This window comes from Vidua macroura, chromosome 2 (genome assembly GCF_024509145.1).
Source record: "Vidua macroura isolate BioBank_ID:100142 chromosome 2, ASM2450914v1, whole genome shotgun sequence".
NCBI lineage: Eukaryota > Metazoa > Chordata > Aves > Passeriformes > Viduidae > Vidua > Vidua macroura.
In genome coordinates, this window is record NC_071572.1 from 17004879 (window position 1) to 17148274 (window position 143396).

The 143396-nt window shown below is 40.9% G+C and overlaps 4 protein-coding genes across 11 annotated transcripts in view; 3 read left to right on the plus strand and 1 right to left on the minus strand.

Annotated features, from left to right (window-relative positions):
• The first annotated feature begins 32074 nt into the window (after positions 1-32074).
• AP1S2 (adaptor related protein complex 1 subunit sigma 2) lies at positions 32075-65400 on the plus strand. Of its 4 annotated transcripts, XM_053972145.1 has the most exons (6): positions 32076-32248; positions 33232-33410; positions 40578-40686; positions 41588-41725; positions 49430-49523; positions 61061-61136. In XM_053972145.1, exons 2-5 carry the CDS (start codon positions 33232-33234, stop codon positions 49472-49474), a joined length of 471 nt encoding a protein of 156 aa, XP_053828120.1. In that variant the 5' UTR covers positions 32076-32248; the 3' UTR covers positions 49475-49523; positions 61061-61136. The 4 variants fall into 4 exon arrangements, with proteins under 4 accessions (XP_053828118.1, XP_053828120.1, XP_053828119.1 ...); XM_053972143.1 differs by lacking the exons at positions 49430-49523; positions 61061-61136 and adding an exon at positions 65315-65400 and having other exon boundaries at positions 32075-32248; XM_053972144.1 differs by lacking the exon at positions 49430-49523 and having other exon boundaries at positions 61061-63019.
• Positions 63082-82191, minus strand: ZRSR2 (zinc finger CCCH-type, RNA binding motif and serine/arginine rich 2). 4 transcript variants are annotated; one of them, XM_053972140.1, is made up of 11 exons: positions 81930-82191; positions 80057-80136; positions 79825-79915; positions 79413-79521; positions 79019-79105; positions 76659-76697; positions 74425-74540; positions 71334-71547; positions 68967-69022; positions 68677-68786; positions 63082-68039 (listed from the first exon to the last, which is right to left on the minus strand). In XM_053972140.1, the coding sequence occupies exons 1-11, from the start codon at positions 81974-81976 to the stop codon at positions 67561-67563; spliced, it is 1428 nt and encodes a 475-aa protein (XP_053828115.1). In that variant the 5' UTR covers positions 81977-82191; the 3' UTR covers positions 63082-67560. The 4 variants fall into 4 exon arrangements, with proteins under 4 accessions (XP_053828115.1, XP_053828114.1, XP_053828116.1 ...); XM_053972139.1 differs by having other exon boundaries at positions 79825-79918; XM_053972141.1 differs by lacking the exon at positions 76659-76697 and having other exon boundaries at positions 79825-79918.
• A 5761-nt stretch (positions 82192-87952) lies between these two features.
• On the plus strand, positions 87953-113291 carry CLTRN (collectrin, amino acid transport regulator). Of its 2 annotated transcripts, none has more exons than XR_008436015.1 (7): positions 87953-88568; positions 88945-89003; positions 96156-96241; positions 103342-103458; positions 106560-106754; positions 108541-108623; positions 110821-110881. XR_008436015.1 is itself a non-coding variant. In XM_053971999.1 (7 exons), exons 2-7 carry the CDS (start codon positions 88502-88504, stop codon positions 110969-110971), a joined length of 675 nt encoding a protein of 224 aa, XP_053827974.1. In that variant the 5' UTR covers positions 87956-88096; positions 88484-88501; the 3' UTR covers positions 110972-113291. The 2 variants fall into 2 exon arrangements, 1 of the variants encoding a protein (XP_053827974.1); XM_053971999.1 differs by lacking the exon at positions 108541-108623 and having other exon boundaries at positions 87956-88096; positions 88484-88568; positions 110821-113291.
• Positions 113292-121245: 7954 nt separating this feature from the next.
• ACE2 (angiotensin converting enzyme 2) overlaps positions 121246-143396 on the plus strand; it is a 24477-nt gene continuing 2326 nt past the window's right edge. The window contains exons 1-15 of the mRNA XM_053970909.1: positions 121246-121437; positions 124384-124542; positions 126431-126524; positions 127144-127287; positions 128637-128749; positions 129271-129379; positions 130106-130203; positions 131705-131874; positions 132931-133157; positions 133964-134108; positions 135587-135685; positions 136331-136453; positions 136789-136961; positions 137858-137916; positions 142367-142467. Coding sequence (XP_053826884.1) covers positions 121249-121437; positions 124384-124542; positions 126431-126524; positions 127144-127287; positions 128637-128749; positions 129271-129379; positions 130106-130203; positions 131705-131874; positions 132931-133157; positions 133964-134108; positions 135587-135685; positions 136331-136453; positions 136789-136961; positions 137858-137916; positions 142367-142467 — 2003 coding nt within the window. The 5' untranslated portion in view covers positions 121246-121248. The remainder of the gene's footprint in view (positions 121438-124383; positions 124543-126430; positions 126525-127143; positions 127288-128636; positions 128750-129270; positions 129380-130105; positions 130204-131704; positions 131875-132930; positions 133158-133963; positions 134109-135586; positions 135686-136330; positions 136454-136788; positions 136962-137857; positions 137917-142366; positions 142468-143396) is intronic.

A 143396-nucleotide genomic window follows, 5' to 3' on the forward strand; every position in this document is an offset into this window, starting at 1 on the left:
CTGTGACTGCTCCCTGTGTACATTTTTAACAGGTGCACTTATTCACTGCAACCCTAGAGTCTAAAGCACCAACATGACCCACCAACTACAAGATGAAACCATTTCCCCTTCTCTGGCCTGAGTAGGGGTGTGTGTACAACTCCACACCCAGTCTTGCTGCCCCTGGCTCCATAGGGGGCTGGAAAAATAATGCAGTTAATGAAAAAGAAAAAAAAAAAAAAAAAAAGAAAATCAGAGAAGAAGAAAAAAAGAAAATCAGAGAAATGGAAAATGTACTTTGCTGATGAAAAAGAGGTGTCAGTTCATATCTGTTCTACAATAGAGGATTAAGGTTGTGAACAAAATTTCTAAGAACCTACATGAGAGCAAAACTTTTAGAGTTCTCAGACCCGTAGGATATAATGAGCTGCAAGGATTGGAAGGGGAAGTTAAAAACATTCATACTGAAATAAAAAGATAAATGACATGCCTGGAAAAAAGAGGAGCTAAAAAGGCTTACAGTAACACCCTACCATGAGATCGTTAAAGGCTGGTTGATACCCAGGAGCAAGAAATAGCCTTTCTTGAGCATTTCAGAAGCATGTGATGCCAAGCTCTCACTAATTTGTCATTGACATTTTTACACTTGAAGTTAACTATGAATAGGCAGCATAAATGGATAGCTGATGTGAACCTTTGCTAGCATTGCAATCGCTTGGTAAGCCTAGGACAGAAAGAGCTTTGGGAGCACTAATGAGCTGAAATGTATCACTCTTATTCTCAGCAAGGTGATTACTTCCCACAGAGTAGGCTCACATTATGAAAAGACTGACAATATAAACAGGCCAGACTTGATCTTGAACAAGAGCCAAACCCTTAATCCAGGTTTAAAAAACACATGTATGTGCTCCCTGTGAAAGGCAGTTCCAGACTGCCTTGGCAGCAGCCACCACTGCTCAGCTGCAGGGCTGCCCCAGGCTGTGCCATCACATCTCTTTGGCTGCAAGGCTGCTACAGCTCTTGGCCGTAACAGGGCACCCCTGAGAAGAACCACATCAGCTAACAGCATGTTAAAATTACTCCACAGCACTCTGCAGCCTTGGAAAAACAGTATCAGGCTGGCTGATGGTGGCTAGAGCCTGGCAGCAATATTCTGCTGTAAACATTTAATAGTACAAAATTCTAATAGCCACTGCTACAAAGAGAAACAAATTATAAAACTTGGCTATTTATCACAATGGTTTTATTGAAAATGTGCTAGTATCTTCTGTGCTAGTGAAATTGTGGAAATGTGCTAGTGGAATTCTTTTGAGTTTAGTACAGCTATTAGAGGTTCCTTTATAATTCTTCATATTTACCTTCAGGAGAGGGCCATGAAACTCCTGAGATGATGAGACCTTTCCCATTACTGCCTTGTGTTCCTTACATGTTGGTTTGCTCCAGATTGAATCAGTCTCACACAAGCAGAGCTATCCTACTGCTGGCTTCTCTAGACTCTTACTGCTGGAGAGAAAGGCAGTTCCTACACATCCTGAATTTCGAAAGTCCTGAATCCTCTACTCAGTGAAAGACCTGTAGTTGCTCCACAGACTCTCTTGCTTTTCTATTTCTCACATCACCTATTCAGTAAAACAAAGCTGTGTTTCTCTCTGTGATGAAGAATGAAGAGAGCTGTCAAATGCCAAAACATAAGAAATCTTTGGACTGTGAGGACAAAGAAAGAAGTTGCCAAAATATGCATTACCTACCTATAGGCAAAGAATCTGAGGTCCAAGAAGAATGAAAAAAAAATAATTTAACTGCCATGGTAATCATTTTAGCCATTTCAAAATTACATTTAGGTGAAGTCTAAAACAAAACTCCTTTTTGAAATAAAAAATCAGTATTTTGTCTAAGGGTTCAAAAATGTTCACTTTTCATTTTTTCCAATATTCTGAATGATTCTGTCAATTTGACTAGAACTTGAAAATAATTTCAGCCAATTATCAAATTTATCAAATATCCTTTTTTGTTTGATTTTTTGTTTGCATTTGTTGTTGTTGCTGTTGGTTTTGGGGTTTTGGGTTATTTTGCAAATGATATGGCTTCTTTTAATCTTTAAAGCAAGAGCTGAAATGGTTCCACCTTGGTGAGACCTCATTCTCTGCATGTGTACAGGCAGATAGTATGGTGCATGATCCTTTGGAGAGGGAAGACTAATACTTCCTTCATCTTCAGAAAGAGAGAGATGAATACTAATAAGCTGCTAAGACATCCTTTCCCTGACTCTCTCACTTTTTGTGACCCATTGGGATGTATACAAACTTGGTTGCTACGGAGAAAACAACTTTCCTACTTCACCCTAAGCAACGGCTTTTGTTACAGGTAAATCTATCATACTCTGTATTTTTAGACATAGAATTAGTTGGCTATTTCTAGCTCCAAAACACTGGATTAGACAGACTAAGGGCTGAACTGGATACAACCCCTCTGCTACAGTCCTTACTAATAACTTTGGCAAAACATGAATCCCACTGCTAGTGCTAACAAAGAGAACTGCAGATTATTTTTTTCCTAGCTAACATACATACACCTTTAATTTCCCAGTCTGATTCCCTGTGGAATTTCACATGACTACCAAAAGAAGATTCAATAAAGCTGTTCAGACACAGCTGCTGAATCTATTGCTGTTGTCAGAATACAGACTTTTGAACTAAAATGCATTAGGAAAACATCAGTTTTAGGATGAAAATAGAGAAAAGATGAGGTATAACAGGTACAAGTGGCTCCCAGGGAGATTCCAATTGCATGCAGGATGAAAATTTTTTACAACACAGTCACTGAAATAATCCCCCCAGGAAAGTAATGGATTCTTCAACACTGGAAACTTTTAGGATTCACCTGGACAAGGTACTGGGCCATCTGGACTGGGTTTTTTTTGCCAAGAAAGGTTGGACCAGATGATCCTTGAGGTCACTTTCAATGTCAAATTCTATGATTTTCATGAGATACACTTACAGCAGAATTATTTTGCTATCACTTCACATCCTTAAGTACCAGCCTAGGGGCTGCTTTGCATTATGCAAGTTGGAATTAGCCACAGGGGTTGCATGGACCAGAATGTTTGCACGGTTTCCTAGATTAATGAATCTGCCTTAAAATATCCTTAAGACTGACAAAATAGAGCATCCCCTTTGATGGTGGATGAAATATTTGGTCTTAACTACCTTTAAATAATTTTAAGTGCTAAAAAGTTTGGTGATGCTGAGTAGGCCTAAGGCACTTAATTATGTAAACAAGATTCCAAGGCACTCCAATAGTGTTTTCTGCCTCTTGAGGATAGAAATGCAATTTTTCTCCTATTTCAGCAAATGCCTCCTCAACAACCAATAAAATGTGCAAGCTGGAAGTTAAAGACTGGTTAATGGTCCCTTGACACGATCCTACTGAAGTAAAAGAGTAAAACCAGCATATGCTGTGTACACAAAAGAGACATTTCAACTTAGAAATTATATTTTAAAGATAACATACTGAAGGCCATGAAGAGCTCTGTATCTCCATGGATGGCAATTACAAAGTTTTTTACAGCATCCATTTTTGTTTGTGATGTATTTTCCAGTACTGTATTTCCTCTCATTCAAAGGCAAAGGAGATGCTATAAATCAAATTAATACAAAGCTTTTCTGGAGCTGTAAATGAAGTACTTTACTTTGCACATACCAGCTGAATGAATTTCTTCACCCAAGCATGCCATGGTTCATGGATTTTCGTTCCTCCTATTACTATTTACTATTATTTACTAGTCTTTATTGTGGCTGGTTATGAAAACTTACCAAGCATTTTTATAAAAAAACTGTGGAACTGTGGAACAACTAAACAGAATTTGTAAAGGAAGGTATCTTTTGACTTTTCTTTTTTAACTTACTGAAAGCATCTAAGATTGTTCTCCAGAAATGGCGGACACCAGGTCTTGAGCTCCCAGCCTCCAGACTGCAGGAGAGTTGGGTACCAGGGAGAGTGTCTATTTATTGCCCTCTGCTGGTATCATCCCTAAATTTGATGTTTCAAACCTGACTTCTTTACCATTTGTCTCATTAATTATTTGCAATTTGCTGTAAGTGCAAACAGTATTCTAGAGAAAAGGCAGATCTGAAGATCATTACTGGTAGGATGAAATGCAATGTGCTCAATTATAAACAAATGGGTATTTTCATGAATGAAGTCCTGAAAACCTGAATCTCTCAGGCTTTTTCTTTAAAATGGTCTTCAATCATAAGAAAGAATATGAAGAGAAGGCAAGGGGGGATCTTATTGTTCTCTACAACTCCCTGAAAGGAGTTTGTAGCAAGGTGGGAGTTGGCCTCTTCTCCCAGATATCAAGTGATGGGACTAGAGGAAATGGCCTCAAGTTATTCCAGAGGAGGTTTAAATTGTCTCTTAGAGAAAATTTTTCACTGAAATAATTGTCAAGTGTTGTCAAGCATTGAACAGACTGACCAGGAGAGTGTTGCAGTCACCATCTCTGAAGGTATTTAAAAGATATGTAGATGTGGCACTTAGGGACATGGTTTAGTGGTGGAACAGGCAGTGCTGTGTTAATGATAGAACCCAATGGTCTTAACAACATTTTCCAAACTAAACTATTCTGAGTCTATGAAAACATCTTTACAGAAATAGACTCCTGGGAAAGGGAATCATAATTTGAAGAAACTGAAGAAACACCTGCTGATTTTCTTTTAATAGACAGTTTGAAGCAATAAAACTGAAGTCAAGGTTTGCTATTTTTAAGTATTCATTGCTTCACTACATCATAAAAAGGATATTTTAGATAAGAAAAGAGAAAAACGTAGCAAATGGACTGAAAATGTAACATTTGATTTCTCATTTGTGCAGATAATATTTCTGTTCTTTTTTACATCATATAGACAGTGATAAAGCCATTTTAGAGAGAAACTATATCCTTTGTTTTTAATAATAAATGTACTCAGCCACTCTGCCAACAGATGTGGTGCTACTCAGTTGTTGGTAATATTAAAACAAAAAATAAAAGGTAATTTGTAGAGTACTTCTGTTTCTAAAACAATAAGCAAGAAGAGCTGGCTTAAATAGTGATGGTTTATGGGAAATCTTAGGGCATGCAGTCTACCTGGGTCCTCTCTGGTTTATGATCTAATAATCCAACTGCACAGCCGAGATCCAGGTACCTCTTTCCTGTATGGTTCATGTCCTTCATCATTCATCTCCTTCATAAATTCTTTTTTCTCCTCATCCTTTCCTCTTTCTCAGTTCATATCTTCATCTACCACTTTTCCACTTGGTACATTCAAAGGCTTCAAGAATAAAATACACCAATTCTTACTTAATGTATAAAATTAGGTCTAGACTGTCAACTGAAAAAATACAGGAAGCCAAGATACTGTAGTGGTCAAAGCACACTCTTTAGAGACAGCCTGGATAAGATACCAAAAGCAATACACTTTTAGGTAAATTTATTGCTTCTTTTAGGAATTAGTTCCAGTGTTTTCACTTCCTCTCTCAACACCTCTGCTTAATGTCTTATTTGAATCCAGTTTTATCATATGTTGTTATGGTACACCACTGAATCTTTCTCTCAAGAAACAGAGCCTGTTTTAGTACCTAGCATTTTCCTCTTGGTAAAATAACCAGAGAAATCACATGACTCACAAACTTGTTTTTAGGTAAGATAAATAGGTTGAAAGAGTTAAACTTCTCATTATACCACGTTTTCTCCAGACCCTCTTTTTGCCTTTCTCTTCTGCCATCCAGCCTCTTTTGCCCCATATTCTTGCTCCTAAACTTCTTTTGCTACTGAGTGAATTGAGGATGACTGTCCCTGTGATATTAGGCCAATTTCAGCTCTGAGAAGCAGGAGCACACTTGGACTGGATAGATTTCAGCAGGTACAGCTGAAAAGTCTTCAACATTTGCAAATTTATACCAGTTTAAATGTTGCAATTCCACAATTGCAGATGATTTTTCAATGAAAGAAAAAGGTATGCCTTCACAACTAGGGTGAGTTCTCTGCTCTTGGAACAGTCCAAGTTCCTGCTCCAAAGCAGGAAGATGCCTGCTGACAGTGCTGAAAGCAGTCACTTGTAAAACCATTTTGACTCAGTAGAATAATCCATTCTTTTCCAATTTCAGTACTGAAAATGGCCAGACCACTTTTCTTGAAACTCTCTTCCTCCTGGAGTCTCCAGCCTGCCACCCCCCAAAATGCCAAGCCTGAACACCTAAACAGTCTGCAAAAATTCAGCATTTACACTGAAGTAACAAGTAAAGAGCAGCAGGGTAGCACCATAATATCCAATATCATCCCATTTGTATTTCTTTAAATATGAGCTCCAGCTTGCATGATCTATCTGTGCAGGTGTTCTGCTGTCACTTAAAATTAGGCAGTTCCCTTTGCTCCTTGCTTTTCACAAGTATCAGTATCTCTAAAACTGTACAGAGAAATTAAGTTCTGAAATACCTTTGCTAGTATTTCAAAGATATTTCTAAAAATTTCAAAAAATCTGGCAAAAAGCATTATGTGTATTTAATACAATAATATATTTAAATGGTTCTTGTAACATCTTTATCCATCAATGAATACTGTGCAGCACTGAATGAACTAGAAATTGCTGAGTACAGGGGAAAATCTATATGACTTTATTTGTTGTTCTAATGTTCCTCTTCTGCTTTGCAATGGAAGCAAGTTATTGAGGTCTGCAAGCAGCTGGGACTGCTGGGACTGCACTTTGTGCCACAGAGGAATACATCAGTCCTGACTGGCAAAGCAGAAGATGGACTGTGCTGGATAAGGAAGACTGGAATTGAGCTAAGTCATGTTAAATTAATGGGTAAAGCTTTCAGAAATACCATTTTATACATGGAGGTCTGCTACTTTCACAAGTTGCCCAAAGCAAAACTCCTTAGTTGAATTATTCACTGAGGACACAGTGAACTTTTTTCTCCCGTGAGAATGGATTTCTAACTTCCATCACGGATGCATAATCTTCAGCTATGGCACTCTATGGTGTATGAGGTTGGACTGATGCTCTGCAGCCGCTGTGTTCCCAGGTAAATTTTGCCAGGACGGTTCTGACAGAAATTAGGCCAGCTGTATTTTCCAGCTGCTTGGTTGATCTACATTTTCTAGGAGACACAGGATTGGCACAACTTGTAATCAGTTTTTCACAGAGTGGTGCTAGACACAGCATCACTCCCTGCCCATTAATCTTTGTGAACCAAACAAATTCAAACAGAAGGCAGGTGCCAACCTCTCCCAGAGCATCGGTTAGCACTGCACACAAGTAATATGTGACACAGGTTGAGAAAGACTCAAGGCACCCAGCATGTGCTGGATATAAGCTCTAACCTGAATGAACAAGATCCATAGCCCCACTTATGTTTACCATAATGACACCTCTAGTATTCAAGAAGCCCCAAGGAACTCTGCTGTGTCACCCTGTTTTTTTGAGAGTTTTAAAGTTCTTCTAAAAGTTCCAAATGTCACACTACGACATGAAATAACTCACACACGGACGCCAGATGTAGAAGAGGGAAGAAAAGAACTAAAAGAGAGATTTAATTTTCTGACTCCACAATATATAGGATTGCAAAAGTGATAGTGAATTGGAGAATGAAATTGCCACCTCTCCAACTACACTGGTCAAACTAACAATCTATCAATTCTCTCCATCCACAAAGAAGAATGTAAAACAATCATTATTTACATGAACAGTGTGAGAAGATTCAGTAGAAATATGTAAATATCAGAAGGCATAGAAAACTTTTAGAAGAACTTTAAAACTCTCAAAAGAACAGGGTGACACTGCTGGTTAGCTTGACTTCTTGGAAGTGCCATGGAACAAAACTGGTCAAAAAGGCTCTGCTTCTCATGACAACAGGATATGACCAACACAAGAATCCCTGGTACCTCCTCCCTGTTGGGGTTTGTTTCCTCAAGTGCCTTGCACAGAGCTCTGCAAGGTACAAAACTTTCCCACACAGGGCCACAATTAATGGCAGGATTTGGCTGGGGAAGGTGCATGCATCTTTCCCCTAGAACCAGCAGGATTTACCATCTGCAGGATTTGGCATTCCTGACTCCCTGCTCTTGTGAAGCTCCTGCCTGGGATCTCCACATCCCCATTTCTCACAGCTCTGCACCTTCAAGAAGCGGCTGCTCAGAATCAGTTTTGTCAGCAATGAAACAGATCTCCAGTGCTTCAGAGCCTGAGTCCTGTTCTTTGCAGCCACTGAAGCTGAGCTGGGATTGTCCAATTATAAAACATAAACAGAACTTTTAAAATCAGTAAAAGGTGAAGGGAGAAGAGACATGCTGGAAAAGCCAGATAGTTTCATTTTAGTTCTGATTCTGTCACCTCAGTCACTAATTTGTCACCTGTACCCTTGGTAATGTGTTAGCACGGAGCCAGAGGTTGTGGATAGAATCAGGTATCAGCACTGCGACATAGCACTTCTCTCATAGCACAGGCTTTATAAAGTGCTGTAGCAATCCTGAAAATTATATGAGAAGCAGAGAGGCTCTTTAAGCAGGAAAGATCTGCTGGGTAATGGCTGCAGCATCAGTGCATGTGCAGAGGAGCTGCCAGGATTGGGACATATCCCATTTAAAGCCTCTGTAGCTTGAATATCCAAATCCAATTCCATGGGATGGGAGAGAAGGATGAGTCCCTTGGCTCAGGAGGGAAGATCTATAAATGAGCACAGGCAGGTGGGATAGAAGAGCTTGGTGATGTTAAAACTGTCCTGAAAAATGGAAGAAAAGGTGGGAAGGGCATCCTGCAGTCTGACAAGACAGGTAGGGCGAAGACTGCATGTTGAACAAAGAGAGAAAATCCAGTCACAAAGGACACTCCTTGATGTGGGGGGAGTTGAGTGCCAGGCCCTCAGATTACCTGAGTTGTGGGGGCAGCTCAGATTTCTAAACATCATGGAGAACTGCACTTCATAGATTTCTTTTTCATTTTCATGCATTTTAATACCAAATTCTGTAATCAAAGGTCATAATACTTTTATAGCATAAATTTCCTTTTTCTTCTCATGTTTATCTTTTATCAAGGCTAGAGTCCCTCTAACATAGATCAGTTAGTGACCAGCCAGTAAGCTATGGCTTCAGGAACCCTTCATGGTACAAAGGGATAACAAACAAACAAACAAACAAACAAAACCCCAAACCTTCATTCTGTTTCTTAGGGGAAGAGGCAGACATACAACTACACAAGTATCTACAAAGGAGTGGACCTCTTAGAAGCTTTCATGACTTCTAACTGTAATTGCTGCCATTTCTAGTAAGACTTCTATACAAATATCACTTCATCAATAGGCCTTTATCTGTACAAAACCTTTCTAGAAAATCGTTTACTTGTGTCATTTTTCATATCATCCCAATTTTGTTTCCAGCTGTGCTGGCAAGATGCAAGTTTGCCCAATTTTCAGAAAGTTGATGGGGAAATATTTCAGTCCTGATTTCCGCAACAAACAGATTTAATAATCAAAAAATAATTTAAAAGAAAATAGCTAGCTTTAGTCACCCAAGCGACTTCATCACTACAACAGAAACCTTTTTTTACCTCAGTTCATAATTATAGCATGTGGAATCATCTATTGGGAGATACTGTAAAATAACTGGATTTTATGCCTTCAATAGTTTCACTGAGTAACTCAGTGAAGTAACTCAGGAAGATGCCATGCAGAGGATGTCCTTTGAGAAACAGTAATTATTTCCTGAGGTCTCTCTGTTAACCTTTAAAGCTTCACCCAGGGATTTAGAAGCATACAGAAAAACCCCAAGGAAAAATCATTCAAACTTGGCAAATTTTCCCCAACAGCAGCCTGTGAAAGAACCTATTACAGAATTCAATGATGATGAACAAGAGTTCATCAACCACAAATTATATCAATCCAAAAGCTGGCAGAGGTTCCACTTAATGTATTAAAATACTTTTGCTCTCATGAATGGATCATGGGGCCAGGTTACAGAAGCATAATGAGGAATATAATACCTACTCTTACTGATCAACCTTTGCACAGCTATTGAGCTTCAAGTGTCAGTTGTCAATGGTGTTTGTATTTTTCCTAAATTGACTGACTTGACCTCAAAAACTCCTACTAATTGAACTAAATAAGGAAGGCTGATGTGAAAAGGTGTCTTGGAAGTATGTTACATTTTCTTGTCAGGCTGAGACGAAAAAGCTGTTTCTGCAAACTCTCAGCAACACTAAGGTGATGACTGCCCTTCCCCAGCATTGAGCTGTTCTTTCCTGTGTTCAGGGCAACATGCTGCCCTCTCAGTCCTGCCAAACAAGCAGTTCAGCTCAAGACAGGTCTTGTTAGTATCATCCATGCTGTTACAGTTGCAAAATAATCCTGACCAGCTTCTACAAACTAAACTGTAAGCAGGGAAGCAGGGCTAGGTCTGGTACAAACTCTGTGACTGTACTTACACAGGTTACTTTGCCACAGGAATCTTCCCTGAGAGCTGTGGTGAGTGTCTGGGTGCAAGCGGCTGTGGGTCCTCCAGGCTGCTGTGTGCTGGTGGCACCCAGATTAAGTATTTCTCTCCATTTTTGGACTGCTAAAAGCTTCTTAGTTCACTTAATATGGCTCATACATTTTTTCATACATCATAGAATCACAGAACAGTTTGGGCTGGAAGGAACCTTTAAAGGTCATCTAATCCAACCCTCCTGCCCTTGGTAGTGACACCTTCCAATGGATCAGATTGCACCGAGTTCCATCCAGCCTGGCCTTGAACACTTCCAGGGATGGGGCATGCACAGCTCTTCTGGGCAGCTTGTTCTAGTGCCTTGCCACCCTCACATTTAAGAATTTCTTCCTAATATCAATGTATAAGTGTGAACTCACAATCAGTGACAGGATATTGGGATTCAGAGAGCAGCAGAAATGCAAACTTCAGCAGAAATATCTGAGGAGCAATCCTGGGTTGACTATATGATGCTTGTATCCTCAATCATCTGTTCTATTTATGCTGAATAATAAGTTTTGCACCTTTAAGACTTGTTCTGAGAGTGAAGTGGGGAGAGAAGAAGTGCAGAGTTTGTTTCCACAAACTGCACTCACTCCTCCAAATTCCTGCTCCTGGACTGTGTTGTCTGTGGATGTCTCTCTCCTTTGCTTTTAGCTAGTTTTAGCTAGCTGAGGCAAAGAAGTTCCCTGGACTGTGTTTTTTTCTTTTGTTAGACCTGTTTAAACCTGCTCTAGACTGAACTCCAGAAGAGCACCGGCAGCTCGCACCTGTGGCCCAGCAGGCCGGGCCTGGGCCGTGGCATTTCCAGCGCTGGAGGGACTGAGAAGAGACTGAGTGAGCCGAGCTGCAGCCCAGGGGAGGGGACTGTCTGAGTTTGTCTCTCTTTGGAGAAGCAAGAAGTTTTATTGTTCAATACTGTTTAGGTTTTATTGTTTAATAAACAATTTTTTCCACTTTTCTCCAAAGAAGTACTTTTCCCGAACTGGCTGGGGGAGAGGCCAATTGACTCTGCTTTCTAGAAGAATCCATTTTGGGGTTCTCTGAACCAAGACAGGGGTGTAACCTGTTAGAGACCACCAGGGACCAAGGCCTGCACTCACAGCTCTTCATGGGTGGCCAAGGAAGGACTGAAGATGTCACAGCATGAGAAGAACTCCAGGTGTGGCCTGGGGACAATCACCCTGCTGCAAGGCAGGTCTGTCTTTGGAGAGACTTTGCACCCACCCTGTTGAAGATATGTCCATGTATCTGTGTCAGCTGAGGGAACAGACTGCTTCTCATGAAAAGCAGTGAGCTGGGAAAGGGCTTGGTGAGGGCTGTAACACAGATTAAAAAACATAAAAAGAAATGTCAGGCTAGGGCTGGAAGGTTATATTGGTTCTGTATGTGGCAATTGTAAGGCTGCTACTAGAATAGTGTGTTGCTAAGGATGATGTTGGAGGGGGGAGATTCAAAGAAAGGACACAAAAAAGGATCCAGAATGAGGAAGAGAGGAAGAGATTCTTAGAACTGAGCTATTCAGCTTTTTTGAGAAAGGGAAAGAGATCTTACAATCTTTTAGATGGATATCTACACGTGAAAAAGTGCTGGTTTGGGGGTTACTTTTACAAGCATGAATTAATGGGAAAAAGGGAGAAGGAAAACTTTAACAGGGTTGCAATCTGCTATCAGCACTGTCTGAGGCTGCCCATTTGCTTTTTAGTGATACAGGAGCTACACCTACACATCTCCCCTTCCTCCCTGCGGAAAAGGCGCAGCTCCTCCAGCCTGGCTCTTCCATTCTGCAGACAGCAGGTTACCAGATTCAGTAGCTAGAAGCTGAACTCTGACAGATAAACTCAGACTTGAAATGGGACAGAATTTCCCTGAAATAAGGTAATTAACAGCTGGAATGATTTATCAGGGGAAATGCACAGGCTCCTAAAATGAAATTGTCTTTCAAAATAGGCTGTAATCCAGTTGGAGAGAATAGCTTTATGCCCTGTTTATGCAGAAGAGCAGAGTTAAAAAATACAGGGGTTCCTTTCACCTCTACAGTCTATGAAAAATGCACCTGATGTTTATAGACACTTCAGTTCCTGATCATGCTGACTTTGCAGTAGTGTGTGCTCCCAAGCTGATTTGAGGCAGGTTGTGGTGCTGCTCTATTTGCTACTTGTCAAATTTGGCAGTTATAGGGAGGAGGGGAATGGATCACTTGCAAAAATTAAAAATGCATTTTTCTCACTTCTCTTTTCTAATACCCATCAGTGTAGCAGCTAGTGGAAAGGAAAGGAAAGGAAAGGAAAGGAAAGGAAAGGAAAGGAAAGGAAAGGAAAGGAAAGGAAAGGAAAGGAAAGGAAAGGAAAGGAAAGGAAAGGAAAGGAAAGGAAAGGAAAGGAAAGGAAAGGAAAGGAAAGGAAAGGAAAGGAAAGGAAAGGAAAGGAAAGGAAAGGAAAGGAAAGGAAAGGAAAGGAAAGGAAAGGAAAGGAAAGGAAAGGAAAGGAAAGGAAAAGGAAAGGAAAGGAAAGGAAAGGAAAGGAAAGGAAAGGAAAGGAAAGGAAAGGAAAGGAAAGGAAAGGAAAGGAAAAAAGCAATCTCTAGTACAAAATTTCATGCCTGTTTGGTAAAATTTTCAAAATAGATGTGTGGATGTTGAGAAATTCTACAGAAGAAAGAGGTCAGTCAGATCTCAATAACCCAGCTCTGGCAGTTTGCATTTCCTTTGGTTCCATCCCTTTCCATGTGGCATGTCTGAGCAAAGCCCAGAGCGCTGGTGGCTGTGCCTTGGCTGAAATGGATAAGGATGCACCCAGGAGAAATGGAACTGCCATCGTATCCTCCACTTTCTTCTCTGATCCTGGTGCCTGCTGGCTACAAAATGGTGCTGTAGCACTTCTGCCTTACACATACACTGGCCAACCCTTAATGTGCATTCAGAGCAAGCTGTTTTCCTTGGTCATGCTAGCTGCAATGCAGAGTAAAAGGAAAGGCAAACAGGCACTTAAATGGGCTTTGAAGCCCTCATTGCAATGCAGTGAGAATAAAAGCTTCTTTGCTGCCAAAAGAAAAAAATCAGTTTGCAGCAGTATAGAGGCTCTTTCTTCACTGTATCCTCAGCTTACACTCACACTTTTACTTATGTTCCTCCACAAATTGACACCAGTTAAGATGTGGCAGCACGTGTTGTCTGACGCTATTACGTGGCTGGCCTGGGAGAGCATCCCACTCCTCCACTCTCCTAACTCATCTTGATCACCTGCCTTCCAGCATGGAGGTGGATATGACATAGAAGTGGCAAAACCCTCCTGCATCCCTCTACTCACCTGGAGCATGAGTCCAGGTGCTGACTGGGTCAGGGGCACCAGTGGGAGCTGGCTGCAGGTTCCATTTTGCACAGGTGGGTTTTGGTCACATACTGCCAAAGGCTGTCTCGGCAGCTTTGCCCAGGCATTTCCATCCCTGACCCTTTGCCTTTCTCCCCCTCATCCTGCAAGCTCCTCAGGTCTGGGGGTCTTTTCCTGTGCAATGCACAGAATGACACCAAATAACAAATAAACAGTCTATAACAATCCATGTTGCTCTATTCCTCCCCTGGCTGCAAACACAGCTCCTCTACTACTTGATGTTTGTGCACCTAGTCAACCCAAGCAGGTTCCTGAGCACAGGACCACAGATGTCTACCCTAACCTGCCTCAGTTCCCATTGTGGCTGAGCACGCACTCCCCAGAGCTGCTTCCAGCCACGGTCTGGCAGTGAAGGCAGCAAGGTGGCCCTGGCTAGCAGGCAGTGTGCCTTCACCCACCTCCATCTGCCAGCCAGATGGTGAACTGGCACAAACATGGGCTGTCCCACAGCAGGCAGTCCTGACTCCCAGGGAAGTTTCTGGGCATGCTTCAATTTTGAGTAGAGACACATGTCTCTACTCAATTTTTAAAAAAATGTCTGTGGTCAGCATGCCACTGAGTCCATTTAGCCCCCACACAGGCAGTGTCTGCCCGCAGACTGTGCACAGCTGCGCCCTGACAGCAGGTCCAAAAGATATAAACTGTTTTTTAGAACCAAGCTGGACTGAGCGTGCAGCCTAAAAGAAGTGGGAAGTAAAGCAGCATCATATCCATCTTATTGTTTTCATTCCTCAGCTGTTCCAGGGACTGGAGTTGTTTTGACATAATTAGGGCTCTATGGCTCTGCCTACAGAGCTCGTGGTAGAGTCCTTGTGAAGAAACCTTGCTAGCAGTTATCCTCTATTGCTAGATTTCTGCAATCATATCCTTGGCTTTTCCTTCACTTACTGAAGAAAATGGAATAAGAAAGTGGATCTTTATACTGCACAAAATATATGAGAGCACTGGGAGTAGCATCTCAAAAACAATAGATTTTAACTTCATGGGCAATATTTGAATGAACAACTGGGCAAAAATCTGTATTTAAGTAAGTATTCCCAAAGTCTATAACCTTTATACTACAGGCAGATTTTGCTTTTCGATATTCTTATTACTCAGCTTTGTACCTTTGAGGTTGAGAAGCTAGGTGGAAAATATGAGGTAGTCCTAACTACTATTTATATAATTCTAAATTATGGAAAACATAAGCTTTCTCTTGAATAATGCTTGAACCACCTTTTTCCAAGCAGCTGCACAAAATCATTACACTTTCCAAAATTAATATGTTTGCTCAACTTTGGAAAAAAAGAATTTGCCCATATCAGCATTTTGTTTCAGCAACTTAAAAATTATTATTTCCAAATGTCAGATTCTACATAATGACTAATAGCAGGCAATTTTACCTCGAAACTGTCCAGGTTTTATTGTAAAAGTCTGTAGGTCTTAGTGGAGGACTTCAGTTCATAATAAAATCCAAAAATGCAGGTTTAATTATTTTGCATTCTCAAGCTGTCAGGACAGTTGAACTAGTTTATTGGAAAAGCAAGATCAGGTTTGGGAGATGAAAATCCAACCACAAGATGGCATCTTGTTCTCACAGGAACACCCAGCAATGGGCAGGAATATTGCTGAAAACAAAATGAAGAAGTGATAAGCATTTCAGTAAAACAAAACCATTTCAGACAGGACATTTGCTCATAGAGCTGCCCAGAATAGGCTTGGCATAAGAACAAAGTAAAATGTGGAGAAATGAGCATATCTTCCTCTCACCCCATACAAACTGTGGTTGTGATCTAATGTTTTTAATTGCTGCAATTGAAATAGAAAAAAAAAAAAAAAAAAAGTCTGAATCCACCATGAACACAATGCAGGCACTTTGGGGCTATTAAAGGGAAGGTAGATTACTAAAACTGGTTTCAGAACCTTTTGAGTATGAATTACTCCAAAAGACAGTCTGTGGCTGATGTTCTTAAGAGGAAAATTGTCACTCTCATGGATGAGACAACTCTTTCCTATAATTCTTTACTTCCAGTACATGCATAATATCTGTGGTATGTTTCCAGTTATCAGAGTGATGAGACACAATAAAAAGCTATGGGCTCAGCTGAGAATTACTTTAGTAATATTACCACAGGGAAAATGTGACTGGCTCTGGAATATAGTATAGTATGAAAGCTAAATTTAAAAATACACACATTTTAGCTGACACTGCAGTTTAAAACAGAAGGCTCTAGAACATAAATGTCTTTTATTTCTTATGTATCCTATTAAGTAAAACCTTTGCAGTCTCAAAGCACTGTATTAATTAAAGACATGAGTGTGGGTCCTCTCTGGCCTCAGACATTTGTTCTTCCCAGAGTAACACTACACACCTCAGCACCAGAAGCAGTACCCCAGGGACCCCAGTGCCTTGGGGAATGTGCCTCCAAGAGCAGAGGGAGAGAAAAGGCAGCAAGGTTCCCTCCAGACTGCCCTCTGCTTTATGGCAGCAGCAGCACATTCACCACCATCTGGTTTCAGCTAGGGTTTAAACAGGAGTTATGTGATGAGGGGCATGGTAGGGAAGAAGCAGTTGCCTGCTTAGCCAGAAGCTACCCAAAATCTCCCTCTTGGTCTAGGTCATGCCTCTGTGTGCTGGTGGTGGATGACGTTACAGGCAGCCCCAAGAGCAGGGGAGTGGGGCCAAGTGGACAGAAAGCAGATGAACTGAAAGGTGAAGTGGCTTGTGATATCCCCAAAACCAGCAGCCTATTTGACCAAGAGATTGCCTTGTAAATCATGGTCCTTCCAAAGGCTGTTCTTCTCAGGGTCCACATATACGAGACCTTGCTCAGGCACGCTGCCCTACTTGCTGCTGCTGTTCTGCTTGCTCTGAAGTGAACTATCTTGTAAATGCCCTGTATATCATAATCTAAGACAATACTGCATCTGGCTGAAACTGCAGTGAGAGTTTCAAGAGTCAGGCTGCTGTCATCTGTATTGGATTGACAGCACCTCTTCACAAAATTTTACATGGGCCCTCTAATGACCATGAGAGGTCACGAGCCTCCTGCAATGGCTCATCAGGCAGACAGCACCATGCTCCCCAGGAAAATACTGATGCTTCAGCTCATCTGCTCAACCGTGAATATTGACTGCTGAAGTACCTTTGTCCTACTGAAGGCTTTCACTAATGCATTGGACAAGTATCCTGCTGCAATTACCATCTGAAATCTAAGAAACAAAAGTACAGATCTCTTCAGCTGTGGCTTGGAGAAATGTCTTATCAAAGTTCTCCCAAACTCTGCCTCTTTTGTATCTGTGTAAGAGACAAAACATTAAGTGAATGATTGTGTATTATTATTATTCCCATGTTTATTAAAGGGAGGAAACACTTTCCAAAGCTTTGCCTGTTGTTGAAGAGAAAGAACCATGCAATAGAAAAAAAAAAAACAACAACAAAAAAAAAAAAAAAAACCAAAAAAAAAAAACAAAACAAAACAAAAAAAAAAAAAAAACAAACAAAAAAACAACCAATTATGACAAGAGTTCAGGAAATATCAGGGAAAATATATTTGTAATTGTCTTTTTTTTCCTCACATTGAATTCTGTCTCATTTTTATCCAGCTTGTTTAAAAATGGATCTGTTCTGTTTGCAGTGGGAAAACAATAGCATAGACAATTTACTCAGAACAATCACTTATTTGAGATCTGTTATAGTCAGAGAGCACCAACAAAACCTGTGTCATCACGGAAGTTCATGAATGCTATTACACATCTGCACACACAGAATGTGACATTCCAGACACTCCACTGCCATCTGAATAGATGAAAAAATACTTTAGGACACACTTTAGAGCTGAGAGCATCTTGCAAGAGCTTACACAATTTAAAACATTGAATTGAAGGGTTTTTTAAAAATTAATTATGAAAATTGTATTCAGAATTATTAATATTTTTGTTTCTAGTACTGTGGCTTAATTTCAGCTTTCTCATCAGCATTGCTTTCACCCAGGAGAGCTATATTCCATCTTGTGCTCCATCAAAGCCCTGACACTTGGAGAAAAGCCCACACTGAATGCCACTATGCTGGCAGAGCTCCCCAGAACTGAATCTTGCTAAGACAGACATGACTGCTTTGTCTACGTACCATGAGTCTGAGTGTCCCAAGTCAGAGAGGAAGCAAAAAATGAGTCAGGTTTGAGATCTTTGCACATGGTCTTGCCAGCAGCTGCTCCGTTTACTAACACTTGAGAACTGGAACTTCACAATAAAACTGTTTAGCCCTGAAGACAACCCCTGCTTCCACCTCTGTTACCAAACCTGTAAGCACAGTGGAGTTCTGGTGCCTGAACCAGAGCAAGCACCAATGATGAACTGGTGTCTCCCCTCCACTCTGGTTCCCATGGACAGAATGTTTTAATGAGAGCTGCAATGTATCTTCAGGTAAATACAGGTGCAACTTCAGCTTAAATAACTTACATGGAATGTTTTCCCAGAGGTTCAATAATGTGAGCCCATGTTCTAAAAGACATGTCACATACATAGAATAATACGTGCAGGCTTTTCAGATTGCAAAATGAGTGGATCTTCGCTAAGGTTATCCAGATAATTCAAAGAGATAGATTAAGTAACAAATGCAACATGTACTTCCCTGACTTAGTATGTCTTCAAGTTTAAACTGGATCATCAAAGATATTCACACAAGTCCCATAACTCCCTTTCTGACTATTATGCTTCTTTTGCCATTGAACATCAGCCTTCCTGACATGGTGAGTTCTGAGGTTAAAAGATCTTCTGGATAATCATAACTCCTGCCAAAAGAGCCCTCTTGACTCTGTCTTTATCCCCAAACTCCTCATGTGGCTCCACATGCTGCAATCTTCTGCGACAAGCACACAACCAACACTATACACAATGAGAACTCCCAGGGCCAACGCAGTCATGACATCCAGATTCTACCTTGAGTCAGAGTTAGGTCTGATTTGGCAGTTGTCAGACAGGAGGGAAGGGAAGTTCTGGGAAGGGAAGGGAAGTTCTGGGAAGTTCTGGGAAGGGAAGGGAAGGGAAGGGAAGGGAAGGGAAGGGAAGGGAAGGGAAGGGAAGGGAAGCACAGTACAGCCTTGGCAATTCTGCCTTTGTAACTCCACATTTCATATTGGTATCACATCAGTAGTTACAGACTATAGTGAAAATCTCAGAAGCCACAGACCAGAAGACCACTTTTTCTGCCCATGGCAGTAGCCTTTCAACATACACTTATTTAATGGGCTTCAGCTTCTCACCTAAAATGTCACCTTCCGGATACATTTTCCGTTATAGATGTTTTATCCAGACACTTCTTCCTAGAGAGATTGTATTTTCCCCTCCTTATGCATCAATTCATTTGTGGTAGAAGACTTGCAAAGGTTTTAATATTTGTTCTGTTTTTACATGGTCCATAAGCACATTATTGTGATACAGAATAAGTGTTTGAGTTCCAAATGAGTACAGCCTGGGGCGAGATCATAGACACAGATGCATCTCAGAAATATACCAGAGACTGGCAACATTTACTGTGTGGTGAGCAAAAAAAATTTCTACTTACAGTAGATCCTTCCTAACTTGGCTGCAAAATTTATTAGAAGAATGGGATTTAGGAGATGGTACAAATGCTATTGTTATTATCAAAGAACATCTTTAAGCCTTAAGGTGCTTGAGGATTGCTCTGGTTCCACGAGTAGATCTAATCAATTAGTAAAATCAGTAACATTTCCTCAAAAGGATGTAAGGAACCCTTACCAAATAACAAATGCAAATTGGTGGCATCAGACTGTACTACAGATCAATTGGCCTATAATCTTCTCTTTTCCCTATGGAACAGGGAAAGGGAGCACCACACTGCCAATAACAGAAATATTAATCCAATGCTGAGACTGCTTTACCATGTCCACAACATACAGTTAAGGAGATAAAATGATGTCAGAATACCACTTTGGATGGAAAATAAGAGAACTTCTCTCTGTTTCACTTCCAGCTGCCCCCCCTAATGACTTCATTTCAGTGTTTAGAATGCAGTTTTCAATCCAAGGTGCAGGTGCTGCACCAAAGTGTCCTGTATGATGCCCAAGGGATGGAAGCATGGACAGCTAACCCTGTGCAGACTTCTGCACTCACAAAACCAGCATGGATCCACTGAACACCATTGGATACAAAAAGAAGGAGATCATGAAGCTCATTGCTCTCATATCTGAAAGGAAAGTATGAAGACATTTCATTGAAACCCTGATTTAGCCTGTAAGCATCCAAACTGTATTTGCAGAATGCCTAACACACTAGGTTTTGGAAGATCTAGGGACCAGAAAATAACACCATTTTTTCCCTAGGTAGGATTTAAATAAGCATTATAGAACTAATTTATTTATTTATTTACTTACTCAGCAATAATGTGCTGGGTATCTTTCTTGACTAAATTAAAATGACCTAATAAAAACATCCAAATGTTTCAGATGACTCTGTGGGCCTTAAAAGAGGATTATCATATGACCATATTATTTAAGCATTTTTCAGGCACAATTAAGAAAACAGTGATTGGAAAAGTATCCCAATTGGGACAGATAACATTTATATAGTGTGTGGGCTGATGGGAGATTTAAAAGTGCTGTTTGTTACGCTACAGACAGTTATGAAACAAATGATCTGGCTCTAACATAAACTGTTAAACTGAAAACATGCCAGAGGGAGACAGCTGCCAGTACATTAAAAAGTCATTTTCTCAGACAACAAAGACTTAAACCAATCATTTTATAAACATATTTATTTGCCCAACCAGATTTTGGTAATTCTAATGGTTTTCCTTCTGCATGGAGAAATAAAGTAAGCTTTTGCTCATATGATTTGTCAGGAATTTCTGATTTGGAAGAACAGATGGTGCTAAAAAACTGAACAAGGATAACAGAATTATCAGGCTTTCAACTACAAAATCCATTCTTTCCACACATTTTTAAAATGGAAGCAATGCATATCACAAACCTCTGACCACAGCAAATCCAGATTGCATTTACATGACAACCGTTTCCAGTGTTGAAGATCAAAGTTTGGAGTAATTTTCTCCAGATTTCTGACAAAGATTTTGTATTATAACTTAAAGACATGGCCAAACTTGCCATTGGTGCAAATTTGGACGTCCCTATTAAATTGCTGAATGCAGGGATTTACACAGCATAAGGACTGAAAGCCTCACTTTCTAAACAATCGATGCCATATTTCATGCTGACCCAGGTGACTCCCTGGACAAGTCTTAGGGAAGTTGGGCATCAAGACAAAGGTCAGAGCACTGTCTTTTCCCCCCAGAAAATGTTGTACTTTCATAGCATCACCCAAACAATTCTACAGCACAGCACTGAGAGTGGCAGGTGGCAGCCATACACAGACACAATCTGTTAAAGCAGTAATAATGATCACCACTCGGCATTCCTCTCTCTCCAGAAGTGGCAACACTAATGAAAATGTAATCTGATCTATTTTAAATATGTCATTACCAGGAATTTCTAGGACAAGTCTAACAGCACTGGCTGCATCAACCGGCAGCAAGTCCCACAGCTTCTGCTTCTTAAGAGATGGCAAGGCACTGGCTCCACTCTGCAGCAAAGGGAGAAAAGGGCAACCACATAAATCTGCCTGCCTGGTGTCTGGTGAATCTGCCTTTTTCTGATATGGACCCTGCATGCCTGGCTCTGCCTGATTTTGGAAGCATCTGCCCTGTGTGCATGGGAGAATGTCTGTGGAATGTCCAGGAATCAAGAGTGTCCTAAACCCCAAAATTCACCCTGAACCTCAAAGCTCACCCTGGGCCCCAGTCAGGCACAGCCCCTTAGCACAGTGGCATCCCTGGCATCCCTCCCCTGGCCAGGTGCTGCTCATCCCAGCTGGGCAGGATGATTCAGCACTCAGTAGAAGGTAAGCAGAGATGCTGCCAAAGTTTCCAAAGCGTTGATGTCTACACTGGAGAGTTATTCAGGGATCCCAGCCAGTTTCCAGCCCGCACACATCCATCATCCCCTCCTGAGTCTGGCAATTTCAGTCTGGAGCTGCTTTAAAACCCAAAACTAACGAATGTAATGCCTGTCTGGTTCTAGGACTGGGTGGATCTACAGTGAGGGTTCAGACAAGCCGGTGTCAGTAGTCCTGCATCCCTGACCCACAGCCCTGTCATTCCCAGGCACGCCAGGGCTCCCTTGTGTGGCACAATGGCAAGTCCTGGCACACAGAGAGCTACTGGCTAATGCTCCAGTACACACGAATGGGTACAGCAATAACGAGTCAATGGGAGCATCAGTCACGCTGTGACATGCAAATGTTCCCACGTTGGCCTAATGTGTAAGCTCAGAGCTCCTCAGCTCTGAGGGGGGACCTCAGCAAAGTGTACAATGGGCAAGCATCAGATCTAAGCATGCACACCTTGGTCTTAAATGAAACTTGTTGTAGAATGTGCCAAGTCACTCAGAAAGGATCTTTTAAAACACATCACTCCTCATTTTAGGAGATTTTCTCATAAAAATTGTTTTGAGCACACATATAAATGAAAGATAGAAAAGGAATAAAAACCCTTTTATTCTCAGCATTTTAGTAATTTCAACCTAATCAATTAAATCAGCATAAACTATAACCATTTCCAGTTCAGACTCCACCTGGTTTGCATGATGTTGTACATTGTCACTGTAGATAGAATTTTCCCAGGAAGGAACTCTTTTCCCAGGAAATGAGTGCAAATGTACAGTCAATAACACTTTCTCAGACACCGATGTGAGCACACACTTTGAGCTCTTGCTGACCATGGGTTTCTGACACCAGGCAGCCCCTGAGGCCAAGTCAGACAGTGAAACGATGGTGGTACACTCTAATCTGAGCCATCTGCAGTGACATTCTCCCTAACCAGCAACTACCCTTTCCCTTACTACCTTCTAGAAAAGAAACAGGAAAGTCGGCTTCACAATAAATGTTTACAAAGCAAGCAGTCTTGTTTCCATTTTTAAATCACTGTTTACTCATTCTGCCCATCCTTTTTATGGTGATAAAATTGATGCTTTCTTCTACCTACATTGGCATCACAAGTAGTTTCGTCCAGCTGCCTATGAAGAGATAATCTTTATTCCTGAATTTGTGAACAAATTAGTTATCTAAGAGAGAGCAGCCCAGCTTTCTGTTTCATTAGGAGGTATACAAGCTGTATATTCTATATGACAATTCTAAACTCAATATTCTTAGGTGTGAGGCCTTCTTTGGGGGAAATTAAATTGAGACCCTAATTTCTATCTTTTTTCTTCAGACAGTATTTTTTAACCCATACACACATACCCAACCACAGACACCCATTGGAGTAGCCACCTTCACCTGTCAGCCACCACCTCATCCAAACCACCTCAGCTGTTGCATGAAAATGAGGGTAATGTGGGGGAAGAGCAGACTAGCTTAGTTCATCTGCTAAATGTGCTCTCTTAAAAAGAAAGTGGTAAGGTAAATGATACCTAACTAGCACCTAAGGTAGTGTCTGCATCTGTAGTCCCTACAAGCTGTAATAACCCAGGTAACACTGTGTACATAGGAGAGTGAGAAATCTTCTGAAAACTGCTGTGCACAGAAGTATCCCTCAAAGCAGGCAGCTGTGAGGGGGAAACCACTGATTGCTAGCTTTGGACAACCAGGCTGCTTTCCTGGTTTTGCACTATTTCCTTTTTCAGCTACTTAGCTGTGATGAATTGCAATGGGAACCATTCTGGGTAACACAAGTGAGAGTGGGCTGAAGCAGGCGAGCTGCTACATAAATTGGGCTGTTTGTTACAGCTTTTAAGTTGCTTAAACAGCCTCACTGATGAAATGTTGCTAACCATCTGCTACAAACATTCGCAAATAAATATAAACCAACCTAAATATTTCCTGGCTTGTTGCTCAGTTTCAGGCATGGGTCTCTTGTCTGAGGAACCTTTTAAAATTTACCGATAGTTTATGCACAGGCCTAATTTTTTCAGACTATTTAGCTACCTGGGGGTGATTTTACTACACTATTTTTGGTACCTCTCTATGCAAATTACTCATGACTGAATAGAGAGGGAAGATGCTTAATTTTGAAGACAATGATAATGATGATTATTATTGATATTATTTAGCAGTGTCAAAGCAAACTCTTTTGAATTCTTCATGGAAGACTGGTTAGAGAGTAGTTTTAAGCTTTCTTTACATCAAATTTTTCTGCAAATCTGAGCAAGTGAGATCTTACAAAAGGAAGAAATTTTAAAGCATTTAGGAGCCTCATCCACAGCTCAGCTGTGTTTGGCTCTATAGAAATAAGGGATGGGATTTTGAAAGTCTGAATTTTTAGTTTCAGCCTTACATCAGGGCTGACTGTGTAATACACAACACTCTTCATTTCAATGCATAGTATTCAATACTTCCTCTCTGGCTTGTGATTCCATAATATCTCTTTTGTTTCCCTAACAGATGCTAAATGGGAAAATATTATTATGAAAACTGTACTAGAAATCAGCTATTGGATACTTCTTCATCTACCACAAAAAGTGTTACTTGTTGACTCTCACTATGATTTTACACCAGACTGCTCCAAGGAAACAAATGCTGTTCATTCTCAGATCCACTTTCCTTTCTGACACCTTTGTCTCTGCAACAAAAACTGCCTCCAAGCTAAGATTGCTCTAAGCAAAACCCACAATTTGGGGAGAGTGTTTAAAATATTATTGAAGAAATGAAAGGACTTCTTGAAAGCTAGATTTTTCTGTTAAAGTATTACTTTCTGGCAAGGAGTACTTAAGGTTTACAACATGATTTTACAACTCCTCCAGCACACCAAGGACCGTGCTCGTTTTAGACGTCTTTTCTCTTTTATTGATGATCTACATTGAGTTATGTCTTATGTGAACAAGACTTCTAAATCGACTGGCCAGATGTAATGTAGTAGAAATGTCTTTCAATTTTTTTTAAAAAAAGTTCAATTATTCCTTTTCTGCTAGAGAACTAGATCAAATATGAGCATAGCTGTATTATTTTGCACAAAACAGTGATCTTTTTATTTCTTTTCTTGCTTCCACATGATTGCAATGCTTCTGAAAGCTGCCAGGATGCATTAAAATAATTCATGAATTTGTAATAAGGGTCTTGGGTTCTACATGGCAAGTATTTTGCAGTAGAAAGGATACATTGCCAAAGGATTCATCCTTGTTAATAGCATGCTCTCTACTTGTGAAACATTGGCCTTTCAGACTTGAGCAAATAATTGAATGTCCTTTTGGCTCTGTTTCACTAATGACCCTCTGGAACAGCACAGAATCCTAAAGTCAGAGAGTAAATGGGGTCGCTTCTTACTGGGACAGTCTTCTTCTATTTGATATCCTGCTGTATTAAATAAATCCTGATTAAATAAAAAATGGGGCTTGCATTTGAACAAAATGCTCAGGGAGGTAGGAGAAGCTACTTCTTTTACAGTGACTTGAAAAAATATTAAGATTGGCATTAATGGAGTGAGAGTAGAAGTGTCTCTGTGTGTGTGTGTGTGTGTGTGTGTGTGTGTGTGTGTGTGTCTGTGTGTGAAAGTACCAGAAGAAGCAGTTGGATGTATTAAAAAGTTATGTGGACAGAGAACAAACTGACCTAAAGATAAGGTATCAAACAAGACAAAGAACAAGTCCAGGGCAAAATGATATGCACAGGCAACACACATTCATGAAATTAATTGATTTGTGAAAAGTGAAACAAAATAGTGAGTCAAAGTATCCAAACACCACTCCCTCCCAGAGAATATAAAAAGCAAGTTCAAAATCAGGTTACTTGCAACCAAGAAACCCAGAGGCACAATGAGGAATAACAGACAGCATCCTTATTCTCTGTGTGATCACGCACATGATCTTAGCCAGAGCAATTAAACACACACATTTTGGTATTTCCCAGTATGTGGGTGTGAAAACATAAAAGGAAACAGTCAACAGTTTAAAGAGATTTTGTTTATAAATTCACATTCCCATTCCATGAGACACCATGCTGAGCTTTATCACACATTCCCTACGCACTCTAGTTCTTCAAAATCTGTCAAAACCTTGAGTTCCCAGGTAAATGATCCCCTGGCAGAGATGTTTGCTGTCATTGCTGTTCTGCAGCTTTGTGGAAGAGTGAGGGTTGCACTGTAAAGATTGGCTTCACAAAGCTATGGCAATAGAGGTGGTCTAGGCAGCTTGAATGAGAATTCACATGGATAAAATTGTTGCAAGTGGACAGCCAGCACAAAATTTACGCATCATTTAAATTCTTCTCAAGCCTTTAAAACTAGACAGTAAATGGATTACAGGCCTTGACTGTCCCAGTTTCATCATCTTAAACCACTTCAAGTAAAGAAGAAAATAGCAGTAAATGAAGACCTTACAGATTGTGTGGTCCCTTTATGGAAGTGGCAGAACATGCAGTATATTTTCTTTAAAACAAAAGAAGAAGTTATAGTGAGTCTTCCAGAATGATTTGAAATGAAAGCTTAGTGTAATACTGTAGAATCAGTGTGGAAGTTTGGGAGATTTATGAGTTTGTAACGTGAAACACTCTGGTTTCAGGTTGCCACCTAAGAGTCAGAGCAGTTTCCAAGTTTTCATGAAAAGTTTCTATGTGCGGAAAATTAAGACACTTGCTGTGGAAGTCCGTTTCTCCTGGATACACAAAGCAATGTGCCAATCCAGCAAAGTCAGAGGTTGGAAACTGGATTATCTCCTTGGTACAAAGGGCAGTACCTCCTAAGGTATGTTAGATCTGTTTTCATACAGAGATCAAGAGGCCTTCCAGGATTGCCAGGTGTCTCAAAGCAAGGACAGAAGTGGACATAGATACCTAAATGAGGACTTCAGTGGATTAAGGATGACCTAACTGTGTACCAGAAAACCTGTTGCAGTGTCTTCCTCTGAATGTGTCTGACTTCCCAGGTGTCTATCCAAAGTCACGCCCCAGTATAGTAAAAAAAAAATCTTCATCCTGGGAAATATTGAGTATTCTGCACAAGCCTGTCCAGATACTCCTTCATATAATGGGGTGGATACAGCAAGCACATTAACGTGCAGCATCAGCCACTTCAGAAACCACAGTGGCAGCAACTGCTTTCTTAGGATTGCCAAAGCGTGAGCAAGATATACGTGAGGTGCGCTATTGAACAACTCTTTAAAGTATTGATGCAGTCTCAGAAATCCCAGCCTCCTCTCCTTTCCTCTCTCCATTCCTCCCAGACACTTCTTTGTGAGGCTAAAAATTCAGGTTTCCTCACACATTTCCTTCAGTAACTGTTCAGTTCTTTGCTGCACTATGGCAGAGTTTGTAGCAGTGGAGCAGGAAGAAGCATTAGCAGTCATAACAACCTCTTCATAAATGTCTGCAGTGCAGTTATTTTCTTCACTTCTGGGGCCTCTGAGCACTACTCCAATATAAACATGGACAAGTAGAAGAATATGACCTAAGTAAAAGAGAAATCTGCTGCTCACTAACCTAACACAGCCAGTGCTGCCAGCTGGTTTGTGGGTGTCCTATTCAAATGGCTCCCGTATCTTGCACCAGGCTGAGGCTAATAAATACAGCAGCTAAGAGGAAGCCCTCACTGACTGGCATCTACCATATTCCCTTTCCTCATTTCTACATATCCTGATACTTTCAAAAGCAAGTTTTTATTTTCCAAAGCAAAGGACACATGTAAGGCATGGTTTAGACTGTAATTCTCATAACCAGGCTGCACACTTCAACCTCAAACTATTCCTTCAGCTCTGAAAATTCAGCTTCAGGGATAAACCTCCATGATGATAGTTTTGGAGCTGTGCCTATCACATATGTGACCTGGTATCTGTGTTCTTGAGAGCCATATGTGTTTGTGGAAAACCAACTGTGTTTAAAAGAAGACAGGCAAACCAGTAACCCCTACAAAGAAAAGACAGAGGAGTAAGAACAAATCTGATGATTTAATAGCACCTAGCAATCAGGCTACTAGATTGCACTTAATAATATTTCATCAAGAGGGATCACTCCCTGTAAAAAAAAAAAAAAAAAAAAAAAAAAAAAGGAGTAGAGCAATGAAAACTGTCCTTTGTGGTCTCATTTATACTTCCATTGGTTCCACTGGGATTAGTGTTCTGCATGAATCTGATAGCTTGGCCAATGCTCAGACAGCACATCAGGGAAGGGAATTGCATATAGTAACGTAACATCCTGTTTGGAAGCTTAAGAGGCAAAAATCCAGCAGTAATCACTTCCAAGGGTAGTAACTCAGTTCTTATTGCCTTCATAATGACTCCACAGTTATTCAGTCGATGAAAATGTAGCCTGATATTGAGCATCAAGAAGATAAATTAACAGTAAAGTGAGTCTTACTCACACATCCATGCCCTACTTCATCAGAGGACTGCAAAAACAGCATGTACTCTTAAAGTATGTTGCCCTCCTCTGTAAGGTGCTGAGATGTCTGAAAAGGAGGCAGGAGCAAACCCTTTCTTTACTAAATACTGTGTGAAGGGGAAAAAAAAAACCTGTTAAAATTTAGTAAGCAAATTTTCCATTTGAATTAATGAATAGTTCATGTTATAAAGTTCATGTTACCCATCCCTTTGGCTGAGAGTGAAAACGCAACAAAATTATTTTATGAGCTTCAGATTTGGCAGTAACAACATGCATGAAGTGCCAAATGCCAGGAGGTTATGGCATTAATTTTTTAATTTTTGTATAAGACCCACTATTAAAGACAAGACAACTATAGTCTAATTGATTAAAAGCAAACAAACAAACCCACCAAAATAGACATAAACCATGCCAGTCAAACCCAAGCAAATTTAATCTTGTTTGATGTAAGCTTCCTTCCTGTGTCTCTTCCCAGCTCCAGGCAGTTCTCTTCCGTGTCTCAAGTCATGCTGGAAATAACTTACAAAGCAAACTCTTGGCTGAGGACCCCAAATGTCTTATGGTCAATGAACATATCCCCCAAAGACTTGCCTTACATCTAAAATGGAATACAAAGGATTCTCCAACTATACAAAGGATTCTACAACTATAGCAGCTAAAAAAAATCCATCCAAAATAAGTCAGGGGATTATTATCAAGCTGGATATAAGACAATGAACAAAAGCTAATGAACAGAAGACTCACTGTGTCATGCTAAAATTAGACTGCATTGATATTTGCACTGTCACGGGTTTGTGGACTACTCAAAGACATATTATTTTTGTAAGCATCATATATATCTTTATCAATTTGATAATTAGAGCTAGTTCAGTACATTGCTAGCTCAATGGGTAAGTGACAGGATAATTTCATAGAGGAAAAAATGATGGAATCAGTATTAAGAGGGACATTTAGTGCAAATTGTAGCACTGAAAAAAAATGCGAACAGCAAGTCTTCTGAAGTTCCTGAAAGAAACAGCATTACCTCTGTCACTGTGTCCCAACACAGGTGCTGAAGCCAACTCCCTCAGGCACCTGTACAGCCAAAACCAGCCTCACTGGCAATAGGAAATGCAGCAAAGTGCCAGCACAAGAAAAGAGTTGGGAACACAGAGGTGGGGATGGAAGGAGAGGGTGGGAGAAGTTGGTGTTTAGATAATCTGAAACTGACATGGAATCACACTTGAAACTGCCTAAAATAAGCAGGGTCATTTTGAGAGAAATGAGGTAAGGAATGATCATATGAGTGGCAATCCCAGCAGGCTTGAGAACATTGCATCCTCTGTCTGAAGTAGGGATGAGGAGGCAGGACAGGTTGTGGAAGACAGAAAGCTTCTGTGAAATTGGACCTCACTACAGTTTCCACCAGTGCTTCCACTGGTGCATGTAGCACAGGTCTCACATGCCTTATCACAGCACCTGAAACTGCATAGAGCAGTGAATCTGCCCAGGAGATGTAATGAAGAAACTCCAGATTACAGTCTGAAGAAATCCAGCCAAGTAAAAGAGAGAAGGGAGAAAAGTAGTGGAACAATTGCCCTTGTATTACTGTATGAAATTATACACTGTGAATGAGCAGCAAAATCTGGCAAAAAAAAAAAAATACAAGACTGAAAAATGAAAAGAAAATCTGAAGCTGAAGCTTCAAGACATTATGCCACCAAAACACAGGCATTCCTTGAACCATCTAAATAGTTTGATTTCAATCAACTATGTGTTTGCAAAATGTGTGGTTTGATCCATATTATGCAGAAATATTTCACTGAGTTGAGAAGTGACAAATCATAACACAGGTCTGGTGTAACTCTTTCGGAAATTCATTTTGAATTTCATCCCATTACCATAACAATGCTAATAAACTGGGAGTTGCACAGATGAAGAGAAATAAAAGTTGGTTGGTGGCTTAAATTATGATTTAGAAGTCTCAAAGCCCCTGAAGTGTACATGCACTCAGAGAATCACCAAATACATGATGCTGAATTCAAAGATGAGCGAAGTGCTGATTAGGAAAGAGATTGTTTATGAAAGTTTTCTGAAAAACAGGGTATTTTAGACCATGGAATAACCTCACAGGAAAGAAGCAGAACTGCAAAGCCTGGCAACTGCTGAGGACAAAGTGACAGCCTGGTGTAAGAGCAGACTCTCTGAGGTAACAGATCCACGCACAACTGTTCCTGTGCTTGATGAAAGGCAGGTTAACATGAGAACGGGACAGCTGCTCAACGAACATTAAATGTGACAGAAACAAGCCCCTACAACAGCAGCTCTCATTTTCTACACAACCTCTAATACTGCAATTACCTGATCCATTCAGCTTGGTTTCACATACGCCTCCTTGTCCTCACGCCACTTCACTCTTACAATTATAACCTCTTCTATAAAATCAGGAATACATCTGCAGTTTTCCTCAAGTACAATTGGCTATGGCATTCCTTGAAACGCCAGAAAATTGTCTTTCCTTTCAGACCATGCACATTTTTACACAAAAGCATTTCCAGCCCCAGTTTCTGCTGCCATAGCCGTTTCGTAGCCAGAAGAATGAGCACTTATTTAAAGTGTCAATAATAGAAAGTAATAAAAGCGTGACACATCCCGAGGCGCTGTGAGCTGCTCCTGAGGGAGACCTGCTTTGGGAGCACGACCCTTTCCCGGGTTCTGTCGGTCACTGTCACACCATTATCGGATCAGCTCGGTCAGGGCATTGCTGTTCCTTTAGCGCTGCGGGGTGGTGGCGAGCAGCGAGGATGCTGAGAGCTTTAGGCGTTTGAAGCATTGTTTTTACAATAAGGGGCTCCGAATTCGGCTTGCAGAGACACCGCTTTGTTTCTTTCAACTAATGTGTTTTCAGCCCATCGCCATTAGAATTTTAACACCCAACCAATCCACAACAAAACCAAAACCGGCCAACCAACCAAACCCCCAAACTGAGCTGTTTTAGCACGCAAAGCCTCTGTAGACACACATGAATGATAATTTTAAAAACCAAGTATTAATGAAACACAACACCGCTAAATCCCTCTCGGCGGCTGGTCCTGCCAATCTAATTGCAGCTCGCAATCAAGGTGACTTTAAGCGAAAAACTTCCCCTTGCAGAGACATTCCCCTCACAGGGTCGGTGCCCTCAGAAGGACAATCCCCTCAAAGGGCCGGTCCCCTCAGAAGGACAATCCCCTCACAGGGTCGGTCCCCTCAGGACAATCGCGTCACAAGCTCGGTCCCCTCACACGCAGCCCCGCCGCTCCCGCCCGGCGCGCGCCCCCTCTGCCTGCTCCCCCCTCCCTCCCCGCCCCCCGGGCGCGCACGTGCTGGAAGCAAACACCACGCGGCGCATGCGCGGCTCGGCCGCCCCTCCTTTACCGCCCCCCGGCTCGGAGCTGGCGGGGCCGGGGGAGGAGCCTCAGTCTCCGGGCGACTGATTGACTGATGTCATTTCCCCGGCTCCGTGCCGCGCCCGCCCATTGGCTGCTCACGGACCGCTATCTGCGCCGCGCCGCCTGGTTCGCTGTTGCCGCGCCGGCCCTTGCCTTATCGCAATTCGGGCCACGCGGATTAGGGCATCTAAACCCCGCCTCTTGCTCCAGCCCCTCCTGCCGCCAACACCAGCTCCGCCTTCCCCGCCTTCTCCTGCCTCTCATTGGTCCAGAACCGCTTCGCTCCTCCCTCCCGCCCGCGCGCTGAGCTCTCCGATTGGGTGACGGCCGAGCTCTCCCCGCTCCCCCTCCGCGGTTGCTGATAAAGTTTTGTCCGGAGGCGCTCGGGCCACGCCCCCTCCATCCCAGCCCCGCCCTCCCGCGGTCCAGGCCCCGCCCCTGACCTGCCCGAGGGGGGCGGCCGTTGAGGCGCGCGCGCGCTCGCGGCGGCGGCACCTCCCGTCCCCTCGCGACCCCTCCCTCAGTCCCGCTCGGCGGCCGCGGCGGCAGCATCGGGGGTGCAGGTCTGGGCAGAGGTGCCTCCTTCTCCGCCTCAGCTCCGCTGTCCCCCGGGCACGGTGAGCACAGCCGCGCGGAGCCGGGCTCTCCTCCCGAGCCGCCCGCTCCGCGACGGGGGAGCCGGGGCGGTGCTGGGGCCGGCGGGGAGACGAGGCGGGATGTTGGGAGGCTGCCGGGGCTGCGGGGTTCTGCCCCCGCCCTGGCACCGCGGAGCCGCTGCGGGCGCGGCCGCCGCTCGTCGCGGGCTGGCGCTGGTCGCGCTTGTCACCCGGGACCAGGCTGGGCTTTCGCATCGTATTTCATGTCTGTCATATTGCCTGGGAAACTTCTCCAGCCCGATACAACTTGGAGTAAAAAGGCAAAAGAAAAAAGCCTAAGCCTTTCCATTTAATGTTGCGGCCGCTGGAAAACACAGCCCGGCAAGTTCCTCTTAAAATATAATTGCAACATCACTCCTTTAGAGGAAGCGAGACATGGAACATAGGACCGCAGGGAAAGCACTTAATCTGTCCTTTTGTGTAACGTGGGAAAAGACTGGGCTTTTCTGTGCCGTAGGACTCTCCGCTGGGAGGTTTGATGTCTTTTAAAGTATTCTGAGGCTTTTTAGAAAGATTTTAAGTGCAAATTGCTCCTCTAAGGCTCTAATCTGGTGAATCGGAAATGAGGTTGGGTATTGGAAGAGTCTGCTGTGCTGTTTTTCTGTCATTTTGAGTAGAAAACGCAAATGAAACTATACTAGTGCTGGACGTGGCTGGTCTGAAATTGGGGTGTATTCACTCCCCAGCCCAGGTTCTGACACCCCTTTCTGAAACTTGTGTGTGCTTTCCTGTGCCTTTGGCTTGACTGACCTTGCTCAGCGGAATCCTTTGTATCATTGCTACTTCCAAATCTTGTGTAACATCTGCCAGTGCTATAGAAATACATAATGTAGTTAGGGTTTTGGATGTCCGTCTTGCTTCCTGCTTGGTTTTTCTCAGATCTTTCTGAAACTCGGAGACTGAGATTAACGCTTTTCTTTTTTCCCCTCCTTCCAATTCAACAGATGCAGTTTATGTTGCTTTTTAGTCGCCAGGGGAAACTGAGACTTCAGAAGTGGTATGTCCCATTATCTGACAAAGAAAAGAAGAAAATCACAAGGGAACTTGTTCAAACAGTATTAGCCCGCAAACCGAAAATGTGCAGCTTCCTGGAATGGAGAGACCTGAAGATTGTCTACAAAAGGTGGTTCTGCCTCACTAACCTTGTAATTGCCATACATTACAAACCATGTATTAAGTAGCAAGACAATAATGAAGGTTGTTTTTATTTTGTTGTGTTTTTTTCCTTCCCTCTGCTGGTTACAGAGAAAACTGACTTTTCCCTTGCATCTAATTTGATAACCAAGCAGGAGTCATTCATGTGTGGAAAATCACTCATGCATTTAGAAATGTACTGAAGAAATGAGCTTTCCTCCTATTTTTATAAGGAGTGGCAGTTCTTGGTAGTCTGTTTAGGTTCACGCAGTACGTACATGCTTCATATTTGTATGCATTTCAGATTTAATAAGTGATAAAATTTTATAAATATTTACCTCAAAAAGTAGCTTCATAAATCACCTGGAAATGTATCTTGCTTTTAAAGGCTTCTAGAAATAAGGAAATAGTTTTTCACAGTACTTGGTTTGGGTGATGGTTGTTTTTTTGTTTGTTTGTTTGTTTTTCCTGTATGTACAAAAAGGGATTTTTCATATTGCAAAAATCACGGCTAGCTTTCTTTTGGTGGAAGTACTGTGTAATTTTTTCATGATAATTTAATTTTTCAGTTATTCCCTAACCTTTGTTAGGAGTATTTGGAAGGCATTTTTTTAGCTTTGTGCTGATCTTTAGAATATATCAGAGTGTAGTTCTTCTCCAGAAATAAGTCTTCTCCAGAAAAAAACAGTAATCCTCCTCCTGATGTGGTATGCTGCATCTCTTCTGGCTAAAGGTGGTGCTACAAAGCCTTGAGTTATCTCTCTTCCCTAGTTAGTTGTAAACCTGAGAATGTTTATGCATTCCTGTTTCCTTGTGGAGATGATAGATAGTTTGTGCCCCATAGTAAATATTGTTGTATTCCCTGTAGATAGGACAGAAAGGGCTGGACCAGAAATGAGGAGTTTGTAACTTCTCCAGGATAACAAATGGGTAGTATCAAATATGTTTAGATGTTTTAAGTGCTGCTCTCATATATACTTTGGTTTGTGTAAAGACACGCTTTTGAGTGTTGCTGGTCTGCCTAATGCATGTAGTTCTTCTACATGAGGAGAAACAATTCATGAGGCTATGCTGATAGCATATACAGTTTCTTCTGCCTCTTGATTTCCTCACAGAACACCTTGAACATTTATGTAGACAAGCTTGTTCAAATACTTGCTCTACTTCCTTCCATATTAAGGCCTGCAAGTGCCTTTTCAGCCAGGCATTCGTGGGACTAAATCAGAAAAATGACGCATTAGTAGGCCAGTGTGTTTCCTTCCTTACCCAGTCTTGAACAGCAGTAGTTGTTCTGGGGATGAGTCCACACAGCTGCTTTCCCTCCCTGTTTTATGCTGTTAAAAACTACTTGCCATGTCCTTTTGTGTCTAGGGAGCTGGTGGAAATTGGGGTAGGACTGTTTGAGTTGCTGAATGTTGTGGAGTTCTTGCATCTCAGTGGTGTGTTGTGGGTTCTGTGGTCAAAGAGAATGACAAAATTTGCTGGGAGACGTCTATGTCTGGCTAAAAATGGTCTAAATACTGCAGTCTGTCTGCTGGACTGCTGGTGTGCACAGCTGACTGCAGTAGCTTATTTCACTCTCTGCAGACCAGTCTGGCACAGAGAGCCTATGAAACTGCTAAAGATGAGCTTGTACCAAGCTAATGAACATCTCAACTTTTTTTTTGACTGAAACATCACCAGAAGGACTAGGTGTAAGGGGTGATAATTTAAATGTCTGTATCTGGTAACACTAACACCTCTTAGGTTTGTGGGACTTGTTCCCATCATTGCATCATAATTAAAGATGATGAGCACCAGCTAGTATGATTTCTTTGTAAAGGGTGACTTTTTGTAGCTGAGAAGGTGGTGGTTAAAAGAGAAACACACCAGAAGGAACTTCGTGGCTTGTGATATTGCAAAAGGTGCTCCCAATTCCTCATGAGCATCTCTAGAGGATCTCTGCTAAGATTTGTTCTTGTCCGATCTATTGCTGGGAACGATCTGAACCTGCTGGTGCAAATGTTTTTCAGTATAAGTTCAAAAACTATGTGCCTTTTGCTATTTTGCGTCTTGAATTATTGACGTTTAAGTGCTGTTTTTGTTTTTAGAGTGTGTTTGTTGTTCACATGTAGGAGAATTGAACCTAGATATTGCAGCTCAAAGAATGATTGGCAGTATGAGAACTGTATTCAAGGATCTCATCATACCTTTTTGCAGGAGCAAAATGAACTCAAGTGCAGAAGTTGTCAAGACAGTAGATTTAGCTTCCTTGTGATACTTAACATTTATTAAGACTGCTGGACTATTTTGATTAGCCTCCTTAGCTCTGTAGCATTTTGTCTTTAAAGGATGTTTTCTAAATTTTCAAGGAAATAGATCTTAAAATTCATCTAAACGTATGTGATGTAGCTTTTATTTCCTTCTGGTTTCATACATGTAGCATTTATAATGGTTGCAACATAGGCTCAGACATTGCCTCCTTAAGTTTTTTTCCTTCAGCACTACAAAACACAGACGGAAAGGTGCCCAGCTTTTGTCATGGTGTGTGAATTGGCTTATATGAATTCTGTAGCTGGTTTCGAAGATAGTTTTTCAGGCTGATACACACCAGAAGATTAAAAAGAGGATGTGAGCTTCTAACTTCAAGAAGCATAGAGATTTGAAGTGACTTGCTGGGAAAATAAAAAATTAAATATGGGAAGCCAACAACAATTAAGCTTTATGAAAATAGAGGGGGAGTCTTCTGCAGACAGCTGATTAGAAATTTAACAAACACAACTGATGTTTGCTCTTCATATTTTGTCATTTAAAAAGTAACATAGTGGTTTTGGAGCATATAGGGTAGAAGATGCAGCTTTCCCCCTGTGGCAAAAAAAATGTGTTAAATGTTAACATTTCTAATTTTTCTAAAGAAGGAACTTAGGATGTGATTTTTTTTTTTCTTGGAAGACTTCTGTTCACAATTTTAGCTTCTGGCAATATGAATTATTTTCATTGTGCAGTATATTGCAGTCAAAGTCAGAATTTGGAGAAAAACTTATTTTATATAAATTTTACTTTAGCTGCATTCATGGGACAGTTATTGTTGATTAGTTATTTGATTAAGGATTGTGGCTTTGCTTTTATGTGTCAGTTTGAAACTGTATTTGGAATATGATATAGAACTACCATAGCTTTTGCTGCTCTTGATGTGGCAGTTGTCTTTTACTTTTTGCACAACATAAGCTTAATCAGAGGTTATGTTAAAGACTTAAAACAGAATAAGTTTTAAAACTTTCTTTCTACCCTCCCTCCACTGAAAGAAGCCATGAAAGAGCCTATTGTGCAGCTACTGTGTCTCTTAAAGTATTGTGAACTGAAGGTACAGCCATGTGGCCAGTGGCATGTGCCCAGCTTGGCATGATCCCTCTTTTTCTTTATGTATAAATTAGCAGCCAGTTGTACCTCTTAAAAGTATTACTGTGGTGTTAGTTAGGTAGCCTTGTAAAACTGGCTGAATGCAATGATTATAGTGAATTAGATACTTGGGCTTGCTAAATTTAATTAGATCAGGTCTTCTTAGTAGAGGGTTCTAGTTTGTGTGGTACTAGGAGAACCCCAGCAACAAGAAGGTACAGAGAGAATTTTCTTAGAGAATTAGCAGTATCAAATTCTTGTTCATTTTGAAACTGCTGGGGGCTATAGCCTTGCTGAAATAAGAAACTGGAAAAGTGCTTCACTTCGGTAGACTCTGTCCTGGAGCCTCAGAAGTTCATGTTTTATTAAAGAAATGTATAAAGTTATAGGGCAAGGAAAAAAACCTTACGTCAAGCACAGCTTATTAGTTGTCCCAATTTTCATTGGGTTAGCTATCAGCAAACCACAGATTCTTGGGCTCATTGAGCACTTGTCTGCCTCCTCGTTGTCATTCAGAGTTCAGTTCTGTTTGTACCAAACTTTGTAAGCTTTAAACTTCCACAATTAGGATCTACATGCAAAGTGTCTTAGATGCTGACAGACTTATGGCTTGTTTGCAGGCTTATCTGGTGACAATCTTCCAGGGATGACTTCAAGCAGGTGTTCTCTCATCTAGGAGAAGAGCACCACTGAGTTAGTAGGATCTGCAAGTTGAGCTCTGCCCACAGTGACCTGATCTCTCAGCAGTTACTGAACCTGGCTGTGAGAGCAGAAGAGAACTCTGCTGAAACATTGCCTGTCTGTTTTGAGGCTTCCCACTGCTGAATTACTGCTACTCTTGAGGGGAAGATGCATGGATTTGTTTCCTATAAAAAATCTCGAGGCCATCTGTCTGAAGGCAGGAATTTTCATAAGTATTTATACCTGCTGTGTTACCTTTTTGTTCTTTAGTTCTGTGTTACATTTTCAGATGATTGGGTCCAAACAATTTTTGGTCTTTCTGGTTTTGGTCTCCTTTCTGATATCTGAAGGATATTTATCATAAAACATTTTCATAAGTGAGAGTAAGCAGCTGAGTTGAGTCTGATGATTATTTTAAAAAATATTTAGTGAGATTAAAAAAGACCAGAACTGCAATAGGAATAAAAAAGGCAGAATGTTTCTTACAGACTACACTTTATTTACTTTTGGGTATGTACTTTTCTGTCAAGGTTTGCGTTTTCATTGGGTGCATGTGAAAGTTTTTTGTCAGGCTCATTAGGAAGAAGCTGCTTCTGCAGAGAAGAGATCTTCTTGAGCCTGAGTAATCTACTTGTCTTTGTGTGGATACTGTCCATGTAAACTGCACTTGGCAAAACTGCCAGTGTCTGCTGTGAATTATAAGTGAACACTTTTTTTCTGAAGCCCTTCCTGCAGGGAAAAAAAAATTAAAATAATGCCTCTGAGAATTTGGATCTGAATCATTCCTTTGTAGTATGCTCGTGCCCTTTGTTTATACTCTTCTGCCTTTTGCCATTCAGGCTCATTAAAGCTGCATTTGTTTTCTTTTGTTGAGTAGTGATCCATTAGTTATGGTTGCTACTTAAAAAATAAATACTAAAATATTCTCTGCATATATTAATAGATACCCAGGCCTCCATTTTGTGTTGATACTCACTGAGTAGTGTTTGTTTCTTGGTCTTATTTCTCCAGAACTGCAGTTGGCAGGGCTTGAATGTGCAGTCTACTTGCTAGCTGCCAAACACGGTCTTTTGAAAGTACGTTTCATTCTCTTTTAAATGAGGACACTGAGAGCAGACCATGCTCTGAAAAAGTATTTTGTTGGTCTCCCTCTCTCCCATCCCCCCTTCTTTTTCCATAAAATAGTTCTGTGTGCCAAGAGAGACTCCTAAGTACTAGAGGAGCAGAGAGGGACTGTCACATGTGGATAAATTTAAAATACTTGAGTGAAATTTGATAAGGTCTGCTGGTACATGGTTCAACTTTTGTTTAAGCACTGTAAGGAAACAGTTTAACTGCACTTCATCGTAATCAGTGCTGCTCTTCTGAAGGTGATGAAAGGCTTTGTTTAGATGGATTTGGCCTCAGTGCTGGTGATTGGTGTAAATATCAAATAATGTGTCATTGCTCTTTTTTGCTACAGTGAAATATGATAACATGGAGCTTGACTTAACAAATTCCTCAGTAGGTTTGAAAGAATGTATTTTCTTTATATTTCTTTCCAATACTTTTAAAAATAGTTTAGGTTCCTTATACAGATTGAATGTTGCAAGCTACTACAATGACTGTAAATGTCCTTGCACAATTAGGCATAAACAGAACAATATAAAATCAAAAGAATTGTTCTCAGATAGGACTTCTGATGAACTGATGAATCCCTGTGGTGAAGAGATGAAAGAGAGAGGGAATGAAGGTGTCCTTCACTGGAGGTGTCTTCCTCTCTTCCCCCATCATGTTTTGTGGTAGGATAGGCAATAATATTTTATAGTAATTTAAAGATTTTGTGCAAAACCTTGTATAAAAGCTATTCTGATTAATCTTTCATGTTGAAGCCGTAGCAATTTCATTTGGAGCAGAGTGGAAGAAAGGGGGGACGTTTTCAGATCATAAATGGTATTGGATGTGTGCCTTGGAGACGAATTTCAACATAGCTGAAAATACAGTGGAGTTTTTCCAGAACTTCTAAAAAGTCTGACAAGTCCCAGCTGTTAAAATATGTGTAATGTTTAGAAGATGCATGGGTTTCTCTGTATGGGAAACAACTATGCACCTTAAACTAGGTATTCACATCTGAATGACTTATTTTTCAGTAGGGCTGGCTACTCGGGAGTGCTTAATCTGGCCAGTTGTCTCCTCTAAAGAGGCAAAAAAACCCTGTTTCTGGTTAATGTAAATTAGCAGTTACAACAGGTGGTTCTTGAAATCTGGTTTGTGCCATGTGTGACTGAAAGGCATATGGTTTTGGCATGTTAGAAAAGACTAAATGGGGTTTTCAGCTTTCATTCCTGCTTTGGTTTTTGTTTTATTTTTTTTTTAATCAGCTTTCTTTAAACATGTCTTGAACAAAAATATAATAGAGCACAGTAGAATTGGATGGTCTTTTTGTTAAAGTGCAACTTGATCATATCTGTAGTTATGACTTCCCTGTCTTCCAAGATGGAAGTGGATTGCTAGAAACTATTTGATGGCCTCTCATCAGTCTGATGCCAGGACAGTTAGTAGGGATTGCATTGTTGACTTAATTGTAGTTGGTGTGGATTATATTTGTGTTGTTTTTGGAGTTCTTGAATTTTTAAAATTTTCTGTAAAGACTAAACCCTAATTGCTAATTCAGTCTATCTTTCTTGAGGCATTTTCTATGGTTTTTATGATCTGTGTATAGCTTACATGATGAAAGTTTAACACTGGATCAGTTGATTAATATACTGGTATATGGATGTTACAGAGAGAAGAGAAAGTATGTTATCTCAGAACTCTGCCATGATGCCACAAAATGAAATACATTTAGTTTTCCAAACCACCTCTCTGGCTATTTTAGTTCTGTCAGCTAAAGGATGGCAAAAAGTGAAGTCATGCTTGACTCAGAGACTTAACTCCCTTGTACATATGTGTGTCTTCTGGTCTTTCAGCCATTCTTTGGTAGGACTTGCTTGGTTTTGATTTGGGTACCAATATGCTGAACTTGAGTATGAAGGACTGCTGAGAATGTGATACTCCTCAAGTGCATTCATTTTGCTTATGCTTTTATGCTAACATCGGGAATATTTTGTTATTACAGATATGCAAGCCTCTATTTCTGCTGTGCTATTGAAGATCAGGACAATGAACTAATAACTCTGGAAATAATTCATCGCTATGTAGAACTTCTTGACAAGTATTTTGGCAGTGTGAGTTAGTTTCTTTATATTTTGTCATTTTGTTTTATGCCCACAGCACTTTTACAAGAACATAACCAGCTAGTAATGGAAAAGGTGTTTTTAATACATTTTGTGTGACTTGCTTGGCCAAACTAAACTAATGGTTGCCTCTATTAAAATACAAAATAAAATTATTGATTTGTAGAAGAACTGTTATTAATCTGGCGTTAATTGCCTGTATTTGTTTCATTTCATAGTAGTCTCGCTTGAGGTCATATAAAATCTTACTCTTAGTGGGAAGCTTTTCTTCTCCCTGGCACTTACCCAGTGTGAGCATCTCTTATATCTGCTTCCAAAGGAGGCAGTTGGTTGTGAAGTGGCAGGAACGGTAAGGAAAGGTGAGAGAGACATCTGGTTACCCGGACAGAAAACACAAACAGCTACAGTAATGTACATGAACACTCCTAGAAAAACTGGTGCTCATTCTGCCTTTCTTCATAGTCCTTCTGACTATGAAATGCACAGACTGAACGAGAAATCTGACATTATTTATTTTCATCTCTTTCTGTAAGATTGCGTGAGCTGCCTTTGCATACTGCAGGCAACAAGAGATCTTCTATAGGGAATGTTCTCTTGTGTCTTGAAGAGCTGTGTCTTACAGACTCCTGTGAATTGAAGCCTTTTAAACAGTGAAAGCTTTTTTCAGAGGTTGCTGTAGCTGTTTCTAATTGAAGAAAAAATACTATGTTTTTTTTTTCCTCCAAGGTGTGATTTTTGTTATTGCCCTAATCCTTACAAGGTTACAGCCTTAGGCTAACATCTTGTTTTGGTAAAGTTTGGTGAAGCTGTGAACAAGTTAAGTTTTGTGAGAGGATATATCTCAAGTGAGAGTATCCTCCCACTTTGCAATAATGCTTGATCTTCTTTTTAGGTCTGTGAACTTGATATCATCTTCAATTTTGAAAAAGCCTATTTCATTTTGGATGAGTTCCTTTTAGGAGGGGAAGTTCAGGAGACATCCAAGAAAAATGTTCTTAAAGCCATCGAACAAGCTGATCTTTTACAGGAGGTAAGCAAATCCAACTTCTCTGGCCAAAGTGTCAGCATGGTAGGAAACTTCCTGTTCCTCTAAGCTTCTAGAAGGTATTTTTTAGCATGCTTAGCATGTAGTTTTAGCTAGTTGTCCTGAGTTTGCAATAGGATGATGTTAGCTGCTCTTTCAGTTTGGTTTGGCATGTTGATGTTGTAACTTACTGTGACTTCGTGTTCTGCTAGTAAATGCAAGTGGCTGTTGTGTGTTTATACCTAGATAATTGTAGATCATGCTTATTTAACTTAGTGTTGTTCATGTGTCTTCCATTCCTTCTTTTTATTTATTAACCATTAGTTTTTTTGTCATACCTGATGCATGTTCACTTCTTACTTTTTCGTTGCTGAAATCCAGAAGCTAGACTCTCTTCTTTGAGACTTTTTCAGGTATAGTTCTAATTAGTTCTTAGACCTGCTTTTCTGCTATAGGCTGCTTACTGTGGAACATTTCCAAACTGGCAAAGCAGTAATAGTAGTGCCATAGAAACATACAGAATAAAGTATAAGAACATTGTTTTTTCACTTTGAATGCTTTTGTTGTTTGTTATTATCATTGAAGAATGATGGATTGCATGTCTACCATTAAAAAAAAAAATTGATGTGAAGGGTTTCAGTGATATAGGAAAACTTAATATCATTTCTCCATATTTCTCCATACTATGCTGGTTATTTTGGGTTTATCTGATTTTGTTGTTCTTTTTTTCCTTACTGAAATGTACACTGTTAAGGTCCTTGAATGTCTGAATGGGAATCACAAATGCTGGTGGAATCATCAGTCTTGTGTGCAAGTCAGTGAGCATATGTTTTAACAGGGATGGTTCACCTTTATTTTTTAAAGTGTACTGAGGTTTACTGGTTAGATGATACATAGATCCAAGTTGCTCTATTTTCCCCTATATGAACTTTCAATTTGCTATTTTCTCCTATGAATTAATTGCTTAATACTCTTACAAGCCTTCTGTGTTCCACTTGGTAGTCTTTTGTTGGGCATAGTATTAGTAGGATGGGGAAACACAAGGTGTTCTTTACCCTGGTAGCTGTTTTTTTAATCCTTTCAGAAAACATGCAGATCCACTGCACATTAAAGTTCTTGTTATGAACAAGGTCAGCCATTACACACAGATCTGCTACCCCATTTTTCTAGAAAGGAAATATATGTACTTATTTACTTCTTGTGTTCTGATTCAATTTAAGTCCTTCTCTACTCTTTGTAGGAATTCTCTTAACCAGAAGTCCTGTTGCAGTTTACAAAGAGAGGAGAAAAAGAATCTGTTTATTCTCTTAAAATCTTTTGCTCTTTATATGAAAACAGATATAACAGATTAGTTATATATTCCAGTTTGTCTCCTGCAATTACAGTTAATTGTACATAAAGTAGAATAACTACATTATTTCTCATTGTTATTGTTTTTGAACTTTATTTTCACTACTTTTGTGGGGCTGTTCTAAAGAAAAAATAAATTTCTAGGAATTCATTACTATTTTTCTTTCCAAGCAACAAACATTCTCTTTTTACAGAGAATATAATTTCATGTTAATATAACTTCAAGTTAAAAATCTTAGGCAAAGGGAAATACCACTTTTTCAATGTGAGACTTTTCTCTAACCCTGGTAGCTTCACTCTGATTACCCTTCCTTTCCCCATCTTTAGGAGATTTTCAGTTGCCAGTGTTTATTAAATAATTTTGATTAACTTGAAAGTTAGCACTTTATCACAGCACCACTGGAGTCCTATGTTGGGCTTCTGTGTTTTTCATTCTTAGTTGTATTGACTGTTGATCAAGTATAAAACTACTCCCTATACCCGTATTTTAGTTTATAAACCCTGTAAAAGTCTGGGTTCATAATTAAATTGAGCTTCCAATAAATTTAGACTCTTTTCTATACAAGTTTGGTTTTGTGTCAACTGCTGCTATGTAAATGCTGGGTTTGATGAAGAGAGTTGTTAAAATAAGTTTCTCACATGTGGAGAATTTTTAGTACTTTGAGTTAATATCTGCTTCCCAGAATACTTCAAAACTGCCAGACTGAAACATGGTGTGATTCCAAATGCAAAACATATTTCTAGCAGGGTTGTCATGTGTTTGTTTTTGACCATACAGATTTTAATTATGTGCAACCAAGTAATTTTTATTTGGCCCTGAATACTCATATTGCCAAATATATATATATGCATCTGTATGCACATACATATATAGAGTTGAATACACAATATTATTGAATACACAATATTATTAATCAATAATGATACACGCATTGGTGTCTGAAGTACCTTAAAGATGAAGAGCTGTATGGAATACTTACACAAAAGAAAATCATTACAGATCCATTAAGTGACTGTTTATGTAATGGTAAGAGGAAATACACTAAGGCATAAATTGCTGAGTAGTGAATTAGTTCTTAATAGCCTTGCCTACTTGTATTTTCTGTTGAAGTTTTCCAGGATGTACTTCTATGTCTGAGCACCTTCAGTAACTACTACAGTTTGTGTGATGGAAACACACCAACTTGTTAAACCCCTCTCACCTTCACATTCTTGTTAGTTCCTCAGGAATGTACTTAGTTCAAGAATTCATTCCCTACCCCCTCCCCCATATTTATTACCACCTGATAACTTATCAGTAGTCAGACATCAGTACTGTCAGTGGTACCCAGATGAAGGGTAGTAAAAGGTAATTAACTTCAGTGCTTCCATTCTTCCTTGTCTCTCTATTGTAGAAATGCTTCTGTTCAAAAGAATGCTTTTACATGTTGTTGATGATTTTATATCTTGTTTGCTAGAGAGATTTTAATACTTAACTAGTGATTACAAAGGCATTACAAAGGCACTGCTGAAAAGGGGGTTTTGCTTGTGTGAACAACTCAATTATACTGAAAGAAATTGGTAGATGCAGTGTGTTGTTGCATTAATTAAATATATACATGTGATGTGTGGAACAGCTAAAAGATAAGACTCTGCATCATTTTGTGACACTACCAATGATAGATGTTTTATACAAAAGAGAGGATTTATTTGTCTCAAAAGTGTAATTGCTCTGGTGGGGTTTTTTTTTTTTTTGAGATGGCTTGAGTAATTCAGTTTGGTGCTTGGAAGTTTGTGGTCATTTACTGTGCTAAAATGCTGAAATCAAGGAGTTAATAATTGTAATATTTAAACTGAGCAGTCACGTATGTATTTTAAAGCAAATCTGTACAGACTTGCTGCTCTTCATTTGAAGTAGGAAAAATTTCCTAAACATTGGCTACGAATGAAAATGGTTTTTGTTGATTATCCTAGGTAAATTTTAGAAAAGTATTTTGGAAATTATCCCCATTTTGTTCACCAGTGTTCTTTTGTAGGATTTTTGTGTATTTTTTTTACTATTTGATTGCAGAACATCTGAATACCTAAAAATACATATTTTTTAAAAGAGATTTCTAAATAAAAAGGCCAGTGAGTCTGTCCACAAATCACGCTTGCTTGTGTCACTACTTCAGTAATGATCAAAAACTTAAAAGCTATGTGAATGGTTTTTTTTCTTAGGCTCTTGGAGTTTGGCCTCAGGCAGTATTTACTAGTCCTTCCACATGAAGAATAAAAGATAAGCTATCAATTAACCTTATTTTCTTTGCTATGTCAAACCCTTGCCTCATCCTATATCCAAGAGGGTGCTGACAGTGTTCATGTTGGCTGACTTGCCCTAGATGTTTAGGGTTGCTGCATAGATTAAAGCTTTTGGTTTTAGAATTAGCATCTTTGGAAATGAAACAGTGTTGAATTTCCTGCATATACTATGAGAATTTTCTTATTGTAGATTAATGTGCCTATTGGAAACCACAGGTTTGAAAGTATGCATAATAGTAGGTATTAGATTGTTCTTGAGATGTGCCAAAGCTCCTTCATTTTGTCATTAGCACTGGCAAAAGAAAATTCTTATATTTAAGCCTCCAGTGGGTGGGAGTATTAGGGATTTTGTCTGGTTTAGGAAACAGCCTTTGTAAGCACCTTTGTATTACCATTTGCCTGAGAAACTGACTACGATGAATGCAATTAATTCATTCTTCACTTAATGTTTTTTCTTAAATATAGACTGTTGAAATAGACTGCCTTCCTAAGTTGGCAGTGGCATTATTTGCCTTGGCTGTGCCTGTGTTCCCCTGAATGTGAAACAAGAATGAATAATGAAATCTTTATTATCATGGAGATCCAACTGCCTTGACTGCCATCTGCTCTTCGCATATAACTTCCATCTCAGTTTCAGGTGGTCAGCTTTGTTGATCAGTTGGTCACTGCAATTTTAAGACATGTATCTGCTTGATTTTAGGCACAGAAAATGATCTACAATTACATTTTAGAAGATATATATATGGGGACCTATGAGAGTTACTGTGAATGAGAAATGATAGATTGTTAGTTCATTATTTAGGGATTAGGAAATAGCTGTGATTTTTATGGATTTGGACTCCCTCCCAACTCACAGAAGAACAAGTTTTGTAGTATTTTGGTAGCTGATGCTTATGTAAAATATGTTTCAGAACTCAGTCTCTGGAGATGTATTTATAGAAGAAAGGGGTTATAATGCTTTTAGAGTGTTTGGCACTCTCCATGATACTCAAAAAAGTCATGACAATCAGATGCAGTCCCAGGTGACTGGGAAGAGGGAAGCTTTGTACCCATTTTTAAAAGGGTAGGAAGGAGAACTCTGGAAACTACCAACCTGTCATCCCTGACTGCTGTCCATACCTGGAAGGAGCTGTGCAAGGGCATGTGGAAGACAGGGAGGTGATTTAGGACAGCCAGCATGGCTCCACCAAGGGCAAGTCCTGCCAACCCCTTCCATGGGTTGGCTTTCTATAATGAAGCAACTCCATCAGTGGGCCAGGGGAGGGCTACAGATGTAATTTGTCTGGACACAATCCCCCATACAATTGCTCTGTCTAAATTCAAGAGGGCTGGATTTGATGGGACAGTTACATCCAAAGGATAATGTTCAGTGGCTTGGTGTCCCAATGAATTTCAGTGGTGTTCCTCAGGGGTCAGTAATGGGACCAGTGCTGTTTGATGTCTTGGTGGCATGGAGGGATTGAGTGCACCCTCAATAAATTTGCAGGTGACACCAAGCTGAATGGTGCAGTTCACACATGTGAAGGATGGGATGCCATCCAGAGGGACCTGGACAAAACTGGAGAAGTGGGCCTCTAGGAATCTCAGCAAGTTCCACAAGATGAAGTATAAGATGCTGCACCTGGGTCAAGGCAATCCCTGGTATCTGTACAGGCTGGAGGGTGAACAGGTCAAGAGCAGCTGAGAAGGACTTGGGTGTGCTGGTGGATGAGAGGCTGGACATGACCTGGCAATGTGTATTTGCAGCCTAGGAAGCCAGTTGTACCCAGGCTGCATCAGTAGCAGTGTCCCAGCAGGTCAAGGGAGGGGGTTCTGCCCTTCTGCCCTGCTCTGGTGAGGCCCCACTTGGAGTGCTACATGCAGCTCTTAGGAACAAACCTCTAAAGACTGTGAATTTAATTTTAGCAGACAGATCTGTAAAACCTTGATATTTCTGTATTTTTAATAGATAATTTTAAACTGTCCTTCTTGCACTGCAGAGTAGGCTTTCCTGCAAATACTGACCAAATCATACTTTCCATGTTTAAAGCAATAGGAAGTGTTCCAGAAAATGAATAGTAGAACCTGCATCTTTTTTTCCCAAATAGTAATGGGGAAGAGAAGGGTAACACTTCAGTATTTAAATATCTTCTTGAAAAAGTGGCACTGAGTATCCAGGAAGTTAGCATATCATGCTTTGACCTCTTCCCATGCTCAGTCTGATTTTTTTTTTTTAATTGTTTCTTTTTTTAAGTGTGTATGCATGTAAGATGTTACTAATTCTATTACATCAAAGAAATCAAAATTAGAAGATCTTTAGACTCAACAAGTTGAAGGAGTCTTTCATAACAGTGTTAAATATGCATTTATTAAGCTTTGCAAATTGAAACATCAGAAAGTTTCAATTGAAAATAAGACAAAATAGTATAGGCAGTCCTTGCTATCTCATAACTATGCAGTGCCCTCTCTGATGTGAATTCCAATACTGATCAGTTTGCAAACTGTGAACTTGATCATTTATTGATAAAAGCAATTATTGTAGAACTGTTGAGGGTATATTAACAATACACTGAACTCTTTGTAGATTATAATTCTAATAAGGATGTATTTATTCTGTACATTAAACGGATAGATTATTTTCCAGAGACATTCTCCTGTCCTCAGCAGTAGAAGCACTGTGTCAGGGTGATGCAGTGAAAATTTTAGTGCTGCTGCATGTGCCGTAGCTGTTTTCAGGAGTTTAGTCATGTGCTGCTTGTCAATTAGCATAGTAAATTCGGTGAACAATTGCAGAAGGCTGCTTGAGAGTAAGGAGTATCTTATCTTCAAAAATCAGGTGCTCTTTCTGAATGCTCACATTAATCTGCATTTTAATAGAACAAGTTCATTGGATGTGGCAGGATGTTGAAAAGATCAGTGTTAATGTTTGGATCTTGAGATTGTGAGGAGAAAATTCCATTTTTACTCTGTTGTCTGAGATGATGTGTCATGTTGCAGTGCTACTACCCTTTCCTAGAATTTTCACTACCTGTGAGATGGTGTTAGAGTGCCAGAGAATATTAGGTGAAAAGAATACGAATGTCCCCAGGAGGCATCCTGTTGTGGTTTTAGATTCTCATTTCTTTGTGGTCTTCTCTGTGTGTTGTACAGATGTTGGGGCACATTGCTGGTATATGTTTTAGGGCTCTTATTTATTTTTAAGGGAGAAGCTATATTTTTTGTTGCCAAGCTGTCTAGCAACGGTAGTAGTTCTGGTGATGGATATCAAGATACAATAAAAGTGTGTATATTAAATTTTATAAAGGCTGAAAATTTGATATTAAAAGGCAAAAAAAAAAATCTGAGAAGACCTTTTGTCCACAACTCTTTGAGAATTCTAAGTATGTTTGATGGATTGATTAAAGTGAAAATGTTGAACTTTTTGCACTAAGCAATACAACATGAAAGTGACTACTCAGCAAGTAACAATGGTGACTTAAATATGAATATTGAATTAAATTGTTAAATTACTTCAAAGATAATAGGTTGAAACTTTTTTTCATGAAACAAGTCTAATTATCAATGTTAATAATAATACTGTGTGACAGTTAATCACTGAAATATAAGTAAATTTTGTATTCTTTTAAGCTCTTAATCTGTTCCAATAATGAACAACTGCTCTTTAAAAAAGTAAAATCTTTGAATTAATATTCCTTCATGCACAACTGAAGCTTTCTAAAGAACTCTTTACAACATACCCTTTTAAGGTACCGATGTCCTGTACCTGGTTAAGAAATGAAAAGTAAACTTTAGGGTTTTTTCCATCTCCTTGAAGTCTTTGAACAGATGTTTTCTTCTGGTGCATTTCTATTTGCTTTCTTAACAGTGGATTTTTAGGAAAACCTATTAAAATTGTATTAATCGAAAGAATAACAGTAGCTGAAACAGATTTAAGTGAAATAACTAAATATACTTTTGTATACTGTTTAGAATATTTTTAAGTCTTATTTTAAAATGTAAATAAGCTGTACATGATTGGGTGGATGTTGGGTTTTTATTTGCCTTTTTTTAAAATTTAGTAGTTGATACTACATTTTCACTGCTGCTTGATTTTGTTTATAGAGCCAGAATGAAGACTGGGGAGGTTTGTCTGAGGATATCTTATGATTAAGAGCAATCTAAGGCATTAGCCCTTTTGACCCCATCTAAATGATTGGTAACTACCAAGTTTACCATTTTGGTGGCATGGATTAAATGGGTGCTATGCAAAGAGTGCTGCACGTGTAATTAAGTCCTTGCAAGGGTAAACAGAAAATGGGTGATGGGCTTAACTTTCTGCAACACTTGCATGATGGTCTTTCAAGAGTGCTTTGAGTGTTTCCTTTTATTTTCCTTTTATGTACTAACCGCATCAACTTGAAATCTCTGACCTCTACTGGCTTTCTTTGGTGTTGATAATTAAGTGGGATAATGCAAGTTAGAGAAATGGATACCAAAGCTAATAACTAAACAGATATTTGGCTTTGTTTACTTACAATCAGCCCATATAAACATGTATTTATTGGAAAATGAGCTGTTTACATCTGCTATGCAAAGAAAATGGGCCCTAAAAAGACTGGGTGCTGCTGCAATTGACTGTGTATCAAAATGCCGGATGCTGCATGACAGAACAAAGCTTATTTGCATATATAGTGCATTGCAACATATTTTTGTCCAAAGCATAAGTGGAATACGTTGTGGCGGTCCTACTAATAAAGGTAAGATTTTAATTTGCATAAAGTAAGTTTAAAACATACATGAAAATGGTTTGCTGGAGAAAACTTAATTAGTCTGCTGCTTACTTGATATAATGATAAACAAGTAGTTCAGTAAACAGATTGGCTTTTGTAATGTGGAACTGTAATAATAGATCTAATTTCATATGCAGCTTTATAAATATCAGGGTTTAGTTTCCAGATAAAAGAAAATAATTGTAGTAGGCAAAAATATTTATAACATGTTCAAAACCAAATTCACAGTTGGTGTATGGGTATTTTTACCATTTAAGAGTTTCCTCTTAAACTCTAGTATATGATAGCATATATGTAGTATATGATACAGCCATTGATTTGTGTTGGGAAGAGGGTAGCAGCCAATAATCTGCTTGCATATTAGACCTGAAGAATTAGGGCAGTCAACAAGTAATTTTTTGGAAACAATTTCTTCATGGGCTTGGACATATTCTAAAACAAGTGTAAGGAAAACCTAAGTGCTCAAGCTCGATACTTTACACATTTTCCCCTCAATTTCATTGCTTTTTCTTTGCCTTTCGTGATAACAAGTTCATGTAAAAAGAGTGTGATTCTCATGGTGAGGTTAGAATTGAAACTGTGCCTGTAAAACTTTCCTTGTGATTAGAACTTTACAAAGCTACCTATATTGTTCAGCACCTGTGCTATGAACAGAGCTTAGGAGTCTTTTTTTTTTTGTTGGTTTTTTTTTTTTTTTTTTTGTGTGTCTCAGCTGGCTACAAAGATCAGTTCTGACACATACAAACTCAGGTTTAGATAATTGTGTGACCCCAGTTTACTTGCCTACAATATGTCCCTGGGTGAATTCTGTGTGTGGGCATAGTTTTGGTTGAAGAAATGTGCTTTGTCCTCATTAAATTAAACACAGTTGTATTATCTGATGCTCATGGAATGCTACTTCTTGGCCTGTACTGTTGCCTGGCAGGACTGAACGAATAGTTGCTGTGTTCAGACTCTAATTTACAAGGTTGTCATGGTTCCTCAGAATATGGAGAAATAGAAATGGCATCTGCTGTGCTGAGTGGAGAGGGACAGATAGATGGTTGCACATAATCAGAGGTGGGGAATAGTTAGCCTGCAGTAAGGAGCTGCAGGTTGTATATAGGAATGAAGATCATCTGGGTTAAAGAAAGATCTCCTAAGGTTGCCTTAGGGCAGGGGGAGGAGTTTGACTCATAGCTTTGGTGTTTGGATTAACCTGATGTTTAACTAATTGGTTATACAACTTTAAATTACTTTAATCCTTGTTACTCTGAGGCGCAACCAAGCCCAGAATGAGTAGAACTTGGTTTTTTTGTTGGCTGTTTTAGAGAGATTTTCTTGTAAACTAGAGTGTTGAGTACTACATGTTCCATGTGGCAATTGTATTAAGCCACATATTCAGAAGTAGTCAGTTGCATAGAGAATGTGGTGAAATTTATGGTAAGCTTTGCATAATATTGAAAAACCACATGAAATCTTGATATACATTCAAATTGCTTTGTGTAGAAATTCACCTTTCTATTGAGAGCATTTTACAGCATTTTAAAGTCCTGGTCTTGAGTCAGAATGCAGGTTGCTCATCACCCAAACAGTGGCTGACAGTGACTCTTGTTGAGAAAGCTGGATCTGTTCTTACCGCCTCCTTTGTGCTGATCTGCTTGCCCTGTGGTTCTGGGGCTCCTAGCTTGTTAGCCAAAACTTGAGCTCATGCAGAGGGAGGAAAAAAGCAGTGGCACTGAAAACGGGAGTAAAAAGCAGCTGCTTTTGGCAAGCCAGGACTTGTGCTAAAGTTGATAGTACAGCTTAAATTACATCCTATTTTTAAAAAATCACAATATCTAAATGCTTTAAAAAGCCAATGTTCCACACATCTTGTCCTGACTCACTGTCTGCTGTGAACTCCCAAGTCAGCATGCCTTAGGTAGGGTCTAATTTACTTGTCACATGCTGCACCCCTGCTGTTGACCTGAATCATAGGAGTGTAGTGAGGAGCTTCAGCAGCCGTATTGACTTTCGGAGTTTTCAGCTGTCCTTTCTCTCCCTCTTTCCTTTGTGCCAGGAAAGCTATTTATACAACCATTCTAGAACTGAATTTCAGATCCTTTTAAACTGATCCAATTCAAATTGCTTATTTATAAAAACATATAGTCAGCAGCTTTTCTTTTCCATGTTTACAACTTGTGCCTGCAAACATTTGTCCAAACAATTGTAAGAACACAAAGTGCTGCAGGTACCAGGAAGGAAGGGGGATGCTTAAATGCCATTGCGATGGAAGCTTAATAGTATTGGACGTGACATAGCTTGTTGCAGCAGTATATTCTGGTCAGCTCTTCAAAGATAACAGCACTGCAGTTGGAGAAATGCTTCCTTAAGCGAAGGAGAATAAGCGATGCAAACCTGTGTCTGCAGTGCTGAAAGAAAACATTAATGAATCCTTATGTGCATAGTTTGGCAGTTTGCCAAACATACAGAGACTGTCGGATCATCTGATGGAGAACTCCGTGATTTTTAATAATTTTGGCTCTAACTTCACAATACAAAGTATTCAGCCGTAATATGTGCTTCAAGTATTTGTGTTTTTGTGGTGGCGAGGTGGAGCCTCTGATGGATTCTTAGAACCATCCTTAACTGCTGAAGGCTGGGCTCTGGCTTGTTCCCGGCTCGCTGCGTAGCAACTGATTGGCACATGTGAAGGAGAGCCTCCCAGAGCGATTATCACCTCTGAGCAGATCAGAGCAGCAGCCAAGAGGCAGGAAGCACCTGCTATTATCCGGTTATAGTACACAAAAGCTTCAGCTGATCTTTGTAGTGCTTTTGGGAAAGAGGCAGGCCACTGCTGTCATAGCCTTCTGCTCTGCTCTGTTGAGGCGATGTTTTAGAGCCGAAGTCTATGCATATGCTTGGATGTTTTGCGGAATTACATTTGCAAGACAACTTGCTGTGTCATACTCTAGTTGAGAATTCTGTTGACCGGTTTGCATCGATCTTGAAGATTTTTTTGTTTTCTCTGTATAGAAAGCTACAGACAAGATCTTGACTAGGAGTTGGTATTGATGAAGCATTCTTCTTTTTATTTGCTTGCTTGTGGGTTTTTTGTTCTTTTTTTGTAAGAGCATTGTAGCTAATACTTACCTTTGAAGATGTTCAAAAGATGTTCATGTTTCTAGGTTCTCTGAGAAAACACTTGGCTCTTCTTTGAAAGTAAAGATAGAATTTCATAATAAAAGTGCCCTAGTAAATGATCTAAAATATCCTTTCCAACCCAAACCCATCTATCTAATAGACGTCTCTGAACAGTTAGCTAACCAAAGGTTGTGAAACAGGTATTCTCCTGTTTTGAAATCCTTCAAAAGGCAAGTGTACAGCAGCAATTTCCTAAAGCAGCCGTTCATTAGAAACATTGCCTAATAATGATTCAGAAGTAGAGTGTAAAAATAATTGCTTTTGAAGCATTGCTAAGGAAGTGCTTGTTAAATGTGAATCTCTTCCTAGTGCAAAAACTTCATGTTTCTAAATATAAACCCTCATCCTTTGCTCTTGATTTCCCAATAGCCTGCTTCTGTAGAATTCTTCCCAAACTTACATATACTCCATGAACCCACATCTTGTATGTTGTTCAAGCTAGGAAAAAAGCCAAGTCTTTATTAAAAGGTGGCAGTTGTAATTTTTGTGTGCAGTTTAACATGGCTTGCCTTCACAGGCTTTGTGCTGGTTTTGATGGGAAAGAAGTTAAAATAACCTAAGCAAACTTTCGCTGAAAAAGAAGTTGTGCGAAGTATTGATGAAGTCTGTGTCACTGCCAGGAGATGTCGTCAGTAAAATGGCAGCCCTGAAACACACTGGTCTTGAGACAGTTTGGTATAGACATAAAGAATTTCTTTTCTCTCTCTTGCCTGAGGAAATAGCAGTTTTCTTGTCCACTACAGACATAAAATACCTTAAATTGCAGCAAATAAATAATTCAGGAGAGATGTTAGGCAGATTTTCCAGTGGTGATGATAATGTAGCATTTAAGTAGATTGCCTGAGGCACAATAAAAAGACATCAGTGGATGCCTTTAATAGATGAAATAGTTCTCAGGAAAGTTATAGGTATACTGTTTGGGGGGCTGGATTAAATGAAGGCCCTTCTAATTTTATTTTGGCTATGATTTTTAGTTAGTTTGGGTCATGACAGAGTTGGTTTGAGAAAATGTCAGTTGGGTTGGACTGGCTAAATAGTTCTGTTTACTCAGATCAACTCTACCATTTTTCTAATTTAAAAAATCTCCAATGACTCAGGCTGACAATTTCAGAGTATTATTAGCTTTTTAAAATGAGTTGTAAGCACAGATGTCATTTTGAAGAAGATTAGTTCTAGTAACTTCTAAAATATTGCAATTCCACAATGTGCAGCTTGTATTGTAGAGCTATTACTTTTGTGGCAGTACTAGGATCTAAGACCTGTGTGTTAAAGTCAGATAAATGGTTTACATCCATAGTTCTATGTGATGATTTTTCAGAGATGGTATTTCATGTTAGTTTCCCCTTATATTGTGCTGTAAGGATACCATTGCCTCTTCCCTAGCTTCTAATCAACTTATTCATAAACTCATTAGATCTAGGTTGTTATCTTAAATGGCATCTGAGCCTGTGAAGCATGTCCTTGAGGTCTGCACATTCCCACTGAAGGAAAGCAAGGTAGTGTAGATACTGATCGTGGAATTTGACAACTGTCCCTTCCCCATACTCTCTTTTCTGGTATGCAGACCAGCAGGCCAACTGCTCTGTAGGTTAGTGGTGGGCACAAAAAAAGATCAGTCATAGTTGAAACTTGTGAGGTGCTGTAGTTCTGTGATGGCAAACAATTTGTCACAACTTTATTTTCCTCTCAGTTGTTTGTCAGGCTGCCCACAGTGCCAGGCTCTCCGTGTGGGATAGTCCTGGGTGTCCTTGGTGGGGTACAGAGGCCTCACTGGAATGCCAGTTTTCTTTCTCAGTATTGCTATGTTATCACTTTGTGTCTCCATTACCATTGTCTTCCATTTAATCCTTTAGTTTCACTTCTACAAGGTCAGTTTATTGCTAGTCTAGTTGCAGGTGGTGTTTACATGTTCTGTAAACTAAAAAGCCACCAGGAGTGAAATAACCACTCTCTTCCTGTTGTTGTCTGACAATCTCTCTTGCTTTATCAGTAAACTCTAAGTTTCTGTGAAGATGAGGCACTAATCCCACAACAGTAAAGTGAGTCAATAATCTAATTTTGTGTACCATGATTTTAACATCAAAGACAGCAAATTCCTCAAGGTATAAACCACTGACAGTACAAACAGGGTGGGGAATACCCCAGGACTGTGTGGGACTGTGCAAGCTGGGAAAGTGCATAATGAGCACTTCCATGGCCTTATTTGTTGATATTTAAGCATCAATATTTGTTGATGTTTACAGTTATGTAAAATGGGACATAGTCAGTGTTTCCGGGCCAAAAAAGGATGCTTAAGAATGTGTACACACATAATCCTTGAATACAATAGTGGGTTGCAGTCAGCTTCATAAGAAAGAATGAGCTGCTGTCATTCTTCTTCCTGTCCAGAGAGCTAATGTAAAAATAAGGAGAAGTCTGTTAGGAGATTTGACAGGCATTTCAGTGAAGACACCAACTTTGATGGTTCCACATTTCCAGTGATAAACACTGGAACACATGAATTCTTTTCAAGGAAGAGGGGAATCACATGTATGCATATACAACTCAGATAAAAATTGGGCATTTTAGATTATTACAGTATGCTTGTTCTTCATTTGTCTTCATGAACAGTCACCAGTGTAAATAAAGCAGAAGTTTTCCCTAGAGACCTTTCTGGGAATATTTGTCTGTGGAGGTTCCAGGAATTCTAAAGTTAGTACTTTCTTCTTTTTAGTCAAAACTCTACTCCCTTAAAACATACACTATTACCATGCAATGCCTTTTCCAGTTAGGAATATGCCTCAGAGTTTTGTTTTTAATGTAGACTGATGCTTTTTACTTAGGCCATGCGAGAGGTGTTAAGTGTTGAAATTCACGTTTGTAATTCTTCATTATATACCAAATTATTTTGAATCTAAAATTTATATCATATAACTTATTTGTAACTGTCACAGAGTGATATAGGTGCTATTATTTTGTTAACTACTGGATTTGTAGTTAGCCTTGTCAGGATAATTTAAGCTACTGTGACAAGATCTTCAGATTACTGATACTGAAAAACAGTATAAAAACTGTACAGCTTCTGGAATATTTTTATTGTGCTTTTTTTGTAATTTGAGAATAGAATTTAAAAACATGGAAGCTTGGACATGTGAATAAACTGAGATGGCACAGAGGAGACAGTTTTAGAAGTCTGTAGTAACTCTCTGAGTTCTGTTTTAAAACTTCTGCCATTCTGGGAAGTGGGATACTAAAATAGATTCAAGATTGTAATTGGTGCAGGATCAAAGATGAAAACTGACATGTAGAGAGTTGAGTTTTGTGTATTTTCATTGCAGAAAAAGTTTAATTGGCATATGTGGGGCTGATGCTCCTAAATGACTGTTACTCCATTATTAAAATTGAGTGTTGCTTTCTATCTCATCTTTCAGCAAATTGAATACTAATGTTCATGCCAGTCATACAAGAGTGTATTGAATTCAGCAGCATAATCCAAAAGCAAAGAAAACTTTGCCTGCTTTGAGACCTCTCAGTGTATCAGAGGCCTCAATTTTTCTAAACAGACTCTTTTTCTACAAAATACAATTTTTGTCACCAGTAATGCCACTGCTGTACTACCCTGGCACGGTGTGCTCACAGCCATGTTCTGGAGGCCTGGTACCTCTAAATGTGTGTTTTATTAGAGAAGATGTGGTGGGTAATATCAGATGCCACTTAGCTCAGTGCCTGTCTCTGACAGAAGCCAACAGTCAGTGCCTGATGCAGAGACAAGTGATAGATAGGCTGGCCCATCTCTGGAGCTTCAAACTTTTTTTTGCTAAGAAGAAACTCTGAGCTTATGTAATAAAGTATTTATGATATGAAGTTTTTCTGTCTTGTTGGACACAGCATGGAAGTATGGGGAGGGTAAAACAATGATTCTCCCCACTACCCTTCGCCCTGGATGTCTACAGTAGTCAAAAATACAATATTGTATTTCTGTATCAAATGTCCTTTTAATGTCAGAGATACAGTAGCGAGGTAATATTTTTTTCTTGCATATCTGTCCACCTTTCCATTATGTATAAGAATATGTACATTTCTTTTGTAGCCACGTCATGAATACTTTAATGTACCAGTGTACTAAATGGCTTCATTCATCATGCATGCAGAATTTCAGAGGAGATAGACCTGTGACTTACTCATGACAGAACATTATCATCAGCTTGCTGAATCCAGTCATCCTGAATCTAATAGAATGCCACAACCATTCTCTGCTGTTGTACTTTCCTCTTCCCCCTCTGTTTTACAGTGTTGTCTCTTCACATGTCTCATTTCAACAAAACTTGTGCTTGTTGCCATATGGTTTAACTTTTTTATTGTGTGTAAGCTTGAAGTCTTAAGCTTAAAAGTTCTATAGCATTTTCTGAGCTAAACATCTATATACTGCAATACCTATATTGTAATATTACTCAACCCACATTTATCTTTTAAATAGATTGTAGTGGTATTTAAACATAATTTAAGTCTGTAGGTGAAGTTAAGACTTACTAAGAAAGTAGTGAAGAAGTATCATGTGAAATGTATATACACACAAGTACTAAATTATGCTGAATGAAATTCTGTGTAGACGATGCATCTTAATTAAAGGTGCACATAACACTTTCCCTTTCTGAAGACTGACACAATAGTGTGACTGACCTTACAAAAATGAGGGGGGCAGAGTTACTTAGGTCAAAGAGAATGATGGGTAAATCTGAAATTAAAACATTTGTATTTAAATGTGCGGATTGCTCTTGTGAGTAATTTTACAGTTACTGCCACTGAAAGAGAGAACAATATCATTGCTTGACAAATGAATAATGGAATCATAGAATCATTGAGGTTGGAAAAGATCTCTAAGCCTATTGAGTCCAACCATTAATGGGTAGGGTTGGAAAGATCGAAGTCCATTAACAGTATAATTGCAATATGCCTTCTTAAATTGGCATTTCCAGTTTTAAATGCAGGCTGCCTTGTGTATGGGAAAACTGCCACGAGGGTGACTATAAGTGCATTCAATTGAAGAGTGGGCAGAGTGAGAGGACATGTAGTGTGTCCTGTTTGTAACCTAAAACCAGTACTGATTCTGAAAATAGTTTCCATGAATTACCAAGGAGGCAGTTTCTAAAACGAACCACAAGCAAGCTAGTTCCCTGTACTATATGTGGTAATGCACTACCTTCCAAATGTTAAACTGACAAAAAAATGGGGGATTTAGGGGATTAGACAAAAGATTTGGATTGGATTTGCAGCATTCTGAAAACTTAGAAAACAAGATCACAGAAGTGGTTTTCCATTTCCAAGTTTGCCTTTTTTCTGTAAGCCATTAACAATGTGTTTGGATGTCTTGTTAATGCTGCTTTAGCCTGCATTATTTCATGCCTGTTGGCTTAAAATGCTGTGCATTGAGCTGTAATGAGATGCTGTTTTTCTTGTTATCTGTATACAGCTGCTTGCTTCTAAATGACTAGGTAATGAATTAGCTTTTCTGGCATGTTTGAAATAAAATATTGCATGCACTTTTGTCTCATGTGAATGACTTTTTTCTTCATCTGTGTTCTGATATTTCAAATTTGTTGTTTGCCTTGGGTGATTCTGAGCTGCAGGTAGTATATAACACTGCAGAATGTTTTACCTAAGAATTGGATAAAAAGTTTGGCACTTAGTAAAACAAATAATGTGAACAAAACATAATTAATTCTATTTGTTTCTTAAAAGTAATAATGAAGTTATTCTTCTAGCAAAAGACATTAGCCTTTAGGTGTTCCTTGAGATTACATTGTTGATGAGGAAGGCACATTGTCTCAAGATTACTAATTCAGTGAAAAAAAAAAAATATGTCTGAGTTCTATGGGTGATGTATCTGTGGACAAGTGGTTAATGTCCTTGAAATGGGTTGCTTTTAATGGTTAGCCATTGACCTTGATTTACTTGAAGAAATGTAGTGTTTAAGTATATGCCTGCTAAAAATCATCTCAGACTTTGAAATGGCAGTGAAAACAACAATTCTAAAGTGCTCTAAAAACAGTGGCAGCACTGCACTGTACTTCTTCACAGCTATAAAGAGTTTTGTTTTCAGGTAACTTTGTAAGTATCCTGTTGTACTCCTGAGTAACTCTTAAGTGCCCACTGCTGTCTAATCAATTTAAAATTAAAAAGTGAATTTATTTCAAATGTTTTGAAGACCCTGAAATGCTTGAGAAGTTGTATTCTTGTAGAATGCTCTTGAGTTCTGGCGCCATAGTTAGTTAACCATATAGGATTTCTTGAGTAAAATACCTTACCTTGGTGGATAGGGGAGGTGTGTGTCTTCTAAAATGAATGCAACAAAGTAATCTGAGAATATAATACAAACAGTTATATTAAAAATGCTAAATAGCCATTTCTTCAGTCAGTGTCTCCTTTTGGGGATTTGTTAAAATACACATGTAAATCTTTAATCCTGCCATCCTGTCTGGCTTTGTCAAGGTCACTGCAGTTCTAAGAATATTTAAATATTGCATCAGTGAGGGAAAAAAACCAAGCCAAAACTACATCTTTAATACACCAAGTATCTTGTTTTCAGTTTTAACTTGCCTTTTTATTGCAATTTTTTATTTCCTGCTGGATTTTAGAAGCCATCTCAATATGCCTGTTCCGAGCTCTGATTTTTGAATGAAGTTGACTTAAAGTATCATAGCTTGTTCCTTCACTGCTGAATCACCTTATACATGAGCTGAATGATGATAGTAAACTTGATCGTTTTGTGCCACACAGTCAAGGCTGATAGAGATAATATTCTGATGTTATTTGCAAGGTTTGAGGTGTTTAATTTTGTGTTTTACCGACATTATTTTTCTAATAAATACTTGCAAAGCAGTTGAAAAATAATTTGTTGGCTGCCTTAACTGTTATCTGCCTTTTTTTTTCTGCTGCATGACATGTCTTGTTTTAGGATGCTAAAGTAAGTTTATTTGTACTCTTGATGTTAAAACTTTTGTTTTGATACGGACACAGTATCCCCTTTTATTTATCATGGCATTGTTAATAGTTACAAAAAAAAAAGTTCAGCCTAATGTTTCTAGTTTAAACCATTTATTTTCAGATGGAAGTAATGAATACAAAACTGATGATTTTTGGAATTTGGTATTAAACAACTTTTTCTGAATCTAAGGAAAGCTTTCTAAGATTAGAATTAACCTAAAACTTTATGCCTGGTGTAGAATAATAAAATTCCTGTCCTAAAACCCCCCCTCCCTCTTTGAAAGGGATCAATTGACACCAGGCATACCAAGGTACCGTGACTTGCTTTTATTAATTAAACATGAGATCACTGTATAAAAAACCAAACAAACTAAAAGTCTTTTATAAAGATCTTAAGGGATACTGTATCTTAGTTGCATCTGTAGTTTCATTCATCCACTTACTTGTTATTCCAAAACAGATTTTTGAGACCCTTGAAACAATTCACCACAAAATTCACTGACTCCATTGCAAGATCCTTCCCCATCCCTCCCCAGTTCCTATCTCTGTTACTCGCTTGTGATTTGTTCCCTGCTGGTAGATCTAAATTGTTTTATTTTGATTGTGCTTAAGGGCAATAAAATTTACCAGCTATTCCTGTGAACCATGGTAGTCTTAATTTAAACAGCTCTGTGAATAGTGCAGCTAATACCATGTTTGCAAACTGCAGTGCTTCCATGTTTTCATGTCTTTTCAGCTTTCTTTTTCAATTCAGCATCTTCCATACTAACTCATGTATGGCGCTGCTCAGTAGAAACAGTGTTCATTTACTCTGTCTCAAATTTTCCCTCCCTAGGAAGCAGAGACCCCACGTAGTGTACTTGAAGAAATTGGATTGACATAAATCTTCTCTTCAGCTGATGCCATCTCAGTGTTTCATACTGTAAATGTTCACTGCCTTCATTGTAATGTTTAGCTAATGGTGTACGATGCTGTTTGTCAGTATTACTGTTTTGCTAAGCTGCTTCATTCAGGCCTACAAGAAAAATACTTTTTTTGAAAAGGGAACAAGAAACCTAAGTTCAAAAATTTATAAATGAAAGGGAATTAGATTTAAATTGACTCAGTGTTTCCCTTCACTGCATTTATAGGAAAATTGCATTTGACTTCGATAAGCCTACTGTTTTTTATAAGTGAACTTGACTTCAGGAAATAAATGTATTATTATGACATAAGCATAGCCTACCTAAATGAAAAGAAACTACATGGACAACTCCAAATACGAAATGTTACGGTGTAGAAATTGTGTTTATGCAACCAAAGAATTTGTTCATCTACATTTTAGTCACCACTTGTGATTATTCTGCTTATTTCAGTTGTTGCATAAAGATTGGAAATATCTGTTTACTACTGAATTTGTCATTATACCAAAGAATCCTGCCAGGATCTGCATATCAAACTGGTAAAAAACTGTTAAGGTGATAACTGCTTTTTTAAGAAAACTGATCAACTCACTAGACATGAAGGTGTATTTTAGTACAGCTACCTTGAGCAAAACTGTGCAAGTTACTATACTCCAAAGGGAATGTGTGTAGGAGAGAAGGAAAACCAACCCAGACTGAATAAGGAAACTTTTTAGGTCTGATATTAGCTTGCTTTGACCATGATCACAAGAAAAGGAAGATCAGCTTTCTAACTGAACAGAGAGATGCTTAATGAAAACTGAATACTTTCAAAGATGAGAAAGCAGAAGCTTTACAAAAGGGACCTTTTATTACTTTCTTTTGAAGTCTACCAATTAATCGGTATTTTTTGGTGTTTTGTAGTTATGCTTTATTGGGTGTATAGGTACCTTTAGGACACACTAAGTATCAAAGTCATTTAACTGCTTTTCTTGATCAACAGGTTAAACATGTGACACATCCCCTAAAATACTCCTGTGTGATGTAGTTGAACCAATGAATTTGCAGTGAGAGCTCTTAAACATTAGATTTGTATAGTATATTCACTACAAATCATGTAAACTGATACCCAGTAATATTTTGACACTTTGAGCAGACTCTCAGTAATTATGGACTGAGCCTGTTTCACTAGCAGAATTGTGATCCATGTGTGATTTTGAGGGAGACAGGGGGAGTCTACACCTGGGAGTAGCTAAGTTCTGTTGCCCATCCCCATGGATTGGAGGTTGTCCCCTCCCTCTCCACCCAGACACCTCCCCCTAGGAATTTTGGCTTGTTCACCCAAGTGGTGCCATGTTTTCACAAAGCTTAGCTCTGGCAGTGCTGCTGGCAGCAGCACTTATGTGGTCAGCTGGAGAGTGGGTTCAGTAGTACCCAGCCAAAGGAAAAGTGCAGTGATGCCACTTCTAAGGCCCCAGATCCAGACCCCAGCATCAATACTTGAGCCAATACAGCGGCCAGCCAGGCCCAGGCTGTGTGTGCCACTCCTGTGGCAGTTCCAGGGTGGTGCCTGTGAACTCAAGCCATTAGAACTTGTATATGGATGCCTATTCCAGGATTTACACAGAGATTCCAGATGACCAGAGGCTGTTTTTGTCCCCGGGCATTTCCCCAGTGCACAGTTGGCAGGGATAGATGAGGGTAGAGGGGTAGTGAAAGGACCTGTGTGTAAGATTGTAGTGGTAAAACGGATTTAAGTCAAACCAGAAGCAATTTTATATGTATTAAATGTTTCTAAAGTTTACACTGTCACTTGTATGTGCTTGGCTGGATTAAGCTTTGTTGTGATTGTGACAAACTGTTTGACCTCTGTCACATTGGTTTAGTTGTAATAAATGTCCATTTTTACACCATTGCTTGTGTTTGTATGTAATTAGTGCCTATATTAACAGAGGAAAGAAGAGGCCACTCAGTGTTGGCTTAAAAAAAAGGGAAATTTTATTACAGTGCTTAACCTGTTCTTGAGCACTTCATTAAAAAATGTTGAGGATACTGTGTCCAAGTTTAGTTATTTACATCAATTTAAATTGTAGAGAAAGCAATAAATTAGCAAGTTTTTGGAAAGCTTGCCACATTAAACATGAAATTTATTTAAGTGGATGTTAAATTGATGGGGTTGTATCATTTGAAAATTAAACCACATGTTGAGAGAGATTTCTGGATAATAGAGACTGAATGTTCAGTTCTTTTCATAGAATTCTGAACAAGTCAATGCAATGTTTACAATCCTGGTCTCAACCAAAAATATGTCAGATGAATCTGTTCTCCTCCTTTCTAAAAGAACTGAACTTCTTCATGCTATCAGCAAAAGCATGGGGAAAAATTAACATCTTCAGGCATTTCTGAAATCAATTTGAAGTGAAATTCCGGTTTTTTAATTTCCTGTCTTGTGTGGAACGGTTGGGGAGAGCTAAAGAATAAGTAGGAATTTCTGGATTGTCCAGGCAAGTTGATTGTTGTCTTGAGTGTCTTCAACTTCACTGACTTAAGTCTTTAACTCAAAGAGGCTTTCCTAAATTTCCGCTGTTCTTTTGGGTAAGGTCACAATGATGGTCACCCTGTGGCTGCCTCTGTCAAGCTCCCACATACCATGGGTTATGTTGTCCAGCTTGCTTTGCATTCTGTCCCATGCCTCGACAAAGTGTTACCCGTCCATGTCACATCAGTTTTGGTTTTCAGCCATAGATACTCAGTTCACCTGATACATCAGTGCTGAGCAGAAGCGTATGTGGAATAATTGGGGTTCATTTTAATTACAAGCTTACAGTGAAAGCAAAATGAGCTGCACTCTTTGGATTATGTAAGAAAGTAAATTAAGCTTTTAGGTTGTTAACTATCATAAACTTCCATCTTTTATGTTTTTTAAGAAGTGCTGATCCAGGACAGGAAGCAATAGGATCTTTTAGGATCTCTTGCATGTCTTTAGAAAAAAACCAAGTTATTTAGTGCACAGGAATGTCACTGGTAAACCGGAGGGCAGTTTCCAATACACTGAACGTGCTAATGCAAAACTGGATGCAAAACGACCATGCTGCCATCACAGGGCATAAAAGTGGCAGAGGAGTCACCTGGGATGCATTTTGGACAATGTGCCTTATACACAAGGGCTGGGGCCAGAGAGGAAGGCCTTGTTGGGTGTCCACAAGAAATGCCTTGTATACAACTCACAGACACGTGCCACCCCTCCTCAACCCCTTGACGGGTTCGCTACGCTGGACAGGCAGACAGGGAATGAAATCCCACAGAAGTGGCCACCAGCTACACTTGGAGGGAAGGCACTCTGCTGTGAGGGGGCAAGCCCAGTTCCCTGATGCCTTAATTCTGCTGGACTGCAACAGTGCCCTTGCCTACAGGGGTTTCTCTTGTGCTGCCTGGCTGAGCTGTTCCTCCTCCACTGAAGGGCAGGGCAGCACCATCCTGACTGAAGTAGGGCATCTGGCAGGCCCTGGCACTGCCACCCTGAACCTGTGTGTAAATGCCAGAATTACTCCAAAGCACCTCCATGATCCCTGCAGAATTCACAACTGAAAAAAGTATTTTGAAAGCTGCTGCTTTTAAGTAGTCTTTGAAGTCAAAACAAAACTTGGCCCACATTAATTCACTTTATAAGGTCCTTTTCTGTGGAAAATGTGGAATAACACACAATGGGAATAGGCTGTTCCTTACAAATTGAAATCCTTTTGTGTTCTTCTGGGGCTTTTTCCCTTTGGGAAAGAAAATAATTAAGCTTAACATTAAAAAAACTTCTAATCTGTTTGTCTCTGCAGAATAAAATAGCTCACTCATAATAATAAGGAAACACAAAACCATGCATATAACACTACTTAAGATTATGAAGCAGAGAAACAATACTGAAAAATATGAACTCCAAAGTTAGAAAACTGGTGGAATCCCAGGTTTCATGCTAACAAATGCAAGCTAAATATCAGATCTGTAGCACTCAAGTTCAGTATAATAAACAGTGTGCGAAAGTGCAAGGAAATCACAGCTACCAGTCCTACACTGTACAGGTACAGCCAGCACGTTTAAGTCCAGACCTCAAGAAAAACAAGCTGAAGCTTCAGCCATTGTAGTAGCAGAAATAAAGTATATTTAAATTTTTACATGCATTTCTGAGCAAGTTTTTTTTTTTTTTTTTTTTAATACAGCCACTCAGCTTCCCAAATCCTATTGCAAAACAGTGGGGACAAGGAGCCTAATCACCCATGGAATTCTCACGTGGTTGTTAGTGGGCACTTAGTTTCTAATCCCACGGAGGCCTGGTTTGCTTATTTCATCTGACTGGTCACAGGTTCCCACCACCCACTCCACCACTTTTCCTTGAGTTGGACAGCTGATTTTTCTGGGATAATGCTCTGTGACATCTGTCTGTATGACATGGGGTGCACAGCATCTGCACGGGCACAAGCCAGCTCTCCCACCAGAGAGCTGTGGGAAGCAGGGCAGCCCAGGGAATGGAGGATGTAACCGGCCTGCTGGTGGCCAACTGAATCAGAGTTTGCCACATGTGGTGCAAGTGACCCAGCGAGGCAACTGAGCATCTATAAAAAAACCAGGAACCGCAGAGAATTTGTCTCTAAGGTGTGGTGAGAAAAAGGTACATTATAAGAAACTGGCAGTAACAAATTTCTCAAATGGAATTAAAAACTTCGTGCTGTCTGTCCTTTGAAATATGCCTTTTAAAAAAGTTATTTCAGAAGTTATGCTAATTACAATTCCTACATCTGTTAATAACTAAAACATTTAATCAAATTAACTAAGCTCTGCCTACAGTTATAACAATATATCTTGAAAGTTGGGTTTGAACTGAACATCGCTTTTGTAGTATTACTCCATATTGGACAAGTTACACATGAAGAAAGAAGGAAAAATGTATAATCAGCATGCTAGGTGCACTATGCATTTAGAAAAGCAAAAATATATATAGATCATATCCAGAAGCAATGTTCACTTGATCTTAACTATCCTGGGGAAAAACATTCTTGCTGTGAGGAATGCTGTTGGTAAAGTTCAGATACCTATATTTTCTAAGGGAGTTTATGTTACGTTGCTGGGAGTTGTAAGGAATTCCTATTTGGGAGCACTTCATGCCTGCTTTAGGCTTTTAACTCATGGGGTCTGATCGGTTCTCTGAAGGCAGGAGCCCAGTTCTTTGGAGAGGCTAAAGACAGGGAGGTATCTCTACAGACCATTAGGGCACCTGCACCTTCGTGCCACAAGTGTCTGAGGACACTGAGCTGCCCACGTTAAAAGCTGAAGATAAGCCATGTGAGCACAAATCTTTTAAATAAAAGTGAAAAAATATTGGTAAAGATTTATTTAACTGCAGATACTTTGCTATTGTAGCTGTCATTTGAAGAAGGTTTTGTCCCAATAAATTCATTTTTATGTACCCTACTCTTCAGCTTGGCCGTAGGAAAGCAAGGCAGTAGGGTGCCTTAAACTATTTGTAAAATAAACCTAAAAAGGCTCTAAGTCAAGTCTTCCTCTCCCAAAACCATGAAGTGTTCTTTCATGTATAAACCCTTCAGTTTCTTCAGCCACTCTGCAGCCATCTTGACTGAGCCTTCACAATCACATCTTTGGTTCCCACATGGGACACTTTTCACCCCTCCAGCACAAGGTAGGCAGGTCGTTTTCACATACAAGTGGTGTGCAACCAAGAGGTATGCAAAGTATTTCTAACCTCATTCAAGGACTACAGTTGCATGGTCTCCAGTCTTACTTGGGGATTAAGGTACTGAATAAACTGATTGTTTCTCTGTGTACTTCTACTTGGTTTTAGTCTACTGCAATCCCTACAAGCGATCAGCTCAGCAGCTCAGTCAGGGTCAAGAAAAATCCAGCACTCATGACCAAAAAGCTCCTACTGGGCAAGTACTGTACAATCAAATAGTGATGTCTTTGAGATCCCTTTTCTCCAACTCATAAAACGATGATATTTTCTTTGTCTAAAAAGCAATTTCCAATAAACAGATGAAAAATACAAATGGCAGTCATCTACACAGACCTGGATCTGCAGTGTGCTGGGGTGTCAATTTACTGCACACTGGCTGTTCGGTACTAACTCCTTACAGGAACAGTAAACACTTAACATACACGTAACAGAAATAAGCATATACCAAAGAGGCTTCACTTCTCTATTTGTACTCAGTGTGCATCCAGGTGTTGCAGCAGTTCAGAGGGACAGAGTAGCTAGACTACTTGACATTCACACCTTCTATAGGACTTTAAATTTTCTCAAGCTTCGCACACAGTAAACTACGTTCCTTTATTAGGAAGAAACATTTTAATGTGCAAGAACACTTTATTTGAAATTCAAATATATCTGGTGCCCTATTGGGAAGATTTGTCAGCTCCACTTTTATCAATTAGCGATTTCTGAAAGTAATTCTCACTTTGTTTTGGGAGTTTCACTGTTTTTTCCTCTGCTGCTTGATCTCTTTTTACCCCTGCTCCTGGATCGAGAGGAACTCCTGCTTCTGCTCCTGCTGCGTGTCTGACTGTGACTCCTGCTGCGACTGCGGCCTCTCCTCTTCCTGCCCCTGCTGTGAGACCTCCTCCTCTCTCGACTCCTCGACCTCCCCGAGCGGCGCCGCTTCTTGTTTTTGCGGCGACTCTTTTTCCTCTCTGATTCTCCATTTCTGCGGTAGGAATGGTCTGGGCTTGGGCTGCCCCTTCTCCTGGACCGGCTGTAATAGTCGTCACGATGGCTCGATCTGTTTCTCCTCTCAGAGTTTTTAGACTGATGAGTCCGTTCAGGAGAAATACGTATGTCTCTGTTGGCCTCCCAAAACTCGTTGTTAGGATTTTTGAATACGTGAAGGAAGTTGCAGTGTTTCCCTCTTGGACACTTCTGCCTTTCAAATAAGCCTGCAACAGATTAGGGTTTGCTTTTTTATGAACCAGACCTGTTAAATCTCTTTCTTCATTATGTACCAACTGGAAGAAATGTAATAAACTGAATTTTGCTTCTCCAAACAGAAGAACATGCATCTGACCACCTATCAATTTAATTCACACAAGATTAATTTTCACTGTGTACTTTTCTTGGAATTAGCTTTTTAACAGCTATGAAGATTAGGTTTTAGCTTAGAACAAACTTAACTTTTAATTTCATTAAATTTTATTTACCTTAATGGAAGAAGGTAAATCTAGATAAATAACACGTTGTATTTACTGCTCAGAACTGTTGATAATCCAGAAACTACTGTCACTTCTCAAGAGATAAATTAGTACTTCCTCGAGTTTCACCTTAAGATTATTATTTCCAAAGCTAGAATCCAAACCTTTTTTCCTAGACCATGGTAAATCCACTAGAACAATTCAGACATGTGACATGGTGTAATACTCCCTTTCTTTCCTGGATCTACACAAGCAAGTTAGCACATTTGTCTTCCAAACAGAAATGAATACAACGCAGGTTTGAAAGCTACAGCCTAATCCCTCTTTTTGACTTCCATGAGTGAGTACTCTTTCAGTAACACATGTTCTCTTTTCCAAGACTCACCACATATAGCAGTTTTCCACCTCGTCACAGGACAGAATTCACAATGAAGCTGTCTGCCTGCATACCATCGTCCACTGAACAGAGCCAGAGCTGCCTGACAGTCCTTCTCCCTTTAAAAAGTAAAAATAAAGAAGATGGCATTACCATCACACAATCACTTCAGACACCCCTTACCAATTCTGGGTTCCCACTACAGTATGAGGATGAACTGTATGGATGATACAAACACTTCTTATTCATTACTCAACTCTGGAGTTTAGCTCTAACCCTTGGTAAGACTGAGTACTTACGACTGGTACTGGACGTACACATTTCCTCGCAGGTGAGGCTCATAGTTGCAACTGACCTGAGGGGATGGAAATGTGAAGTTAGGGCAGTGGAAGGTTTATGTTGTACAGCAGCTCACACATTCTGAGATGGGCAACTCTCATGGCAGTTCATCCATATCAACTTAGAGATGATGTTTTTCTGAACACTTAGTGTTAACAAAAACAAAACAAAACAAAACAAAAAAAAAAAAAAAAAAAAAAAAACCCACAAAAAACCCCAACCCAAAAAAAAAAAAGGAAAGAAAGCCTTTCTGGCTTATGTTTAACTGTTGCCAGCATTATGCTTTGATTAACTCTGGGACCTTGGCTTCACTTAGTCCACAATAAGTTTGTACTCCATTGTCTTGCACTTGTCTGGGCCAACCCTACTGTGCAACAGCCAAATCCTGCTCTGACAATAATTATTAATATCCTCAAGTGGAAATGAGGGATTCATTACAGTAAGAGACTCTAGAGCATCTTCACAGCATCCCTGTAAAATGGGTTAAAAAAGCTGAAGATGCCATCTTTCACTGTACAGTTCTGAAAAACCTTTTTCTGTAATAATTTAGTATTCAAAGTAGATCTAAAGCTCTCAAAAATACACAAAATAACTTTTAAAAAGCTTGTTGCTAATTACAAAAGATTCTGACAGGCAGGTCCAAGCAGGTGGAACCCAGTTCTCCAGGACAAACTGTGACTCATTCCAGCCTCTGTTGCCTGCAGGCCTCTTCCAATATCCACAGCAAACAAGGTTAGGGGCTCCTTTCATCCCTGAACCCTGACTGACCCTCAGGGAATACTTTGTATGCTGGATCAGCAAAGGGCTTCAGCCACAATAACAAGGACTTGTATAATTAAGTGTTACAGGATAAGGAGTCAAACTATTTGAGATAAAGTGTCAATACAAGAATAAGTGAGAATGATTTTGCCATAGGCATTTTTGGGTGGGAAAAGATCCCTGGTGTTCTAAGGTAGTGTTTTATCAGGGTCTTCCAGATTCTGGAGCAGCTTCCCAGAAAAAAACAGGCAGAATAAAACCTTGGGCTACACTGGAAAAGGAAGTCAGCTGACAGAGGGGTGTGCATAATCTGATTCTAAATGATCACAGAGTCTCAGCTTACTCACAGTTAAGATCCCTGCAGCCAACATGTTTTTCTGAAGCATCTCTAATGTAGTGAAAATGTGCATGAGAATCATCTTGCAGTTTCACAATTGCCTCAGAAGCCAAGGAATGCCACAGTAATAGTCAGAGGGACCCAAGCACACCTGCACAGAACCATGGTACAAAGCCAAGGACCTGACTTTGCTGATAAGGCTTTTCAAGCCATGCTGCATAGGGAATCTCTATTCTGTCTTCTTGTAGAGGACAACCAGCTGTTATTCCATGAGTGAAAATATGGAGGGGATGCTCCACTCCTCCAAACAAGTGAATGTTTCTTACCTATACAGCTCATTATACAACTACTGAAAACACACTCTTTTTACTTTCCTCTTGCTTGAAATGCTAATGCCATCTCAGTCCTGAGGCAGCTGTCAGTAGATGAACACAAAAGAAGAAAAGGCACTATATGCATCCTGGTGACTGCAGGAAAACACTCAGGAATAGCAAGCAGAAAGGGATGCTGCAATAGATTCTGAATCAAGGAGACTGCACCATCCAAGCTGCATATTCTGGAGCAACATAGGACTGTTAACACACATCATTCATCTCTGAGGTCTCCATTTACAGATCCCTCTTTATCCCCATAAGAAATAACAATATAAATGGGAAAAAATCAGTACAAAACACTGAGCAAACCAAATGCACAAACTAAGGATGGATGACAAATCTCAAGACCATTTATGTAACTTACCTTTCTATAATTCTTCCTACTGAAATATCTGCTATCTTTTCAGTTCATTGTAATCTGATTTTATTCAGCCAGTCCTAAAATGACATTGTTGGGTGTACACTCCAAATGCATTTCATATCCCCACTATTTCATTCCTTAAGCCCAAATACAGTAGCTCAGATGTATTTATATTATCTAACAGTCTTAATGGACCCTCTGGGGCTTAGCACAGGATAAGAAAAGAAAGGAATATGAGATAAGTAGACTGCTGAGTAGTGTGAATAACTTGCAATATAGAAACACAAGCTTTTTTAACACTTCAGAGGAATGGGAGAGAAGATTCACTCAGACTAAGATGGTGTTCTGTAAGAGCAGTGACAAGTTTACAGGTGACATGAGAGATGCACAGTTTGTTATAAGGACACAGCATAGTTCCCTAGTGCCCACAAGATTTAGCTGGGGCATGCTGGACAGAATTCCTTGTAAGGTTCATAAACTGCACTTGGATGCATACCTTGAATTGAACCACCTTCCCCACATTCTGAAATTCGGGGAGCACATCCTCGTAGAACTCCAGGAACTGCTGGTAGGTCTCCTCATCACTGTACTCCAGACTGGCATCTGTGTCATAGTCGTCTCTCCGGCACTGCTCCATGCCAAAAGTGATGAACATCCCTCGCACGAGCAGCGTCTTGCTTGATGTGGGGTAGTTATGCTTGCGAGAACACCTGGACAGTGTAGTGAAGAAAGAAAAGTGGAGAGATTGGCACTTTCAGCAGAAGATACACTTGTTGAAGCTTCAAACATTTGTCATTTTCAGTTACAATTACTATGAAAGAAAATCCATTAGTGGAAGATCAAGATATTTCAATTACTAAACCAAATATTCTGGAGTGAGTTTGTACATAACCTTAAGTCTTCCTTAATGCCATTAACAAACACATTCTTGCTTAAGAAAGTAGAACTACAAAAGCTATAGATACCAGTATCACAATGAGACCTGAAGTAATTTCTTCTAGGCTACTAGGGTTAATGTGTTCCCATTTTTTGAAGGGCTTAAAAGATTGTCAGTAGTCTTTCTATAAAGAGATTTTAAAGCAAGTCCTTACTCTTTTTGCAAACTGAACAACTTTGACTGAAGTTGTTCACATCATATGGGGGTGGAAAGTGGGAATGTGAGAAGAACAGCACATTTAGACCTGCACCTGGATGAGTATAAGACTGGTATTTTTCTACTTCTAACAAAAAAACCCAAACCAAAACAAACAAAGTAAACAACAACAACAACAACAAAAAAAAAAACAAAAACAAAAAAAAAACAAAAACAAAAACAAAACAAAAGAAACCCAAACCCACAAACCAAAATACCTACAAAAAACAAAAACTAAACAAAAAAATTCTTCCAAATCACTTGTATCTTAATCTTCAGCTTCTTGGCAGACATAAAGTATTAGAACTCCCTCACCATCCATCACATTCAGGCTACCTCGCTAACACACTGAAATACAGTTCTCCCCTAGACACCTTTAGATTCAATAAGAACACAGATGTTCTCCATGTTTATTTCACTGTGCTTTATGATTCCCATTCAGTATGTCCCCAAGCAACTGGGTCATGCACTCTCCAACACTTTTCTCCTTTTCATGACATGACCAGAAAAACATCCAGACTAGTCTAGTCTCTTCATGTCACTGGACAGCACAGAAGAACTGCAGGGAGGTCAGGAGTCTCACCTTCTGGTTGACCCCTTAGACTTCAAAAAGCAAACAGCAACAACAAAAAAATCCAATCTCCAAATCCCAAACTAAACCAGGAGACAACTAATTTGATAATTATTGTTTTTTTACATTTTAGAAGCTACCTCCTTTTGCTGCTCAATTTCAGTAATAGAACAGAAAATATTAAACCCACCTAATATTGTTTGTACACAAAATGATATAGTCACATGACAGAACAACAGGAACCCCAAGGAAAACGAATGACCCAAGAATCCAATATTACTGCAAAATGTTAGGGTTTGAATTACTGGGGAAATTGGTAGTAGCAAATTCAGCTAGTTTCAGCTTCTTCAGGAAGCTCATCGTGAGCTTTGACAAGATTCAACAGTTATTTATTGATAATGCTGGCTCTTAGTTTTTCACAACTCCTTTCAACCCATCCTTCCAGTCCTACCCTAGCTGTACCAGTCCTTCAACTTAGAGACAGCACCAGATGTTAAAATGACCAGATTATGAAGGAAGATGAAAGGAAGGTAGCTGAGATCAACAGGGGTGAAGGAGGAAGGGCAGAATATGATGTTTCTCAGTATTTATTTTCCAAGCGTTATTCATAGTTCAAATGCAAAGTTCAAAGCAAAACTGAGTTTTATGCAATCTATACATAATCCATGGAAGTTATCGCCATTAAAGACCACTGAAACAGAAATACTGAAAAGATTACAAGATCCAGACACTTGAAAAAAAAAATGCTGTCTGCAGTGATATAGCTGGTGAAATTTTTATTACGGAAGTCAACACATTTCAAAATAGAAAAAAATGATGTGAACTTCAAGCTTCCATATAGTTAAATTATTTTATAATTATCCACAATATACATCACACTGGAACAAATTACTCCCAGGATAAAGAACACGACAATAGCTAGACCACACATGTTTCAGTGATACAAGTTAGTAAAATAACCCCGTAAGTTTTTGCTGAAGATTCATGTAATAAATATTAGAATCCTTCCCTGCTAAGCTGTTGTTTCTCCTTAGCACAAAAAATATCAGGGATTTTCAAACCAAAAGCTGCATTTGGGTCACCATTGTTCCTGATTGCCAATGAACAATGTATTCCATAAACTTATTTTTACTTCTGGTTTCCTCTACATCCTCTGGGAACACGTTTGCCATGTGTTTCATATGAGAAAGTCTTTCCTTTCAAAGCTGGTAAATATTCTGAGACACCTGACTAAATTGCAAATAATCACTCCCACCCTACTCCTGAGTTTACTGTTCATCTACCACCATCTTCTTACATCCCCCTCTTTGAAAACAGAGTCTGGACTTGTCAGCCACTTCTTCAGTGGTGTTGCTCATCTCTCATCATCCTGATGAGCTTCTCTGTTCTTCCCTTTTACTGCACTTCCCTCCTGAGATAGGGGCACCCTGTCAATGTACCAGAATCACAACTAAATTCATCACGCATCTAAATAGTGAGAACTCTGGAAGCTACATAACAAGTTTCCCAAGTGTGCAGATTTACCTTAACTTACTTTCTTTTGTCCATTTGGGACTTGAACATATGCAAATTAGGAAATATAAAAAACTAGCACCTGACATATCAGACCTGTACTAATAACAGACATATACATTCTATCTGTGCATGAGTCTAAGCTAAGGAAAACTCAAGTCTGACCAATGTAACCAGAATGTACCATCAGTAATGTGCCATAGCAATAAACAGCTCAATTCTAGCCAGGCAATGCTCTGCTCTCCATCCACATCCAAATACATAGAAGTATTTTACGCAGCAATTTTTCTCAGTTTGCTTATGACCTAATTAAGTTGCCTCTGTTTTATCTCCCCAACACACTTCTATCCTGGTAAATATTCAATGGATTACCTGTCTCCAAATCGGCAGGAGCCTGTTTTAATATAAAATGGGCAATTTGCTCTATCCTTCTCTGTTCCCAGATTCTCTGGGGGCTCTGGGTTATGCCAACTCACACCATTCTCCAGCTGTGGAGGAAACATTAAAATAGACAAAAATTAGAAAACAATAAAGAAACGGAGTGTCAAAAATAAAAATTAAAAACTGAATTCACATGCAGTTGTGAGCACTATGTTTCTACAAGGCAAGCTGAACCTATTTAAAGCATTGTTTTTCAAAGCTGCCTTGTGCCTTGGGTCTCACTTTTTACATCTGTGTTGTGGTTTAACCCCAGCCAGCAGCCAAGCCCCACAGAGCCATGTGCTCACAGCCCAAAGTGGGATCAGGGAGAGAATGGAAGGGTAAAAGATATAAAATTCATGCATTGAAATAAAGACAGTTTAAGAGGGAAAGCAAAAGCCAGACAAAAAAGCAAAGCAATCCCAGGAATTAATTCACTGCTTCCCATGGTCAGGCAGGTGTTCAGCCATCTTGAGGAAAGCAAGGCTCCACCACGTATAACAGTGATGTGGGAAGACAAACACCATCACTCCAAATGTCCCCCCTTTCCTCCTTCTTCCCCCCACTTTATATACTGAGCATGATGTCAGATGGTCTGGAATATTCCTTTGGTCAGTTGGGGTCACCTGTCCTGGCTGTCTCCTCCCAACCAACCATGCACCCTCTGCCTCTTCACCAGTGTGGCAGTATGAGAAGCAGAAAAGGCCTTGGGTCTGTGTAGGCCCTGCTCAGCAATAACAAAAACATCTCCACATTTTCAACCCTATTTTAAGTGTAAATCCAAAACGAAGCCCCATATTAGCCACCATGAAAAAAATTAACTCTACTCCAGCCAAAACCACCACAACCTGGCAGAGAGAAAGCTAGGACTATTTACTTATTTTTCTCTGCAACAGCCCAAAGCTCAGCAAGCTCATCATTATCTCTTTTATGTGCATCTAGAAAAGGCTAAAATAAAATAAAAGTAACCTGCCAAAGGCCAGAATTTTAAAAAATTAAATTCACAGTTAGCACTGGAATTAAAAGTGCCTGTACTGATCATCTTGGGTAATTAAGATTTCTGTAATTCAAAATGGCCTCACCAACTTGCAAGCCTTGAATGACTACGATGAAGACACATATTAAAAAGGAATTTTCATTCTAACCAAACAATCTTTAAAGCTGACTGGCCTAAGTTATCATTTTAAATCAACTGAAAATTCTTTTTATTCACAAGCAACATTTGACCCAGCTACCAATTCTGTTCATGACTTGCAGCCATAATTTTCTATCACCAGAACAGCCCTGTTATGTCAGCAGTAAATGAACCCTGAACTGGTACTCTAATGCAGTCTCTAACATACCACATTTCTGACTATTCCTTTGCAGACATGACTGCTAATGCATCTTGAGCTGTGGGCAGGCAGCAGTTCAGAGCAGTTTCCTACCCATCTTATGAAACAGATTCCCTACCTAAAGAACTGTTTAAACATCATTTGGAACCAAATGTAACTCCAGTGTAGCTATGGCAGTCAATAAACAATGGATAACTAGGTTAAGACTTTTTTTTTTCAGATTCATGCAGTGAATGTTTTTAAATAGATCAAGAATCTTCACAAGTTTAACCATGTGACAGGGATAAAAAGCCAAATTATTCTTTAAGGTAATCTCTAAGAGTCAAATGAAAACTGCAGTTTTCTTTTTTACACACTGCCAGCTTGAAATCCATGCTCTTCCAGGCATCCAAGCAATCAGTTCTCCCTCCCCCACCTTTTTTCTTTTTCCTTAAGGATCTGTGCCCTCCTCTACCACTGAATCCTCTTATTTAGAGCCTGACATCTGCTTAAAAAGACAAGTTTATCTTGCTACTCAGGACTGATAGATTTATTTAGAATTACAATTCACAAATAGACCATCATGCAGAGTGTTTTTTAACAGTGCACAGCAGTATTTCCACATTCATTTTGACTCAGACCTCCAGAACAGTCATCAGCATGCACAACTGCACTGCCACCAATCAGACAGAAATATGCTTAATTATGTTCCACCCAGTAAATAATTGTTTACAACTCATGCAAGCCACTATATATTAAATTTATTCAGGCCATTAGATTCTTGAGAGCAGATGGACAGCATGCTAGAAGGCAAACACCGGATGGAAATTAAATTACTTTTCAGTTCTTTCTTCAGAAAGTCTCTGAGCATACCTGGCTTTCAGCTTGATCCAGCATCCTCTGCACAGCTGCCTATAAATGGTGCAAACACAGGACTAGTGAAAACCCTGAGGATACGCAAAACATCTGGTTTCTTTAGTTAAGAACCTAATTTACAATGCTCAGTGATTGTGCATCATGAAAGTGTGATGGAGTTTCCTTTAAGAACAGGAGATTTACTTTGGCTCTGTAGCAATTCATGTACTACAAAGCTGTTAAAGGATACATCAGACAAGACCCACACGTAGATGATCTTCTAAACTAAGTGATAGACAACATAAAAGTTTAATTTTCTTTTTTAAAACTATCATTGAACTACTGATGCTTAAATCTATCTCCTGCTCTAGTACACAGCCTGGTTACAGGTAAGTCCATAATCATTTAGCTGCACAAAATGTTTTAAGTTACACATTTTGTGGAACACACAGAAAAACGCAATGCTTAGTGAGCCTCTATTAAAGCAAGAGGTGTAACTGGTAAGAAACTTAAACCATATCTAGCCTTCCAAATACAGGAAAGAATGAGAATATTCTTTCCCTTCATTTTTCTAAGTGGGCTGAGCATAACAATACCACTCTCCAAAACTGGCTGGACACTACTTCTAATAAATTGCTCTATGAAGTTCCTAGAAAAAATATAATTTAACATAATCAGTACAAGAAAATATGCTAGGACTGGTTTAATTTGGAAGAGAATTAATTATATTAAAAAAGAGCAAATAAAAATTTAAAAATGCAATTAAAGACGAGGACCCAGACAGCATCTGGTACTGATCACCAAGGATGTCAGATAGTACCCACCCTAATAAAGAAAAACGAAACAGAACAAACAAACAAAACTCCCTAAACAAAAAACCAAACCAAAACAAAAACCCAAAAAACCAGCAACAACAACAAAAAAAAAACAAAAAAAAAACAAAAAAACCAACCAAAAACCAAACAACAAAAAAGCCAAAACGAATCCTTCACCCTCTCCAAAAAAGTCTCAAACCACCACCACCCATTAAACCAGAAAATCTATTTCTTCATTTTAGGGAGGGAAATTAGGGTTTTTTTTGTATCACTGTTAGAGCTTGAATAAACTGCTGTTTCAAGACACAGGCAAAACCAATTAAACAACTTTCTGCTGCTAAAATGGGTGGCTCTGCTCTTAGCTGGGTAATCAGTTTCCCTCTGGGTGCCTGTCATTGCCCTCTATGAGCCAATTTAACTCGCTATCCCCGTAAACAATAACCCAGAAAAACACAAAGCAAAGAATCCAACAACCAAAGAAAAAAGAAAGCTGTTTCTGTCTAGTTCAGGGACACCAGTTATCCTGCTGAGGGCTCGGGGACACCCAGACACAAGGACAGAGGGGAGGAATAAAATCCTGCTGTTACCATGGTTCAACTTTCTCCAAACTGTATCTCAACCCTAAATAAAGGACACGAGCATAATCTTCTCTCCTTACTCTGCAAAGAGAGAAATGGACACCTGAACACCAGAGGAAGCAAGACAAGAAATACAATAACTGCTGTTCTTTGCATCCCTCATTCAAGTGTTACATAATCAGTGGCACAACCAACTATTAACTACAGACAGCCACAACTGTCTGCTCATGGCTCTTCTCCTGCTGTGGCTATCAGACACAGCCACAAGACACCTCCCATTGAAATGACTGGAAACTTTGTGATTGTGGAGAATCTAAAATGACCAGATCCTAGAAAGCTGCAGTCACTCTTCAGTGGCAATAAGAGGCCAGTCCTCACAGTGGATTACTGTATAGGACATCTTACATCCAGGTCACTGACCTTGTAAAACTTAAGATGAATGTATCATTAACACAAATATTATCAATGACTTGTATCTTCAATATGATTTTTTATTCCACCCAAGGAGCTCTGAAAAAAGATACATCCCGTTGGATGAGTCAGGTAAAGAAGAGCTGTAACACATCTTTTGATTAAGAACTGTGTTAAGGAACAGCAGCAATGTACTTCCATATTCCATATCCTCTTTGGGCATTTTCTTCAGCACTGACTGTGTTCAACTGGGACATTAAGGAAGGATTATCTTTAACACATGATGCAGAAAGTCCACTTATCAGAACCTGCATTGGCACAGTACCTTTGTATTTACCTGACATAAACAATTACATACTGTGAACAACCAGATGGGTTAACAAGAGTTATACTTCAGTATATGGACCCCCTGAATGCTCTTTAACACTGAATGATAGTTTAGGAACTTAGACAGAATGGGCTAACTAATGCATTTACTAATTATAACAAAATCGCTTTTTAACATGCATAACTGTTGCATCTGATCATGTCACAGGACATATAACACATATATCCTCCCACCACCATGAATCACCTCTCTCTCTCTCTTCTCCTGTTGCTTCTGCTGTGCCGCTTCTCTCTCTTTTCTTTGCTGCTCTTCCCATTCTTCTTTGATCTTCCTCTTTATAATAAAAAAAATAAATTAAAGAACAATGCTTTACCATCAATCAAAACTACCATGTTGCATTACAACTCCTTGGCCATTAAGTTTTCATCCAGTCAGAAGCAACTAAATCTGACAAAAACCCTTTTAAGAGCTGTTGTTTTCTTCACTTTTCAATTCTTCTTTTCTATACAATAGAGTGGAGAGTCTGTGCTTTCAAATACACCAGCATCAAGAAAAATGGGTCCATCACAAAATAATAAAAGTTATTACACTAAGTCTACCTTGTTGCCTAGCACTACTGTGAGGTTTTACATCTTTATACCTCTTCTTCTTCTTGACGCTTTCTTGCAGCCTCTTCTTTTTCTTTCTTTAGCTTGAACTCTTCTTGGGCCTTTTCTTCTCTCAGCAACCACTGTTCATGTAGTTTTTGTCTACCAAAGAAACCAGACACCACTTAAACCATCGACTTAAGGACTACCCATGACTGATGCAACTCTCATAAATACAATTCAATATTGTATTTATTACTACAGTAATAACTGCAACTTATCTAATCTTATTGAAAAGACAAATTTCCATAGGAATCATTCAGGCTTTAGAGGAAAGGACTGTGTAGTCTGACATAATCAATAAAGACTGTGTTTCACAGAATACATTCAAACTTTTCAAAGTACTAAAATGGAATTGATTACAAAAATGTTTATTGCATATATGACATTTTCTAGATTTCTCACCTTTCTGCCTCAAGTTTTTTTTCTTCCTCTTCTTCCTCTTCTTCCACTTCCTCCTCTTCCTCCTCAGACACAGATTCATCTTTTTCTGCAGCTTCTGAGAAAAAGCACAATTCAATGCATCTACATAACTGCATGTTACAGCCAACACAGATACACAAAATGATATCTTAAAAAAAAAACCAAAAACCCGATCACTTCTAGTTCCACTGACAGTACCAAATATTTCAGTTACCTGAGTCCCTTAGTTTGGCAAGTGCCTGCCGCTTTTTTTTCCTCTTCTCCTTCTTCAGAATAGCTCTGTACTTCTGATGGCTGAGGATGAGAGAACATTACTTATGTTAAAACAACCAAACAAATAACTTTTACTGTCATACATGCACTTAATTTCCTTCAGCAATACAAAATCCCACAAACTGCAAAATTAACAGGCGTTTATATGAAACAGTAACTCCACAGCAGCATCTGATGTGACAATGAAATCTGTAAATCTGTGGCTGTGCTCTTCAGACTTCTACATGGGCAGCAGCAAGAAGACACCACACAGGGCGCCTCATCTTTCTTGAGCTCTGCAGTACTCATCATCACCAACTCCATGAAATCTCCTTCAGCTCCTGAAACTTGGTCACTAGACAAGATAAGGGAGAAAAACTTGGGGATCTCCTACCCTACAATTTTGGTACAACTTTCAGCACATTCTAGTCTTTCTTTTACAGGACATGAAATTTCAAATCCTTTCTTTTCTCCTTTGATATTTTCCACAGGCAGCAGTCTCAATGCACAGCTAACAAAACACACACCACAGCCCCCACAGACAATGCTCAGCACTGCTCTTCTGCTACAGAAGCTTGGCCAGGCTCTTCCTTGCTTGTCTGATAGCTTTGAACAACTGCCTACAGGCACCACCATGTTTTCACTATGGTTAAAATTCCTCTAATGTCTAAAAGCCTTTTCCCATCAAGCTCTTTTCTGTCAAGTTTCATTCTATCTTTCCTCTTCCTAGCCAGGTCATAATGGAGAAACAGGAAGGAGGGATGATCTTTAGCTCTTGTCATTGTGCCACACCAAATGCTGATGGGAAATTAAAACCTTCCCGTTTTGGAGTGTGTAATTAAAAAAGATTCCACAAGTGCAACTCAGCCAGCCAGAACTTCACCCACATCTCCCATCCTGTTCAGGATTGCTCACATCCTCACCACCTGCACACCTGTGCATGCCAAGGTGACACCGCAGTGCTTGTCCTGTCAGCAGCACCCGCACAGACCAATGTCTGCACCTGGGCCCTCTGCCTCTGACCCGGCCAGCCTGGCCACTTCTCACCTCGGGACCCTGCCTGAAATGGATCGCATCCCTCAGCAGGCGCCTGGGGCTGACAAGCGAAAAGCTCCTTCCCAGTTCCTGGGAACTTCTTTTTCTTGAAACCCAAGGAAGGAAGGGACGGAGGAGCTGCCCTTACTCCCAGGCCAGCACGGGAGGAGGTGGGCACACAGCTGACGCGCAAGGAGCAGCGGCGCCCAAGCTGCTCCAGGGGTGGGGATCGCCTCCCCGTTCAGCGACATGACACCGGAGCAAGGCCTTGGCAAACACCTGGAGACCCCGACCGGGGAATCCCGTTGTGAGCACGGCTGCCCTGGCCCACAGCCTCCGCGGCGGGGCTGGACGGGGCTCAGCCCGGGCACGCACATGCCGCTGCCCCGCCGCGCCGCGGCCTCCGCTGCTCCGCACATCACCCAGGGCCGCCGCTTTCCCAGGGGAGGAATGCTGTCCCGCCCCGCCGCATCTAGGGCGGGCCGGCACGGCGGCCCCGCTCCCTCCGGTTCCGGCAGGGAACGGGACCGGCAGCGCTCCCCGCCCCCAGGCCTGTTCGCCGCCCCCAGCGCGGCCGCGTTCCCGTCCCGAGAACCACCGAGCCCAGTTCCCCCCGTCCCGCCGGGCCACGGCCGCGCGGAGCTGCGCCACTGTCGGGCCCGGCCACGGGGCGGCCTCAGCCACGGCCGTCGTGCGCTCGGGCGGTCCCGGCCAGGACGGGGCGCGACTCTCCGCAAGCACCCGCGGGCCCTTCCCCTTGTCCCGGGGGGGGCCCGGCCCCGGCCCGGCCGCGGCCTCACCTCGGCTTCCCCAGGGGGGGCTCGGGCACCAACATGGGCGCCGCCATCTTGCGGTACCGACGGGACGTCACGTGACCCCGCGGCGGAAGGGCACGCGATCGGTTCCGGCGGCCGCGGCCGAGGGGCGGCGGGGCCCGCGCGGCTCTGGGGCACGGCCAGGCGGCACTGGGGAGCCCGAGCTACCAAACTCTCACAAGGACCGCGAGGGAGTGCACAGAACGTTCCGTTGTCACGGAATCACAGAACGGGTCCGGTTGTAAGGGACCACAGTGGGTCATGTGCTCCAGCCTCCCTGCTCAGGGCCATCACAGGGCGCAGGCCTGTGTCCAGGCGGGTCCGGAATATCTCCAGTGAGGGAGACTCCGCACCCTCTCTGGGCAATCTGTTCCAGTGCTTCGTCACACACAGTAAAGAAGTTTTTGCTGGTGTTCAGGTGGAATTTCCTGTGCATCAGTTTCTGCCCGTTGCCTCTTCTCCTATTGCTCCGCACCACCGAGAATATGGTCCACCACTGCACCCATACTCTAACATATCATTTTTAATATGTGTTCATGAGGTCTCCTCTCGGTTGTTTCCTCAAGGCTGAATAGGCCCAATTCCTTGGCCTTTCCTGAGTCTGTAGTGTCCCAGCCCTGCTGGGTAACTGGGTGCCTGTGCGGTGCTGTCTGGGCTTGCCTGGGGTGTTGCTGCACATGGCAGTACCTGAGTGATTCCGGGCAGTGCCTGCCTGCCCACAGCCTGTGCTCCGAGTTGAGCTGCCTTGCTGGTGTTGGGAACTGTGTGGGAGCGGGCTGTTCGGTGCCTGCCCTGAGGTGAACTTTCAGTGTGTCCCTTGGCTGCTGTGAGCATGGCTGCCCTGCCCCACAGCCTCTCAGAGCTGAGGGAAGTCACAGTTCCAGTGCATTGATCAGTTTAGCTCACACTGCTGATTCCCATCATCGTCTCTGAGGCATTGTACCTGACCTGATTATAAACGCATTTAATGGCAGGAAACTATTCCACACTGACCCTCATGGGTGTGATAGCTGGAAATCTGCAAGTTGTCAGTAATCAATTCCTCTGTGACAGGAGTGATAGATTGCACCCTTCAGAGGCAGTGTGCTTGTAGCTTTCATTTGGGCATGTTTTGCATAGCTATTAATAATGTACATTGTTGATTAAGGTATAAATTATTCTCCTAAACCAGAGTGTAGGAGCTTATTTCTTGTATCCTGGAGGTAGTACACTGCAGAAACAACCGAAGCTGCTGACGGTGAAGCACACCACAGCAGGCTCTGTCAAAATCTGACTAATTGACTGTGCTGTTCATTAACAGCTTAATGAATATCCTCTTTCTTTGAAGCTCAGTGAAGTTATTCAAAGCAAGCATGTGACTGCTGTAGTCAGCAGTTACATTTACCACTTGACCAATGAATATTCAGACCATGACCTCTCTGCTGTTACTTAACCGTGTGCCAGATCCTAGACTCTCTTAAAATGAAGGAGTTGTCATCAGTAGTACTTCCACTGCTCCTTGTGCAGAACATACATGTAAAGTAACACATAATTGGCTGTTTCTTGGATACAGAAGATGGCAGTATTGGGCATTTAACAACTGATGAACCATTGACACCCATGGAAGTTTTGGAAAAAAGCAACCAAATGTGTTTCATAATCTTATTTCAGTAGGAAATTATAACTTTCATCCTCCCATCAACAGAGGAAGTGCCATAATATTAACCTTCCTTTAAGCTATTTATGAGTCTAAATTGAGAAATTCTGTCATTTCTTTCTTTTGGTATGCTACATTTCATCATGGCATTTTTCCAATGTTCTTGGGGAAAGCACCATTTTAAGCTTATATATTTCAGCAATTAAAAGTAGGATCTCATTTTTAGAAAACATAAAACATAACAGCTATTACAGATATCCAGAATGATTCTGGAAAAAGCTGTCATTCTCTTCAAAACAAGGATACAATAGTTGCATTTTTCTCCATTTTGGTTTTTTTTATTAGTTTATACACATTCCAGGCAAGAGCCATTCACATATCCAAAGTAATGCTGCATTCCAGTCAGTAGCTGTTATTCCTCACACTGGAGTTAAAGACCACAAGCCTTCACAAGTATAGTTTATTTTTGTGGCAACCTTCAGGTTTTGGAACTCACTCTTCCATATTTTCTAAAGAAAAATACTCCTTCATGGTCCAGTACCACATGAACCCTCTCGTGAGAAGGTCAATACTGGATGCACAGATTGTGCTGTATGGAACAGCCCAGAACAGAGAAACTTTTATCTTCCAACTTGTAGTTATGTACCATGCAGCAACTACCATGGATGTCCCACGTTGCATTATGAATCTCTGTGTGTCTTTCAAAATGTATGCACAGAACTGTGCATGCACAGTAGAGCAGCTCTGTGTTAAAGTGGGGTGACTCTCTTTGGCACACATTTGAACTTCCTTTCCCTGTGGCCCTTCTGGTTTCTATTTCTTGTATTTTCTGTCATTGTAGACTGACATAAACAGATAAGAAGGGTTCACTCTGTTGTATAAACCTTTGTTGCCCAAACCTTCTGTGGAAAAAAGAAAGATACATTTGATAAGCATACAGATTATGTAAAAGTTGTCCTCACCATAATATTTGCCATATGCTCCAGAAGAAGTGTGGCACCTTTCCTCATAGAATTGTACATCTGTTTGTTTTGGTTTTTTCCTGGATGATGCAAATGGAAATAAGAAAATATGAGGGGTGGGCAAATGGCAGTCAAATCACTAGCTTGGATTTGTTGGACCCAGAAGATATGTGCTAACTAGGAGACATCCAGGAAGTGTGGGTTTGGGATGGGTCAGTTTTCTTTGACAATTCTTGGCATGTTGATGTTTATTATACAAACACGATGATGAAGTGCTGGCAGCAGCACCATCCTCCCACCCCCTCCATGCTGAATGTCTCTGTTTGCTCACTCTCAGTGCCAGCCCCGCTGTGGGCTGTCCTTGGTGCTTTCCACTGCAAAGTGCCCTTTCCAAGGTGATATATGGGAATGCTGGCAAGTGCATCCTTCCCCCACCTGCACTATTGTCTCGAGAGCTAAGTGATTTCTCACACACTGTCTGCTTCTGTGAGCGCTGATAAAACTTGGTGACAATCAAGTCACTTCTGCACTGTTGCAGTGATGACTGTGGTGGCAGTCCTCGTTCAACACCCTGTTCCCCTATGTCTTCTGGAAAAGACGTGCAGTGTTTGTCATTTCCACTGCACCCAGGGAACTGTACAGCGCTGTGCACAACTGCTGTTTGGGTCTGCAGTTCGCCAGGTACATTTCCATGAGTAACTAATGCTGACAGTCATACATTGACTCTTTCCTTGTAAGAATTGGACACAACTCTTTGAGACTAAAGATTAACTTCCTCAGAGTTTAAAGCTGTTAATTTGTCAAATTTGAAAACTGAGGTTAAGTTTAGTCATAGTTGTTAATTAACTTATACAATAGCTATCAATATTTTACTTCCCTGGGATTTTCCATTTCAAAGACATTGAAAGGAGCAGAAAAAGTACATTGCTAATCACATGGAGAAGATTGAGGGGATTTGTTTATTTGTTTTACCAAGTCATATGCCTTCTTGACTTTTCAACAAATTTCTCCTGATTTGTTTGGTAGTCCAAATTCTGATGTATTTTTAAATACATACATACAGATTATACATGAACTTCTGTAGATCAAAAGTACTGAAAAAGAATGACAGAGATACTCTAATTTTCAACCAGGCAGACAAATTCATTTGGTACAATAAGAGAAATAATTCTTTGTACTAGTTCAGTGATATTTCTGGAATGCAGATCGTGCATTAAATTCTTCATGGCTATGACTTGTTTCTCCACAGTAGTTAGGAAAAACAAAGATACTATAAAAGAGGAACTACTTAGAAATCTAACACCTCACAAAGTAGTCAGTTAAAAACATACCTTGCATTTGTGCCTGAAGATTGTAATTTATTCAAGCAAACTGATGCCTGACTGATTAATCAGTGGCAAACAAATGCAGACATGCTTAAACAGTGCTGCATATCTGGCCAAAATGGGAGCAGAGAGACTGGGCAGAAAGTTATCCATGCATGTAGATTTATTACAAAGATATGAGGTGGGAGAATGTCTGTTTGTCTTTTTAGATTATACAGATATACTCCATCTGTAAACTGAAAAGTTGCAGTGCTTTTTAAGATAGAATTTAAAAATACCATTAATTTGAAGCAAAGTTATCTTCCTACTAACACCTGGTGTAGTCTTGCATGTCCACCTGGCTTATTTAAAAAAATGTGCTGGCTTTGGGAAAAGATTTATAGATGTGTAGCAATTGGTTGCTTTTGTGCAGCACTCTGTACATGTGCAATTGGATACACACATGGGCCTTCAGCTGGATGCATTTGGCACACATCCACGTTGCTGTGCATGTATATATCAACTACACGATGCTCTCCCTGTGAGCTCTGAGCTAGGATGTTTATCACACTGCTTCTTCTCCTGGCCTCCTCCCCTCTCTGCTGGAAAAAATCATTTGTCTTGCTTCTTGCCAGCAAGACAAATTGGGGAAAATCAGCCTTCCTAGCTGGAATTTAGCAGCTCTGATCAGGGAATCCAGTCATGTCCTCTGAGTTTGTTCCTGCGGGATGTCGTGTCCCGTTGCTGTACTTTGACACTGGCCCCATGCAATTCTGAGGGGAAGAACTGATTTCCGATGTTTTACAGCAGGCAGAAGTAGTGATGCTGTGTATCACACTCAGTTCCATTTGCCTTCTGGCAGCAGGGAAAGAGTGCTTGGCTTTTCTTCTCTCTTCCCAAGTTCTTCAGTGTTTCCTCTAAGGTACAAAAGAGTTCATGTATTCGCTATTGAAGCAATGCACATGAATTTACCATGAAACTGGCTGCATTCACATTCTTTTAAGATTTTTTTAAAGTCACAAATGCTACAGAAACCTGATAGTCCTTCATACATCTGTACATTTTTCCATGCACTCCTTTTGATGTGCATATGTACAGCATGTTAATTTAAGCTGTCATTAGAAATGAATGCATCACTTTTTTGTTTTCATTGGCATAGATTGAACATCTAAGCAGATAATGTATCCAATAGTTTTGTACCCAGACTGGGTTGCCTAGTGAGAGCAAAGAGGTACCTGGGAATCAGCTTGGTGAATGACTTTTAAAGATAGACTATCAAGTCCTTTAACAGTGGCTTCTGAAACAGCAGGTTCTCTGCCAAAAGAATGAGTATCTAATGCAGTAAATATTGGTTATTGTTTTTCATAAATTCAGCCCCACAGTAAGTCAGATTTTCTCATTGTTTGTCATTCATGTGAAGCGCTTTGGGTTTGCAGTCTCAAGACACACTTCTTGGTGCTAAAGGACCACTGAAAATAATTCTGAAGTGATCTTCAAGGTAGGAAATAACCATTAATCAGAGTGGCTAAGGGGGAATACAGCAACATAATGAAAGAAAGTAATCTAGATTGCAGACACTGTTCAAATACCTGCAATACATTTCAGTTTCTGAATTCTTTTTCCTCCACATTTATTTATTTGTCTTGGTAAACATTTGATTAATAGTGCAGAGTGCATTAAAATATTTCCACACGCGTGTGTACACATATACACAGTGGGTCATGTCTACAAAACATTAATATGTTCCTTTTCAACATGCTTCCTACTGAGTCCTTTATTGCACCTCTGCTTATTCTAGTTGCTACCATAATAAGCCTCTGACAGGAAAAAAAGTATTTCTCCCTACATATAATAATTCTTTTCATGCAAAGCAATGCCTCAGATGTGGGGTGTTTTTGTGTAGAGCAAGGCTGGGCTTGCTCTTTTTTGTGTAGGGCAAGGCTGGGCTTGAGCAAGGACACAAGAGTGGGGCTGGGGTGGGGATGGGGGGACATGGCACTGTGCCGATCAGGCTGGCCCTTCCCAAGGGCTGTGAATTCAAGGGCAAGTGAGGGGCAATGCCTGAGCCCTGGTTTTTGGGTCCAGGTATTCTATATTCATCATTATTATTATTATTTTGGTGAGGTGAAAAGGGTGCCCAGACTTCCTTTATCCTCAAGGACCCTCAGTGGGGCCAGACAGTTTCCCGTGGAAGACAGGTGGCAGCTTCCTTTGGGATCTAGTGGCAGCCAAGCTTCAGATTCGCCTGCTGTGAGTAACAGTTGCCAGCTGCTCTGGTGCGACATCCCACAGACACTTCGTGTGTCTGACACTATACCCGTGAGAAAAAAAGATTGGCCTGGAACACTCTGTAAAATGTTGTATTTTTCTAAAAAGGAAGAAGGAAAATTAAATACTTGTTGCAGTTTTTGGTTGTTTTGTTTTGGTTTTTTTTTGGTTTTTTTTTTTACTACAGAGAAAGGTAGTAAATAACTAACAGAAGACAGTTGTTTCTAGTGCCTGTTTTTAGCTAAAATAACGGGGGTTAATTATTAAACCTTTTACTTGGTTGCTCACTTGTGCTCCTGATGCTTTAATCCTGGGTCACACAAAGTTTAAGAGTGCTTTACAGGGGAGACTCACTTCTTTTTGCCTCAGCCTTTCCATGCTGACGGGATGTTACGGGCTTTGCTGCTTATACTTTCTGTAGTTGCCATTGCTCATGCTGAGCTCTGCAGGCCAGGTAAGATTTGGAGCTGATTCCCATCTTTTTTTTAAGTAAAGTAGCTATCAATTTAGACTACAAAGCTGCCAGCTTCTAAGATTTTTATTTTAACTGATTGTCTTAAGTTTGAAGATTGAAATGCTGAGCATTCACTTCTTTTATGAGTTTGCAAATTAAGTATGGAAGTTGGTCTCACTTCAAGAGGTCATTGTAAACCTCATTGAGACTCTGTTGGGCTTTTTTTCATGCAAGTAACTTCTGTTCTCCTAAACATACGATTTCTTAAGACACATTTAGAAACTGACATTTGTGAAATAATCAGGGGAGTAAATGATTTAAAATCCTATTTTGAGTGACTACCAATATATGTTTGTTTTTTTTTCTCTTTTATCAGATGCACAGAATGCTTTCAAAGTACGGATTAGTATCAAAACAGCTTTGGGAGAGAATGCAGTAAGTAAAATATCTTCACATATTCTTTCTAACTCAGTATCTCCCAAAATAGAAATAATGTATACTATAAAATTTGTGAATGCAATACAAGCAATTTATTCTGTAGTGTTAATTGTAATAGTTTGCTCAAGTCATGATCCAGGTATCCATTTCTTGAGATTTGACTAGCCCACTCCTTGAAATGTCATCCTTTATGAGAAATATAAAGCTTGCTTGTTCATAAAGACAATTTTCTGGTCAAAGATATTCTTTTCCCCTGGAAAAGCGGTAGGGATGTTACACTTTATGCATGAGAAGTGCTGCATAAATGTAAGTCTGTATTTTGGGAAAAGCACTTCTGCTCAGGAGTGCTAATTCTAAAGTCAAGCATGTCTAGGAAGAGAAGGCAGGAAAAGATTTTTAGGTCTTTATGAAATGGGACTTTATGTCAGGCTCTCAGACAGGCATTAACTGTAGAGATCATTCAAGCATGTCTCATCAATTCTCTGCTAATGGAGGGCTTCAGATAGTGGCCTTTCTTCTCTGCCTGTGGTGTACAGGCTTGTCTCATGAAATGCTTTGGCTTTATTCAGATCTTTTGGCTTAATGTAGAAGTACTGGTGTGAGCAATGAGAGATACATAAGAGATTATGACATTAGATGACTGAGTGGTCCTTCCTGATCTAAGGCACTATTTCATATGTCAGAGCCCAGTACTTTATTAGTAGTTTTGAATGCTTAGAGCAAATCTGCAGCATGTTAACAGGGCTCAGCAGAAAATTAGGTATGAAACATCCTGGACAGTCATGTCCACTGTAAGTCTGGTGTCTGATCATGTTATGAGCCCTGGGAAACAAAAAGCAGTAGGTTACACGTTTTAGAAGAGTGGTTAAACAAGAAACTCCCTAAGACTGGAGAAGCTGTTCTAAAATTACCCTGAAAGATTAGGTAATTTAAACTAACATTACCAGGGACTGAAATTTCACTGATAATTTTATAAACCAGACAAAGTACAAAGAAATATTTGAGAGACCTGCTAAAGTAAATGTTTTGAAATTCATAGTGAAGTCAATTCTCTTGGGTGGGAGATTTTAATTAAACATAGTGCAAGCCTATTTTTTTTTTTTAATTATTAAAAATAGAGTAATACTATGGCTGAAAATATGTCAAAATAATTATTAAAGCTCCTCTTGATGATAAGTGCTAATATTTTTATTTAATCTTGGTTCAACATAGTAGCAAAGAACAAAAATTGCAGTTCCCAGAATGGCCTTTTTTAGTGCCTTTTCCTTTACCAGCTGTAGTAAAATAAGGGGAGGTTGTTTGATCATTTATAATTTTTTTTGTTTTTCACTCAAAAAGGTTATGAGACAAATCATTACCCTTGAAGTCGGTTTGTATTGCTGGGAAAAAAGCCATAACTGAGGAGTCTATTGTTTTTTTGTAGTTGTTTATGTAATAGAACGAAGTGTGTGAAAGCTCAAAGAATGGGACAGTCAAGAACAGCATTTTAGAACAAGAGCTTGCTGAAAGTGGTATGATGACATAGAAAATCATCCACAAATAATAAACAATTTATTAAGTACACAGGTGGTAGTAGTAGTTCCTTTTCATAGTCATTGCAGTTTTCTCTGTGAATGACTGAAATTGAAAACTGAAACTACTATGAAACTGAAATTTATTTTCGTTAAAGAATTTGGGGCACTTTACTTCTTTGTGTTATTTATTTTAGCAAAGAAAAGTGTAATACTGTCATTGTGTCACAGTAGGACACAGTCAGCTTGGTTCATTTCCAAGTCACTTCAAGCTCCATGATAACAAAAAGCCCTAATACTGTGGGAATTTTTCTCTAGGAGTGGCAGGATAACTCCAGTGCATATTTAGGGGCATAGGAAATAGGTTGGTGCAGCTTTTCACGTGGTGTAGTGCATGCCATCCCCTATGTGTGAGACTGATGAAAACAGGACGCCATTTGTTGTTTGTTCACCAGGTAAGCTGTACTCTGAGGCAGGGAGTTCTATTTGGTGTATTTATTTAGTTCTTATCACAATGGAGTTGGAAAGACCAGCTCTGATGCAGTAGGTATTCAGCCATTATCATTTTATTTGCAAATAATGGGTGTACTTGACAGAGGTGTTGTTTGCTGATCTGTGGGAAGAAACACAGTGCCTGTAGGCCTAAATGGAAGGTGATTTATGACTCTGTCTGAGGATGGTTTTGACTTTATGAGTGGCTTCTGGAATAGCTGCTAGTCACTAGTTGCTTTCTTTTCATGGAGCCAGCAGAGGGGTAGAGAGTTAATTCAAAAGGGATAGAGGCAACTAGAGAATGAGAAGAAGTGATGGGCACTGACAGGTCTGTGTAACTTGGTGTTATCACTCATTTTTACCATAAGAGTCAAAGTTTTGGCACCTCAGGGGCTGCAGCCAGCTGAAGTAGACAGTGCACTTCCCTTCTGGCTCATTGTTTTGGTTTGAAAGCAAAACCAGTGAGAGACTCTAAATCAGAAATACAGTTTATTGGGAAAAGGGAAAAGAAACAAAATCCATGCAATAATACAAAAGGAAAACCACTGATAGAGTCAGAATACAACCTGACACCTCTTTGGCTAGCATGTTGGTAACAGTCTAAATTGGAGTGGCTGCAGTCCTCCTGGAGTGGCAGATGTGGTTCTGTTGGAGCAGTGATCCTGTAGAAAGGGTGTATTCTTCCTCTGATGGTCCAGTGGAAAAACCCTAGCTGTTTCCTCTTGGGAGCCTGTTGAAAGGCTGGCTCTGATGTCCCCAAAACCCAGATTATATCCATTTAGGAATGCTTAGCTCTTCCCTCTGGGCGGAGCATCTCACAATGGGATGTTATAGTTCTTATCAGTCATGCAGTGGCATTCAATAGCCCATTATCAGCAGATGTCTCCCCTGAGAGAGGATTGGTTGTGAATGAGATAAGGGAGACTGCTCACTTAACAGAAAACAACTGCTACACAGATGGCAATAGGAAACATCTTGCTTCTCAATCTGGGACACTCATGTATTCAGGCTGCTTCCAGGGTAGAGGATGAAGAGGAGGAAGACTGACATACACCTTGTGTTTTGCCACCAGATGGGATCCAGAAGCGTGTTTGTGTGTCTGTAGCCACTCTGCAGTCTGAATGGCTGTATAGTTAAGCACAGAACCATACAGGAGGGAAGAGATCTTGGATGGTCCCTAGTCCTCTCCTGCTCAAAGTTGGGTCAACACTGAAATCAGGCCAGGTTGCTTAGAGGAATCTTGTAATATTATATTCTTAAATCTTAAATTTTGTCTTTTACAGCACTATTACAGCATTTCACCCCATGAGCAACTTACACTCATCATCTTTCAGGCATTATCTCATCACCTCTTCATTCTACAAGAGGCATTTAAGACTGCCTTTCACAGTTAGCTGTGTCCAATTCTGCTCCTCCTTAACGTGTTACGGATGGCAAGTGCAACTGAGCCAACATCTTTGTGTTGTTTCCTTTGTAGCACAATGAAGATGGTAAATTTAACAGTTCTGATACCATCATGTAGTGTTTCATTCATAACACTTATGTTTACAGCATGTCATTTCAAATTATATTTAAATATTGTTGCAAATTATATTTAATGTTTCCTCTATAGCAGCAGAACGTGTGCATCAATAGCTGCACTGCATAGGGACATCCTCAGTCATCAGTTGTGCTCCAGGCCTTTGCATTTGGAGGATAAAGATGAATCTGATAAAGCCCCATAGTAGAACGAATCAGGTCTAGTGGAAGGTGTGCCTGCCCATGGCAGGGGAGGTTGGAACTAGATGATTTTCAGAGTCCTTTCCAATCCAAATCATTCAAGGTTTCGAATTCAAAAGTTGCTGATTAGAAACCGTTTTCTGGAAATTCATGCCCACTTGTCCTGAGTTCATACTGAGTTAGCTTAAAGTTGTTCTTGCCGTACTTTTCCTCCTCATTATGTTGCCTCCCCGTTGTATATTGCTGTATGCAGTCATGTACAGAGGTTCTTGTTCACCTGGAGCCCACAGCCATCTCCATCTCCTCTACTTCCTGTTTAGTTTCCTTTTTCTCAGGGCTTCTTGCCCTTCTGCCCAGAAGGTTGTTGGCAATATCTTCTCTTGACTCAGGTAGACTCTGATTTCTGCTGAGCTTTCTCTGCCAGTCTCCTCCCCCTCTTTCTCATAGTTTTCTGCTTATTCTGACTCTTTTCCTACTATTAGAGTGCCTACTCTTTCAACTGGGCCTGGAGTTCCTCACTACAAATTATCTTCCCTGATTTGAGATACTCTTTTTGTTACTCTGACTTAAAGAAATGCTAGGCTACTGCATTATTTATGAGAGCTGTGACAAATTGTGCATGTATATATGCATTGCACTAAACATAAACATACTGAGTACATGCACTTGGAAGTGCTGCATTGTATTTGTGTCCACGTGAGCATGAAATGGAGTGTGCTTCGTCATTATCCATTTTCAAGACAACTGATTAAATTATCTGTGCAGCTGGTTTAATTCACTGGCTAACAAATTACGTTTTTTCTGTCCTTTTGGACCTGTTCTCAAAGACTGCAGATGGCATGTAGGGATTCAGTCAATAGTGCCACACACAGAAAGAGCAGATCTTCCCTCTTAGTAATGCAAATTGTGCTTTATGGTTTAAATACAGATATCGTTAAAATGATGATAAATAGTTCTATGGCTCCGATCTGTATTAATTCCTTTACTACATGAATTCTTTTTCTTTCAGTACTAGTTGCTCTCATTACTCTCACATTTTCATCAGTGCAGTGGGCTCAAAACACAGACTTTTATAACCTTTTTCCAAAGAGTTTCTCTCTGGGGTTTTTTTTTCAGTTGAAGTTCCCAGGTTGGCAAGCATTATCACAGTATGCTCACAACCCCCTTCATTTACAAGGTAAGAGTGGTGAGTCAGAACCCAGGTTCTCAGCAGTCCATCTGCACTTCAACGCTGCTCAAGTTGTCTGCTGCCTCAGCTTTGTTGTCTCTGTCCTACCTCATCTCAGAGAGCCCATTTCACTCAACATTGATCATGGCAGGATGGTGTGTTCAGTTGGTTTGATCTTGCACCAGCATGGAGGGAACTTTTGAAGATAGGTGTATATGTACTGATTGGTGTCGCAGTCCTTTTAATATTTGTGCCATGCCTACTTCGGTGTATCCGGCGGATGATGGATGAGGCTGTCAAAGGAGTGGTTTTGGTTCAAACAGATCGGGGAGATGTGGAAACCCAGGGCACAGGGAATATTTCTCTGTCTGCTCTGAGGGGTCCTAACCCCCAGAGCAGCACTGACTTTGACCCTTATTCTTCAAGATAGACTAGAGTCGACAAAAGTGTGAAATAGATTATTATAGAGAAATATAGTATGTCAATTGAGTGAGAAATTTAGGTTTTGGGATTTTTAGCATGTTGCAAATGGGAACAAGATGGAGGGCGTTAGGGTGTTGTCCCGAGCTCCTTCTTCCTTCTTCTTCCTTCTTCCTTCTTCTTCCTTCTTCTTCCTTCCACTTCCTTCTTGTTCATGGGTTTGGGTGATGTCTTGTAATTGGACAGAAAAGTCCACATTGCAGGCTTTGAGGGATCAGTTATTGGGTTAAAAGGGAAAATAATCTAGGTGCCATTTCTTAATTGGATAGTTTAGTCTTAAAAGACCTTGTAACAAGAGATTACGAGCCATTTTGCAGTGCTTTTCCCGCACACAAAGTTTGGTACAGACGGTGTGCTGAAGTTTTGATAAAATAACAATAAAACAACGAGCTGAAGACCAAAAAAGTCCTGTGCATCTCTTTTTCCTGACACAGAACCGCTCCAGGAGGGTTTCCCCTGACAGGGGAACCCCCAGGGAGGGGCCCAGCGTGAGGCCCAGGAACCAATAGGGATGATAAACAAGATCACTTTCTGCCCTTTAAATGACTGTATCCTTCCCTATTCAGTTTCCCAGGATGCCAGTACAACATGAGGGCTGAAGATACCTGAAAGTTGGATTCTCTTTTTTTTTTTTTTTTTTTCATGGAGAGGTTGCATCTCCATGCACCCAAAATCAGAATTTAAAAACCAGAATTAAGATTTGGAATTTTCAATGCTATCTACTGCTTTTTGATGTTTTTTGAATATGTTATAAAGAATCATGAAAACGTAGGTCCAAGTTGACAACAGAGTTCAGTGCCCACACAACTGGGTTTCTGATTTGGATGATTACAGAGCAGATTTTTTTAATCTGAAAGTTAAAGATTAGATTTGTGTTCTGACTGACTGAGGAAAGCTGTTTTTAACCTCCCTTAATATAATTCCAAGAAACTAATAATCTTTGTAATCTGCTGAAAGGGGAAGAAATTCAATCAGTATGCCTCAGTCATGGCTCCTGTTAAAAGAATGCAATAGATGCAGTTCTTACAGGTCAGTAGAATTGCATATGTGAGTGAAAGCCCAGGGGAACCCAGTGAAACTGTCTCAGAAAACTTAAATTATGAAAGCATGGTTTTTCATCAAGAAAACAGAGAACAGTTTTTGGAACCTACATTCTTCTTCTTACTGAAGTAGTGAGGATACTATTTTCTTTCTTTTATCTCGTATGCAGGATAATAATTTTTAATATAGTTGAGTCTTCTTGTAATCAGGACAATGTGCAGCAATAAGGCTGCAATCTCAGTTTATTTCCTGTTCTCCTGATGTCCAACTCCCAGAGACCACCTTAAACATTAGGGTTTTTTAATTATTATTTTTGGCCAGAGCCAAATAGTCTTAGAGGTTGGATTTAAGCCTTCTACTTTAACTGTGTTTCTTCAGCAAAAGAGGCAAGGCTATGAGTGCAGCTGTGTGGGGAGAATTCTAGTAATATGCCTAGTCTTTGGTATAATAAACTTTACATCTCCAGTTTGGTCAGCTTTCAGAAATATTCAGTTAATTCAATTTTTGGAAACATTCTTTGCAGTTTATGTTATTTATATTATAGATTATATTGCACTTTTTTTTCATTAGAAAAAGTCCTTTGTTCACACTAAATAATGGCCATTTATTTTCTTAGCACAAGCAGAGAATTTATTCATTCTCTTGATCAATACAGCATTTCAAGTTCAGCGACTCTTTTCTCTCTGTGTACTGCCAGCACTGGTGCTGAAACTAATTATTTTTCATCTTCCCTTACAGTATGCCTGGGATGCTAATGAAGAGTACCTCTTCAGAGCAATGGTGGCTTTTGCAATGAGAAGATATTCCAGCAAGAGCACAACTCAGTAAGCATCTGCTTGGATTTGCCTTATACATATTAACAATGCTGCATGTAGTAACCTGTCCTCTGCTGTACCAAGCTGTAGAAATCATTATATAGAAATTCTAAAAGCAGGCTGTTCCAGTATATTTCTGACACCCAGATACATATTCAACATCACACTGTTTCCATCTTCAACAATGTTCAGTCTTTGAAGCAGTGTCCCTGTGGATGTAAAGTGACACAGCTGTGGATCTCAGTGGGATGGTGCCAGTTCACTTTCAGCAGAATGCGGCGGGAAGATTTGACACCTTCTGGAGACCATAGTGGGAGGAGGTGAAAGGACACACTGGGAGGTCAGGAAAGGCAGCACAGATCTTTGAGTGTACAGCTCTGGTGCATCCTTCCTTAGAGCTCAGCTTCAGCAGTGTGCTGAAGGTGAGCTGACTCAGAGCCCTGGGAGGTGCATAGCTATGCCAGTGCTGTGTTTGCTCTGCGTTCCTATTCCTGATATCACAGCAGTTGAGTTACCTACCATCACAAAGTTTCAGACGTTGTAGTGCAGATAGAAATCAGCCTTAATTGGTTTTGGGATTAAATCTACCCTGAGGTATTGAATGTTCTTTGCCAGCTACTGATCCTTGCTACTCTATGAAATTAGATACCAGATTACACAGAGCACTTAGCAAGCTGTATTTTCACAATGTTCTTATCTTTCTTGAAAGAAAAACCTTGAAAGTGCATTTCCATAGGCCTATTATTTTTTTAATTGTTTTTCAATCCAAAACAAAAGATTGACAATTCTGGTAGGCTAACAAGGATAAGGTTTTCAATTTACTTAAAAATAAAACTGCTTCAGGCTGTCATTGCATCAGGTGAAGCATATTCCACATTTGAAAAGATATTAGTTAACTTTAGTCACATGATGATTGTTGGAGCTGCTGCCTTTCTCTTAAATAAAAGGGGATTTTCTCCTCCATGTGACAGGAGTGTTTGATTCCTGCTGTTTCATTTTTATTCCTCAGAGGTGGTCTCCTTTGAGCAAAAGAGCTGTTACATCAAGCTTAACAAAAACAGCCAAGTGTACTACTCGACCCAATTAAAATGGCACTTTAAAAAATGAGTTCAAGATAAAAGCTAATTACAGATGATTATGTAGGACTTTTCTCAGGTTTTCAAGGCAGCAGAGTTTTCATGCAACATCTGATCCATAAAGTTTCACTTTTGTATACTTATTTTGGTCTTGGGTCCTTTTTTAAAAATATTCTCTTCCTTCAAAGCCATACTGCTTTCACACAGCAAAAATCCTCTGTCAGAAGCAAGTGATCTTTTTCCTCTTCAAGCACTGTGGTTTTCTGCAGATTAAAATAAGGTTGATGCAAGAATGGGAAAAAATCAAGCCACTATGGAAAGAATGGAAGTTTTAATGGCAGTTATCTGTACCCATTCTGGGCAATCATAGAATTTATACTCATTGATTCAGTTTCCTATCCAGAGAGTTTTTCTGGATATGGATATATGATGCCAGTGTTACTCCAGTATGGAGGTGGTGTTGCACACATCAGTAATTACCTGCTACTAAGTTGGTCAGAGAAGTCAGTATAATATTTGGAATCAGCCAGCTGTGGGGATCTTTACCTCTTTTTAAGATGGTATCAGACTTTCTCATGGGGTATAACTTGGGTACACCCCTCATGGGGTGTATATTGGAGGTATAACTGATAACTCTGGTAACTCATGTAGGACTTAGAGACACCTTTGGGGTCATTATAGACAGCGTGTCACCTGAAGGAGAACTGTGCAGCTCTGAGATCTGGCACAACTTCCTAGGCAACAGGCTGAAGAGTCTCCACTGGTCTCTCTCAAATCCCAAGGGACCTCAGAGTCCCTGTTTAGTGATGGCGAGGCTAGATGAACCTCCCAATACACCTCAAATAATCTGCCTGTTACATGGGAGCAGGAAGGCTGTGAAAGCCTCCATCCTGTTAGATATCCTGGAAATAACACACTCCTTTCCCCACCCTTGTGGCTGGCAGCTGCAAGGAAGGAGTGCAGTCCTGCTCCATCCCCTCTGCAGCAGGCATGGAGGTATGGGAGCAGCCATGGAGGGAACAGCAGCATGCTGTGCACAGGAACAGCACCCTGGCAGAGCTGGTGAAGAGACTTCACTGTGGTGAAGAGGGAGGCACAAGCAGGAGCTTGTAGCAAATAAATTGCATTGCACTGCTGGCAAATAAATTGCATTTCACTACACGAGCTTTTGCAGGAAAATGTCAACAGATTTTCTTCAGGACATGTAAAAGACCAATGACCAATTATTCTGTCATATGAGAACAAACAAATTGCCTGTGACTGCATTCTGGTAGCATCTAAACTTAAGGAAATTTTACATCTGGTTAATTGAAGTTTTTTGTCAAAATAAAACCTATAAAAGGATCACTATTATTTTTATGTAACTAAATACTGGTTTTGCCAGGGTATAAATTATGCACATGGCCATAGCTTCAATGTGACAAACCTCTGCTTTAAAATCCCATTAATTTCTAACACACCCACAGCCTTGAAGTAACTCACAGCTGCAACTAACTTCCATGAGACACAAATGGCATTAACTTCAGCAAGCTGTATCAAGCCCCAAAATAATTTGTCTGGTGGATCAGGATAACCATTGTTGCAGTCTGCCCCATCATTTTTGATATTTGAAGTCACCTCTTGTTAGGTTTCTGAAAGTGGATAAAAGCCAGGCTGTGATGACAAGCATTACAATGTGCTGCTGCAAACAGCAGTTGATGCTGTTGTTGCCCTTGTGTAACCACTGAATGACCCAGCACAGTATGGGGAGGATTGCACATTACATCTCAAGCTCTCTAAAGTTAATTCCCAAACTGAAATTTAATAAATCATGGAGCAGTGTTTAATGTTTGAAAGGCTTGTCAAATTTTCAAGTTTGCACAAAACAGAAGAAAGGTACAATCAATCACATTATTCAGTAACTATTACTAGAATTACAAATAAATATTTCTTTTTCCGTGGAGAATTAATACCCCATTATTTCCTGCTTTATATATGACCTTTAAATCGATTCTCAATTCATATGGTCATGAACTACGTAAGCCAACCTTTGATCTCTCAGTGTTAAAAAATTATTGTTGTAGCCTATGTTAGTAACCCTGGTTTCTCTAATCTGTGACTCATTTGAAACAATATGCATCTCTTTTGGGCCTGAGACTAGTTAATCTTTAGAGCAGAAGGAATGTCAACATATTTGTTTTCATTCAAATAATAGAATCTATTTTTGGTACATCTTTCCCCCATTTATAGATAAAAAAAGCTAAAATTTTCCTTACAAAGTGACCAGAAAAAAAAAAATCATCAACATTATCCATCTTCCTAAGACAGGCTTTTTTGATACTAAAAATATTGTGACCATTTAAAGCAACAAAATAAGAGTCTGGAGTAAAGCTGTTAAATCAAAGTGATCCCATGGCTGCTAGGAAGAAAATAATGTTCCTTTGCAGAAGCAGCTGCAGAGCCCTGTGTTGGAAGAGGCATGATACTTTTGGGAGAGCTGGAGATAGGCACTGGGACTTGGGGACTGTGGTTCTTCCATGAGCTAACAGCCATTGTGGGCACTCGGCTCCCTTTGACTCTCTGACAGCTCTTTCTTATCCCTAAGCAATCATTTCAATCTCCATAAGGAGCAATGATGGTGTTTCAGGCCAAGGAATTGCCAGGGTTTCCTGCACTCTACTCACTTGTGTATTAAAGGAAATGCAGTTTTGGACTTTTGCCATGGTGCCATAAGGCCGAACCAGGATTTTGTAATTTTGATGATAACAGTCATAATAATGTGATGATAATCCCATGTCAAAAGTCTATCAACTGCTAAGGAAAGGAAAAAATGTCCACATATATATTTACAAATACACTTCATTAGTGCCTGGAGGAGCCAGGTTTCTCAGATCTCATTGTGATGGCATAGTTGCAATGGTTCTCTGTTGTGAATCAAACCTGCAAGCAAATGGCATGGGAGAAAAAAAAGTGCACCACTGCACAGAAATTGCCACATTGGTGCTTGTTGAACCAGTCTGTTTTGGTGTTTACTCATCCCCTTTGAACTTCTCATGAGTGGGATTATTCTCTTTGGGGCCTGAGGGGTTTATGGCATTTGTATTCCACTGATGAAAAAGTGATGGCGGTGGAACCAGAGTTTGGATGCTTGTAATTGAAAAGGATTTTAGAAACAACAGGGCAAAGAAAAGAAGCCAAATTTAGATATCCTAGTGCAATCCTTGCTGCCCCTTGTTTCACTGCTGTTTGTTCTACAGAGATATGCTACCCCTGTGGTGACTGAATGCCTTGTCTCATGCTAAAAACTTTGGCACTTTAGGGAAGACCCTAGCTTGAAGAGTCTTTGAATGAGGGTATGACAGTCTGGGTGTTCTGCCAGTCCTTGTCTGCCTTTATCTTTCTCTTTGGGGATCAATCTTTCTTACCCCATTTCAAGAACATCTGTAGGGCAACACCAACTCAGATTTCCCACCTGGACCAGTTTTTGATTCCACCACAGAAGCTGCAGCTTTAGGAACTTTGGCAACATGAAGTTTTGGGTCCTACTGTTATAAACACCGAGACAGAAAACTTCCTCTGCAGTTACAATTTTAGATATTCTGTGAAGTCAGCAAGAGTTTGTCAGCCACCAGGTAAAAGTAGGCATTTTTCCTCTCTCCTGTAAGTTTTGTGCTTTCTTTTTGTTTTGCAAAGAATAAATCTGTTTTCATCTTCTGACTGTTGCCAGCAACTGATGTGAACATCTTTTCAAATTCCAGAGGGTGGCTTTCCTCTTTTATCCATAAAAATTCTCTGTAAAATTGATAATGTTCTAGAGAGGTAAAAGTAGAAATTTTGGCTCTGCAAAATCACTGCTTTCCATTTTATTGCATACCTCTCTGGAATGGGTGCTTATAGCCCAGAAAGACGACTGCATCCTGGGCTGCATCCAAAGCAGCATGGCCAGCAGGGCAAGAGAGGGGATTCTGCCTCTCTGTTCTGCTCTGCTCTGGTGAGACCCCACCTGGAGTGCTGCATCCAGCTCTGGGGTCCCCAGCACAGGAAGGATATGGAACTGTTGGAGCAAGCTACAAAGAGCCAAAATGAAATCAGCTCAGCTGGTTGGAGCATGGTGCTAATAATGCCAAGGTTGTGACTTTGATCCCTATGTGGATCACTCCCTAAGAGTTGGACTTAGAATATTCTGTGATTCTGAGATTAGAGGACTGGAGCACCTCTCCTTCCAGGAAAAGATGAGACAATTTGGTTTGCTTAGCCTGAAAAAGAGAGACTTCTGGCATGACATTATAGCACCTTCCAGTACCTGAAGGGAGGCTACGAGAAGGATGGAAAGAGGCTTTTGACAAGGGCATGTGACAGGACAAATGGGAATGTCTTCAAAGTGAAAGAGTAGGTTTTGATTAGATATTAGTAATGAATTCTTTACTGGTGGTGACTCACTGGCACAGGTTGCCCAAAGAAGCTGTGGATGCCCCATCCATGGCAGTATTCAAAGCCAGGCTGGATGGAGCTCTAAGCAGCCTGGTCTCGTGGAAGGTTCACTGCCCATGGTATGAGGGTTGGAATAAATCTCTAAGGTCCTTTTCAGCCAAAGCTCTTCTATGATTCATGAGATAGATAGATAGATAGATAGATAGATAGATAGATAGATAGATAGATGGATGATAGACAGACCTCTGTAAAATGATCTATTGCACTACCCGGGGCACCCAAAACATCACTCAAAAGAAGTAAAACATTTCTACAAAATATCCATAATGAGGCACTGTGATCTGCCTTACAAGCAGATCCCTGGCTGGATGAGGAATGCCCAGGTGTGGGCATTCTCTCTCCCTCCTGTCCCTTTCACCCCCAGTCCCCCCCAGTCCCACCAATCCCACTAATCCCACTAGTCCCACCAATCCCCCCAGTCCCACCAGTTCCACTCATCCCATCAGTCCTACCAGTCCCACCAATCCCCCCCAATCCCTCCAGTCCCACCAATCTCCCCGGTCCCACCAGTCCCGCCAATCCCCCCAGTTCCACCATTCCCTCCAGTCCCACCAGTCCCACTAATCCCACCAGTCCCCCCGGTCCCACCAGTCCCCTAAATCCCCCCACTGCCCCCAGTCCCCCAAATCCCCCCAGTCCCCCCAGTCCCGCTCTCGGCTGCGGCGGGGCCGGGGGGTGCCGCCCGCGGCCGGCAGGTGGCGCTGCCCAGCAGACCTGTCACGGTCCTGGCACGGATCGGCTTTCGCTTCCTTTGCTTAAAAACTCGTGATTGTGTCACTCCAGAAGGGTTTTCTGATGTTTCCCCCATTTATCAGTAGAAATCTTAAAAAAAAAAAATCGCGTTTAAAAGGCATTTTTCACACTATTTATGTAGTATGCCATGAGAAGCTGCCTGCCTGTGCCACTCCACATTTAACTTCATGTAAAAAGGAACAATCTTCCTTTAAAATAGATAATATAAATATCTGATACAGCATAAGCTAAAAGGAAGAGGCCAGTGTCAGTAGAATGACTAAATGTAACTTGTTCCATCCACTCTGTACCTGACTCTATGAACAAAAATGTCAAAAACTATAACATCAATTGCACTGATCTTCCCTCCAACAAATGTATCTTGTAGAAGAACTGTACTCACTTAACAATCACATGGGCAATTCTCAATGACTGGTTCCTGTGGTATTTGCTATCAAAACTAGAATTCTTAATTCACCAATGCACTTGCTCCATTATATGACCTTTGTCATAGCCATAGATTGTTATTCTAATATGTATTTTTCCATTTGATTATGCTAAATACATGTCCAAGACCATGAAAATCTGTAATAGATTTAGAAATTTGCTTGAAGACTCATTTGGTCTTCATAAGCTTGATATCTTTAAAATCATAAGGGAAATGGAAAATGGTGTGAGTGGTATTTCTTTCTTGAATATTAACTGTTAGCTTTTTTAAAAATAAGAAATTTTTCCCCCTTAGTTGAGAGCAATATTTTAATAAAATCTAAAATATTTCAATAATTCCTTCCATGTTTCTTTAATGATGATTTTTGTTTTAACTGTCTGCAGAATTACCAATGTGCTGCTCTGCAATGTGACAGACCGGGTGTCCTTTTGGTTTGTGGTCACAGATTCTTCCAAAAATGTGACAACTGTTCCTGGAAGTGAGGTGGAGGCAGCCATCAGGTACAGTCACTGCTTTTGCAATGTTTTCTTCCTTGTTTACTGAGGATGTTTTCTCTCTCTGGGCCTTGTATGAATGAGCACTCTGCCTCTTTAAGGATGAACTAATCCAAGTTGCTAAAACACTGGGGGCTCAGTACCCTTTAATGAATGTGAGATTAGAGGATGTTTAACAGTCCCACAGAGTGCAAAGAATGTGAGCCTTGGGATTATAACATTGGAAAGAGTCTCTTTTGATGCTGGAGACTCAGAAGAAATCTAGTCCCTTTCCAGAGCTCTACCTGTGATGTGCTGTCCAGCGTGTGGCATACTGCTCTCATCCACCTCTCATCACATTTCCCAGTGAGACAGCCTTCTTCCTCAGGAGATGGAAGGGCACACTTTCTGGATGGGATTAATATAATTTAGCTTTTACTGCATGCTACATGCAATCTACACCTGGGCTCCCTTTCAGTGCTTCTCACTAACAGTTCATCTGACTTAATTTAGAAGTCAGCTTTCACATGAGGAGAGCTCGTGTGAACTCCTCATGAGCAGAGCTGGCTGTGTCCCAGCTTGGCTTCAGCAATCTTATGCTCACATTCTTTTCATACCAGCTCGTTCTAGAATGCCAGTCAATATCCCAGTTGAGCATTGCTTGTACAAAGTACAGAGCACTACAAATCACTTTGCTTTCTACTATCACATTCTAGAGCAAGTAAAAGGAAGAATGTGGAGCTGACAAGGAAAAAAGAAAAAATGGGATAATCTGACTTCAATGGTCCAAAACACCTACACCAGGGGTTTATAGGGATGAGTCCCTCGAGCAGCATAACACACATATATTTCTCAAGCATGGAGTGGAAAATGGATCTCTTTGTTTTCAGGCATTCTGTGCTCTGTCTTGAAAATTCGTGTTATCGCTACGGAGGTGTAATGCCTAATTCCTGATGAATGAATATGCGTTCTTTTGGAAAGATTAATTTAAGCTTATGAGCAGATTAAACTATTTCCTACAGAGACACCAAACAATAGTTTCATAGCATTAGTGGAGGAAGCAGATTATTTATTCACTGAAGCTCTCTGTAAGAGTGCTGGAATGCAGGGGTTTTGCATTTCTGTTATTCTTTGATACATTCAGTAGCATAAGCTGATTTATTTAAGTCTTTTATGTGCCCTGTTTGGTACAGAAATTGGGTGCTGTTATTGTTTGGTTTTTAACTGTTGTCTGTCACCTGATAAAGAATATGCTATTTATGAAAAGTTTTAATTCCTACCTAATTTAAAAACAAGAAATAAAATTGTCTATAAAACTACAATGTGTTTTGTTAAACTGCTTCTGATTGCAGGCTTCCATACAAAACCTTTATTATAATTCTTCATGCTAGGGTAGCACATAACACTAGTCATGGAGTAGAATTTTGTTGTATGAGATTCCTACAAAGTAAGAATAAAGAAGAAGGTAAACCATGTCAGAGCTCTGTATGATGCTCAAGATTTTGCATAAATATACACAAGATATAGTTATGCATATAGAAACATGAAATGCACTTGTAATTGCCTGCATGTGTTTCAGCACATAATTCTGAAACTCAAGCCATTAGATGAGGGTAAACAATGCTTATTTCAGCTGTTCACAATGATCCTTTCATATCAATAAGGAAATCTTTTCTAAATGGCAGACAGCTTACAGAATTATGAGTCTTAAAACATGCCATGGCTTTCAGTCCAGGAATGCTGACTTTCCATCAAGGCTAAGAACTTCCTATTTAAGGGACAACCAAACATTATGATTTCCAAGAGGAGAAATTTGTTAAATCTTACCTGTATTTCCCATGCATATTTTCTTAGGAAATACTTGCTTTGTGGTAAATAAATTGAATTGTATACAAGAAAGAGCTGCATTAATTCATACAACTGCTATCAAAAAGAATCTCTCAAGACCAATATATGTAATCCATTTGCTTAAAAATTTTTAACATTTTGTAAAAGCTAATGAAAGACACTTCTAAAGCCTCTTAAGCCTGCTTAGATTTAGGTCCAGAAATATCTTACTGGCAGTATAACGCTTACAGGCAATGAAAATGGGTGAAGATATCCACTAAAGGATAGCAGTTGTACTACTGTGAAAAAGTATATTTCTCAGACTTACAGTTTCTCATACGGAAATGGAAAAAATGTGGAAAGTACAAATCCCTTTAGCTGCATCCTGCAGGGAAGAAGGACGTGTTGGCAGTGGGTGTGGATTTTTCCAGGCCAAACTTTATCCTGTTCCTCATGGATCTAGTAAAATCTACAGCAGTGGGGGCAGATGTACCAGCCCATAACATGCAGGATGGTTCAGTTTGAGGGGCTAGGGGGCAACTCTAAGTAAATCTTGCAAGCATTGAAGGGTAGGTCTGCCACTCCTGTGCTAATCTTGAATGCTGCATGAACAAGGCAACAGAGCCAGCCTTACAGCTTACAACCTGCTATGTCTTCAGGACATGGTTCAAACCATAAATAAACAATAATATCATACTTCAGGTCTCATCTGTATTTCCCAGTTTTTCAGATAAATTAAAGTCTGGTGTTTGAAATGTTCTAAGTGTGTGGGTTACTGAGGTCTCTGTTATAGTCAAGGTCTGTATAATCCTGCCAACATCATAGAAGCACAGAATCATAAAATCATAGAATCAGAGAGTCCTTTAGGTCAGAAAAGACCTCCAAGGTCATCAAGTTCAACCTTTGACCAAACCACCACTGTGTCAAGCAGACCATGGCACTGAGTGCCATGAACAGTTGTGTCTTGAACACCTCCAGGGTTGGTGACTCCACCACTCCCTGGGCAGCCTTTTCCAATACTTAACCACCCTTACAGTGAAGAAAATTCTTCTGTTGTCTAACCTGAACCTCCCCTGGTGCAGTTTGAGGCTATGTCCTCTTGTCTGAGGGAAGAGGCTGATCCCCACTAAAGGTAGACAACATGCTTTTCTTCATCGTGCTGGATGACATTCAGCCCTGCCTAACTTGCAGCACATTCATGAAAAATCCTTTTATTTTCTACTATCTTTTAAACTTGTGAAATACCTTTATAAAGAGTTGTGATGTTTTTCTGGGTTTTTTTTGTGTTTTTTTTCCTGAAGGATGAACCGGAACAGAATCAACAATGCCTTCCTACTGAGTGACAAAACACTGCAGTTCCTGAAGATAACCTCAACCTTGTCACCTCCTGTTGAACCCTCTACACCTGTCTGGATTATTGTATTTGGTGTTGTTCTTTGTCTCATTGTGGCTGGGATTGTTTTCCTCATTGTTTCAGGGATTCAGAAACACAAGAAGTAAGCAGCCTAGCCTTTCTTCTGTTTTAATGGAATACTGATTAGTTAGGTCAGCTGAGCTGGTTTTGTGTTTCAGAGCAGCCTCAGACAGATTAATGCTGTGCATCCTTCCCTAGCTAGGTAAAGATAACCCATCTCTCCTTTTCTGAGGAAAAGATTTAAAATTTTTAACTGTAAGGTACAGATGCATTAGTAATTTTGTGATTTAACGAGGAAATGGAGAGTGTAAGAATATGATCCTGGAGGCCACCTAACTAGAGATGAATTTTAAAAAGACAATTGATGTCATTCTTATGAAGATTTATTGTGCCATGGGTGAGTCTCCTCTCACAGACCACCCACATAGCTACCAAGGAAGACTGGCAGTGACTGTGTCCCTTCCAGGGCAGTAGTGTCAAAAGCTGGTAGGGCTAAAAAAACCTGTGCTGCTGCAGCTTGAGAAGTCTCAGTAGAGCAGACAGTAAAGATTAATGTATGGCTGAAGAGGGCCTGCTTGCTGGAACAGAGCAAGGTTTCACTTACCATTCATGACCTGATGAGCTCAAAATACCTAGCCCTTCACAGGTTCATGGGCAGATCTCCCCATGAGCTTAGGAGTTTTTCTGGTGGGAGGGTAGGAGAGATACTCTCTTTTCCTATCAGTTTCTGCCTGGTGGTACTGGTGAAAAAGAGAAGGGTATTCATGCTTCCCTAGTGTGAGCATGTGGGAGCAACACAGAGAGCAGGTGGAGTTTTGATCCTGACATCTCTGCTAGCTTTGAGTTGAGCATAAGAAATAGAAATTTCTCAGCTGAATTGAGATTCTGCCATGGAAGTTCAGCTTCTACCATGCTTTTGGCTGACACAGAGTTTAGGTTTACACAAAAATTATGACTTCAGCAATAGATTCATACAGGAACAGCAGAAGAACTGGAAAAGGGTAAATTCCTGCTGATAACCAGGTAATATCAAAATTACTGACTGTGTAATGGATTGTATCCCCAAATATATCAGAACAAGGAATTAATATATGAAAAGTGGTATGTTGCAGAGACTTCTTCTTTCTGCCTTTTTATTACCTTGAAGAATGTTAAAAGTCCTCAGAAGAACAACAGTTGTGAAGGTTAAGTGCTTCTCATAGAGAACCTTTAGTAGTGTAGTCAGAATCCCTTCAGTTATATTTTGCAATAAGAGGGGTTACATGAATTTCCAAAACCCCCTTCTGTTTTCTAAAAAAACCCACAAAATTCAGCAAACAATAGATGAAAGATGCTGTTGGGGAAAGAGTCTGGGAAGGTATTTGGAATCTGTGGATAGTTAAAGCCCTATCACAACCATGTTGTATGGACTGAATTTTCATGCCCTAAACATAGGCAACCTTTTCTGTAAAACAGTGATGTTGCTACCTGAAGCCCCTACCTGATGTCTGTGGTATCATGGCTCTGTGTTTTTTTATAGTGCCTAACTTTAAGGGGGTCTTTGAATATTTCACATAAGTGTAATATAAATAAACTAGGATAAATACCTGGGATTTTTCTAGCTAAAATAATCACTTGTGCTTCATATCATGCTGAAAGACAGGATTTCCCCCTGTATTTTCGAAATAACTCAGCAGAGCTTGGGCAGTTCCCCTCAATATGGTGTAAACTGCATGCTCTTATCATCACACTGCCATTAATATGGCTTGTTGCTGCCTGCCTGTACTCGGCACCCTCTCTGTCTCATGTTCTTGTCCTTTTAGTTGCTGTGCTTTTTTTACTTCTCCCTCTGTTTCCCTACTCTACCATCACATATAACCTTTTCTCAGGGCAGGTTCATCTGTGGCTGAACTGTAACCCTCCTTTCACATCAATAACATCTGCAGGCAGGGGCAGGGAAGTACGAGAGAGGGTAAACCAAGTATATATTTCTTCTATCTACTGTTGCAAAGACTGGAGAGGTAGAGAGGTAAAAGGGATGGTCTGGGTTATTTGGCTCCTTGGAAAAAAAAAGGCCAGAAATCAGAGAAAAGGATTTCAAAAGCACTGATCTCTTTGTCAGACAGTGAAGTAAGTGACCAGGTTTTCAAAGACTTCAGCATGTTCAATAATTAGTTTTCTTAGAAGTCTGTCCAGACCTTACGTAATGGGAGCCCTATTGCCTAGTAGGCTGTGTTGGGAATCTGGCCCCTAGGATGGTGTTGGCTTCTCATCAATCTGGCATTTTGTCTTTAAAGGCCTTTAAAATACCATTTAAATAGTTCAGATAAAGCCAAAAAGCACGTGCTCCAGGCTGTCCATGCTCAGGATGTTAGGGAAGGGGAGTTGGCTTACAGAGGAGTTTCAGTATTGAGTTAGACTCATGCATCATTTATTGAACTGAGAGAATTGCTGAATTCAGTGCCTACAGTGAGCTGGGTCAGACACACTGTCTCCCAGCCTTGTGTTTGTTCTCCTATCCTTGCAGTAATAGGACACCTCCCCCTACAGCAATAGATTTGCCACATGCCCAGGGCAGAATCATTCTCTGCAGTCTATCTGAACTAGCCCAAAGTCTCCCCTTATTCCCCAAAATCCAATCTGCAGCAGGGGCCATAAAAAAATTGCCTTGGGAAGAGTGAAAACAGAGTAAGCACACAGTCTGTCCCTTTATTAGTTTTCCCAGTAATTAATTTGCAGCTTAATTTATGAGCCTTCCTGAGCTGCATTTGGTCTTCTTGTATTGGGTAACTCACAATGTTTTCCCTTAACTTTCTCTTCCCTTAACTTCCTCTTCCCTTAACTTCCCTTACCTTAAGGGGTTGAGTCACCCCTTGGATTGATGGAAATTTTTAGCTTCTCTGAATTCCTCTGGTAATGAGTTTCACACATCTTTTACTCCTCTCATTTCCTTTGAACCTCCTTCTTAGTAACTTTTATGTTCTGTCCTCACAGTTTTGTATTAAAGAGCAGCCAGAGGTCAGAGGTTTCAGCTACTACAACCCAAGTTTATTTTAAAAAGTCTGTAATGTGAAGAATCTCCCAAAGGCCTATAAAATTTTATTATTGTTAATATCTCTGTCATTAGCAGTTACTCTGAGTCAGATTTTTACAGTTGTCCTGAGTCAGATTGTTACAGTACACGTTGTGAGATAGGGAGAAGCAGTGCACCTGACCTTTGAGTTTCTTGTCCTCTGAAATCGCTGATGCTGCAGGCCATAAAGGACAGCAGGTTTTTCAGCTATGAACTAATTGTTCTCAAGGTCGGAATAAATCTGGAATAAAAGGAACATCATGACCTGTTGACTGATATTTGTTTATTACATCTTCAAATGATTGTATTTTAGATAATATTTTCTAGGGTGTTTTAATGTAAACAATTTTATTAAATCATTATTATAATATGTTTTTGGGACAGCTGGATTCTGGAAAAGTGAAAGCTATGCAACTGTTTGATCTAGAAAACAAAAGTATAAAAGAACTTGGTAGGATGGTGGCTGCTAATGATGTTTGAAGAAAAAATGTAGATTTGCAGCACTGAGATTACTTAAGAAAGTAATCATGAATGTTCTGAATAAGGTAATCATGGATGTGAGAGCACCCAAGTCTCCACATTTGGAGGCTATAGTTAGTCTCAGACTGATCTGTTTCTAAAAGATATGTTTTATTTTGTAGAGATCATGGGGTGTGATCTATGATATACATTGCAGGGTCAGATTACATGCTTAGTGTAGACCTTCATGATGTAAAATAACCCAAACAGATTTAGAGATTTTTTCAAATTTTGTTTTGCCCCAGATTTTCTTTTGCACCTTCTAGTCATGCTGCAGAATAAGAAGGTGAAATAATATTTAAAATATACTTACAACATGTCCACTTCAGGTTTTCTGTTCTCCAATTCTGAGCTCAAACTGCTAAACTAGGGCTTCCAATCTCTGAGTCCCCCAGCTATTGTATTTAGATACACCCATCTGGTGTATTTACTACAGCAAAGAAGTACACCAGATTGTGCCTTTAGGAGCATAACCTATGACAATCTTCTAACTAAATATGCAGTTTTCTTTCTGTGGAATCATTGTGGAGTGCTGCAGGTCAACAGAATAAGATGATCTTTTCTTTCTTGTTTTTAGAAAGAATAAAGAGTCAACAGAGAGAGAAAATTTAGAAGAGAAAGTTGAAGTGACACTAGAAAATGGGATTCCTTGTGAAGCACTGGATTTAAAAGCAGGCCACATTAATGGAGTCTTTGCAGCAGATGATGAACGGTTCACGTCCCTATGAAATGCTGCCACTGCTCTGTGATGGTTTTCTGAAAGACTCCTGTGCCTGCATTTTCTCATCACTACTCCTGAATGTCAAACATGAAGACAAGAAAAATGTCCTTTCATGTAATTTCCCTTGAGAGAACCTTTTGCTTGGGTGAACTTACATTACAGTTCTTTTTCATGAGCAATTCAAATAAGAAGGCCTCAGATAATGTCCAGAAAAGATTTCCAGAAGATGTGTAGCAGAACAGAGTTGGAACCTGCCTTCTGCCAGGCGTCTAATTTTTAATGATTATTTAAATGTGTCCATTTTTTGTTTATTCCTGACATAAATGTGAAACTGCATTATTCCTGAATGTCACTGGGGAGATTATCTATCATTGTCAATTCTTGATGGGTTTGTTTTTCAAGCCATATGCAAAAGTTTCTCTATAAAATTACTTCTGTTTGCTCCTGTGTAGTATGCCTTTAGATGGAACAGTCATCAGTGCATGAAAGTTTTCATTTATTGAGAAACAAAAAAGCTTTCACAGTCTCTGTAAGACCAGGTCAAAATACCTGGATCATCTATAGCTCTGGGGCTAGCAAAGATCTGGTACTATAAGTGTTTTTCACTTAACTGTCAAGGTTACAGATTATGTGAGCTGGAAATTAAATTTGCAAAACTCTGAAATTTGTTGAAATTAAAGGTTGCAACAAAGGGCAGATTTTCCACAAGTGCAGTTAGTGTTTTGTGGCTCAGCTCTCATTATATCATAGAATCACAGGCCAGCCTGGGTTGGAAGGGATCTTAATACCATCTAGTTCCAATCCCCCTGTCATGGGCAGGGACACCTTCCACTAGACCAAATTACCCAGAGCCCCATCCAGTCCAGCCCTGAACACTTTCAGGGGTGGAGCATCCACAGCTTCTCTGGGCAACCGGTTCCAGTGCCTCGACAATCTCACAGTAAGGGTTTTTTTCCAAAAATTTTTTCCAATTTTTTCGTATTCTAAACCTGCCCTCTTTCAGTTTGAAGCCATTCCCCTTTGTCATGTCACTACATCCCCTTGTGAATAGTCTTTCACAGCTCTCTGGAAATGTCTTACTTACAGTTTTTAATAATAAAACTAGACTAGATTTCCAACATAGCCAGTCTGGGGCCAGATGAACCTTCATGTTCATGTGATAGGTGGACAACTTTTGAAAGGATTTAAGGTGTGAAACACCATCTGCTGGGTTGGGTGCACCTGACCCGGATAAGTGATAAAATTCTGGCTGTCTTCAGAAGCATTGGTGAACAGAAAAGGGGAGTTTTGTGTGTGGGTAACTGTAAAAAGACAAAGGAAACTTGTTGAAGCAGAATAGGATATCTGCAGTCACTAAGCATCTGCCCACATCACTGGAGGTAGGATTTGACCATTAGCCATGCTGTTTCCAGTGTCATGTTTAGAGGCAATATTAGAAAACCTCTTTGCTTATTAGGATTATTTCATCAGACTCGTCACCAACAGGAACAGGCTTAAAGACAGTAAAAGCTGCTTGTAAAGGACCATCCAGTGTCCTGAAGATACAAAGGTTTCTTGTTTCCTAGGGTGGAAATCCTTCAGCTTTTTGGCTGTATTGAGCATCTTTGACTTGTCTCAGTACTGGTCTTAGGACCAGCAGAAAGGGAGGAATGGGAAGGAGAAGGGAAAGCAGCAGGGTGAAAGGGGAAAGCTGAGCAAGGGAAGCCCAAGGCTAGGGGAGGCAGGAGAGAGGAAGGCAAAATATAAAATAAAACCATGGAACCCACTAATAATTTGCATAATGTGGTCTCATTTGTCACAATTGTCTTTGATGTCCTGCTGGTGGGTCCCTCTGGACAAGGACTGCATCACGTCTTGTGTTTCAGTGTGTGATGCTCCATTCTGAAAAAGATTAATAAACTTGGTTATTAGTGATAATATCTCAGTGCTTCAAAATTACCATCCACAACATGTGGATGTGTTTCACACAGGAATGTTGAAGATGCAGCTTGCAGGTTTTGGAGGGGAAATATAGAGTACAGTGTTATTATTACTGCCTCAGTTGTTGCTCCGAGGTCTCTCATGCAGGCAAAATTTTATTGAGGTAATTCAGATCCCATCATTTCTAAGCAGTCACACTTTTTCATTCTTTGCATGACAGACAGCTACACCTCAGTGTAACCACAATGGATTGCTGTGACTGCAGCACCTCTGCAAGAACCTTGGAAAGATTTTGGTGAGAACAGCTTAGTAGTGCAAGAGCAACCTCAAACTACAGATTAAGAATTGCTGTTTTCCTGTATTGTACTATATAATACTGAAATAAAATTCTCTTGAGATGAAAAAGGGCCAAGCTTATCTGAGCATACTTCTCAAGGCCTGAGTGAAGGTTCAGTTGAGCCCATGGCACTGGCCACCAATTTGAAAACAGATTGAAATCCTCTATAAAAGACATCATGCAATGTGGGCTGACTGTGGTGGTAAGTATTTAATCAGTGTCTTCCTGACAGCTCACCTTTTACAGCAGTTTGGCTAAATTTTCTGCTAATGATGATGTGGGAATCACCCAGAGCATACATCTAGCTTGCCTCTCTGCTGACAGAAGATGGCTTGAGAGAAGCAAATGATGCATGAGCAGCCATATACTGCATTTAGCAACATTAAGTCAGTGTAGATATTAGCTCTTTCACTGAAATAGATACTACAAATGAGGTTAATCAAGGTCACGGTGCTACAGAAGAAATAAATCTCTTTTCTAGTCTGTGCAGTAGGATCTTATTAGAAAACAAAGAACACTTTGAGCCTGTCCTCCAGAGCCTGTAAATGGTACAACAACAATTTATATCCCTTGAGGATCTGGCCCACATGTTTTATGTAACTTCTACTTTTTTTTTTTTTCTCTAAACCACCTGCATCCAGCCTGTGATAATAAACAGGAAAGTGAGTAACAAGCAATATAGACTATATGGTGAACTGTTTCCCAAAACAATGAGTTGGTTCTGCTTTCAGTTACATTTGTACTGTGCCAGTGAATCTTGAAAAAAGGCATATGGTGTGCCCAAGACTGAATTGTTTAATTTTCAAGAGCTGTATTTAAGAAAAGAGAGGGAAAAGGAAAATTCAATTAAATGAAACAATAAACCCATAGAAGTTCTGTTTGAAGAAAATCTGCAATGTGTATCACTAGCTCCACATCACCAGCAAGTCGACATTTCAAAAAGGACTTTCGCAGTTCTGTTCAGCTTACTTGAGAGGGAGCATTGATGCCTACACTAGAATGAGCACAAATCATGCACGAGTAAGTTGTTTACACTGTCAGTCATTAGCCAGACATTTGGAGTGCTGAAGAACGTTGGTATAAAGAGTCTGTCTGTGGTACTCAGCCCTAAACATCTCTATCAGCCCACCTTGCAGCCTGGTACTCACAACTGGACCTGGTATTCCCCTGGGGCTCAGCCAGTGCTGAAGAGCCTTCAGGGATGAGCTCACAGGCCCCATGCACACTATATGCTCCTGTTTGTCCAGGTACAACAATTGCTTCTGTCATACTGATCTTCATGGACAACTCTTTCCTGGCTGAGCCTTCATAAAGTAGCATCTTTATTCTACATTTTGAGGGAAGTCAGTCCATTGTTTCTGCTGTTGTTCGCAAGAGATGGGTGAAGTGGGCTCAAGAAGTCTCAGAGCAGGAGTCAAGTCCTGTTCCTTTATCACTGTGAGTACATTATGAAATAATTCCCAAATTAATACAAATCACAGTATTAGCAGAAGAACTTTTGGTTTGATAATTTCTTTTAAGAACCAGATGCCAGTTTTGACCAAGAAAGGAGAGTTATCGCATCTTGACAGGAAGAGTTTTTCATGTGTAAACTTCCAGATTTGGTAAAACAAAATAAATTACTTTTGAAGTCAGGGAGAAAGTGCAACAAAGACATGAAACAACTCAGGGAAAAGTGGGAGGCTGTGATTCTAGATACTCTTAAAACATGGCTCAGATGCCCTCAGAAATTTGGTGCAGCAATCTGTGACTCATGAAATAAGCTGTTTGAAATAAGCCAAGTTTTTATAGAAAATGCATTGACCAACTGTCCACAATCCATTAGCAATGAACGATCTGTGCTTGGTTTTTTATGAGCTGCTCCTTTTGGCCTCTCATGGTTTTTGTTTCCTTTTAATGTGGCATGAAAGAAGGGATGTGTGCAATGGAGTGATACCACAGCTTCCTACGCAAACAGACAATTGCTAATGAAAAATTTGCACAGTTAGATATGCCTAACTTGGTGACTGAACTTGCTATTTTTCAAACCACATTAAACTAAAGTACATTGACAGTGATAAGTGGTCCACTCTTGCCATCACAAATGTATCAGTATATTCAGTTCTGTGAATACATTAAGCACTGTGAATGCACTTCACATGAAAGCCTTGTGTTTTAACTGGATATTTTGTGTCTGCATTGATGTTTGCATCAGTCCAGTGTAATGTTGCCCTTATAGCCCAGATCCAGCTTTGTTCTGAGTAAAATAAGCAGGTTCAGTAGGAACTGAATTTGATCTAAGATCAAAAAGTAAAATTTTATTTTGTTAGTCTGTTCTCTTCCTTCCTTCCTACCATGTTTCCCTTTCCCTTAGAGGCGCCAATTTGAAGCTGTCAAAGCATCTTGCTAGCTACAGCAATGACTAAATGGAAAATATTCAATTTTGGAAAAACTGCAAGACTGTTCTTGCATTATTTCTCTATCACATTTGCTTTTCTCCTATAATTTGAATTATGATTACTACAAATGACAGTATGTAGCTTTTATCAGTTGTGGACCAACAGGAATTTTAGACTTTGGACTAACATTCTTGATGATGTTGTATCAAAACAACTTTGCAGGTGCTGATGTGTGAGCACATGGTCACTGTAAAATGAACTGGGACCACTTGATTCAGTAAAACTGAAGTGAGAAACACATGTTATCTGGGTGCAAAGTCATGTTTCAGAGGATCATTGTTGGGGCAAGTTTTTTTTTTGTAAAGGGCAAGGTGTAAGGGATGCAGAATATTGTGCACCTGAGTTGATGCCTCTCCTCTGTCTTTATAGCATATGGTTTTGATTTTTTAGCCTTCAAAGTAACCCTTTATGATAGCCTGATTTAACCTGCCAGTTTGTACACTCATCTTCCTAAAAATCATTCAGCTTCTAAGCTTTCTCCTAAACTTTGCAAAAACACTTTGGTTTCCTGATGCTTCAGGAAACTGACAGCATCTTTACACAGCTCCTGATGTCCTCAGATCTGATCTGTCCCCTGTGCATGAGGCACTGTCCCCTTCGCAATGCTGAGCACTCTTTGACTTGGGAAACAGATATCAGCCTGTGGCAACCTCGGAGTGCAATGGAGCTCTGTGGAGGTGACAGAGGTGACAGCATTTTTAGGTCTGAAAAAGAAAAACGGAGCAAATGGGACAGGAGGTTATGGAGAGGTATGGCTTAGTTGTCCAAGGCATTGGTCCCGGGCTCGCACCAGTGAGGCACAAAGCCCTCGGTGCTCCGGGAGGTCACCGGGCGGTGGCTGGGCAGTCGAGCCAGCTGCGGGAGGTGGGTGCTCTCCAGGTAGCAGCTTCCCCTCGCTTCCTCCCCTCACAGACAGGGGTCCTGAGTGTGGTGCAGCAGGTGGGGGTCTCTGTGCTCTGCACTTGCTGCCTTTACCTCCATTGCTGCTGGGCAGCAGGGAATTCATCCGGCCAGCCACTCCTCTGCCCTTTCTCGCTCCTGCAGAGGACGAGCCAGCTAAGCCCAAACTGCTAATGCTCGAGCTGAGACTTGGTGCTGGAACGTGCCCTTGGTGGCTCGGATGGAGCTGGACAGGCGGTGCGTGCCTGCAGAGGAGAGGTGCCCCTCCTCTTTGTCACACAGCTCCGGTCCCCCCGAGAGAGCTGACACGAGGATCACCTGAAAGCCTCCTCTTGTAGACAGGGACGTGTCCCAGCGTGGGCAAAGCCCCTGTGGCACGGGCTGCAGCTCGCAGCCGGGGAGCCAGCATCCCAGTGCCAGCACTTTCATCTGAGACAAGGCGGATGGCACGCATGCAGAAGAGTTACTCATGTGGGAAGAAGGCTGCTCAGGGGATTGAAAGGACTATTTGCCCAGCCCCCCTTTCGAAGCACGAGGAAGAGGAGCGAATGGGGGTTGCCCCCAGCGATGCCCAGGTGCAGCCGAGGCAGCACGGCTCCTCGCCAGGCGCTACTGCAGGGACATGTGCGAGGGGCTGAAGCCACCCCCTGGACTGTTCACTGCCTCCACAAAGCCACTTTACGGGAGTCCTCAGAGCAAGGATTTGCCCGGTATTCCACTGAAGCGAGCTGCTCTTTGCAAAGGGCAGAGGAGTGGCAGAGAGTGGGGCGGCCGCAGCCTTGTGCGGGCGGTGAGGTGGCCCTGCCACGGCAGCTCGGTCTCCCTGGGGATGCTCCAGGACAGGCAATCCCGGCGCCATGCAGCCACAGCCTTTCAGAGCCCTTCCTCACAAAGTGGCCACTGAGAAACGCTTCTGTCCGTCTTTTATGCACTAGGCAGAACGACAAAGTGTAACAGAGAGCTTAAACAGTGCTCCTGTGTGGAAAAATTGTCCTGATAATGGTATTTTAAGGGTGTGTGGTGCCCAGCGCACAACACAGAGGGTTTTTATTGAGGCATGTCCTAACTGCAATTCTCTGTTATTGCAGTCCTAGTTTCATAGCACAGCTCAGCCAACAACATGAGTGGTGAGGCAGAAAACTGCTCTAACAGAGCCAGAGTACAAATGAACTTCGGTGGGCAGCTCTTTCAGCAGATGTCAGACAGCTCGTACCCTGGGGACAGGACTGGGAGTATCAGGTAGGAGCTGGGAGCCACAGCTCCCACTGCAGACGGGAGGGGTGGGGGGAGAACTGGCACACGGGAGAAGAAGGAGCCTGTGTCAGCATGTCAGGTTACAGGCAGCCTTTGTGCTGTGGCAGTGGCAAACTGACACAGCCCTTTGCTCCTGCCAAGCAGGCTGGCTGCCATTGCACACAACAGTGGATTTCACTGAGACGGTTTAAACCCCAGCTGCTCTCCTCTCACCCCAAGCCATGGCTGCTGCCTTGCTGCCCTTGGAGGTTTGAATTTCCTGAAAAGGCTCAAGGTACTTCCCTTTCTCAGCTGTTTACTATTTCCTTTTTGCTGTGGTACAACCGTCTTCATGCTCTCATCAGCTTTCCAGACCAGCATGAAGGTCCACCACAAGAAATGCTCCTCATCCCAGCATGGATGGCCATCACCATCTCTGGCTGTATAAATCACTCCCAGCTAAGAGCCTGGCCACTCTGCAGAAAGCCTGCTGTGCTAGTAAGGCTGACACAATCAAGTCTCTATCACCCCAAAGGGTGGTTGGGCACTGGAACAGGCTCTCCAGGGAAATTATCACAGTACCAACCCTGTCAGAGTTCAAGAAGGACTCAGATAACACTCTCAGGCACATAATGTGAGCCTTGGAGCTGTCCTGTGCAGGGCCAGGAGCTGGACTTTGATGATCCTTGTGAATCCCTTCCAACTCAGGCTATTCTAGAATTCTGTGATTCTACAAATTTATTGTCTCCCATATGTCTTCTCAAAGGGAGCAAATCCATCCATGAAGGTTTGATGTGCCTGAGGCTTAGTGACTCCTCACTGTTCCAACACAGTTTTTCAAAACGTAGCTTTGTGCTAATTCATCTCACAGCTTATTTTTTCTCTTGTGTAAAGGCAATGGCAAGAAAGGTGAAGTGTAATTTTTTTATTATTCCTCATATATGATATCAAGGTTTGCATTTAGGTATGCAATAGAAAAGAACTTAGAAATAGGGCTGAGAATTTGCAGCATAATTCAGCATGACTCTACCTGCTCCATTTCCAGCTCACTATGGTGTTTGCACACACATTTAAATGTGGGTGCAGAGGCAAGCCCTATATGATATGAGGTGCCACCCTTCTCTGCCCTATGGCTATCCCCTAGAAGTATCCTGCTCTCTGGGGGCTCCTGGGTCGTGCATGGAGCCCTTGGGTTCCAGCCTGTGCACGGACAGGTGGCGGCAGCAGGCGGGAGTGAGGAGCAGAGGTGACTCCTGCACCATAGCAGGGAGGTGACAGCTACCAGGGCTGCCTCTGGACAAACAGAGCACTGTAAAGGGGGAAAAATACCACCTGCATGTAAAAAGAGAGTTTTGAATCAGCCAGCCCTGTTTCACTACCCTAAAAAGTACCCATGCAAGAAGGGACGTGTGCAATGGAGTGACACATAGTTCAGTGATTGTGCAATTAACGTGCTGGCACAGAAGAGAAAATAGGAGAGTTGAAGTGAAGGGTCAACATAGTTCCTCTTCTTTACTGAAGAAGAAGAAATCAAGGTAATAATAGGCATGATTCTCTGCTCTGACAGGCATCAGCTGAAATAACAGCACAAAAACCTTTCATCATTTCACCATGTGACAGTCTCACTGGCAAATTGAGAAGCGATGAGCAAGACAAGAATCACAAAAGGCACATAATTACTTGGAAAACAGGCTTTGTGGTTCTCAGTCAAGAATAGGGGCATTTTAATACCTCTCCTGGGCTTTACTCTATCCCATATCATCTGGATGTGGGAAGAGAACATCTATTAGCAGGTTTTTGGGCATTGCCAAGCACTGCCAAGGGAGTCCTTCAAAGGATTACAATTCCAAATTATCATAAAATTTTGAAAAATTGACTGAAATCAGTGTGATGCGCTTCAGCCCAGACAAATTGACAATGCAGTAATTGGTGCCACCCTAGAGCCAGATGTGCAGAGACAAAAAAGGGAACAGCTGAGCAAGTAGCACTACCAGAAAGGTCTCAACTGGAATATGAGTTGATGTTGGCTGATGTCACCAGAAAGAAGGTGTGTATCAGTGAGGCACTGCATGTAAAATGTTCCAGTGATTGGATTCCTGGTCATTGATTACAGTTTCAGTTGTTTGCAGATACGGACACCATCAGTAAGGAAGCACAAAACATGGCAAGTCTGGATGGCACCAAGAAGAGCAACATGAAATTTAGGGAACATGACCTCTGGGGAAGGGTTGAGTGAATGTTGTTAACTTTCACTCAAAAAAAATGATTGTTAGAGGATTGCACATGGATGAGACAGATCAGTCACCTCTGGTCCACAGGATGTGGCTACCACAAGATATTGAAGCTGAGTGTTTCCTCAAGGTCCCTGGTTTCTCAAGGGCTCCTGAGGGCTGGACCACCTCTCCAGGGTTTGGCAATGAAGGGCCAATTGCTGCTGCTCCCATGGAGGCAGACTCATGGTGGTTTCAGAGAAACTCTGCTGGGAACAGGAAACCAAGCCTGTGGATGTGGCTTCAGAGTTGCATCTCGAAACGAACCCCAACAAGACCCAAAACAAAACCAACCAAGTGATTCTGAGCAGAAATAGGCTAATTTAAAAAATACTAAGGCATTGTCTGATCGATAACACTCAACCCAAGCTGCATTTCCAGAGCTAATTCATGCATTGATTTTCCCATTGATTTGCAGTAACTGCTGGGTTCCTAGCTAGATTAGCAAAGGTATTTAAATATTAAGATGGAGTCATTTTAGTAGCCTTAGTCACCTTAGTACTTAAATCCATTTGATTTATAGCTCAGATTAAGTCTCTACACAAGATGCTGTGATCCCACAAAGTCTCTTGCTGCTTTTTGATGGCTCAGAGAACACATTTAAAATTCAGGTTTTATATGCCCCAATTGCTTTGAAAATGAGGTCTGTTCCCCAGATCACCTGGGCTTTGCAAAGCCTTTAAAAACATGGTACACCCAAAACCACCCAAACAGGTACCCTATCTCAGACTAAGTGGGGCTTCTTCCTGCCTGGGAGTTAAGGTTCTTGGCTTGGTGTTTCAGTGAAGTTTCTAAATATTTTCACAGCTTATCACCAACCTGTTAAAGGATTGACAGATTCTGAGCTACCAGAGACACGGGTAGGCTATAGATAAAGTGACCAGCTGTATCATTGACAGCACATTTGGGAAACATTAACCAAAAGTAAAAGCCTTTTATAAGAAGGCCATAAAATGGCAGGAGTAATTATGTTTTTCCAAAGTTAATAATTGACATTTGTTTATTTGGCTTTTTATAAAAAACTTTTTCCTTTCTCTCCTATAATGAATAAAACCTATAAAAGGTCCAGCAAATTGGATCAGCCTTTCTTCTTCACAGTGGCCATGCTTGAAGGCTGATGAGGCAAAGGCCACCAGAGAAGCTTACCTGAGGAAACCTACTTCGTTGAGAAGTTCTCATCCTGAACATGAATATGTTTGTCCACTTCTGGCTTCTCTGTGGCCTGAGTGCTGTTGTGACCCCTCAGGATGTCACACAACAAGCCCAAACATTTTTAAAAGAGTTTAACAGGAGGGCAGAAGATATCAGCTATGAGAACTCCATTGCCTCATGGAACTACAACACCAACATCACTGAGGAGAATGCCAATAAAATGGTGAGTGCTCCATCCTGCATCCTTACTGTTCTCTTAGGAGTCTAACACTTTCTGGTTTGTTTTGGTTCCACTAAGCTCATCTGAAATTGGAGTGTTATTTCTCTGGTAGCTGTGCTTCATTTTGGGGAGGGTAGAGGAGCTTGCTTTAATGTAGCAATGCCTACTGGATGTGCCTGGGCCACTACCAGCCTCTACAGCCTTGGGTTAGTACCTGGACTGCCTGCACCTGCAGAGGGATGGCCAGAAGCTGGACTGTCCCTAGCCATCACTTCAGGTCACTCCAGTGAGTGGAGGGAAAAGGCAAGGGAGCACTGCATGTTCATCCTGAAAATCTGTGTTGGATGGAGAGAGATGCTTTCTTCTGATGAGTCCAACACCTCCTGATATAGTGTTTCTCTGTGGGACTTCCCTTTCCAAGAGCAAAGCATTTTCCCTTCCTCTTGGAGAGTGCATATCCTGAGAGTGAAGATCCTCTCCAAGGGCCTGGGGTAGGTGCTGTCTGTGGTGCAAGGAAACAAGATTTGAATCTTGCACTCACATGAGCTCAGGTCTCCCACTTTCCCTAAGACCAGACGAACACTGGGCTTTTTACTGACATACACAGTTTTACTTCTCAGTGAATATACATATATTTTCTGGATGCAGGCATTCTGTTAAATGTTTGCTGATGGATTTATAGGCCCACACCAGTTACCCAGTGGCGGACATTTCCCCCTGCCCCCATCACTCTTCTCATAGTCAGGGCTGTTGGTAGACTGCCTGGAGGTATTAGACTGGGAAAAATGAAGTGACATTACAGACTAGCAAATGCCAGCAGTGGAATTTCTGTTACAGTGGTCTTGTATGTTGGTTTGAAAGTCCATTTCTATCTGCAGGAAGGAGCATAGCACTTTTATTCATGCTGTCTTCCAACACAGTTATTGCTTCTCAACACCAGCCTCTGTCTGCCCCAGCCCTGGACAAGAACTTGTCAAGAGCAGGCAGCCATGGTCTGGCTGGTTACTGGTATTGCCCTGCCTCAATTCAGTATCTTGTAAGCTCAAAGCCTTTCAAAATTAACAAAACCACCTTGAATTTTGCTTTGGTTTGAAGCGGCATGTTTTTTAAAGTTAACTCAAGCCTTAGAGAAAACAATTTAGAGCATAAAAATTAAGCTGAATATCCTACATCTATTTTTGCCTAATGGCTGGTCTTTCACTTTGTGGTCATATAACTTAATTAAAACATGTTTTAATTATCATATTTCTTAATTAAAGCAAGGAGACCGGTTGCTGGAAGAAATCCTAATGACTAATCATTGTCAATCTGGATTTTTTTCCGAGGCACCAGACACTTAAACTGTAATGTTTCCAAACACATAAAATGAAAGCCCTATATCGTATTTTCAGCATTAACGAGATGATAATAAAATACATGAGGAGATACCAGCAATAAAACCAATTAGTCTAGTATTCAGAGAGAGCTTTTTCTCTTTCTTTATATCTTCAGCAGCACTGGTAATAAACCCACTGATTCCCCTCCTCCCGTTCTGCTGGAGGAGAGTTAATGAATACTGTCCCTTCTGGCTCCTTCACATCCATTTTCCTTGTAAATTGTGTCACAAGCCCTACAACCAATTCCTCCAATTGTGGAAATATCAGACAGCAAGATAACTGCTTTCCCCTGGCTTTTGTAGCCAATGAGCCCCCTCTTCTGCCCTGCCACTCCTGAGGCACCTCTCTGTTCCTGCTCAGGACAAGGAGCTCAGGAACACACTGGCACAGCAATGCCCTTCTCTGGGTGCTTATCAAGCTCTTTCCCACTGGCCTCTGTGAGCTGCTGAGGAGTGTCAGGACTGTTTGCTCCCATGAAGGGGAGAGTTTGGAAAACCTCCCAGTGATGGCTGCTCTCCTGCAGCTAGGATGGAGATGTGGAGATGGGATTACCATGGCTTTACATCTGCCACCACCCCTCTGTGCTGGAGCCTGGGGCAGTGGGTGCTGTACCCCTGTCACATATGGGGCTGAACAACTCGGGCACAGCCCTGCACTAAGTGCTGGTCTTACTGGTGTGTCTGCACAGGGGTGAAGGGTGCCTGAAAGAGCTCCTCAGGCACACTATGACATTTGAGTTCTGCGACCCCTCAGCAGGGAGAGATGGGTGCCCTATCCACAACCTGGGAAGCTCTGGCATAAGCACAATTAAATAAACTCTCCCAAGGACCCAGGTTAATTAGTACTGTTCTTGTTGCCATTTGGAATTGCTGCTGATGTGTTAAACTGTGTACAAACACATTAGGAAAAGGTGAATAAGACAGTCCCAACTCCGAATTGTGTTCTAATGCTACTACTTTGTGAACAGAAATTTGGGACTTTCACATATCATGGTCTGTAATTGCAGAAGTGTTAAAAGCAATCTCATGCAAAATGTTGAGATTTTGCACACCCAATTTGGGTACCAGTTTAGAGCCTCCTTTGCCCAAGTATAATCTTTTATTTGCCAGCATTTCAGAAGAAAGTGATATTTGCCTCAAAAACAGATTCAGTATCACTATCTTGGCAGCTGACTGTTCCTGCTACTGCAGCAGAAATGTACGGGATTAACATCTGGGTCACAGATCTCTTTGTGCCCTGGCTTATTTTTTCACAGGTGGGTGAAGAAAACATGATTTAGAATAGCAGGAGACACAGCAAAATTATGCTGGATCAATTATAACAACCAAGGTGTGAGCAGACAATCATGCTTTTTGCTGTTCCCAAAGAAAAATGCTTATCTGGATATGTGAATAAAACAAAGCCTAAAAGCTCTCTAGCCATTTCACCGGGTGGTGCAAGTGCTCAGCCCGCAGTCCATGGGTGTTCTTCACAAATGAAGTTCTTCCTAGAGGTGATATCTTTGTCCACGGAGTGCATCAGGCCACTCCACTCCTTGGAGGGATTAATTCAGACCTGTGTGACCCCCTTGCAGAGCGAGGCGGGCGCCAGGTGGTCCGCGTTTTATGAGGAGGCCTCCAGGAATGCCAGCAACTTCCAAGTAGACAACATTGCAGATGACCTCACCAAGCTCCAGATCCAGATTCTTCAGGAAAAAGGATCATCTGTGCTGTCACCAGAAAAATATAACAGAGTAAGTTGTTGAATGTAGTTCATAATTTTTGGGGGGTGAGTTCAGCTGCCTCCCACAGCACCCTCAAGCCAGGGCATGGTGCTGTCACCACCCTGCTTGTTTTGGGATGATGCAGTGTATGGTATGGAAGTGTACCTGTTCTAGGTGTTCACAGCAATACAGGACTGTGGGTAGTCTGGCCTAGGAAGCTGGTTGCCATTTCTGTCAGCAGTTTTGCCATGGAATGAATTTCAAACACGCCTTAGAGCAGTCCTTGCACTTATAGCTGGATTAGCCATAAAACCAAGAAAGGACATGGGGTAAGTGCTTGGTGAAGTCCAGACCTAGGGCAATGAGCAGAAAGAGATGGGTACAAGGCCATTCAATGAGTCAAAAAGGAGGAGATGGAGGAAGTCTTTCTTTCTCTGAACTTGGTACATTATCATACTGGGAAAAAGAAGGAACGTTTCATTGCACTGGGCACTCTAGGATGCCTGAAAATGGGGAGGGTTCCACAGAAAGCTGCTGAAGGCCAGCAAGATTTGGCAAGAATCCTAATGAGATTTGACATTTGCACTGACAAGTTCACCTAAGAGGCAGGTATATTGATAATGACTATACATGAAATTGGAGCAGCTATGCAGACTCAAAAGGGATTTATAACCAAACATTTGAGAGTTAAATTACTTTCCCTTTGCTGAAGATCAAATTGAAACATAGCACTGAGTCATGGGTACCTACAGTCCAGGATCCTACAGTCCTAATTACAGAAGAATCCTGAGATTTGTCTGCTAAGGTCAGCAGTGGTATTCACCAAGGGAAGCAGCAGATTGGCTGGATCTCATGTCTGATCCAAATAAGATGCATTTCTGAAAAACAGATTGTGTTGCTGGAAGTTCATACAAACATATATTTATTTTGGATCACAACAATGCACTAATGGTAATGTTGTTTCTGTTGAGGAGATATGTTCTTCAGTACCCTCCCTGTTTAGACACTTAGAATTTCATAGATAATTGCCTTTGGGGCTGAAGCTGTTGATTCATGTTTGAAAAGTGACTTTTTTATACAGTCTGATGGAGTTCCAAAGAATATCTAAGTGTTCTTCACTGGCAACAAAAATTTGCCTGGGCACTGATTTATTTTAGTGCTGACCGAGGTAAAGTTAGAGGTACTCACTAATTACCCTTCTCACTGACAGCTCTTCAGAGTTCTGATTTAAAGCTCTAAGTGAGAAATTTCATAGTCCTAAAGGGAAAGCTAAAAGTGGTACATGTTATCCTTGAGACATGAAGATGTGGAAACATTAAAAAATATTTAAAACAAAGCTACGTAGCATAGGTTCTGAGATAGAGCTGAATGATTTCAGGTGCAGTTTGGCCTTCAGCTGGCCCAAGACATGAGCCACAGCTTCTGTGTGATGGAGTCCAAGCAGATCCATGCAATCAGTGTGATGTGATGTTAACACCCACAGGCAACAGTCAGCCTGGAGGCACCAGCCAAAGGGGCCCTCTTTGCTGCCACTCAAAGCCACAAATCCCTGCAAAGTTTATGTGTGTTCATGCTTATGGAAGCACATTGATAAACTTTATTTTTTTATTGCTGCTGTGTATTGACAGCTCTCTTGTGACAGTCAGTGCTCATTGAATCCAGAGCTCTGTCTGATTGAATATTAAGAACCTGCAGGTTATATCATATATTTGAGAGATTATCTGTCTTTTCCAGCTAGATCTGGTTCAGTAATTCATTTAGGCAAATTCTTTCATTAATCTCTCCTGAGCTCAAACATATGCTTAAATATTAAGCTGGTGGGTGAAGTGTTGATTCTAGCTTTTAAGGAATTAGCATAATTGGCTGTTATTTTGCACAGAGTGGGTTTCTAACAGGCTGTCTTGCATCCAACTTGCAGCTGGGCACTGTGCTAAATACAATGAGTACCATCTACAGCACTGGGACTGTCTGTAAAATCAACAATCCATCGGAGTGTTTGGTGCTGGAGCCAGGTATGACACCAACCACTGCCTCTACTGTGCTCTTCACCCTGAGGGTGCCAAAAGAGAAAGCCAAAGGGTGGCTCCTGGCTGCAAAAGAACAGGCTGTAACTTCAACAGATATTTCCTGCTATCTAAAGCTTCGTCATAATTTAATTGCACCTTGCAGTTCAGGCACCTCCACTGGACCTTTGCCCACAAGACATACCATCTCCTGTTTGTAGCAAAAAAAAAATGGGAGGGCTGCTCAGCTTGTTTGGCAGCCTGCCTGTCACCTGGGGTTTGCCTATATCACAGAAAATCTATTTTTTATTCCCTGTCTTCAGTCATGTTGGACTTAATGTTGTATTGAGGCCAGAGAATTCTACCAACTTAAGGGAAGCTAATGTGGAGAGAGCATTTAAGAGACTATGAGTCTTTGAGACTATGGATGTGCTCCATGCTTCTCAAAGACAAGAGGAAAACCCTAAATTAGGAAAGGATGCAATGAAATAATGGGATCTTTCAGTATAGCAAATACAAAGTGTTTTCTTCTCCGTTCATGAATTTCTTTCACTTTGGTTTTTTTATCTGTTATAAAAGAAAAATTCTGCTTTTTCAAAGCCTAGTACCTACTTTTTTGTTCTGACAGGTCTGGATGCTATTATGGCTGGCAGCACTGATTATTATGAGAGACTGTGGGCCTGGGAAGGCTGGAGAGCTGATGTTGGCAGAATGATGAGACCATTATATGAAGAGTATGTTGAACTTGAAAATGAGGTTGCAAGGCTTAATGGTAAGTCAATTTTTGTTTTATTTTTGTTCCTTATTTTTTTTTCCCTTCTGGCACCCAGAAACTAGTAAACATACGGTAGTATTACCCAATTTCCCCATGAATTCAAAACACATACATAATTTGCACATAATTTGCTCTTGGTGTGCATATCTCATAGTAAGAGGCAATGCAGACAACTGCCATTGAGCAGTTCAGAGGTTTCTTCCCAGCCTGGAACAAGAGGCACCTTTTTGTTGGCACCCTTCCTTGTTGGCACTTTTCCCAAAGGCCATAATGCATCAGTGCCCCTCATTACATAGCACCCAGAACTGCACCATTTGTGATTTATGGACAAGCACACTCCATTTAAACAGCTTCTGAGTGTTGCTGAGTTTTGGCAACATCTCCTCTTTCCTATGGGCCTTGACCTTCTTGCAGCAGCCAGTCATTGGTACTTTTATAAGCATTATTCCCTAGCTGGAATGATCAGATTTGGTAGGCCTGGGACAGCGGGTGCAGCTGTGTGTTCAAAAAGGATTTTGTACTAAGGAAAGTGTGCTTCCAGTCTGAGATCTCCACACAAATCATATGGAACTGTCTTTTCAAGGAACAGTATCAGATGCCTTCTAATTTTCTTTTGGGGTCTTCTAAGGCAGCTTCTGAAGTAGCTATATCATCTGTCTCTTGGCCAGACTGCAGCTGTATCACCTGCTTTCCCATCCTCCTTGTTTTGCAAAACTGTCAGGCTGGAGCTGGGTAAGAAAATATGGCCCAAATAGTAAGACAGGGAAAAAAGACAAACATTAAGAAATGGTCATTATGGCCTTCCTCCGTACCACTACAGACGAGACTTCAGCTAGGAGCCATTTTTACTCCAGGCTTGATGGAGCTCAGTGGACTGGAAGGTGTAATGGAACTGGGAGCTGAATTTCACTTCTGGTATCTGCATGTGTCCTGGTGGTTTAGTTTCTGGAAGAGGGGGCCCGTTTTTAATGTCCACCAGTTTATGCCTTCTGTGAGAACCCATTAGTGTCCAGCCTGAGCAGAGGCTGCTGTCCCTCATAGCCCCAGGAGCTCGAGTCAGGATTCCTGATTTTCTTTGACTTCCATCTCCAGATGGAATGACCCTAACTAGCAGATAACCATGACATCAATTTCTGAATTTCTTGGAAATCTCCCATACCTGCATGTTCATGAGACAGACACTCAGGGAGGCTTTTTTCTTTCTGCTAAACCCAAACTATCTAGAATTTTGCTGCTTTGGGGGAAGGCTGCAAGTCTGCATGGGATCCACAGGGAGCTGCACTTCTCCTGCAGACCTAAGCAGCCCCACATGTGGTGTCCTCATGCGATGCATCCATGCTTTACAGGTTATTCTGACTACGGAGACTATTGGAGAGCAAATTATGAAGCAAAGTCTCCAGAAAATTACAAATACAGCCGTGACCAGCTGATCGAAGATGTGGAGAAGACATTTGAGCAGGTAGAGGCAGGAAGAGCTCTCATCTGGGTTGAAGGGTTGTGTTTTGAAATGGTGGGCTCACGTGCTGATATTATGAATGAAGAAGAAACCTGCTTTAAACTGGCTGATCTCAGTCTACCTGGGTTTAACAGAAACAGATGTGAGGACACACACATGACTTTTCTACCTCTGTAGCTGTTCAAGGACCAGTTTGGTCCCCAAAGGCTGGGAAAGAGGGATCTCTGCAGGTCCACGTCTCTCCTCCAGCTAGGGTCTGTGGGGTAGATGGCATCCTTGATACTCCAGCTCAGAAGTTAGCAATGCTCCCTCCCTCATACCTGAGCAGGACTTCTGTGACTGGAATCTGGACTCAGTGCCTGAGCCCTGAGGCAGGGGGCAAAGCTAAGCTGCAGGTTTGGGGTGCAGTTACCTGCCAGGAGCTTTTGTCAGAGAGAGCTTCAAGGCTCTCTGTTTAAGAGTAATGAGCGGAATAGAGCAAAGTGAAAAATAAAAATTGTTTCCTTCTCCTCCTCTGCCTCCAGATAAAACCTCTGTACGAGCAGCTGCATGCCTATGTGAGACACAAGCTGGGACAAGTGTACGGCCCCAAGCTCATCAGCTCCACAGGAGGCCTCCCTGCTCACTTACTGGGTATGTCAACGCATCCATGGCGTGCGGGCCTGACTTCATACACAGGACAGTCACCTTCAAGACACATGGGTGGAGAGTAATCTGACTGTTTAATCAGGATATTACCAAAAAGGTTAAAGATAAAAGAAGGGTAGAGGAGAAATGCATAAATTCCTAGCAGAGATGACACAAGTGCTTAGCAGCAGTGGCAGGAAGGGAAGGCAGGTATTCTCATCCTCGCCAAACCTCACATAGCACAAAACTCTAGCACTTGGCTGGGACATTTCCCTCCCCTCTGCAGCACTTGTCTTCCTCAGAAATGAGAGTTTCAGAGAGATACTTGTTTTTCCTTTCAGATTTTACTCTAAGATCCCACATTTTGTAATGTGGCTTTCAAATCATGCAGCATTAAGCTGCCATTTGTGTTGTGTTCCTGAACAGGGCACAACAATCATGTGGACTAAAAAAAAAAGGATGTTCAGTTTTCATACACCTTTAGGAATGTCATCAGTCCTGAAACTGTATTATCCAAGAATTGCTGATATTGGGTAATAAAAGGATCCTTGATCTGAGTTTGACCTATGCATGACCTGCTAGAAATGCTCCCCTACATATCTGGATCAGGCCTGGTTAGATGAATAGGAGTTCCTATTTTTGACACTGCACAATTTATAGACCTGTCTGGCACCTTTGAGAATACATAATAAATAATTTAAAGTATTTCTTTGTTTCTCTCTTTTTCTGAAGGTGATATGTGGGGTAGATTCTGGACAAATCTGTATGCCTTGACTGTTCCCTATCCAGCCAAACCAAACATTGATGTAACTTCTGCAATGGTTGAAAAGGTAAGACATGCCTTTATGCAATATGCATTATGTAGCAAATCTAGAGGGTATAAAAATTATGTACCAGAGATCAGCTGCTCTCTAGGAATCCATGGCTGCCCTCAGGCAGACACACTGCCAACAAAGTGTTGCTTTTTGCATCCTTTTTTTGCTTTTGACTTTTAAGTGTTTATGCATTTTTCCCTGTACCTATCCCCTTAGCTGTTCTCTGTTTTCCTCCACCCTCTTTGACCCTCTTAATCTTGTCTCCAGGTTTATTTTCCTCAGAGACACTTATCCATTAAGAGATATATTTTGTACTTATAAATATTTCAGGACTCCTGGAGTGGGCTGGTATCAAATATGACCTTTGCCAGTCATTACCATAATCAAATAGTTTGTATATCACAGTTTTGTTTTTGTCAGTCTTGTTTATTTGGATACAGCTAGAGAAACTGCAATGGTGCCTGTTATCTCTTGATAACTGCATAGCAGCATAAGGTCTGTGTTTGAGATCTGTAGAGCTAACAGCTGTGCCACCACCTCTACCAGACCAAGAACATGGGGGAAGAAAATTCCCTGTAGTCTTGCCAAAGCCTTACTCCTTTTTTAAACTAAAGGGAATTTGATGGAACTAGATGGAATTTGATTTCTGAAATGCAATTATTCACCTGAAACCTACTCTCCTCTCATAGGCAGCACTCCATGAAAACGTTATGCTGGTAAGAGAAGGAATAGTTGAATTTGATTCCTTAGCAGTTTGCACAAGTCTGCATTATTCTCACCTCTGTTTTATGTTACTGACCCACTTGTAGTCATAAATTTGTGTCTGTTGAAGTACCACTGCAAGAAGGCAAGCATTATTTACATAGCCTTTGAGCAATGGGTGGGCTCATCCTTGTTGTTGGATGTGCCCCATTTGGGATTTTCATCCAAATGAGCTGTTTGCCCATCAGGTCTCTGTGAGAGCTCATCCCAGTAAATGCAGTGCTCCTGCTAGGAAGAATAATAAAACTGCTGAGTGGCAGAATTATCCTGAACATAACCATGCAGTTTTAATCTGATAAGCAACTCCCATAGATACATTTGCCAGGTTTTATGGTTCTGGCTGAAATCTCTCATGCTCATCTGCTGGGAATGTAGCTCCACTTCCTCATATGTGTTGTCCCCAGGTTGACTGAAGTGACTGAAGGGTCGGATCACAGATCTGACATACAGGAATGCATTTTTTTGTCTTACTTCATATTTTAATGAGAGCTTCTCTAATCTGGGTCAGGTGCTATCTGCTGAACCTCTGAGTGCAGAAACCTACTTTGTTTGCAGGGAAAACACTTAATTCCAGTACCCAGCAGAATTCACAGAAGTGCCAAAGGCAGACACTACTGACTTACTCTCAATAGGCCACGTGCAGGTGTGAAGCTCCTGGGAAATAAATATGAAGTCAACTGCCCTGCATCCAGCAGAGCATGGGGAACAGGCTGCGTGCAAAAGCAGAGGTTAATGGTGGCATTGTCTCTTTCAGAAATGGGATGCAATTAAAATATTCAAGTCTGCTGAGGCCTTCTTTGTTTCCATTGGCCTCAAAAACATGACTAAGGACTTCTGGGAAAAATCCATGCTCACAGAGCCGACTGACAACAGGAAGGTTGTCTGCCATCCTACAGCATGGGACCTGGGCAAAAATGATTACAGGTACTGAAATTGCTATGACCCTTTTGTACTACCTCCTAGAACAAATGTATTTTCACTAGAGGTGCACCATGCTGTCTTAAGTTATAATTTCTTCTTTGTTTTTTTTTTTTTCTGGCTGAAAAGAGAGAGAAAGAAGGAAGACAGGAGAGCAGGGATCCTGTGGGACTGTAAACCTTTCTGTATAACTTTTCCTGTGAAGATCTACTTAAATTTACTAGTAGATCTACTCAAGATCTACTCTCAAATTTTAGCTGAGAAGTAACTAATATTTTTATGAATTAGAGAAATAGTGGCTATGTTATAGGGCTTAAGGAATACGCAGAAATGCAGGTGGATACCAGTGAGATTTGCAGACAACTGCATATTTTGCAGCAATGGCAGAGGGTCCCTGGGTAGCAAGGGAAAATCTCCTGAGAGTCCACTGTCTATCTTTAGCAGAATTATCCAGTTTCATGAAAATCCATCAGTCTCTTCCATACTTGGGAAAGAAGTGGGAAAGAAATTACCATTGAAAATGAAGACTTCTTGCAGAAATTCTGACCCCTCTTGCAGTCCCCACAGTTACTTATGGAAAGAAGCTGGTGCACAGCTGAGCCTTAGTGAAACACATCAGCAGTCTGGGGAAGGTGAAAAGAAACCCTGTTTGGAAGACATTCCTTTAGTAAATAGTAAATCCTACATGAGGATGAAGTAGCAGGAGCCACCAACACACAGGGTTTTACACATTACTGTTTTACTAAGCTTGGTGGTGGTTACTCACTCCCACACATACAGTGAGTTTATCGCCAGGTTTTAGGGAGCAGCTGTGCTCACAAAACAGCAGTTTTCTCTTACTGCCTGGACAATTTCAAGGTGGCTGAAGGTGTTTTGCTGAGTTCCCCATTGCTGTAGCAGGAGGTTCTGCACTGCATACCAGGATGTGGCTGCCCAGGTTTTGCAAAGGGCATTTGCAAGCTCTGGAGGGGCTTTGCTCCATGGCTGTAGCAAACAGGGCTCAGACAGCCTTTCTCTGGGCCACTCTCTCTCTGACCACAGACACTTTATTCTGTTGTGTAGGATCAAGATGTGCACCAAAGTGACCATGGATGACTTCCTGGCGGCGCACCACGAGATGGGCCACATTGAGTACGACATGGCGTACGCGGGGCAGCCCTACCTGCTGAGGGGCGGTGCCAACGAGGGCTTCCATGAAGCTGTAGGTGAAATTATGTCACTTTCTGCAGCCACGCCTCAGCACTTGAAATCTCTTGATCTCCTAGAGCCAACTTTCCAAGATGATGAAGGTAAATAAATGCATAAATATTATGCATTTATGTGAAAGCACTTTTTGGCCTTATTTTGTGGCAGAAGATTGTGCCTGCAAACTCAGCAATCAACTGACAGGCTTCTGAAAATCTTACTCTTCTAATTTACCAGAAATACTATTTTTTCAATGCCAAATGGCATTGTGAAGCAAGGATCACTGGTTTAAAATGCTGTTACATAATTTAAAAAGAAATAGCTAGCACTTTACTACCTTCAGTACTGAACAACTCATCCTTCAATCTTCACAGTTCATTTAGATGAGTCTCCAACACTCTTTTCAATCTCTGTTGCATGAATCCATACATATCTCTATCAAGATATGTATTTAGCAGTTCAAATGAAACTGAACCCTTGAGATTTACATCTCCCACTTCAGTGAATATTGAGTGACAACAGAAGTAGGCCCTCATTATAATGCAGTTCATCTGTGTTCCGAGCACTGCCTTAGATGGATGAAGATGCATGTTTTATACATTTTGAGATGTCTTCAGCTCAAAATTCCTCAGAGACTGGAGAGGTTCTTAGTGATGGGAAACTAAATGTAAATGTCAAAGGACTAGGTTATTTAAGAGTTTGGGGGAAAGAGAGACAAAACAGTGTAGAATTCCTAAATCATCTTATCTCATGTTTTTTTCAGTCGTATTCTTCCTTGCATTTTTTTCTTTAGTGAAAATCTGTAATTCAAACAAGATGTAAGCATTAGCTGTTAAAGGAAACAGCTTTAGCCATCTAATCAGATCCTAATTGCTACCATAACCATTACCTTAACTGCTTCTCTCTTCAGAAACTGAAATCAACTTTCTGCTCAAACAAGCACTAACGATTGTTGGAACAATGCCTTTTACTTACATGCTGGAGAAGTGGAGGTGGATGGTGTTTAGGGGTGAGATTACAAAGCAGGAATGGACCAAACGGTGGTGGGAGATGAAGTAAGTTTGAGAAACAAAGGGGATTTTTTTCATATGAACCTGCAAACTCAACCCTAGTTACTCAACATACTGAGGTGTTTGTGCCCCTATAGGACAGGATCTGGTTGTTTCCGTAAATACCAGTAGAGTGCTAGATAGAAATACCCAACTTGGTGCGGACAATGTCTCATAATGTCTCATATCAGCTTCCTGATAAAGACAGCCCATGGCCTTTGCATGGCCTGTTCCAGATCAATATTGCTGTCCCCCTGACACATTCCCAAGACATCTTCACAGCTAAAGTACATTCCTTCTCTAAGCCTCATTGGTCATGTGCTCTGGTTTGCTCCCCACATCCTTAAGGACAAGTGGAAAGTGAAGTTCATTGTACTTGCCAGCCAGAGAAGCATGCATATCTCAATCCACCAAGTCTCTGAGCATACTTCTCTGCTTTGTGTTTCCTTCTCACCATATAATCCTTTTGGAGGCAAACTGTCTGAAAGATTTCAGACTGAATATTTCCTTCCTTGTGTACTAAGATACCACCTTTCTTGGTATAGAAAATACAGTTCCCTCAGCAAGTAATAGCCAGAGGTGCCTATTCAGATTATGCCCATCAATCAGTCTATTTTCAGCACCTTGGAGCACAAGATTAAAAATAAATATGATTCAGACTTGAGTTTGTAATTCCCCAGGTTGGTTTTAATATGAGGGCAGAAAAATGCAAAGAAACCAAACAAGCTCCATGCTGAAAATGGAGCCTGAACTCTAACACAAACATGAACAGCAAGCCTCCATCAGCAAGCAGAATCTATAATAAAAGTTGATATATGCAAGCCTTCTGACCCACTGTAAAAATCAATCAGCTTCAATGTATTCAAAAGTAGCAGAGATGTCAGAGAAATAGAGAATGACAAATTGTTCAGGGAAGCTTATCACATCTGTTGCAGTGGCACTGCAAAGCTCTCTTCTTGAAATACATGTTTATGCAAAATATTTCCCTTGAAGCTTATTACCATTTTCAGAACTCAAGGCATGGGTCTGTTTCTCAGGAAAGACAGTCTCAGGAGAGGAAAATAAAGAGAAAGCTTATCTCCAGCCCAGTGGCACAGGAGGCCATCACCTTTTGGGTCGCCCAGTCTCTGCATGCCCTTGCCCAGAACAAAATACAGGTCTCTAAACTCAGGATGGCCCAGGGCATGAGGTGGTTTGTGTGAATCTCATGTCTTGCAGATTATTTCATACCACTAATTGATCCCTGCACACCCTGCCATCATACAAATCCCTTCCTTGCATTATGAGTTTCCAAACAGCTTCCTCTCTGTGGTCTCCAGCTGTGGAGCAGAACTCGCTTGGGGTTACTGGGAGCTGTATGGAATTCTTCTGTTTACAAAAGAGAGGTGTCCGTATGTATCAGACAAAACAGAAGAAAAGCTGAGTCAGATTACCTTTGCTTATTGTCTATAAACAGAAACTCTGTGTTATTCCTTCATCTCCAGGAGAGCCATAGTTGGTGTTGTGGAACCAGTCCCTCATGATGAAACCTACTGCGACCCTGCCACGCTGTTTCACGTGGCCAATGATTACTCCTTCATAAGGTAGTGCAGTGTTTAATTAATGACTTAAGTTTTGTCTACAGAACAAGCCCCAGCTACCTAAAACATGTGCTGGAGAGTCTCAGGACCCAATCTTATTTTGTTTAAAGCCCAGACTGAAGGTTGCTGATTTCAATGGGAATGTTTCTCTGCACATCAGGGGTTGTTCCATAATGATCTCTGAGCAGTGAGGAGGCTGCTGACCTTCTTGCTGAACAGGAAAGTTTTATGCTGCCATCAAACCAGCAGGAGCACTTCTGTATGAGGTGCTTGCCTCTTGGGGGATCACTGTGCCCTATGTCATTTGGGCCATGAACATGCAGCCCTGGATGTTCACTGTGTCCCAGCTACCTCATTTTAGAGGGCTTAGAGCAGAGAGCTGGACTTTAGAAACTTTACCCTCTCCTGATTTATGTGGCAACAAACAGATTTGGGGCTCTTCTAGTCCACTTGATCTTAGCATGTTGCTAGATTTGAATTAGCCTAGCCTGTAAATATCAGCTGGCCTCTCTCCCTCCCTGCAGTGCATTCTCCCAGACAGGAGTGACAGCTGATGCAGCAGAGCTTTCCAAAGGCCAAAGGCTTACAGGTTTCCTTGACAGACAGCTAATAAAATCTGTGCCTCCCTTTTCCTTGCCCTTCCTTTAGGTATTACACCCGCACCATTTATCAGTTCCAGTTTCAGGAGGCACTTTGCAAGGCAGCTAACCATACTGGCCCTCTTCACAAATGTGACATCACCAACTCCACTGAAGCTGGGCAGAAACTCAGGTAATGAAGCAAATTTCTCACATATAATAAATCAGAATGTAACAAAGCTTCTGGAGTAAATGAGGTTGTATCAAGAATAAACCTAGCTTGGAAATTAAGCCTATACCTGCTCAATTCATTTTGACAAGTTGACTAAATTTATGTACACTACGGTTCTAAACATCAAAGGTTTAATTACATGTTTGTGGGAATAAAATATTTTTATTAATAGGAATAATGGGAGAAAGGAGTGAATTCAGAAGCAAAGATGAACACCTTTATACTGATCACAGAGTGTCCTTCTCATTTAGATGGAACATGGCAATAATATATTATTTCTTGTTCCACGTATACAGACAATTGCTGGAATTAGGGAGATCCAAGCCCTGGACTCAAGCACTGGAAAGTGTGACAGGAGAAAAATACATGAATGCAGCTCCCTTGCTCCACTACTTTGAACCTTTATATGAGTGGCTGAAAAAAAACAATTCTGGCAGATTCATTGGCTGGAAAACAGACTGGACACCATGTACGTATGGCTTGTGGGTTATTTAAGGACGTGAGTTCTTCTTCACAACCCTTGGTTAGCAAAGTGCCTCTCTCTTGTAGCTGTTGGAGGCTATTCTCCCTAGAAAAGCAGGATTATGGGAAATAATCACTGAGCTGTAAGTTTTACTCACAGGAAAACAGATTTGTTTCCTCATGGCCAGAGCTGGAGAAGTCAGCACGTGTGTTTTTCAGACCCCCACACAGTTCTCAGAAATGGAGGTGTCTTTTTTTTTTTTCATGATGGCAGCACTCAGAGTGTGGGATGGCTCTACAGAAGGAAGAAAGAATCAGAAGCTTGGTCTTATGTGGCACTTTCCTGAGAGGAGTGTGCCTGTATTGCAGAGCTGGGAGCCACTGGTCCAGGGAGCCAGGTGTAGGGGCAAACCAGTACAAAAAAATTACTGCTATGGTTTTGCTGACATGTGTTAGTCAAAGAGGGGAGCTCAAGGGAAGGAAAAGAAAGAGACTGTGGAAAAATGCATTTTTCAGATTATTGTGACACAGTGATGAGCAAGCCAGGTTATATTTGTGTAATCATTGCTGGCACTGGAGAGCCTCATAACTCTTACAGCTCTGTGCCAGTCGCTGATAGTGGGATTCACCTAACCAGGCACCAGCATCTGCACCTAAGCTGCTCATCCCCAGTGATGGGAGAGAGGAATTTTCCTTCTATCTGCTACAAAACCAGACTTGGGAACTGACAGCTGAGATGAGTGTGTTTGCAGTAGAGGTGACTGAAGGGAAACAAAATCAGTCCCACCAAGCTCTTCAAGGGGAGCAAGTAAACCTGTAAGGAAGCTTTAGCCATCTCAGCATTTCCCAGGAGACTTCTTGTTGCAGCAGCTCTAACATGGCCCTTGTTTCTTTCTGAACCAGATTCTAGCAATGCCATCAAAGTGCGCATCAGCCTGAAGTCAGCTCTGGGGGACCAGGCGGTGAGTGTGTTTGTGCTGTGGCACCCTTCTTACTGCTTGGGCAACAGAGCTGTTTTGGTAATGGCTCAGAAAATGAGTCAGGGTATGGCTGATCCTTGTGTTTGAAGGGTTGCATCAGCTCAGGTGAAGGGTTATTACATAAAAGATGTCTTGTCTAAGTTTGCGGTCAAGGCCGCCTCTAAAATTAGCGGAGGAATTCCTGAGTGAGCCCACCCATTTTAGGAACGGCATCTCAGCTAGATGAGTTATTATTCTGTAGAGATACCAATCATTATTTCTCGCCTCCTACAGAACAGGCCTGGAGGGCTAACATAGAGGAACTTGTGTACATGAAAATGGCTGTATTTTCCCCAGATTTGCTGATGTTTCCACTTCAAGCTTCTACCTGATTTCTTCTAATTGCCATTATCATGGCTATGGTGGCTGCCTTCAGAAGTTATTAGAGCATCTAACTTCACATTTAAAAGCAGGCTGGTGGATCCCACTCTCTGTCCTTAAATGCTCTTAATTTCAAACTAAAACACATCTGTTAGCATTTCACTGTAGAGTTTTGCTTGGCTGTTTACAGTAATCTTTCCAGGCCCTGATATGTTCAGCTGCCTCCCTGCCCTCCTACCCTGATGCAGAGATAGCTTTGTTATTGAGATTGCAGGGGACAGTGCAGTGCAGCTGCTTCTGTTTCAGATGAGGCGAAGGGCTTTCATTCCCAAGAGCTTGTCTGCTTTCCCCAATTATACCAGCTGGTCCAATAAAATGTATTACAGCAATGAAAAAAATCTCATCAAAGCCGAAGATGGCTTTTACGATTTTAAACAGAGTGTTGGCTTAGCCCATCTGCTTAACCCAGGCTGAAAATTCACTTCTTATTCTAGCTCTTCCTCTTTATGCTAATCTCATGGAGGCAGTGTAGAAGGTTTAAGTGCAGACACTTCATTTCTGTTAATAGGTATTTTCACCTTGCAGGACATTAGTAATTTTCCAAGAACGAGGATGTCATCAGGCAGGTCATTTAGACCTGCTTGTTGGAGCCTATTGCACTAGCAAGGACACAAACCACGGGCTCATTTTTCATATGAATTGATGCTCTTGCTTCTATCACTCTCTCACACGCAAGCCTCACTGGAGTTTTATTGCTTCCTAGACTGCCTAGTCAAGTTAGATACAATTCAAAGCTGATATCAACAGCATAAAAAGGTTCCATATTACAACACATTTATTAGTCATTATGGTTAATGTTTAGCTTAATATCATTTTTATGCCTGCCTTTAGCCATCATAGTCTTTTGTTGTGCAATTGAGCAGCTGTAAAACAATCTCATACAGATTACTTAATTTGAATTATTGTGTGGACAGAAGGTTCCTAAACTCTGAAGAGCAAGACATACATTTTCCTCTCAAAACCAGTTCACATCACCGACTTGCAAGAAAGCTTTTCTATTCAGTTGCTTTCTGCCTCCCCACAAATGTCCCTTTTGCTGAGCCCCCAGGGACATGGCTGAATGCTGGTATGGCAGCAGCAGGTAAACGGTACATGCGTGAACTGGCATAGAGAAAAGGCAGGGGGAATCTCGGGCAGAATCTCAGCCCAGCTATGCAGAGCAATGTGTTTTGGGTGCTTTGTATGGCTCACAGTGCACAGAAGCTGTGGGCCCCCTGCAATTGTTTGTTTAAAGTGTATTTTGAGTTGCTTTGCCCTGACCTAACAGCATAAAGCACTCTGAATATGCCAGCAAACAGTTTTGCATTTGTGCTTGTTAGCTGTGGAGAGAGCAGGCAGGGAAGGGTTCCTGCTCTGGGGCTCAGGTACAGCTGTGCTGGGGTCCAGGGCAGCTGGAGCTCACACAGGCCGTGACTCAGCCCCAGCTGTGACCAGCAGGGACGTTTCAATAGACCCAAGTTCTGGCAAATTAAGAATCCAGACTCTCAGATGGGCTCAACGCCAGCTGTACCAGAGCGTGCACCGCCACAATTACCCTGCTAATTGTTTTCAGGCTGATGAGATTAGAGCTGCAGCCGCAGCATTGCTGGATCACTAGTGCAGCTGATGAGGCTGAAACAGCCACAACTTTTCTTCAGCTGGGGCTTTAGGAAAGTGCCCACACGAGGGAAACTGCTACAAGATCCCCACTGAATCCCTTGGGGTCTTATTTAAAATAAATAGTTCCAGGAGCACCAGCCCCTGACTGCCGCTTGAAAACCGGACCCCTCTCCAAACATGAATTCAAAATTCTCTACCAGGTCGATGCCAATATTTGTGATCACATTGTAAAGGGCTGTCACACAAGACAGTGTTAGAGAATGGAGAGCTGTCAGCCTGCAGGCATTTAGATGTATTTGACAATGAAAAATCCTTTTTGAATCAGAGGTCACACTTACACTGTCTTTCAAATCACATATGGGATCTTGGAGTGAACACACTGTAACAGAGCAGAGGTGCTTGGCAGAGTTCATTTACCTCTGAAGGCAAAGCAGCTTCTGTAAGGCACAGGGTAGTGTGGGTGCCTGAGATGCCTGGGGAAGCCGTGTGGGAGGTCACAACAAACACAGATCAGAAGCCAGCCAGATACTTCCCATCCACACATGCTATTTCACAACAGTAACAGTATTTATAAAGGCAATTGAGAGGCACAGTGGCAATTAAAATACATTAGACTGAAAAAGACAAAATATAAGCTAGAGAAATGAATAAATGATTAAAATGTTAACATGCTAAGTACAGAAAGTGTCAGTAGAGGAATCAAGCTCAATTAGATCCTGGTTAAAAAAAAAAATAGCTGCACTGCAAGCTTAAAGCTACTGGGCATAAATAGAAAACTGAGAAACCCCACCAACAGCCTCTTAGCTGTGATAGCGAACAGTGCCAGCTGCTGGAGGCAGCTGCAGTAACAAGAGGTGCTTCAGTGCAGGGCTGGGCCAGCAGGAGAAAGCCGGGGGCATTTGCCTCGCAAAGGGAACTCAGCCTCAGCCTTTCCTGGTGGGAACAGCCAGGGCTGGCACAGCCCCTGCCCTCCAAGTGCCCTGGGGACTGCTCTGATTGCCATGGCTTTGGGTACCTGTGCCTTTCCCGGGACCTGGTCCAGAATGGACTGACAGCAGTGGGTTCTTTCTGCCCTTTCCTGCCCTTTATTAATAGAATCAGGAGTCTTTAGGTTGTGAGGGACCTTTAAAGATAAGCTAGCCCAACCCTGCTGCAATGAGCAGGGGCATCTTCAGCTAGATCAAGTTGCTGCAAGCCTCACCCAGCCTGACCTTGAATGTTTCCAGAAACTGAGTATCCACCACCTCTCTGGGCAACCTGTTCCAGTGCCTCACCACAGTAAAGAATTTCTTACTAGTAACTAATCTAAATCAACTCTCTTTTAGTCTAAAACAATTACTCTTTGTCCTATTGCAACAGACCCAGCTAAACAGTTTATCCCTGAATATCCGTGTCTTCCTCATAGATATTTATACATCTCTCTCATTTTACACCAGTGTCAAGAGGTGGACACATTTGAAAAATGCAGCTAGGTTTTATAAAGCCTGTTACAGCAGAGCTGCCTTCTACCACACCTTCCTGAATAATGCTCAAGAAAGACAGGAGCTGACTTTCTATCACTGACAGCATTTATGGGCCCTCCTGCCCAGGTACCATAAACACAATCAAATCTATGCCTGAGTGGAATAAAAAGATATTGCCACAGAGTTCAGCTGGGAGTTTTCCCTTCATGCACACATGCTATTTCACAACAGACCATGCTTCTTTATCACCTCCTGTGGTGGTTTCTGCCCTCTGTAGAGCTCTTGGTTCCTGCCCCAGAGAAGCTGTTTTTGTCTTCCATTGCAAATAACTTTGGACTCATAAAGCAGGCCAGGAGAAGACTGCACACAGGCAATACATTTTCTTTTATATCACCTATCTGATCTTCATATTTGGAAAAAAACCCAAATATGTGCTTGCTGCAGAAGTACTGATGCAAAGAGTTTTTTACCAAAACAGACCACAAACAAAAACCTGAGCTCATCAAGCAAATAAATTAGCCACCTTCACACAACTCTACCACAAAGGTTCTCCTCCTTAATAGAGCAGCTCTGCAAAAAAAAAAAAAAAAAAAAAAAAAATTAAAACAAGATCTAAGTAATGAAATCTTTAAACTTCAAAGAGAATGCACAATATTTAGTAGGAATAGCCTTGCTGATGCCTTTTCTTCAGCAGGTTCACATAAAGGTGCCAGAGATTGCAGAGGGACAGCAGGATGTCTGGCAGCAGGGATACCTCTCTGGTGATTCTCCTCCACAGTGCCCAGATAACAGATCTAAAGGGTTTGGGTTGGTTTCTGATGTGCTATCATGGCACAAATAAATAATACAGGAGTGCATGCCAAGCATTACAGTTGCTATTTCTTTTTAGAATGATTTCTTAATGCCCCTGATTTCTCTCCATCTCTGAGGAACTTCTCTTGTTTCTGCAGTATGAATGGGATGAAAGCGAGCTCTTCTTGTTCAAGTCATCTGTTGCTTATGCCATGAGAAAATACTTTGCAGAGGTGAAGAAACAGAAAGTTGCCTTCGAGTGAGTGGCTTGCCTAATTGTGCCAGCTATGCCTGCATTGCTTCTGCTCAGCTAATGGCATGAACTGGTGGGATTAATTGTGCCTTCTGTCAAATGTAAGGTGACAGAAACAATGTCAAACATCAGCTGTTTGTGAAAGGCAAGATGACAGCTTGGGTATGTGAGATCTTTCCCCTCAAGAGCCTGAGGGGATTAGGAATAATGTGCTGAAGTTAGGTAAGAAGGCTTTGTCTCCTGCAGCTTATCAGTGATGGAGATGAACCATGACAATTTGTGCCCAACATGTATATAGAAATATCAGGGAAGGTAGACTGATTAGAAATAAACATTTCTAGTAATGTATGTGTATTATACTGAATTTCCAAGAGGTTTGGGGCTAAGGAAAAATAAACGTGTTGACTATGGAGCACTAGAATTTGGCACACTTACTAATCTTATCTAAGTTCAGTTACAAGCATAGAATCTTTCACCTGAAAGTGATTTTGGTAAGAAAAACACTTTTGATTAAGTATCTTCAATAATGTTCAGAAGCTATCTACTCAAGCTATTAGATATTACTTTATAGAACAACAGTCATGCAATATCTAGAATCTACTCTACAAAAATAAGGAAGACAGCTATTTTTTTTCCACTTTGTACTTCATACATCACCTCATTAATGAAATCAACCCCAAACACTCTCCTTTCTGCAAGTGATTATGTGCTATGGAAAATTACACCAAGACTTGTTTTAGGTATGAGGGAGACTTTCCAGCTCAAGTTACAAATTAGCACACAGAGAAAGGAATTCTGGCAGGAAAACAGATTTCACTTCCCAGCTGATTTCACTATGCCCCCAGTGTAAACTCAACCCCTGGCAATGACAATCAAACACAACTGTTCACTGGCCCGAATTTAAAGCTAATGTCATCTCAACAATGAAAATAACC

Excerpts from the sequence above, each read along its gene's own strand:
- CLTRN (XM_053971999.1), top strand. The coding sequence starts at position 88,502 with ATGTTACGGGCTTTGCTGCTTATACTTTCTGTAGTTGCCATTGCTCAT. Across the intron at positions 103,459-106,559 it reads GAGGTGGAGGCAGCCATCAG|GATGAACCGGAACAGAATCA; the intron begins GTACAGTCACTG and ends TTTTTCCTGAAG. Across the intron at positions 106,755-110,820 it reads GGGATTCAGAAACACAAGAA|AAAGAATAAAGAGTCAACAG; the intron begins GTAAGCAGCCTA and ends TCTTGTTTTTAG.
- AP1S2 (XM_053972143.1), top strand. The coding sequence starts at position 33,232 with ATGCAGTTTATGTTGCTTTTTAGTCGCCAGGGGAAACTGAGACTTCAG. Across the intron at positions 33,411-40,577 it reads CTGAAGATTGTCTACAAAAG|ATATGCAAGCCTCTATTTCT; the intron begins GTGGTTCTGCCT and ends TTGTTATTACAG. Across the intron at positions 41,726-65,314 it reads AAGCTGATCTTTTACAGGAG|CCACTCAGCTTCCCAAATCC; the intron begins GTAAGCAAATCC and ends TTTTTAATACAG.
- ZRSR2 (XM_053972139.1), bottom strand. The coding sequence starts at position 81,976 with ATGGCGGCGCCCATGTTGGTGCCCGAGCCCCCCCTGGGGAAGCCGAG. Across the intron at positions 79,106-79,412 it reads AGCGTCAAGAAGAAGAAGAG|AGGAAGATCAAAGAAGAATG; the intron begins GTATAAAGATGT and ends TTTATTATAAAG. Across the intron at positions 68,787-68,966 it reads GTGTACGTCCAGTACCAGTC|GGAGAAGGACTGTCAGGCAG; the intron begins GTAAGTACTCAG and ends TACTTTTTAAAG.